Source organism: Pipistrellus hanaki, assembly GCF_964339955.1.
Source record: "Pipistrellus hanaki genome assembly, chromosome: 12".
Lineage (NCBI taxonomy): Eukaryota > Metazoa > Chordata > Mammalia > Chiroptera > Vespertilionidae > Pipistrellus > Pipistrellus hanaki.
Genome location: NC_140514.1, coordinates 27,602,135 through 27,746,313, shown reverse-complemented (window position 1 = coordinate 27,746,313; position 144,179 = coordinate 27,602,135). Strand labels below are relative to the sequence as shown.

At 36.7% G+C, this 144,179-nt stretch overlaps 3 protein-coding genes across 5 annotated transcripts; 2 read left to right on the top strand and 1 right to left on the bottom strand.

The window, feature by feature from the left end:
• The first annotated feature begins 28,204 nt into the window (after window positions 1-28,204).
• On the top strand, window positions 28,205-64,094 carry PNPT1 (polyribonucleotide nucleotidyltransferase 1). Of its 2 annotated transcripts, none has more exons than XM_084900805.1 (28): window positions 28,205-28,395; window positions 33,609-33,669; window positions 34,463-34,537; window positions 35,219-35,324; window positions 36,614-36,663; window positions 39,030-39,093; window positions 39,196-39,243; window positions 40,098-40,211; window positions 40,995-41,181; window positions 42,630-42,681; window positions 43,075-43,132; window positions 43,253-43,349; window positions 44,121-44,223; window positions 46,370-46,440; window positions 47,708-47,744; window positions 50,121-50,187; window positions 50,272-50,361; window positions 52,752-52,805; window positions 55,328-55,434; window positions 55,876-55,947; window positions 56,037-56,100; window positions 56,730-56,813; window positions 57,113-57,196; window positions 58,099-58,205; window positions 58,292-58,347; window positions 60,295-60,373; window positions 62,593-62,640; window positions 63,807-64,094. In XM_084900805.1, exons 1-28 carry the CDS (start codon window positions 28,235-28,237, stop codon window positions 63,963-63,965), a joined length of 2,355 nt encoding a protein of 784 aa, XP_084756931.1. In that variant the 5' UTR covers window positions 28,205-28,234; the 3' UTR covers window positions 63,966-64,094. The 2 variants fall into 2 exon arrangements, with proteins under 2 accessions (XP_084756931.1, XP_084756932.1); XM_084900806.1 differs by having other exon boundaries at window positions 28,216-28,395; window positions 34,467-34,537.
• Window positions 64,095-68,820: 4,726 nt separating this feature from the next.
• PPP4R3B (protein phosphatase 4 regulatory subunit 3B) lies at window positions 68,821-114,132 on the top strand. Of its 2 annotated transcripts, none has more exons than XM_084900804.1 (16): window positions 68,821-69,425; window positions 70,779-70,834; window positions 78,733-78,831; window positions 81,333-81,956; window positions 88,709-88,786; window positions 89,846-89,962; window positions 91,865-91,981; window positions 100,114-100,245; window positions 101,022-101,124; window positions 103,194-103,235; window positions 104,859-105,017; window positions 107,032-107,201; window positions 109,050-109,189; window positions 109,524-109,687; window positions 111,476-111,678; window positions 112,503-114,132. In XM_084900804.1, the coding sequence occupies exons 1-16, from the start codon at window positions 69,284-69,286 to the stop codon at window positions 112,596-112,598; spliced, it is 2,442 nt and encodes an 813-aa protein (XP_084756930.1). In that variant the 5' UTR covers window positions 68,821-69,283; the 3' UTR covers window positions 112,599-114,132. The 2 variants fall into 2 exon arrangements, with proteins under 2 accessions (XP_084756930.1, XP_084756929.1); XM_084900803.1 differs by having other exon boundaries at window positions 68,822-69,425; window positions 109,503-109,687.
• A 2,696-nt stretch (window positions 114,133-116,828) lies between these two features.
• On the bottom strand, window positions 116,829-136,548 carry CFAP36 (cilia and flagella associated protein 36). The gene is made up of 10 exons (XM_084900826.1): window positions 136,221-136,548; window positions 132,989-133,053; window positions 131,972-132,073; window positions 124,841-124,955; window positions 122,242-122,329; window positions 120,585-120,636; window positions 119,930-120,032; window positions 117,894-118,033; window positions 117,566-117,715; window positions 116,829-117,044 (listed from the first exon to the last, which is right to left on the bottom strand). Exons 1-10 carry the CDS (start codon window positions 136,333-136,335, stop codon window positions 116,943-116,945), a joined length of 1,032 nt encoding a protein of 343 aa, XP_084756952.1. The 5' UTR covers window positions 136,336-136,548; the 3' UTR covers window positions 116,829-116,942.
• Between the last annotated feature and the right edge of the window lie 7,631 nt (window positions 136,549-144,179).

Here is a 144,179-nt window from a genome sequence, read left to right as displayed (position 1 = left end):
AGTGGTGAAACCCATAAAGCAGGATTAGGATGTGCACATAAAGAAACAGTAGAAAATAGAAGAAGAAAGAAGAAAGCAAGAAGTAGACAATAAGTAAAGTAAAAGAATGATGAAGAAAGTGATACTGTTGTAATGAGCTAGTTATTAATCATAGGAAAGGTACAAAGGGAAAGCCAGACATCATAGGCATGTCATTTGGGCAGCTTCACCAGGAAGCTACAATTGCACACTCCCCGGAGAAATCACCAGCCAGTGATTTCTGCAGATCACTGTGAGAAGGGGTCCAACAAAGGGGAGATAGATGCATTGTGCAATGAAGTTGGGATACTGTAGGGAAAGTGCTTGCTGTCAGTCAAACCTGGGAACAGAGATCATGAGCCAGAGAGGGTGGAGCCATTGCAAGCCTTAGAAAATCTAGGAATACATAATCCCGTAAACAAAGGAGTTCGCACCCGCTATGGCTCTTGGCTCATGGTGCTCTCTTGTTCCTTCTTCCTTGCATTCTCCCATGTTTCCTCCATAGCCATATGTCCACGTGCAATGGACAGGTAGACTGCTCCAACATAGAATGGAAACTCCAGACACTGGCTCTGATTTTAGCCCTACTGAAGTACCAGCTACATTTCTTCCTTTGGGGGACAAAGGGAAATGGAATCTTGGAAACTCAGGAATTTGATTCTGCATAAATAAAGCTTTCTGCCATATCTCCTGCTCCCATGTGAGTCCCAGAAAATTATTTTTCTTGTAATATGGTAAGAATTCCACTCCCACTAGCAACAGGTAGGGACGAGGACCTATCCCCTCTGGTAACAAAAAGGAGGAAAGAAGAGAAAAGGCATACATAGTAAAGTAAGGTTAGAGGAAATAAGAATGATCACTCATAGAGCAAGAAGAACACACTTGTGATCATCTCAAAAAGCCCCTGGGTAATGGGGTAAGATGATCTTGGGAAATGCTTGCCTCTAAAATGTTTTATATTTGCATTGTTTGGTACTGTATTAACTGTGGAGTGTTTTTAACTGTATACTAGGCAGTAGATGTCAGACCTTTTAAACTATCAATGTATGATTATGCATCAGAATTTTTTCCCCATTGAATATATAAGAACGTAAATAAATTCAATATAAAGGTGCACTGATAGAAAAATATGATGTGCATTAAAGAGTTGCGTGGGGGTAAATGTGCATGAAGGGACACAGAAAACCTAAGATACCCCTTAGAGAAATATAAGAAATTTCAAATAGAGTTTATAGTCTAAGTGTTAAGCAACCTTAATGTATTATTGGCCTTATATATGATAGACACAAAACTATAACCTGAATAATTCTTTACAGTGTGGTTCTTTTTTAAAAATATATTTTATTGATTTTTTACAGAGAGGAAGGGAGAGGGATAGAGAGCTAGAAACATCGATGAGAGAGAATCATCGACCAGCTGCCTCCTGCACACCCCCTACCAGGGATGTGCCTGCAACCAAGGTACATGCCCTTGACTGGAATCGAACCTGGGACCTTTCAGTCCACAGGCTGACGCTTTATCCACTGAGCCAAACCGGTTTCGGCTACAGTGTGATTCTTTCAGTCATACAATTACCTAAAGCTATCTTAGTCATAAAAATACTAAACAGGTAAACTCAGAGGCTGCAGCCAGCAATGTGAACAGTTAAGAACATATTATAACTTCTCATGATATTCTCGGAAAACAAAATTTGAAGCCAGTATTTCTTATTTAACTTCTAAAACTCTGGGATAGGCAGAATTTTAGCCTCTCTGATTTCTGCTGCCTGGTATTATTTCTTTTTTAAAATATATTTTTATTAATTTCAGAGAAAAGGGGAGAGGAAGAGAAAGATAGAAATATCAATGATGAGAGGGAATTATTGATTGGCTGCTTCTGCATGCCCCTACTGGGGACCGAGCCCACAACCCAGGCATGTGCCCTTGACCGGAATTGAACTTAGGAGCCTTGAGTACGCAGGCTGACGCTCTATACACTGAGCCAAACCGGCCAGGGCCCTGGTATTATTTCTCTGGTTATATTATATTGAATGATAGAAGGATGTTGCAGATATAATTAAGACTATAAATCATCCCTTAAAATAGGGATATTTATCCTTGATTATCCAAGTGGACCCAATGTAATCACAGGAGCCCTTAAAAGGAGAAAAGGGAGCAAGAGAGATGCAGCAGCAGAGGGTGCCAAACTAATTCAAAACATAAAAACGACTTGATGTGCCATTGCTGGCTTGAAGGTGGAGGGCTATGTGGCAGGCATGAAAATAAGTTTGTGTTTTAAAATGTAGGCTTTATTATTATTCAGATATGGTGAAGACAACAGAGACAATTGCCATTGAAAAGATAGCTTGTTACTTACAGTTGCCAAGAGGAAGGACACACAGCACTGCGTAAGGTGCCAAGGTTGGTCGGGGACAGAAGTGAGGTGGGGGTGAAAGTGGGGACAATTGCTTTTATTGTGGTTTCCATGAGACAGAATGGCTAAGGCAGGGTAAGCAAGTTTAGAATAGATCAGTTAGAATAGCTTGAGCAGGCTCAGAGCCTAGGGTCTGTTCCTGGTTGCTTAGGACCTGGCCCTGAGTTGATTGGGGCAGAGGCTCTGGTGGTTAGTTTGCATATGAAAAGCACCCTTACAGGTTAGTCATCTACTACCTCTTGAAATTGGCGATCCCAGTGAGGGGCAGTTCTCCAGAGTCAGCAAAGTCCCAGATGTCAAAGCAATACAGAAAATAAAAAGGCATAATTAATGCAGCTTACATAAGGTTCTTCCCAATCACTGCCAGAAAGGAATGCAGCCCTCCCAACATCTTGATTTTGGCTTTGTGAGACTGTGAGTAGAGAATCCAGTTATGCCAGCAATTCTCAACCCTTTTCATCTCATGGCACTCATACACTAATTACTAAAAATCTGCGACACACCAAAAAGTATATATTTTTGCTGATCTGACAAAAAAAAATAGGTATAATTTTGATTCATTCATACCAGCCATTGTGTTGGCTGTTGTCATTCTTTAATTTGACAATCTAAGGGAAAAGAGTGCGCCTGACTAAATAGTCAGATATTGCTATTTAAAATTTTTTTGCGGCACACTGGTTGAAAATTGCTGAGCTCAAGCCATGACAGATTTTAGTTCTACACAACTATAACCAAATGGATTTTGTTTTGTTTTTTTGTTTTTTGTTTTTGTTTTTGTTTTAAAATATATTTTTATTGATTTTTTTTACAGAAGGGAAGAGAGAGGGATAGAGTTAGAAACATCGATAAGAGAGCATCCTCAATCAGCTGCCTCTTGCACACCCGCCACTGGGGATGTGCCTGCAACCAAGGTACATGCCCTTGACAGGTATCGAACCTGGGACCTTTCAGTCCCAGGCCGACGCTCTATCCACTGAGCCAAACCGGTTTGGGCACCAAATGGATTTTGTAAACTGCTACATTTGTGGCAATTTGTTACAGCAACAAGGGAAAACTTATACATATGCCAAATCCTTCTTGGTGGCATGTTTCTAATTAATTCTCTGGGCATGTTATATTCTGCAGAAACTTCTACCATGTTCACAACTGCAATCATACAGAATAAGGCTATTTAGACAAACTGTCTTTAATGACTATTTTTGGCAGGTTTCCATCATGCTAAATATGTGAAATTTTTAATGTTATCCACCATTAGGGCATGTAGGAAAATTAAATCAAGATGTGCTTAGGAAAATTGTTTGAGTTTGTGGAAGTGAAATTCTTAAAACTTTAAGGCATTTTAAGGCTGTATGAGACATGATAAGTACTAATAACTATGCATGCACTATTCATTTCTATTAGACAAATAACTAACTGTATTAATATATATATATTTGGCCACAACTTCAGATCAAGATAAATGTAATTTCATGCTTTTGAACAACTCTCCACCAAAAATACATGTATAGCAATGAAAGATAAGAATGTAAAAAGTGAACATCTACAATTTTAAAAATCTATAATAATCTATAATAATAAAAGCATAATATGCTACTTAGACTGGACATCCTTCCAGACATCCTTCCGGATGACCTTCTGGACGAAGCCAGGGCTGCAAGGGAAGCCGGGGTCCTCAGTGCCTGGTGGTGGCCAGAGGAAAGCCAGGTCCCAGGTGCCTGCTGGAAGCTGGAGGGAAGCCGAGGTCCCAGGTCCCAGAGGGAAGCTGGTGCCTGCAGCTGGGGCAAGGAAGGCCTATTCTTGCATGAATTTCATGCAGTAGGTCTCTAGTATATATATATATATATATAACCAAACTTATAAAAAGCTAAACGTCACTGTGGATCAGTAACCAAACATTCATTCATTCATTTATTAATTCATTCATTTTGCAAGTTTTAATTCCTTACCTACTATGTGATAGACACTGTTTTAGATACAGGATACTGCACTAAACAACACAAAGTCTCTGTCCTTATGGAACTTATAATTCAACAAAAAAAAAATTCTAACAGAAGCACAACAGATAAACCAGAAGGAGGCATCAGACAAAGGCAGCCAGGAACTTATATTATTCTTGCAGGGGGGTGTGGGGAGAGTCACTTAGCCCAGCCTGCACCCTCTCCAATCTGGGACCCCCACTGGGATCGGGCCTAAACAGGCAGTTGGTCATCCCTCTCACAATCCAGGACTGTTGGCTCCCAACCACTCACCTGCCTGCCTGCCAGCCTAATCAATACCTAGCTGTTCCCCTGCTGGCCCGATTGCCCCTAACTGTCCTCCCCTGCTGGCCTGGTCCTCTCCAACTGCCCTCTCCTGCAGGCTTGGTCGCCTCTAACTTCCATCCCCTGCAGGCGTGGTCCCCCCTAACTGCCCTCCCCTCTTGGCCTGGTCCTCCCCAACTGCCCTACCTTGCAGGCCTGGTTCCTCCCAACTTCCCTCCCCTGCATGCCATCTTGTGGCAGCCATCTGTGTTCACATGGGAGTGGCCATTTTTGACCACATAGAGGCGGCTATCTTGTGTGTTGGAGTGATGGTCAATTTGCATATTACCTCTTTATTATATAGGATAGGTGATGGAGAGTAAAATGCCCATTTGAAGCAAAAGACAAGAGTCAGTCTGATAGCTTGAAATAAAAGACTGGAATGGAAAGGAGCCTGGGAAAGAGCTATAACTGACTGTTGCCTGAGGCTATAGCTTGTATAAAGTAATGTACTCATCCACATGAGACAAAGCAGTTATCCTGACAGTCAGGACCTGGTTAAGTTGCCATTGGCTTAGTGATTGGCTCTGTGCTTATTCAAATCACCATTGATAATAAATGCCATGAGCTGTCCCTATAAGACCTAATTCTGAACAGAGGCCAATAGGGGATATATACAGATAACTGTAATCAAGTAGAGAGAGAGAAATAAGCAAAGAAAGGAAAAAATTTGCACTGAAGATGAGTCTACAAATTGAAATTTTTATAACATATGAGGAAAACTAAGCAACAAAATGAAAATAAAAGAGGAATCATGACATAACTTTAGGATACTTAAAGAGATAAAGGAATAACACTTTTATGGAAAAGAAAAAAAAAACAAGAAATTATGAAATAAAATAAACAGGAATGAGAATAGGCTTTTTAAAAAGTTAGAAATCCTGGAAATAAAAAAAAAAGAGAGAGAGAGTTAAAACTTTAATGAGATGGTAAGGGAATTAATAAAATGGAAAAGTGCTGAGAAATTTACCTAGAACCTATTACAGAATGATAGAGGTAAAAACATGAATATGCAAAAGCAGTTTAAAAATATGGAGGATCAACTGGAAGTCTCCAACATGTATTTAATTATACTGCCTGGTCCTGCAGAAGGCCAACCATAAAACACAAGACCAGTCAGGACCACTCCACTTGAACACTAAACAATTCAGGCCAAGGGCAGGAGGGAGCAGGAAGTAGCCGTCCTTGTGTATTTCTAAAATGAAATGCCACAACTTTCCTTATTGGAAGTGTCAAGCCATCCCATGGACTAACATTAGGATCAAAACCAGATGATTACCCTATTTAAAGATTACCCTGTTTTTCCTAAGGAAAAAAAATACACCCTAGTTTAAAAACCAAAACCTAATTTTTATCTTGGGGGGGAGAGAGGGGGAGAGAAGCACTTTCAAGTAAATATTTCCCGAAAAGAAAACCACCGTAATTTATTTGGGTGGAGGGGAGGAGAGGAATAGTAAAGGAAAAGAGAAATAAATTAAGGTTTACGGGGGCATAAGTAATTTGAACTCTGGACATGAACATGGATCTTTACCATTAGTAATTGTTCTGCTATTCCGGGGGAGAGAAGAGATGGAGCCGGGGTTGAAAACAATTTAGGACTGACCAGAGATAAAAGCACTAATCCCAATGCGGGTGGGGGACAGGATTCAGAAATACTGAAAAGCTTTGTTTTCCTCACCCTGTGTCTTGGAACCGCCAGATCAGAAGTTGGCAACTCTAGATTAAACATCATAACAGCTGGGATGAGGAAACTCTTCACAGAAGGGCCACCCCAAAAGTCAGGAATGAAAAAATGCTAGAGAAATAAACACAACAAAATCCCTTAGGAAAACATATCTGGCCACTGGGTGGGTATCAGCCTTGTGTCATACTTGATATGCACTGGAATTTTCTTCCTTTTTTTTTTCTTTTCTTTCAGAAAGTTGCCTAGTTTTTAGATATTCATCCATCTCTCACAAAGAACTTCAATTCTAAATATATTGTTCATAAGACTTTTACTATTTAGGGGAAACATTTGCCCATTCCTTTGCTCTCTGGTTTAAAAATGTTACTTATTGGTCACCAGATAGGGAGAAAGAAAGGAAATGTTGCATAATTTCTTCAAGAAGAAGGTTGGTTTTCTATATCATTTACCCTGAAAGGCATAGAACACTACTGTTAAGTCCTATGATGTCTCTTGGTAGTAGCACAATAGTTACCCTACCTTCATTCTGCATCCCTTTTTTTTTTTTTTTTTTTTTTTTTTGTCTCAAACTACTCAAATTCTTTCCCTTGATACTTCAGCATCCAAAGTTCTGTCATCTTTCCCCAAAACTTATAGTTTTTTTTTTGTTTTTGTTTTGTTTTTGTTTTTTGTTTGTTTGTTTGTTTTTTTACCACAGATAAGCTATTTCTACACAGGAGAAGTTGTGCATTCAATTTGGCCCTAAATGTTTATACCTTTGCCTACACATTATTTATTGTCCCCCTTTCCACTTTCCTATGATCTCCTATGTTCATCATGTGGTGTGAAAACTGAGAGCATTTAAAAACTACAACAAAGGGGGAACCTAACCCATGAGCAGGCAGTCATAGGACCTTGGAAAATAATTTTGAAACAGGATCAAAGTCAAGGGCAGAAAGAGTATCTAAAAGACAACAGAAGACAATCAGTACCATAACACAGTTTTTTTGTTTGTTTGTTTGTTTGTTGAATATATTTTATTGATTTTCCACAGAGAGGAAGGAAGAGGGATAGGGAGCTAGAAACGTCGATGAGAGAGAAACATCGACCAGCTGCCCCCTGCACACGCCCTACCAGGGATGTGCCCGCAACCAATGTACATGCCCTTGACCAGAATAGAACCTGGGACCTTTCAGTCCTCAGACCGTCGCTCTATTCTCTGAGCCAAACTGGTTTTGGACATAACACAGTTTTTTTTTAACGTTAAAGAGAAATGCAGAAAATCAAAGCTTTCATATGTATAACTTGAGCTTTTTCCCCCATTGAGCAATGAATTACCCAAGTAAAAGTAAGAGAAAATTCTGAGCTGGATTGACTTTGGGATGCCATATGGGTAGAAATGTTTTCTTCTCTATAATAGGAAGAAATAGAGTTCAAGTGCAATAGATGAGATTTGTGTTAAACTTTTTTTCTAACAAACTTTAGGGGAACAAGTTATTGGAATATGGTACCAAAAGACCTCCTCTGGAAACTTTGAAGAATCTAAACTAATTATTGGACAAGGCTTCCTGGAAAAACTAGGTGAGAGCTCCATTAAGCCAGAGACAGGCTATGTAGACTAATATATTTGAACACTGACTTGGCAGTCAAGCATATTCGGAGTGTAAATTCTGCTTCTACCAATCAACACATTAATTATCTCAGTCAAGCTCCTTAACCTCGATAAGCCCTAGTTTCTCAGCTATAAAAATGAAGGTAATGCCAACTTCCTCAAATAGGTTGTTACGAAAATTAAATGGAGTACTGAAAGTTCTGGAAAATAAATAAATAATAATAATAATGGTAATAACAGCTAAACTTGCCCTAGACAGTTTGGCTCAGTAGATAGAGTGTCAGCCCTCAGACTGAAGAGTCCCAGTTTCAATTCTGGTCAAGAGTAAGTACCTTGGTTTCAGGCTCAACCCCCAGCTCCCGTGGGGTGCATTCAGGGAGCAACCAATCAATGTGCCTCTCTCACATTGATGTTTCTCTCTGTTGTTTCTCCCCCTCCCTTCCTCTTCTTGGGTGAGGATTAACAAAAATAAATAAATAAATAAATAAACTGTATCTAGTGATTACCAACTGCCAGTACTGTTTGTATATATTACTTAATTTAATCCTCATAGCAATACTATGAATTACATGCTATTTGTAGCCACATTTCACACATGAAGAAACTGAGGTTAAACAAGTTGTTTGTGGTCTGTCAGTTAGGATGGGGTAAAGGTAGGAGTCAAATCCAAGTTCTCATACCCACTGTGCAACTTATTACTATTGTACTACTACTTATTACTGCTACTATCATTAATTATTCATCAATATATCCCCAGTACCTAGCACAATGCCTAACATAGTGGATATTCAATAAATACTTCTTGAATTGAATTGAATTTTTAGCATTACTTATACTCATGCAAAAAGTGAACATTCCAGTCAACCAAATAAATAAAAGTTATTCATCTTCATAATATCTATCAAAAAGCATGATTGTCAATTTTCATTGAATTAACCTGTTTGTATTAAATTGAGTGAGCTGAATGGGAACTTTGATAAATGGCATACACTATAATATTTATAAATTTATAAGTGTCAGAAGATTGTAAATAGCCTCAACAAAATACTAGTCAACTAGCTCCAGCAACATACAAAAAGTGGGGTCAAGTAGGATCTATCACAGGAAAGTAAGGTTATTTAACAGCTGGAAATCAATATAATGATCATGAGTGGCCTTGAAGATGTTACATGTAGCATTTTTCATTTCACTGAGAAGCAAATTTGTACCACATACAAAGCAAGACCAATGTGTGAGGACCAGTTGTGAATATGTGCTTGGTGTGTGCATCAAGAGAGTACCTGCTGAGAAGGAAGATTTTCCCTTTTCTACATCATTATCTTTGTAGTAACTCCTATAAAGTTGTAAAGAGAAGGCTTCTTGTGGAAAAGTGGGCCCAAAAATTCAGCCAATAGACAGAGCTATAGTAGTGTTCATGAATTTGGGGGTTTAAAAAGGACTTGAGACAAATCCCAGGTAGATATCAAGAACATACCAGATAGAATGTGATAACTGTGGAAACTAAAATTAGATCACATGAAAGCTACCCAAATGCAAGACCAAATACATTCTCAGAAATTTAGCAAAGTATCCTGGTGTAAACTTTCAAAATCCAGTTAAACTTTATCTTATCTTCCTAAGTTGTAATATGTTCATGATTTCCTGTTTGTCTTCAGAAACTTAAAAAAATATTACAATATTTTCACTTTTTGCAAAATTGTACAAGCAATCAAATGTCAAGCTTATCGTAATAAATTTATTTAAAATGTGCAGGCATAAATTGTTTCACTAACTTAACCACATAACAAAGGAAATATTATGTTCTTTTAACATCATAAGAGTAAACTAATGGCTCAGAAACAACATGTGTGCCCTAACTAAATTAGTGTTACTATGGAAACTTGATATTTTTAATTTCCTGACCCTTAAGGTTGATTTCAACACTACAATATTCTGTGTTTTCCATTTTGCTGCTATAGTTCAGTACAATAGGAAAGCATACTGCAAATCAAAGTTATTAAAGACTCCAAACTAAAAATGAGAAATAAAAGTAGGAAGAACTATATTCTTATTTTTAAAATTTCAGTCATATGTCATCTATGGTTCATTCCATAACCCAAGTGCTCATCTGGCTTGTCTTTATTTTTCCCAACAGTTTGCTGGCAGATTCACAAACTCAAATAGAATTTTTCCACTATCTAATTCTGAATTTGGCAGCAAAACTCAATGATGAATCTATTCCTACCTCAAAAGATGTTTTCTTTTATACATTTCACTCACCCATACTCACTCAAGTCTGAAAAAACAACTTGATATAGGGGTTATTTCCATCATCTCTTTCTAGGGAATAAGTCAAATCTAAATTCAATCCTAATACCTGAAATTTCAAATAGAAATAATCAATTTTCCACCACTTTCCATCTTAAATTTCTTCCAAGCAATCTGAAGAGACAAAGCTAATAGGTTTTATCATCATGAAGAGGATATTCCTCCATATCCTGAACTAGTGAAGGATCTTCACAATTGCAGGTGTTGAAGTAAGTTCGTGACTTTACTTACCATCAATATTTATTTATTTATTTATTTTATTTATTTATTTATTTATTTATTTATTTAAATTGTCACTCAAGGATATCCTATATAATAGAGATAATATGCAAATTGACCATCATTCCAACATGCAAGAGGGCCGCCCCAATGTGGTCAAAGATGGCTGTCACCATGTGGACACAAGATGGCCACCATAAGATGGCCGGCAAGGGAGGGCAGTTGTAGGTGATCAGGCCAGCAGGGGAGGACAGTTGGAGTTGATCAGGCCTACAGGGAAGGACAGTTAGGGGTGACCAGGCCAACAAGGGAGGGCAGTTAGGGATGACCAGGCTGGCAGGGGAGGGCAATTAGGGGCAATTGGGCCAGCAGGGGAGCAATTAGGCATCTATCAGGCTGGCAGAGGAGTGGTTAAGGGGTGTTCAGGCTGGCAGGCAGAAGCAGTTAGGGCCAATCAGGCAGGCAGGCAGGCGAGTGGTTGGGAGCCAGCAGTCCTGGATTATGAGAGGGATGTCCAACTCCCCATTTAGGCCCAATCCCAGTGGGGGTCCCAGACTGGAGAGGGTGTAGGCTAGGTTGAGGGACACACACACACACACACACACACACACACGTATGAATTTTATGCACCAGGCCTCTGGTGTTTTTATAGATTTTTAGAGAGGAAGGGAGAGAAACATAGATTGGTTGCCTCTTATAGGCACACGCCCCCCACCCCCACCCCCGATAGGGATTGAACCCATAACTGAGCCACCTAGCCAGGGCCTTCATTCTTTTTAAAAATACAAATTTACTTCACAGCCTTTACAATCTTTTAACCATCTAACTTATATGGGACTTACAGCAGTAAAATAATTTAAATTACTTTTATTATTTCTTGCACAGGTAAATGAAGGGCTATTGTTACCTAAAAATGCTTTCCCTGCTAACATTTTTCTCACCTTTTCAAGTTAAACTTATCCCTGTCATTCTCTTTCTATTACAAAACATTTCAAAAAACATCTTATAGAGCTCATTCATTCAGTTTGGAATTAATGCCAGGGAAGTGACACAACATAAACCACTCTGTTTGTTCCATGTAGGTGCCTAGAAACAACTTATAATCACTATTTGGAAAGAGACAAACCTGGGTTATACATAGACTTTTACTGTGGAATCAGTTAGCATTTCTTTTTCAAGCATCACTTTCAGTTTATGTGAGGAACTAATCCCCAAGGCATTATTTTAAGGGAATTTGTGAATCTATACTGCATAGCAGTTCTAAATTAATTGTATCAAAGCAATTTTGATCATGTCACTACCCTACTCAGAAATCTTCAGTGATCCTCTTTCTTTCTTCATTGCTTACAGGCTAGTCCTCAAAACCCCTCAACAATCTAGTAGCAATTAGCGCCTGGGACCTCACTTCCTATCCTCTCTACCCAGACTCTTTCTTCAACCAGAGCAAGGAAAACTTATAATTCCTATCCAGTTGTCTTCTCTTCACCTTCAGTCTGGTGTTCCTAGTTGCAAGACGCCTCAGGTGTATGAGTTATCTCATAATATATGCTATGTACCAGGAAAAGTGAGGTATTGTATTGGAGCTTCCCTTATCCAATGGGAGCTTTACTACAATTATCTTGGGGGGGGGGGAGTTTCTCTCCACAATTCCATAATGATTGTATTGAAAATGGACCTCTTAGATTATTAGACTGTGACGAATTGTATTCATAACTGGTGAAGAGAAAGGGGCAATACCCAAGATCCTGAGCTTAAATTAGATTTCCAACTAATGTCTCCCCTTTGGAGAGAGGTTGTAAATGTAACTGTGTGTGGGTAAAGAGAATATATATGGATGCTGAGTAGCCAGGTATAGACTGCAAAGGACTCTGTGGGTGGCTCCCCACCACATTATCCACTCTTTTCTGTACAGCAACCGTGCAGTTTGATTGGCAGCATCTCCAGCTTTAGGTGGACACTAATTTGTCTAAACCAACCATTTCATCCTATCCCAGGCCTAAGTCATTCAGTAGCTGTTATTCTCTGAAGCACTGTGATTGGTTTAAAGATGGTATAATCAGAGCAAATCTGAGAACTTTTCTTCAATGGCATTAAAAAAAAAAAAAGCAACTGGATATAAACAAGGAATCATATAGGCCAGATGTAATAGCCAGACTCCAAGATGGTACCCAATGATTCCAGGCTCCTAAAAGTCACATATTTGTACCAGGGTTGGTCTGCACGACCAATAGAACAGGACAGAAGTGATCGCACATCACTTCTTTAATTACATTATAACATACTAGGTTCTGTCTCTCTTTTTCTCTCTCTCTCTCATCACTTATTGGGGAAGTCAGCTGCCATGTCATGAGAAACCCATAGGCAGATCCATATGACAAGAAACTGAAGCCTCCAGCCAACAGCCATATGAGTGAACTTGGAAGTGGATTATCCAGACACAGAGAAGCCTCAGATAACCACAGCCTTGTGAGAGACTCTGAGTCAGAGCCACTCAACTAAGTTCTGCCTAGAGTCCTGTCACACAGAAGCTGAGATAATAAATGTTTACTGCTGACCTACTAAGTTTGGGGGTAATTTGTTATACTGCAAGTGATAACTCATACACCTGAGGAATCGTCTTGCAACTAAGAACACCAGACTGAAGGTGTTCCAGCCCTAATTAGTTCACCTCTGAAGCTTACTCTACCTCCAGTTCTTATCAGTTACAATAAGCCAATAAATAAATGCCCTTTATTTTTAAGCCCATTTGAGTTAGGTTTTTCAGTACTTACAAAGAAAAGTAGGCCGATGCAGAATTTATTTTGGGGGCACAATGCTCCCATATGTGACTTCCAAACTTCCCTGATCTCTGCCTGTTTGCTCATGTGGCAGCTTTTTAGTCTCTGCCCACTTTACTCTTATCCATCCTTCATGGCACTGCTCAAGACTCACCTTTTCTGATCTGATGTCTACTGCAAGAGGGTGTCTAGGTAAAATTCATATCGTTCTTTAGCTGTCATTTCTGTTCATTTGGTACTTGTCATACGTTATCCTATCTTTGATGAGTATATGTTTATCAAGGTAGTAAACATCCTTGAAAGTAGGGACCATTTTTATATACTTTTAATCCCTATGGTATTCATCATAGGAAGCACTCATTAAATGTTGGCTGAATCTGTCAGTCAGGATTTCTCATTCAAAAGTGAACTACCTGGCTTGGAATTACAGATCTTCATTCTGGCTGGTCAGATGCCAAGATACCTCCTGTGGCTAAAGGAAAAATCAGAAGAAAGAAAGGAGTCGCCTTTTTTGCCGGCCCATATTTTTTCAACTTCATCCTTGGACATGCAATACTGGAGAATTTTAAATATACTACTTGTTCCTGACAATATCATCCCATAAAACTTTCTGTATATTTGAAAAGGAGGCAAAGCTCTCCAGGTTAGTAAACATATATATTTTTTAAATATATATTTTATTGATTTTTTACAGAGAGAAAGGGAGAGGGATAGAGAGTTAGAAACTTCAATGAGAGAGAATCATCAATCAGCCGCCTCTTGCACACCCCCTACTGGGGATGTGCCCGCAACCAAGGTACATGCCCTTGACTAGAATCGAATCTGGGACTTTTCAGTCCGCAGGCCGACGCTCTCTATCCACTGAGCCAAACCAGTTTCGGCTAGTAAATATATTTTTGAAGCATGTGATATCCATTCTAAACAGCCTGAACTCAGTAGAGTACAAACTAAAATGTCTTTTCCCCCCAGATTACTACCTTAATGTTGCTTTGCTGAACCTTCCTTTCCCACCTTCACATTATTGTGGGCAGCTCCCACAGCCTTGGAATGACTGCATTACTAGAAGGCCAGTCCAACTTAAAACTTCATTTTCAGCTCCTGCCTTGCTCTATCTCAGGCACTTATGGCCAAGGCCTAAAATGGGGAAGAGGCTTGCCACGAAGTAAGTACAGGCTATTCCACTGCCTCACTCCTCTCTATCCCGTTACTGCACTTCAATTACCTGTTCCCTTACACTGGTGTGATGACTAAGAAATAAATTATCATTCTCCTCTTTTAATCCCAATCTCCATAAATGGTCTTCAGAGCAGCCCCTCATGGTGGGAAACTTTCCATTAGGCCAAAGACTCATGACTCTAACAACACATCCATCACCCCAAGTGTAGTCGAAAATTTAAGTGGGTTGGGCATGTGGAGTGGTTCAGTCTCAGATGATGATGGTATGTGCAGGGGCAGTGCAAGGGGATGCAGAGTAAGTCTGTCTGACTCTTATTAAATCTTGCTGGTGATGCCTGGTCTCTAGTATTCAGTATTCGAGGTACTCAGTGTATCTTTGTCCCTAATTTTGGCTCCTCGTTGCCAGCTGCCAACCCAACACTCTGGCAGAGAAAAAGAACCTGGTTTATTGGAAGAACTGGATGGAGTCTTGCCTCTGCTTGTCAGCATTAGCTCTTACAATACTATTACAACAGTCTTATTTCTCCATATTTTCTCATCTGTAAAATGAGAATACTATTTACTTGACCAATTAGCTTCAAACATAAATAAGCAAAAAATATAGAATAAGATTAATTTTATTCAATATTTGGGTTGTGTGTATAAAAGAGCATTCAATGAAAAAATAAATCAGTTATACCCCTTTCTTACTACTGATATATAATGCCAACTTGTCACATATTATGTATAAGGTAATAGATCTATCATGAGAATTAAATGTGATCATGCTTGAGAAGGCCTTAGCATTAAGTAAGTGCTCAATTAGTTTTATCCATCATTAGTATTATCTCTGTGACCTTAGACAAGTCATTTGAGTTCTCTAAGTCTCAATTTCCTCATTTTTAATTGAAGATAATAATAGAGTTCTGAAGATTCTATGAATCATGTTATCTGGAAGTAACTGTAAATTTCTTTGTAAATGTTAGAATTAATTATCTATGAAATAGGGACATTGGACCTTTAAAATATTTTCCTTTTCTAAAATGCTATGTATTTACTATGTAGTATTATCCTATATAATAAAAGCCTAATATGCTAAGTGCCCCACCATTCAACCAGTCGCTATGACATACACTGACCACCAGGGGAAAGACACTACAATCAATAGGTTACTAATAGCTTGCTGCTGAGGTCTGGCCTATTGGAACTGGGCAAGATGGGCCTGATATGCCCTGGAGTCCTCCTTCAGTCCCTCCCCAGCTGGCTAACCTCCCTTGGTCCCTCCCTGGCCTCTAAAATATTTCTTCCAATTAATTTCCTTTCAGTGTGCATGAATCCATGCACCGGACCTCTAGTGAAAAAAGAATAGAAAATGTTCACCTTTCAACAGGTTGTGTGGTAGTCATTAATAAGTAAAATGAGCAAACACTGCCTCATTCTATCCATGAACTTAGTTTTCACAGAGTGTAAAGGCTGCTCTTCCCTTATACCACACTTTTAATTCTTATTTATTCTCCAAAATGTTTACCTCATAATTGTGTACATTTCAAGTACCTTCACATAAATTAAAACATTAGGAAATTAGTTAAAATGCAATAGAGCCATAGCCAGTTTGGCTCAGTGGATAGTGTCTGTCAGCCAGCAGACTGAGGGTCCCAGGTTTGATTCCAGTCAAGGGCATATACCTCGGTTGCAGACTTGATTCCAATGGATATGTCTCTCTCGCATCCATGTTTCTCTCTCTGTCTCTCTCTTTCCCTTCCACTCTCTCCAAAATCAAAAAGTAACCTCGAGTGAAGATTAACAACAACAACAAATGCAATGGAAAACTACCAAATAATCAGCCAATAAAATATTCCAATTCCTGACATCTGAGATCCTGGTGGGAAATTATCTATCTTCCATCTTGCCTTTAAATGTGAACACTAGCCGAAACCGGTTTGGCTCAGTGGATAGAGCATTAGCCTGTGGACTGAAGGGTCCCATGTTCGATTCCGGTCAAGGGCATGTACCTTGGTTGCTGGCACATCCCCAGTAGGGGGTGTACAAGAGGCAGCTGATCGATGACTCTCTCTCATCGATATTTCTAACTCTCTATTTCTCTCCCTTCTTCTCGTAAAAAAAATAAATAAATAAATAAATAAAATATATTAAATATATATATTTAAATGTGAACACTAATCATGGAAATTCCAAATCTTTCTATATCCCTTGCTTAAGTAAGGTAGGAAGTATGTTCCAAAACTAAAGGTTTTGTTTTGGCTTTTTTTTTTACAAATAATCTATTAAATTTACATTAATTGGTAAGTCTGTCAAAAGTATCTTGTATCAGCCAATTGAAATTTAGAAGAACTATCAATCTAAGTTTCTGTTGTCATAACTTACCATGAAATTGAAGAAAACTTTACTGTCTGCTTTAAGGAATGAAATAGTAGTTAATGAGTTCCTGCTATTTAAGACATTTCGACTCACAATTATTTCTAATTATTAAACTCTGAAACAGAAGATTCTCTTGGGAACAGAACTGATTTTAAGTTTGAAAGTTGGAGCCTCTGTGCAATTTTGCAAGTGGCTCTATTTATCAAACCAAGCAAAATATCTTCTGAAAGATCTGCCATACTTAATTTGAGAAGTATTTTCATATTATTGTTTTATGTGATATATAAAATTCCCTGGGAGAGAAGCAGAGCAGATAAGGAGAATGTGGCTCAGTGAAGGCCAGTGAGTTGTTCACAGGAACTGGCAGAACAGAAAGATGAGTGTAGGTCTCTTGTTTCTCATCCCAGGGATCCTGCAACCAAAACAGATTGCTTCAGAAATACACAGAGACCTCTGAAGTCCTAAGAAAACATGTCTCCTATCACCCTGCCATCAATAAGTTAAAACCATGACAGTTAAAATCAGGCATTCAGCCCTAGCCAGCTTGGCTCAGTGGATAGAGCATCAATCTGTGGTTGAAGGGTCGTGGGTTTGATTTCAGTCAAGGGCATATGCCCGGGTTGTGGGCTTAATCCCCAGTAGGAGGCGTGCAGGAGGCAGCCAATCGATGATTCTCTCTCATTATTGATGTTTCTATTTCTCATTCCCTCTCCCTTCCTCTCTGAAATCAATAAAAATATATGTTAAAAATCAGCCATTCAAAATGATTACATCTAACATGGGAAAATGTTTACAACCTTTCTCGTGTACACATTTACTCATTCAAAAACTATTTGTTGTGGGCACACTATGTGTCTACCATTATGCTGACACCTGGAATGAGGTCATGAGTAAACCAGATATGGTTCCTACTCTCCTAGATCTTACAGTTTAGTCATGAACTGTAGCTTACAGATTAGTCACAAAGTGACATGAATAAATATATCAGTATCAACTGGAGAAATGCTGTCCAGAGTGAGCCCAGCGTGCTTTAAAAGTGTCTAGCAGAGAGACCTACCTTCATCTGGAACATCAGAGAGGGCTGGGATAGGAGGAAGAGGTGGAAATATAAGGAGCATCCCAGGCCACAGAAAGATTTGTCAGGCCAGAGGATCACACCTATAGAAGACCTGAGGCAAGAAGGATAATTGATCATGATAGCAATTTTATATAAGCAAAGGGGGGAATCTAACAAGAAGTACACTTAAATATTAATGATGTTTTCTTTTGGAGAGGAATTGGCAGTGTTCATTTTGTCATTTATGCTTTATTGAGTGTTCCAAATGTTTTGCAATCCTATATAATAAAAGGGCAATATGCAAATTGACTGAACGATGGAACAACCGGTTGCTATGATGCGCACTGACCACCAGGGGGCAGATTCTCAATGCAGGAGCTGCCTCCTGCTGGTCTGTGCTCTCTCACAGGGGGAGCACTGCTCAGCCACAAGCCAGGCTGACAGGTGGCAAGCGCAGTGGTGGTGGCTGTAGCGCTAGGGATGTCCAACTGTGGCTTAGTCCCCCAGGCCTAAGTCACCAGTCAGACATCTTCTGAGTGCTTCTGGACTGCTAAAGGGTACAGGCTTGGCTGAGGGGACCTCCCTGCAAGTGCACGAATGTCATGCACCAGGTCTCTGGTTAAAATATAAGCTTATTGATCAGGAGGTGGGGGGTGGAGGGGGAAAGGGAAGGAGTGAGGACAGTCAGCCTAAAGAGAAGGAAAAGAGCTGACCATAAAATCCAGCCTAAAAGGCTCCTGTGTGAGAAGGAGGGAGAACACAACTGTCCCAGTCACTCCAGGCCAGAAGTCCAGGACCTGGAGTGTGAAGCTGAAAGTAAACAGCTCAAAAACATCATTAGCTTTGGTGTTTTAAAAAGTCCCAGAATACTTAAAGTATATACAGCTATGAATAAAAAGGATCTAAAGTGCACTGAGCCCTCTTATGTGCCAAGCACTGTCCTGTACTGTTTATTGCATTTCTTAGAACAGTAAAATAAGATAATGGTGCTTTATTTCCACAATTTGCCCTCTAATTGTATTCCTTTCTTTCACACTGACCTTATTAGATGGTAATTCCCATTTTACAAATGAGGGGAGGAAAGTGAAATTTAAAGAGAGGTAAAGTAATTTGCTTAAAGTCAGACATCTCTTAGGGGAGAATTAAGATTAAAAGAAAAGGTATGTAGCCCTGGCTGGTTTAGCTCAGTGGATAGAGCGTCAGCCTGTGGATTAAAGGGTCTGAGGTTAGATTCCATTCGAGGGTACATGCCTGAGTTGCTGGTTCAGTCCAACGTGCAGGAGGCAGCCAATCAATGATTCCCTCTCATCATTGATGTTTCTATCTCTCTCTTCCCTTCCCTTGCTCTCTGAAATCTGTAAAAGTATTTTTTAAGAAAGAAAAGGTTTATATAACTCAAAAGAAGCTCCTAGGGCTCCTGTGTAAATGTGATAGGAATAGTTTATATTAATAATTTTCCATAAGAATCATGAAAAGATATGATTAAGTTGCTGTCCAAAGAAGATAGGATTGTGCTGACAGGATGGCAGAAGACCTGTGCAAAGCATAGTATTTTTAAAGACTTATATAGTGCCAGGGACAGTTCTAAATGAATTAGAAATCTTGTCTAATTTAATCCTCATAACAACACTATAAGATAGCATTACTATTATCCACAGTTTGCAGATAAGGAAACTGAGTTACAGAGAACTGTTATTTGAAGCAGGCAAGGTGGACCCAGAATCTGTAAGCCTAACTCCCAAGCTATACTTCATTCCTAAACTCTTGACTGACTCCCTTCATCTCATCCAAAGTGTATGATCTATTTCTAAAATTTCTTTCCATGGGCTGGTGGATCCTACTTAGATCAGTGAAAGACAAATTCCTTCAGAAGCTTGAAGCAGGTAGAAAACTGTTCTGACATTGACTACCATTTGCCTAAGGGTCTGAGACCTACCTGCAAAGAAATCTGCTGCTGATTCTCAGAGCGGGGACTAGACCATAACTCTGAGGCTCTGCTTGCGGAAAGCAGCTTGTCTTGTAAAACCAAAGTGTATAGACTAGTGATTCTTGTTAAAATACACATTGCTGGGCTCCACAGCCAGAAATTCTGCTTCAGTAGGTTTGGGGTGGGGCTCAAGAATTGGCATTCTAACAAGTTTCCAGATGATGCTAATGTTGCTGGTGGGAAGATTGAGAACCACTGGCACAGCCGAATAGGAGGCAGGACTGTCCTGGGAACCAGGACTCAGGTAAGTGTCAGCACTTTGCACCCAAGCCCTGAAACTGAGTGTTCCTATCACCTGGCTCCAGCCCACCCTCAATGGCCTGGTTTCAGAGAAGGTGCATGAGATAGAGAAGTAACCGTGACTCTCCAACCTCCAATAAACCAGAACTGGAAGTGTTTGCTGAAAAACAAAACCAATTTTTGGGTGTGGAACTTTGGGCGGTTTTTTGTTGTTATTTGTTTGTTTAGGAGTACTGATGTAACTTGGGTAGCTGTTTGTAATCTGAAAGGAAAAACAAGATATATTCAAGCTTTAAAACACAGAGTAATATTAACCTCAAAATCTCTAACAAAGTTCAGCTACAAATACAAAGATCTCATTTTACATTTTTTTTCTTTCCACTATATTTTATTGTAATTTTTAAAATTAATCTTTATTGTTGAGATTATTACAGATATCCCTCTTCCCCCCTCATATCTCCTCTCCACCCAGTTCCCACTCTGCCCTAGGCCCTCGCCACCCTATTGTCTGTGTCCATAGGTAATGCATACATGCATGTAAGATCTTTGCCTAATCTCTTCCCGCGCATACACACACACACACACACACACACACACACACACACTCCCTTCCCTCTGAGAATCATCAGTCTGTTCCCTTCCCATGTCTCTGATTCTATTCCATTCACCAGTTTGCTCTGTTCATCAGATTTTTTTATTCATTTGATTTTTAGATTCAATTGTTTATACTATATATGTGTGTGTGTGTGTGTGTATTTGTTGCCACTTTGTTGTTCATATTTTTTATCTTTATCTTTTTCCTCTTCTTCCTCTTCTTAAAGAACACCCTTCAGCATTTCATATAATTCTGGTTTGGTGGTGATGAACTCCTTTAGCTTTTCCTTGTCTGTGAAGCTTTTTATCTGACCTTCAATTCTAAAGGAGATCCCTAAAGCTAAGGACATGATTTAAGTAACACCCGAGCGCCCTCTGGTGGGAACTGACTTCTCCATTATCCAAGCAGGAGTGTTTTACATGCTCAACAATAAATGAAATTACCATTATTTTCTGAACCCTTTGAATTTGATCAATGTTGTATGGGTTGAGAAAAAAATATTAAAAATATATTGACTATAGGAAATATATTTTAGAAATCACTGTTATTAAAATAAAAGGAAGATAAATTTTAGATCAGATATTAATCTAAATCAAATCTGTTACTCCTCACATTTTTATCCACTAGCTTTGGCTCCATTGATGTTTATTGCCTAAATCAATTAATTATTATTATGATGACACAAAACATGTTTATATACATTATATATTCCAAAGCACCAGAACAACATGTTAATACACAAAACTATGATTCTGGTAAACTCTTGAATATTCTGCTGGTCTCACTTGAAAATGCCAATGACTTTTATAGAAGTCACCAGCCTTCTTTCCATTTACTTAATATTTTGTAAAGCTATATCTGTTGTAAAGTGTCCTCAATTATAGCATAGATCTCTCTGGATTCATAGCACATACCTATAAGTTCTGAGCCAGGCCTAAAGGATTCAGCTCAGAACATCTCTAAAATGTTAAGTCCAACAGGTAATCTCTAGCCCTGGCATGGTTGCTAGTAACCACTAGTGCTCATTCTCACAACACACATAGGATATAATGTGATCAATAGTTTAATAATTTAATTGTAATAGGGAGCTATGCTGAGTGAATAGAGAAAATGTATACAAAGCATAGCACTTAGGCACTTTGATGGAATGGGTGACTACTCTGTTGGCATGTCCAATATTTATTTAACTAGTTATTCGTTTGCTTTTTTTTTTAGCAGAAGAAGGTGGTTGATCCATTTTTTTAAATGTATTTTATTGATTTTTTTACAGAGAGGAAGGGAGAGGAATAGAGAGTTAGAAACATCAATGAGAGAGAAACATCGACCAGCTGCCTCCTGCACACCCCCTACTGGAGATGTGCCCCAACCAGGGTACATGCCCTTGATTGGAAGCGAACCCAGGACCCTTCAGTCTGCAAGCCAATGTTCTATTCACTGAGCCAAACCGGTTAGGGCATATTTGTTTGCTCTTACATTTATGTTTGGTATTTGCAAGGTGTGCTCAAGCAAAATTGCCAGGTCAAAGCCAAAGATTAAAGAGGAAAATGAGCCTTATAAGTAAGTGGAATGTAAAGAAAATGAAGAATTTTGCTTTTTTGGCTTTATTATAATTTATTATTTTAGCATTTAATAACTAAATGTACTTATATTCAAAATTCCTGTATTTATGACATCCCTGCAGCAAAAATAACTTGGTTATTGCCAATATAAAACTCTCTAACCCTTCATTTCCTTTTTTATTAAAACAGTTGTTTTAATAATATACCTTAAGTAGTGAGAAGCATCTTAGGAATGATACTATTTAGTTCCAGCAGAATATTTGGTCTGGTTGACCAAATGCAGCTTACAGACTATAGGGGAAGGAAATTATTGAACAATATCAACATGACCAAACCAATTTAGACCTCCATCATTTCATATCTGGATTTCTCCAATACCCTCCTAAAACATAAGTGAGCATGGCTCTTTAGAAAACTTAAAGCAGCTAATATGGCTGGAAGCCCTCATGAAGTTCAAGCTTCCATGAAGTTCCTGTTGCCGCCCTTTTCCCACCTGTTTGGTGTGGGGGGGTTTCCTCTCTCTAGACTATCTTTTCAAAAACTGGGGAAATGAATCTTACATCATCCTATATTCTTCCCATTTCTATTTTTTATACTATGCAGAATTTTTTTGCTCTTAGTTTCAAAAATAACTTCTTGCAAAGTACTGTCTGTATCTATATTGCAACTCAAAACTAATTATTTATTATTTTCTTTCCTTCTTGTAACATTTCCTTGGGGCAGTGAGAATGCAATACCCTAGCTACTTCTTGAGAAGAGGAGAATGATAAGATTGCAGAAAATGGAAGAGGAATAAGTTAGTATCTCAAAATATAATCTCACTATATTTGTATGTTTCTTTGAAAATTTCTCAAGAGAGAACAGAGTCTACTATATCATTTGAACTCCCCATAGCACATAGCTCAAGAATTTATATTAGGCCAAATCTGCATGGCCATGTTCTCCTATTAAATAAAATAATAAATGTGAAAACAGTATAGTCCCTATACCCAACAAACTCTATAATAAATTATTGTTGGAACTGAACCCTAACACTTTGAGTACAAATTTGAAATCCCCCTCTTCATCAAAGGGGCTAACAATCTGAATGTGTACAGAATTTAAGGATTGAAGTATGACCTTCTTAATAATTAATGCAACCAAACTTTTCAAAAGTGAAAAACTAAAATTTTCACTTTTGAAAATATTGGGGGAATGGGAAGAGTAAAACTTATATGGGGAGAGTAGAGCAAACCAACTATGAAAAATTAAAGTAAACTAAGTATCTAAGGCCAAAACCAAGTTAAAGGAGGCCTAATGAGAACTAGGTAGAGGCCTAAAAGAGCACATATTTCCTCTTCACCTTGGTATTGCTTTGCTGGGAGTCCATGTATTTAAAGGGCAAAAAATTGTGTAGTTATTTGTTATAGAAATTGCTGTGTTATCTCACATAATGGTATAGACTCTATATACCTATGTTTTTTGGTAATGAGAATGATGCATATTGGAAGCAGGAAATAAAACCATAAAAAATTGTTTTAAAGGAAGAGAAAATGTAAATGTGACTGTGAATGTCCAAACAGAAATTTTGTGAACTTATTAATTTTTAAACTGAACCCTAATACTATGAAAGGCTGAAAAAGACAATAAAATATTAAAATTAATATTACTGCACAACTTCAAAGCCCCTCTCTTCAATAGACTATTGCATGTGGATAACTACAAAGAGGTAAGTTTTCTTTTATGTGTAAACATTTCAAGGAATAACACATGACCTTGAACTTCATCTCTTTAAAAAAAGATCAAGCTGAGGGGACAGAGGCTTGTGATTTTAATGAAGGTTAACAATAATCATGTAAAGCTACTTTGCACACAATAGTTCATTTATTAGCAACAGCTTATGCCTGTCTGCAAAGCCACTTGTTTCATATCCAAAACACAGTAAATGTGTTTTAATACAAAACTATAAGTCACTTCAAGACATTCTAAATTTGGGTCAACATTATCATCTTATACAGTGAGCAAAAACTCAAATGTATGGATTACTTCTCTCCTGATCAGTCTTTTGTATGAATTGTCAAAGGGAGGAGGAGAAAATCAGGTGAGAGACAGCTTGACATTGTCCCTGAGCAAACATTACAGTCAGCCTACCCCAAAATCAGACCAAAGATGTGATTATTCTGCTAAGAAAACACAGAACAAATTCGAGAAGCAAGAGAAAATGTTAATATGGTCTGAAATTCCTACTTGTATCATCAATCAAAAACAACTCTAAAAATATCCTCCAAATTTTAATCCACATTAATTACAAACACAGTTAATATAAACCGTCATGGTCTGAGCTAATTTGACAGAGCATACAATGCAGTGTTGGCAAGGTCAGGCTTTTGTGCTCAATTACTGTTCCTTCATGCTGACTTTAAAGAAACTGTTTTGAGAGAAGAAGAATAATCCCACTATCCCAACATGAATATTTAAATAACAATCCAGTGGGAGCTGCATTCAGTCAGAACCCTAAAGATACACAAGTACATAGTACATAAAAGTCTCTGTGTAAATCGGTTCTATTCATCACAATTCTGAAACCGTTTGTGACAATGAATGAAGGTATCAGGACTGTGGTCAGTACAGAAAATATCCTTCCACTAGAAAAAATGACAATGACTAGAAGTGGTAGAAGTAACAAATGCCCATAATGGCGATTGGAAATATGACTGTGCTGACATTTATTAATAAATAAAAAATAGGTTTACAGTTGTGAGTATGTGAAACACAGAATTTATTCTTGTATTATTATTTACCAATTATTGTATTATTGTCCACATGAACAACTGTAAACCTACTTTTGTCCCATCCTGTATTTTAACACCATATTTGTATGTACTAGGGACTATGCTTAGCTTCATAAAAATAAGATTGCATTTAAATCTGCGTAACAACCTTAAGAGGTAACTATTATTATTATTATTATTATTATTATTATTATTTTACAAATGAGAAATCTGAGGCATAGAAAGGGTAAGCAATTCACCAAGAGTATCATGTTTAAAAGATGGCAGAGGTGCGTTTCAAACCTAAATAATCTCATTCCAGAGGCAACATTTTTAACCACTATGAAATACCCACTGCCACATTCATCTCCAAAGATGAAATAATGGCTATATGAATTAATCAACAAAGTGGAAGGATAGACATAGATTGTACCATTAGTCAGCCTGGAGAATTAAGAAGGGATAGTATTGAATCTGAGACCTGATTGACATATGGGAGGGAATGTGGGCCAAGCACAGAGAATCATATATGCAAAGACACAGTCAGGAGACAAGGTGGTATGTTAGAGGAAAACAGGTAGTTCAGTTTGCTTGGAATATAAAATGAGGAGAAGGAAGAAAGAAAATAAGATATTAAGTCAAAATTGATGAGGCAAAATAGGAAAGGCTTATAGTCCACACAAGGCAGTTTCAATTTTATCCTGTAGCATGTAAATTTAGGAAGCCATTGAAGAAATGTAATCAGGATGGAGACACAATTGGGTTTGTGAGTTAGAAAGATCCCTCTGGCAATGATGAAGAGCTATCTTTCTTAAAGTTGAGTATGCTACATTCTTTCAAGAGAAAAAATTTTCATGGACCCTCTGTGTTCACTGATATTTTTCATTATGTTATTTAAATGTGTACATATAATACAAGACATAAAAACTCCTTAGATATTATCTAAACCAAACTACAAGCCAAATTAAATTTTAATTAACAATAATTTAATGTAACAATGTTTTATTTAAAGTTGCTATTCAGAGAGTAACTATTCTGATGCAAGTTCATTGGATTAAAATAAAGAGAAAAGAAGAGCTAAGAAACATTGTCTGTGGATTTAAATTATATCGCCTTTAATGTCCTTCTAGAGTTATAGGTAAAGAAATTTCTTTTAAATTACATTTTGTCTGTTAACCTATACTTGGAATAACTCTACTTCTAGAATGTGACATCCCAGATCAGACTTTGGAAATCATGCTGCAGTAGTTACAATCACAAGAATTTAAACTTATAATATTTCTGTTTCTCTATTAATCTTAAAATGTTTAATATAAAGGTAGCTTGAATCATCTGTATGACTACTTCATAAAAGTCTACCATAAAATTTCAGTACACACATTTGCCTTTGAGTCTATGATCCAATTATTAACACCAATTATTTTGGACTTGTGGGCTTAATGTATAAATGCTGTTTTCCAACATTTCCAGCTGGAATCTGGAAAATTCCATAGGGATCTGATGGAAAGAAGATTGTTCAGTATTTCAAACAGAGGGAACCAGAGGGAAAATTAAGAAAAGGCTGGATCAAAGCTGAACCTACCGTTTATTAAGTGCTGACAATGTGCCAAGTACTGTGATAAACATCTTACATCCCCTGTCATGTTTAATCTTTACAAAAACCCTATGAGGTTCATATTAATACCCAATTCTATAGATGAGGAAACTGAGGCTTAGAGAGATAGGGGTGACAACCAGTAAATGACAGCCAAGACTGGGACTACTCAGCCCTAACCTCAGGTCTATGCTCTAAATTAGGGGTGTCGAACTCAATCAGAGAAGGGGCCAAAATCTAAAATCCAGCCTAAATCGCGGGCCGAATGGTTTACTGAACAGTCATAAACTGACAATGTCATAAACTGACAGCGAGTGCAGTGATGACAGCGCGGTGCGGGCCACATTACAAGGCCTGGCGGGCTAGATTTGGCCCGTGGGCCTTGTGTTTGACACATGTGCTCTAAATGATTAGGCAATACTGCCTAAATGAAAATGATTATATAGTATTAAGTATATTACCAAAAGAATATATCGCATTCTTAGTTTATAAATCCAAAGACATGTTGAATTATGGCAAGTAGATTCTCATTTGTTGTTACCACAGGTTTCAATGGTTTGGTCTTAAAAACACTGTTACAACATAAAGTAAAATCAAAAGTAGAGAAAGAGGCAAAAACTACTTTAACACTAAATACCCATAAATAGAGTTTGTAGTGATCCCTTCTAGTATGGAAATTCCGAATCAGTAATAATATATCACGAAAGCAAGGTGTCAAGGAGCTGCTTTATCACCAAATCATTTGTCTGTTTGGAGTTCAACGTTTTTAGTTCTTAAAGTCATATTTGAGTGTGTGTTGGGTTTTGTTGTTCCAATTTGTTTTGGGAAAGAGTGTTATAACCTCAAAAGAAAAATATGACCCTCATAATAGAAAAACAATCATTGGTTCATTTAATGAACCACATAAAGATTTTCCTATAGACTAGATTAGGAGGGGGGTGGAAGAAATTTATCCACTCGCTAAATATTTATCAAATTCAACTTTCAAAAATATTATTTTCATTTTCCAAAATTGAGTTGGCTTAGCAAATATTAACATTTGACCAAGAGAGGCAGAGAAATACTACCAATGAAAGTGAATATGAATCAGAAATTAGGATATAAAGGTATATATCTAAAATGATATAGGTCCATGAGAAATTAGTTTACTAGAAATAAATGAACCCAAAGCTTTGCAGCAATATATTTGTTCTGTGAAACTTATAAAATGAAAACCAGGGCACGGTGGGGAGATATCTCTTGCACCACACAAGTTCCCCTAATTCTCAGCTCAAAGAAGCCAAATAACAATAATATATTTTCTGATGACTTCTATTATTATTCTATATTTACTAAATACATTATTCTAGAACTTCCTTTTAAACTATGATAGTAAAAGAAAACACCAAGCATTATTTTTCTGATTGCCTTTCATTGGCAGATAGAGAGAGGCCAGCAGGATCGCGTTTCTCAGAGGTTTGACCCTCCCTGGTACTCGTAGAAAGTAGCCCAATTATTCCAGTCCCCTGCGTTCCCCTAGCACTAGGGAAACGAAACAGAAACAGGCTCCGCCCGCCTTCTGAAAGTGAGCCAATCAGAACGCAGCCCGGGCTGGTCGCGTGCTGGGTGTCATGGCGGCCTGCAGGCACTGCCGCTCGTGCCTCCGGCTCCGGCCGCTGGGCGAGAGTCCCCTCCGTCTGCCCGGGCGGGGTCGGGCGCTCACCCAGTTGCAGGTGCGCGCACTATGGAGTGGCGCCGGGTCCCGCACCGTGGCCGTGGACTTAGGCAACAGGTAAGGGACGACGTGCGTTTTCTGCTCTTTCACAGACATTCTGTCGGGTCAGCAACTAGTACATTCACCTCCCTGGATAGGATCTGGCAACCCTGGCCTCTTTTCCCTCCGTTCACCCCAAACCTAAATGCCAAGTTCTCCTTTCGGGGTTTGGATCTGCCTCCCGACACCCTCACTCTTCCCTCCCCGTCTCAGCCTCATGTCCTTTGCTTCTTGGTCCTCCCTCCTTACCCTGATCCGGGCTTCCTTCCTTCCTTCAGCTGTGTCTGACCACCTGACTCCATTCTCTTTAATTTCGGGGACTCCTGGACTCTGAAATATAAAACAGTCCACCTCAGGATAATGAGCTCACATCGTCCAATCCTAAAAACTTGGCCAGTATGACCCTAGTTATGAAGGGAAAGGAAACGTAAGTTTGTTGAACACCAGCTATATGCTACACTCTTTTTAAACCTGTAGTACAGGTGCCATTACACCCATTTTTATAGTTAAGAAAACAGGGATTCAGAAATGGTCAACAAAGGTAGTACTATGAGACTAACTGGATTTTGAACTTGTATTTCTGTTACAAACCCCCTACTTTTCCCAGGGATCCTTTTGCCAGAATTGAGATCTAAAATCGCTTTTTAAAACTGTGTTTGAATAATTTTTGAAATAAATGAAACTGCTGTCTATTTACTATATATATATATATATATATATATATATATATATATATATATATACAAACACACACATATATATACACACACATTTTTTACATGTACTTAAAAAAAAATTTTTTTTGCCTTACTTAACCCTTTGCACTCCGCTGTCCCCTCTCAGGGGACATCGGAATTCTAGCATATCACTCGGATGTCCCCTCTCAGGGGGGACATTGCAGTTTATTAGTGATTACGGGGAATTGAGTTAATTCAACGCACGTTTCCGCCGCAACGTAGCGTCGAGTAGCTGGTAGCCAATGTCCAGAATGGTTCGGAGTGCAAAGGGTTAATATAAAAAGCCAGAACATCTGGCTTTGAATCCACACCTTCCTCCTTAACTTATTGAATGACTGATCCTGAACAAATTAATTCACCACTTTTTTATTTCACAAAAGGAGGAGACTGGGCTAGATCAGGAGTCTGTAAACTTTCTGTAAGGAACCAGATAGTAATTATTTTAGACTTCGTGGGCTGCATACTGTCTGTCACATATTCGTGAGAGAGAGAAAGGGTATGTTTACAAACCCTTCAAAAATGTAAAAGCACATTTTTAGCTGAAAGACTACAGAAACAGGCTATAGTTTGTTGACCTCTACACTAGGTGGATCTATAAGGCTCTTCCACCTCTGGCATTCTTTGATCCTGATTTTTTGAGGGAGAGATTATCTTTTCCATTCTTCAAGGACTGAACATTCTCCTGTGAAGAAATGACCCTGAACAGTAGATTCAACAGATACCTATTATGGGCTAAGCACTCAGACTTAAAGCAACAAAATCAGCCCCTGCCCTCCAAATTTTCCATAAATGATCATTTGTCAACCTAGAACTCTTTTGTAGCTAGTTCTTTTTAAACCTGTATCATGTGTTGTAACAACTAGATTCATAATTATCATTACTGCTGGGTAAGTACATTTTTTTATCTTTGTTATAAGTTTGTTGTTTACAGCATATAGTATATGACTGCTATGTACCATGCACTTTATATATTATAGTGCATGGTACATATTTATAATGATAATTATGAATCTAGTTGTTACAACACATGATACAGGTTTAAAATGTGTGTGTGTTTGTGTCTGATTTTTTAATATCCTCACCCCAGGTTATGTTTACTGGTTTGAGAGAGAGAGAAAAGGGAAGAGAGAAACACTGATGTGAGAGAAACATTGTTTCCGTTGCCTCTAGTATGCTCCCCATCCAAGGATTGCACCTGAGAGTGTGCTGGACAACGTCCCAACCAATTGAGCCACCGGACCCGGGCCATGAACTTTATATTTGTTATATGAATTTACAATATCTGAGGAGGTTTTATATTATTGTATTTTTCACATGTATTTAATATTCACAGTAACCTTTGAGGCAACTGTTTTTCATTTCAATAAGCTTCAATTGAACATCAACTATATACAGGGCTCTTGTATGAGGAACTAAGATAAACACAGGTTGAGTCCTGGGGAAATCACTGTGGGGAAGTATGAACAGGTGCTAAGGGAGTACAGGCATATTTATCACATGCTAAAACTTGCCATCGAGGGTGAATCTTGAAGGGCAAGGAGAAAGGAGCAAAGAGAGGGGCAAGTGCATTTGCAGAGGTGAGAAAGTGCATTTGAGTAGCTACAAATAACTTACTGTGGATGGAGCAAAAAAACGAACTGTGAGTTTAGCAAATCACATAGGCAGAGGCCAAACCATAAAGGTGGTTTGTTTGTTTTGTTTTTTTATTACTGATTTTTTCTGGTAGATTTTTGAGGAAAATGTTTCTAAAAATGTTCTTTAAACCTCTCTCCCTGTATTTCTACTTTCTGTGGCAGATGGCTCCTCTCTTCTCCTCACTTCCTGAGCTACGTTGCTACGTATTCCCTCTCCACTCCACCAATAGGATCTCCTTGCTCACTTTACTCTTTTTATTATTTATTTCTTCAAAAGTATTTTTTTATTAGGTATTCACTCACGTGGTTCAACATTTAAAAAGCTCAAAAATCTCCTTCCCATATATAATAGTTCCCAGCCAGGTTCAATTCACAGAAGCCACTGGTGTGTGTGTGTGTGTGTGTGTGTGTGTGTATTTTCAACACTGGACTATGATAGAATGTTTCTGAAGTCGAGCTCATGGGCCTGAACATTTTCCTAAGTATCTTCAGGAATCACTGAGTTGGTTGCCTTCACAATATTTTTATGAATTATGGGCTCTGACAAGTTTTGCTGGTCTCTTTCAAGCCCTCAGTGACCTCTTTTTGTACTTTCTGCAGAATCTGGGAAATAAAGCTGACAATGCTGCCTATTTCATATACAGAGATGGGCAAAATAGGTTTACAGTTTTGAGTACATGAAACAGTTTATTCTTATATTATTAATTATTAATTATTGTATTATTTATTTGTATTACAACTATAAACCTACTTTTACCCACCCCAGTATATAAGATAGCTTTATCAAGATATAATTTACATACCATACAATTTACCCATTTAGAATGTACAATTCAGTGGTTTTTAGTGTATTAATAGAAATTTGTGGTCATCACCATACTCAATTTTAGAACACTTTCATCAACTAAAAAAAGAAATCTCTTATCCATTAGCAGTAACTTCCCATTTGTTCCAGACCCTATAAGCCCTCGGCAATTAATAATCTGCTTTCTGTCTCTATGGATTTGCCTATTCTGGGCATTTCCTATAAATGATCAAGTGATGTATGATCATATGTGACTACCTTCTTTCACTTTAGCATATTGTTTCCAAGGCTTATCCATATTGTAACGTGTATTAGTACTTCATTTTTAATGGCTGAATAATATTCCATTGTATAGATTAGTATACCACATTTTGTTCACTCATTAGTTGATAGACAGTTCAGCTGTTTCCATTTTGAGGCTGTTATGAATAACTAGAGGCCTGTTGCACGAAGATCCGATTGGTCAATTTGTATCTTTCTCCCTTTTTTTTTTTTTTAAGTGTAAATGCTGCTATGAATGTTCATATGCAAATGTTTGCATAGGTATAGGTTTTCATTTCTCTTAGGTATATACCTACGAGTACTAGGTCATATGTTATGTCTGTGTTTAACTTTTTGAGGAATTGCCAGATTTTTTCCCCAAAGCAAGTGCACCATTGTACATTTTCATCAGCAGTATATGAGGATTCCAGTTTCTCCACATCCTCACCAACACATAATCCTAATAGATATGAAGTAATATCTCATTGTGGTGAAGTAGTATCTCATTGTGGTTTTGATTTGCAATTCCCTGATGCCGAATGATTTTGAGCATATTGTCATGCACTTATTGGCCACTTGTAAATCTTTGGAGAGACACCTATTCAAATCCTATGCCAGTTTTTAAAATTGGATTGACTTTTTATTGTTAAGTTATGAGAATTCTTTATATATCCTAGATACAAGTCCCTTATCACAGATGTGATTTGCAGCTATTTTCCCAGTCGATTTTTTCAGTTTTGTTTTTTTTAATAGATTTTGTTCTTTAGAGCAGTATTACTTTGATAGCAAAATTGAAGGAAATTTCCCATTTATGCCCTACCCTCCACATGCATAATCTCACCAATTATCAACATGTCCTACTTTTCTTTTACTTTCTTGATGATATCCTATGAAGCATGAAAGTTTTTAATTTTGATGTTCAGTTTATCTGTTTTTTCTTTTGTCACTTGTGCTTTTGATGTCATATAAAAGAAGACTTCTATTATTTTTCTTACAAATTTTATAGTTTTAGCTTTCATACTCAGGTTTTGAATTAATTTTTATTCATAGTATGAGGAAAGGGTCCAACTTTACTAACATTTTTGCATATAGATATCCAGTACCATTGGTTGAAAAGACTATTCTTTCCCCCATTGACTTATCTTTGGCACCACTGTTAAATTTGAAGGTCTCTGTAGGCAATTTTTGGAATATAAAGCAATGGGGAAAATTTAAAGCAGGGGTCTTCAAACTACGGCCCACGGGCCACATGCGGCCCGCAGAGGAGTCTGATCCGGCCCGCCAGGTTTTTTGGGCAGTGAGCGCAGCCGAGGTGTTACAGTAGGAATTAGTAGTTCATATAGTCCGGCCCTCTAGCTCTCTGAGGGACCGTGATCTGGCCCCCACTTTAAAAAGTTTGAGGACCCCTGATTTAAAGGATTTTAAGTAGGGAAATGATCCAACCTGCTTTAGTCAACTTGAAAGGAATGAAAAGAGACTAAACTAAGGTAGTAAATGGGAATTAGCATTTAAGAAGTGAGCTTCCAGACCCCCAAAAATACTTTCATTCAGATTACTCCTGTGCCTTGATTTCTATATTTTTCCTTACACAACCCTTAAATTCCTTTTGTACTTTTCCCCCCTTTGTACTTTTAATAATGATTATTGACTCTATCCCTTTTTTGTTTGCTGGGTGGGGTCATGTGGGGTTTGGTAACCTTCAGTTTACTCATTAGAATCTTTATGTTATACTAAGCTGCGAATTATATTAATGACTTAAGTTCTTTTATATTGAATTTTTATTTTTTTAAACAGAAAACTGGAAATATCTTCTGGAAAACTGGCCAGATTTGCAGATGGCTGTGCTGTAGTACAGGTAAAAAATCCAGTATTTTACATTTTCATCCTCACCCAAGGATATGTTTTTTTTATTGATTTTAGGGAGGGGGGAAAGAAAGAAAAAAACACCTGCGTTAGAGAGTCGCTTCCCTCCCATACATGCCCCAACCGGGGATTGAACCTGCAACCTGGGTATGTAGCCTGACTGGAAATAAAACTCTGGACTCTTTTATGCAAGGGACTATGCTCCAACCGACTGAGCCATACTGGCCAGGGCTACATTTTCATCTTAAAAATTATTATGGAGACTGGTACTAAATATTTTTACATCATCTAACATTTTAGAATTGTGGCATTGGAAATTTATTCATACCATTTCTAGTGTCAGAACCATTCTAGACAACCAGGGAGTCTAAATGACTTTTAAGATCTCTTCCAAACTTATTTATTTATTCTATATATAACTTCTATAATGCTTTTGTAAAGAAAGTAATTTTTTTTTTGTTTCTTTATTAGTAATACTTGGGATGTTATTCTTTATAAATAGCTTAAATTTCCTCTTAAGAAGTAGAAAAAGAATTGGGTGAGTCTTGTTCCTTTTAGTTATGTTGCTTTTGAAAAGCTGAATGATTGTTCTAATACAGAATATGATCATGCAGAAGGGATCAAGATTGGACTACTTATGAATAATTGTTTTCATTGTCATTAGGTCAAGGGATAACAGTTCTCTTTACTTGGGTTTAACTGGAGTAAGGATTCATTTAGTCACTACTTATATGTTAATATCTGATTTTAAAGGAATTTACTAGTGTTGTTTATTTTTAACTAAGTCAGGTGACACGGCGGTGATGGTCACAGCAGTCAGTAAAACAAAACCTTCACCTTCCCAGTTCATGCCTTTGGTGGTAAGTATTTGCTGATTTGCCTGAATTATAATATGAAATAAATGTAGAATTTGTAATATTTTTGTTCAGTGACTAGTAAGTGCAAAATGTAAATTTCCGACAAAAAGGATGTTCCTTAGTTATTTGATATTAAGTAATTAAAAGAATTTAAACTGCCTTCATAACCAATTCTTATATTAGTAGTTAGCATATTTTAGAATGTCCATGTTCAAAAGTTGACAGGAACAGTGGAGTACTTTGATGAGTACACTGAATGCACTGCTTTTATTATAGGATTCCCTTCAGTATGAGTCTGCAAGTATATGTTTGCTGAAAAGTGAAAAGTTCATTAGGATTTTATGGCTTTCCTCTATGATGAAAAGGGGGATGCAGTTATATCAGAGTGGATACAAAAAAGAAAATGTTTGACTTGACTAGAATAAGCTACTGTGGAGAGTAATGGAAGGCTTTTAAAAATCAATTTGCTGAAACATTTCTATTACCTCTCCTTTGCCTAAGTGATGCAAAACTCTAAAAATAAAATATTCTCCACTCTTAGTCTGGAATATGTTATTTACAACCTCAGGCGAATTAGCATCATCTTAATAGTTCTTAGGGAACAGCTTGTTACTACAAAAAGCAGTCAAATGAACTTTGTTTTTTGTGGGGGGGGGGGTTTGTGTGTGTTTTTTCATTATTCAGGTTGACTATAGACAGAAGGCTGCTGCAGCAGGTAGAATTCCCACAAACTATCTTAGAAGAGAGATTGGATCTTCTGATAAAGAAATACTTACAAGTAGAGTAATAGGTAAGATAAAAAAAATAATAGAGGCATTAACCCTCTCTTGTTATGCCTATTTTAGCATCTCTTTCATCTGTGCTATATAATATCTCTTAAGTTTTCTTTCATTGCATTCCTTGGACCCAGTATACTGCCTGGTACAAAATAGGCATTCAATACATATTTGTTGACTAAATGAATGAGTTCTATTGAGTATATAAGTTCCATGGCTCATGCCTCAATTCTGTTGAATCTATCTGTAGTAATTTTCATTTTTATGCTTAACATAGTAATTCTTAAAAGCATTATATTCATTAACTACTGAAAATGTCTGTAATCTTTCAAATCTTTGGCATCCTTTCCTGAAGTTTTTACAGAATTATCAGTCTTGGGATTGAAGAAGTTTAATGATTCCCAAACAGAATAAACGTCAAGTTCAAAACCACATAAAACCAATCACTGTTTTGTTTAAGAATAGATACATATATGGTACATACAACAAAGAAAAGCAAAGGCAAGATTAAACAAAAATTCAGGATAGTGGTTACTTTTATGGAGAATGATGAGAGGATGAGATCATAGAAAGGGCTCACAGGCTTCAAATGTATTAGTAAGTACTTTTTTTCAAGTGACATAAAGGGTACATAAGCTTTAATTATTATTCTTTAAGTTGCATATATACAAATAATATTTTTCCATGTATAACAAATTATAATAAAAAATAGAAAATTAATGAAGTTACCCTTCTTTCCTATAACACAAGCCAAAATCTTGGGATTCATCCTTGACCACATCTTCAACCAAATCCAGTTCATTATTTCTCAGTCTTTCTAATCTCCCACTTCCATTGCCAACCCTCCTTTAACTCACCTGGATCACTGAAATCTTTGACATCTTTAAATATTGTGGATTGCTTGTATTTTATAGTTCTCCTACCCAGAAATTGCTAGTTTCTGTATATTTTTATGCATTCAATAGACAGAATACTAAGGCAGGATTTTCTTTTGGTCTGTTGTTCATAAGTCTCTTTCCTCTGCTTATATTAGGAACTGATACCTAATGAAATTAAAAGCTGCTCCCCAATTTTAGATTTGAGTGTTCCTTCTTTGCTAATTTTTTGTTTTTAGGTATTAATTGAAGCACTGACATTTATCTTTGTCCTTTTCAGTAAATCAGTCCCAAGGGTTTTTTGTGGTGGTTTGGTTTTTTTACATATTGAACAGCTAACAATATTCTTTTCTTAGCCTGATGTTTAATAGGGAAAACATTTTGAATTGTAAAGCTACTATTTAATATCTTTCTCTCTTTATTGGCAGATCGTTCGATTAGACCTCTTTTTCCAGCTGGCTACTTTTATGACACACAGGTAGGGTGGCCTCCTTTAGGTTGTTTCCAGATCAACCTAAAATTATTTAATGAATTTCTAGAATACTTAGTGACTACATATTATATAAATAATACAAAATAAGAATTTTTGGTGATGCTACCACATTTTACATTAAATTTTTTTAAAACATAGTTTTATAAAGCTAATATTTAGTCAGTGTCTATTTGAGTTATTAATAGGAGTTAGCCAACCCAGGAGTGTAGGGAAAGCATTCCAGGAAGATGAAAAGGGAAACACACAAGCCCAGAGCCAAAAGAGAAATTGGTGAATTTTAAAGTTTAGAGTGACTGAGATTGGTGGGGGCAGGTCAATTTGGGCCTTGTAGGTCATATTAGTAACAGAGGCTAGGACAATCAACATAACTAATTTTTTTTAAATTCTTTATTGTTTAAAGCGTTACATATATTGTAGTATTACATATATCTTTTTTCCCCAATGACCTCTCCCCAGCCACCCCCACATATTATAATTAATTTTATTACTTATTTTTATTACTGGGTCTTCTAAACCTCTATTCATTATATTGGGTCGGCAATTAAGTAATTGCGGATTTTTTAAAGAAAAAGACAATTTTTTCATGGAACTAAATAACTTTATTCTGTAATGTATTGCCCATTTTGATCAATGACCTTTTGCCATATTTCAGGCAGCATCATAATCCCACGTTCAAAAAACTTCTGGTTTTTATTAGCAAAAAACTGAATCAGGTACGATTTGACATCATCATCATTATTGAAATTTTTACCATTCAAGGAGTTTTGTAAAGATCGAAACAAAAAGTAATCAGATGGTGCAAGGTCAGGACTATATGGTGGATGTGGCAAAACATCCCAACCAAGCTCCATTAATTTTTGCCGAGTGACCAAAGATGTGTGTGGCCTTGCATTGTCATGATGGAATACAACACCTTTTCGATTTGTCAATTCGGGCCGCTTTTCTTCAACTGCATTGTTTAATTTCGTTAGTTGTTCAATGTAGACATCAGAATTGATCGTTCGGTTGGGTGGTAAGAGTTCAAAGTAGACAATTCCTTTGTAATCCCACCAAACTGATAACAAAACCTTCTTTTGATGAATATCAGCTTTTGATGTTGTTTGAGTTGGTTCACCTGGCCTGCTCCACGATCTTTTCCGCTTGATATTGTTGTAAACAACCCATTTTTCATCGCCAGTTATCAGTCGTTTTAAAAATGGATCATTTTCATTACGTTTCTTTGGCAAATCGCAGCTGCTAATGCGTTGCGTTAACTGTGATTCTTTCAGTTCGTGAGGAACCCATGTATCGAGTTTTTGAACATAGCCAAGTTGTTTTAAGTGATTTTCAATGCATGTATGTGATACATGAAGCTTCTCTGCAATCTCACGTGTTGTACTGTGACAGTCTGAATTGATTATTGCTTGGATTAGGGCGTCATCAACTTCAACTGGACGACCAGAGCGTCTTTCATCTTTGAGTGAAAAATCACCAGAACGAAATTTGGCAAACCAATTTTGACACTGCCGTTCTTTTAAGTCTTCGTCACCATAAACAGCACATAACTTTTTATGAGCTTGCGATGCGTTTTCCCTTTGCGGAAATAAAAAAGCAAAATATGACGAAAATGTTCCTTTTGATTTTCCATTTTTCAACGAACGCCAAACGAAAACTACAAAACAGATCAAAAAACTTTTTTTACTGATTAACAGCTGAATAGCCAACTATCAAATAACAAAATGTGTTTTACATTTGTACTACGTCTGCAAACCTAAAAATTCAACTGAAGCATATATGTGTGAAACCCGCAATTACTTAGCTGCCGACCCAATATTTTAATACTTTCTGAATATTTTCTTTCAAAATGACTGAAATACTTTAATTAACTACAATTTTTTATTTATTTGATAAAAATAAATATGCTTTGTAAATATGCTTTTACAAGGATGTAATTGCCTCAAGAAATTATTTTCTTAAGTATAAGATGTAGGTATATTATTGTAGTGTAAAATAATTCATTGGGTTTTTTTGTCAGTGCTTGTAAACAAGAGGTAACAATATTTTTATGTAATAGAAATAACTAACATTTGTTAAATACTTTACACACAATATTTCCATTAATTTTCATAAAAACCTTTTAGGAAGATACTATTATTTTTCCTTTTAAAGATGAGGAAACTTTAAAGTTTAAGTAAATTGCCCATGGTCAAGCATGTAGTTAGTGATAATAGAATTAAGGGGTTTGACTACAAAGCCCATGCTTTTAATCATTTAGTGCTCCTATGTTTTAGGCCAAGATGTTAACTGAAATGATAATCCTCTGAAATCAAGTTTATTTTGTTAAGTGCTTTCAATTTTTTCTCTTGTACCAGGTTCTTTGTAATTTATTAGCAGTAGATGGTGTTAATGAACCTGATGTCCTAGCAATTAATGGTGGTAAGTATAAAAATAGAGATCAAAATTATCACTGTTGATTTTTTTTTAAAAGCCATGAAATATTTTTATTTCAGCTCTTATTTTATTTTTTTATTTTTTAAGCTTCTGCAGCCCTCTCATTATCAGATATTCCTTGGAATGGACCTATTGGTAAGTTAGGATTTGAAATAAGAAACATCTATGATTTTCCAGGAAAATACTAGTGAGCAAGGGCCTAGATTTATTGGCTCCGATTTATCTATTATTCTCTTGAATTAGGTGACATTCTAAAACTTCTTTCAGCTCTTTTGCCATTTTCATCCTTGGATTTTGTTTCTGATAGCACTCTTAGGGTGTTAGAGATTTTTTATCCCTAGATACTGCTTAGTTGCCTCTTCTGTTTGAGGACTTTTCTTTTTGACTGGGAAATTGTCAGAGTACATACCCATTCAAGATAAAAACAAACATGTTTGTAATTTACAGCTCTTACAAGTTTTAATCATGCAGTATAAAAATGATTCATGGAGTTATTATTGAGTGTCCTAAATTCCAGATACCGAGCTAAGTACTAAAGGCACAAAGGCAGAGTAGGCACCAGAAATTCAAAGACAAATGAGGCAATTCTTGGAAAACAAATAATTCTTTATAATGTGAAGTCAAAGTGCTAAGAAAAGGATAGAGAAGAGTGGGTTTAGTCTTCAAAGGTAAGGCTGTCAAGAGGCTTCTCAGAGTAGTCAACTTTTAAGCTGATTAGTAGGATCATATGGTTAGCATTTGCCTTGAAGAAAGTAAAAGTCTAGACCAGGGGAAGCATAATCACATAGGTGTGGAACAAATTGTATATTTGAGCAACTCAAGAGTGATTCAGTGAGGCAGGAAAGTAGGGTGGGATGGGATGTTCTTTGGGCCTTAAATACCATGGTAGAAATGTCACAATTAAAGTCAGGGATTAAGACTATTACTGGACTTATATCTTGAAAACTGAGTTTTTGTTAAACAGCTGCCAATATTTTAATATATTTTAGGGGCAGTACGAATAGGAATAATTGATGGAGAATGTGTTGTTAACCCAACACGAAAAGAAATGTCTTCCAGTACTTTAAATTTAGTGGTTGCTGGAGCACCTAAAAGTCAAATTGGTAAGTAGTTTAAGTACGAAATTTCTTCTGGGTTTTACTTACGAGTTATTGCTTCTTAAAGATGCATTTAAACTCTTTTTTTGTATGTGGTTTTGTTAGTCATAAGGATTTTTGTTTTGTTTTATGGCTGCCTTATTTGGTAGTGCTCTTGCCTCATCAGACAATAGCTAAAATTATAGAATGTTAAACAACTTTGAAATATATAAAAATTCTTAAGATAATTTTAGTAATTATTTTTAAGTTGATAAGCCAGTTTATAAATTAAAATTCTAAATCTGATAATAAATTATTTTATTAGTTTAAATATGTTAATTTAACTAATTTGGTCATTCTAAGCCTGTTTTTATATCCTCTAAGAAAGTAGTGAACTATTTCTGATGTGAAAAACTAGTAATAAACAGGAGTGAGAGGCTCAGGGGAAAGATTAACTGGGAACTTATATGTATACTAGTGGCCCGGTGCACAAAATTTATGCACAGGGTGTTTGAGGGTCCCTCAGCCTGGCCTGCACCCTCTCCAATCTGGGATCCCTCTAGCAATCCAGAACCACTGGCTCCTAAGTGATCACCTGCCTGCCTGCCTGATACCCCTAACTGCTCCCCTGCTGGCCTGATGGCCCTAACTGCTCTCCCCGCCTGGCCTAAACCCCCTAACTGCCTATGTGCTCTTCCTTCTTCTCCGCATCTTCAGAGCCTGTACAATTTATGTCATGTCATGTTATTTGAAAAAGTTATATTGGCAATATATTCAATAGCAATCTTTTTTTTATCCCCCCTTCTTTAGTTATGCTGGAGGCCTCTGCAGAGAACATTTTACAGCAGGACTTTTGCCATGCTATCAAAGTGGGAGTAAAATATTCACAACAAATAATTCAGGGCATCCAGCAGTTGGTAAAAGAAATTGGTATTACCAAGAGGACACCTCAGAAGTTATTTACCCCTTCACCAGAGATTGTGACATACACTCATAAGTAAGACCATTTGTGTAAAAGAAACTGGGAAAACTCTGGCTGGGGTGGCTCAATTGGTTGGAGTATTGTCCCATCCACCAGAAGGTTGAGGATTCGATTCCCAGTCAGAGTGCATATGAGAGGCAACCAATTAATGTTTTTTTTTCTCTCTCTCTCTAAAAACTAGTGAATATATCCTCAGGTGAGGATTTTTAAAAAAGAAACAAATTGTCACCAGATTTAATTTCCTCTCCGAAAAATACTTCATATAGAAGCACTGTCTATGTATTTCTCAAGTAGCACCCTGCTAGTTTTGTTTGTTTTGTTAATCCTCACCTAAATATATATGTGTGTGTGTGTGTGTGTATTTTTTCCCCCACTGATTTTTAGTGTAAGTGCGGGAGGGAGGGTGAAAGAGAGAAACACTGATGTGAGTGAGACACATCAATTGGTTGCCTTCCATACGTGCCTCAACCGGGGCTGGGATCAAATCTGCAACCCAGTATGTGCCCTTGACCAGGAAATAAGCCTGCATCCCTTTGGTGCTGGGCCATTTCTTTTTTTTAAATATATTTTATTGATTTTTTTACAGAGAGGAAGAGAGAGGGATAGAGAGCTAGAAACATCGATGAGAGAGAAACGTCAACCAGCTGCCTCCTGCACATCCCCCACCAGGGATGTGCCCGCAACCAATGTACATGCCCTTAACCGGAATCGAACATAGGACTTTTCAGTCCGCAGACCGTCGCTCTATCACTGAGCCAAACCGGTTTCGGCGGTGCTGGGCCATTTCTAACCATTGAGTGATACTGGTCAGGGCAGCACCCTTCTGTTTTAAGAGTCTTTGCATAAATGTCAATCTAATGCTTTAAAAAGGATAAACCCACATATCCCTTCAGTAGCATAAGTATGAATTTTAAATAAAAGGGGGAGTGAATTTATTGGTCAAGATTCAAATCACATATCACTCCGGGTCAAGATAAAAGAGAATAAATACAGCAAAAGGAAACTGTTGAGGTTCTCAAAAAGAAATCAGGCATAACCACACTGTTTGCGAGTGCTTAGAACAATGCCTGCACATAGGCAGGCACTCAGTAAATATGAATCACCAGAAAAGTATTTCACTTACTTAAAATAAATTGAAAAAGTTAGTATTTTTATCAGTCAGATTAAAGAGTATATAAACAGCCCGAATGGAGAGAAGAGAAAAAAAGCAAGAGATTAAAAAAGAGTATAAAGAATATATAATACCACGTGTGGGTGATTTCCCTAAGAGGTAAGGAGAAATTTGTACTCTGTATTGTGTTATAAGTAGCAAACAGATTATCAATATTAAAGAATAATAAATACGTTTTTAAATTCTTTATGCAATGTTTAAATATTTTAGCTCATTAAATATTTCAGTTTTGTAATAGACACTGCCTTGTGTTTCCAAATATTATGCTGATGTTTATCTTGTCTTAAAATAGACTTGCCATGGAAAGACTCTACGCAGTTTTTACAGATTATGAACATGATAAAGTAGGTATACATGGATTTTGTCTTAAGTAATTGTTCTGGGAATTCTTTTTGTCATAACTCACATAAATTGTAAATGAATGGCAGTCCTATTTTTATTAAAAAATGTCTAAACAGAAAGCTAAATAACAGGCTAGCTATTTGCTTCTCCATTCTTCTTTTGCTCATTAATACAAGTTATAGGGACTTATAAGTTAATGTGTAAGTATATTTGAATATATTTATTCAGTATATTTGAGTATATTTATATACAGGTAATATTTCTTATAAATCAATAAACAGTTCTAATCTTTTAAAGAATTCTACCATTAGAGAAATCTGAGTAGTTACCAGTTAATTGTAAAATAATTTTAAAATAGAAATGTTGAATTTTGCTGAACCTTATCTTTCTTTTAGATTTCCAGAGATGAAGCAGTTAACAAGATAAGATTAGATACAGAGGAACAACTAAAAGGTATTCTTTTTTTTTTTAAGGTTTTTAAAGGATAGTTAATTGATTTGATACTGTGAACTTACAAGAAATCCTGTCTTCCAAAAAAAGAAAACCTTTGTTTTGTTTTTCTTTCTTGTATAGAAAAATTTCCAGAGGCTGATCCATATGAAATAATAGAATCATTCAATGTTGTTGCAAAGGAGGTTTTTAGAAGTATTATTTTGAATGAATACAAAAGGTAAATATATCATTCATTTTTTCAATGGAATTGAAGCATGCATTGTCTCTTCACGTTGCCTTGAAAATGGCAACTTTCTCAAAGCAAGGAGATATTTTTTAAATAAACTGGAGACAATTATCATATTTATTTTATAACTAGAGGCCCGATGCACAAAGATTCGTGCAAGAATGGGCCTTCCTTCCCCTGGCTGCTGGCACCGCCTTCACTCAGACTGGAGACACCTTTTCACTCAGGCCAGGAGCCACCTTTCTGCCTTCCCACACTCTTCAGAGGCCCAGAGCAGCTGGGATAGTGCGGAACACCTGCGTTCTCGCTGTGGCAGCGACAATGCAAGCATCTCGCCCCTGGCTACTTGGTGCCTGTGTATGCAAATTAACCCGCCATTTTTGTTGGGCTAATTTGCATACTCCTGATTGGAGTATGCAAAGGTACTGTCAGTTAGCATGTTACTCTTTTATCAGTGTAGATTGGGTACCTGTTGAAGGTGTGAATTTTGTGGATGTGTTTGACTATCTCTGTGAGCCTTGTGCATAGAACAGTGCTTTATAGCCCTGATGCATGTAATAATTACCTGCAGAGCTCTTTAACAGTACAGGTGTATGGGTCACAACCCCCAAGATTCTGATTCAGTGAAGTAAAGTTCTTAAAGTTCTACAAGTGATTATGATATGCAGCTGGAGTTGAGATCTTCCTGATAGGGATAAAGTAATATATTATTTTTCTGTTTTCCAACGCTGCTTTATACACTTACTTCCTTTATTGCTATAGGTGTGATGGTCGGGATTTGACTTCACTCAGAAATATAAATTGTGAGGTGGATATGTTTAAAATTCTTCATGGATCAGCATTATTTCAAAGGGGACAAACACAGGTAATTATATGTAAAAAGCTATAATTATTTGCTAAATCAGGATTGCTTAATTAGATCTAATAGAAGTACATTATGTAGACACTAAGTTTTTTATCATATGGAATGTACTAATCAGGTTATCTGATTTTTTTAAAATTTTCTTAAAAGCTTTTTTAGTTACACATAATTGAGTCACTCAGATTCCTTAGTGTATGGGATATTGTCTATTCAAGATCCTCAATTTGTTTTCTCCATTTAGTATGTTATTTTAGCCTACTCTTTTCCCTTACATAAGCACCCATTCTCTTGTACTTAACATGTATGTGTATCTATTGTTTTGTGTATATTATGCTTTACACCTTTTTCTTTTATTAATCCCTAATTAAACTTTGCAAATCTAATGTGTACAAAGTGGTGTATCATTGTTTTCATTTGTGTTGCCCTAATTATGAGTGAGGCATTCTATAATAATAAAAGAATAATATGCAAATTGACTGAACGGTCGAACAGCAGAACAACCTTCCAGATGACCACACTATGACATGTGCTGGCGCCAGGCCAGCCAAGGGAGGTGCAATGCGATTGGTCGGGGGCCCCACCATCACCCACAATCACCCCGCAGAGGAAGGCCCAGGCCACTAGCTGGTGGGGCAATCAATCGGAGAAGGGGGTGCTCCGTCATCACTCCAAAGAGGGAGACCCAGGCCACCCTCTGAGGGTGATCAATCGGGGGGCTCTCTGATCAATCGCCCCAAAAAGGGAGGCCCAGCCAACAGCGCTACAAGAGGACACAAGCTGAGCTGAGGGACATCTCTCCCCCAGCCCTCCCCCACCCCACCCCCAGTGCACGAATTTCATTCACATGGCCTCTAGTCTTTATATAATAACCAGTCAGTATGGTCACTGTATAAACCATATCCTGGGGGGCTGTACACCTGTAAGGGCACTATTTTCACATAGTGTCCCTGGAGCTATGTGCAAAGAGGTAGCACTGGTTCAGGGTTGTACTTTTGTGATTTATTTGCTCATAGTCTTTGGGCAGTTTTTTTCAGTATGGTTAACTGTCTTTTTTTCTGCTATTTTTTTAGTGATTTTTTAAAAATATATTTTATTGATTTTTTTACAGAGAGGAAGAGAGAGGGATAGAGAGCTAAAAACATTGCACATAAAAATTTTGCATTTAAACACAGAATATTTTTACTGGATATAGATTTTGTGTTTTGGGGAGGGTTGTTTTTTTGTTGTTTTTTTTTTTTTGCACATAAAAATGTTCTAGTGGGGTTTTCCCCTCCATTTTCAGCTTATAAAAAGTCGGGACTTAATCAAATCATTGTTCATATTTATCCTACTAACAGTTTCCTGCGCTTGAACCTATAAATTTGTCTTTCATTTAACTTGAGAAATTTCAGCCATAGTTTCTTCAAATTATTTTGGTATCTCGCTCTCTTTTCTCTCCTTTTAGGGTTGAGGTACATCTGTTAGTCTTTTGAAATTGTCCCACGGGTCCCTGAGACTATGTTCTCCCCCCATTCCTTCTGTCCTTTAGATTGGGCAATTTCTATTCATCTGTTTTCTTGTTCACTGATTCTTATCTCCTTTCATTAGGAGATAATATATTTTTCAGTTCTAGAATTTCCATTTGGATTCTTTTTTTCTTTTTCTTTTTATGTCCTTGAATATAATAGCTATTGAAAGTCCTTGTCTGTTAATTTAACATCTGAATTAGCTCAGGATCAATCTTTATTCATTGTCTTTTTCTCTTGAGGATGGAACCCATTTCCTGTTTTTTTTGTAGGTTGTATCCTGAATGTTTTGAATGATATATTGTACAATCTCTGGATTATGTTAAGTCCCTTCAAAGAAGATTAATTTTTTTTTAAATGCAGTTTTATTGACTGGATCTTTATTGAGGCTTTCTTTATGGTCAGGTTTTATGAATATTCCTTCCTTCTCCCCTAACATTTCTAGTACAGTGTTTTACATATGTAGTCTATGTGATATTAGACTTTTGTGTTTTTGATGATTATTGTATTAAGTACCATGTATAGGTTTGTATAGATTATACTTATCCCATTTCTTTAAAAACTAATTGGGTTTTTCAGATATTTCTCATTTTCATCTTTTCCGTTAGTCAACTAAAGCCTGACAAATTTTGTTTCTTCTTTAGGTGTTTTGTACTGTCACATTTGATTCATTAGAATCCAGTATTAAGTCGGACCGAATTATGACAGCTATGAAGTAAGTTATGTTTTTTGGTTAAGATGTTCCCTTGTATAATTGAAGCTCATGTGGTATATTATTATTCATTTTATTTTTTTAAGACCTGTACCTCTATACTTCTTTTTTCTATTTGCATAATTGTAATTTCAAGGTACTTTTTATATTGTCTTTTAACTCATTGGTCAACACAAATATTGGTAAAGAATTTAATTCTTTAGTATGGGTAAATTTAGTTTATTCTCTTTCTCTAGAACCATTCCTCAGGACAGATTTCAGAGTTAATCTTGAATGGATAGATTTTTCTATTACGAAAAAGAGAGCAAATATAAAAGCAGGAATCCAGTTGCTGAAATGAATCTGATGGCTGTTACTAAATGATAAAACCATGTCTAATCCCAAGGCACATTTGAATTTGTGTTCAGAAATACTTGGCTCTCTTCTATTCCTAAAACGTCAGCAATAAAATCCTGTTGACCAATTTCATGATAGGAATCTATATTACAATCCCCACTAGCATTACTGCATCAACGTCATGGCCACCATAGGCTCTTTTTCTCCGTGCTTAAACAGGGTTGCTTCCCTTTCCCTGGATTACAGAACTGCCTCCCTTTTCCTATTGCCCAGCTGATGAGGATAACCCCTGTATTCATGATAGCATCACTAATTGTTTTTTACGTACCTAATAAAATTGACAGTGGAACTGTCATCATGGAATGTTCATCATAATCATAATGCTTTGGAGGAGCTCTTATACTTTGTATTATAAATTCTCATCTGGGCCAAAACTTGATTGCCCTGCTCTTCTTTTTTTTTTTTTTTTTTGCCCTGCTCTTCTTCATAATGACTTTTTTTTAGGAGGCAACACAGCTTCAAACCCTGAAAAGATCTTTGCCTGTCAGATCTTCTGATTGCTCTCAGCTATATCATTTCAGTTACTTATCTTCAATTCACATGTTGACTGGGAGAAAGATCCTGAGACTTAACTAATGAGTTTATAACATTTATTATTCTCCCAATAATTAATACTTTAAAAATGGTTTTAATATTCAATTCTGGATATTTAAATGTAAAATTGTCTTCCTAAATCTGTGCAGAATTCATTCTTTAGCCCCAGAAAAAAAATACTATCTCTGACATCCTTCTAATTCTCATTTTCAATTTCAGACCATTCTCTAATATCCAATTGTGTATTTTTTAAATCCCCTTAAATCTTTCTTAATTGTTTATTGAACTAAATTTGTTTGTATCTGTATAAGGGTTTGAATATTGTGTTTTTTGTTTGTAGTGGAATAAAAGATAAAAATTTCATGCTGCACTATGAGGTAAGGTGAATTTTTTATTATTAAAATATTTTATGAAAAATGTTTAGGATACAGTAGAGTTAAAAGAATTTTACAATGAATATCTGTATACTCACTACCTAGGTTCTACCATTTACATTTTACTGTGCTAGTTGTATCAGATATCTTTTAAGGTGGATTTGAGGACTTTTATTTTATTGCATACAGAAGGGATTTAGGAAGTAGTATCTTTCCAATCAGCAACTTCTGCTCTGAGTCATACATTAAAGTATAGTAGACAATATTATTTTAGTCAAGAAAGACTTGTACTTATTCACATGTGTCAAACAACAATGGGGCTTTTCAAATACCTCAACTGGCAAATTACCTTCTGTCTTATAGTTCATTTATATGTTCATATTTTTACTCGGTTGATTAGTAGTCAAAGAACTGAGATATTTAATATTAAAGCACTTTATATGAAATTATTACATATAATTGAGTTTGTGGTTGACTTTATTCACAACTAATTATAAAAGACCAGACATGACATATAATAATATTTTCATTTTATTATTTAAAGCATAGATACTGAAGGCTATTGTAAAGCAGCAAGTCACTTCACCTTTGAGTGACTGTTGTTGGCTGCCCCAAATCCAAATATCTCAATTTTGGTGAAGTTATTATAATTAATAGGGAACATTTCATGTAATATATGCTAAAAAATATCCTTAAACCTGGTGATCCTCACAAATCTGGAGTCCCTTATAATTGTCCCATTGTGGGTAAACCCACGTGCTATAGAAGCACATCCTCTATTATGAGCTAAAGAGCACATAGCATTCTTTTTTAAAAGGGCAGCTCTGAAATGTGTAGCTCTAGCTGATAATAGGGAAAGAGGTAGGGGAAGGTGTAGGACAAAACTATGGGTTATGTTGTATCATCACATTTTTTTAGTTTTATTGTAAAGTAAAATACAGGTAATGAAAACCATGTAAAACGAAATATAGCTTAATGCATTTTTATAAGGCAGACACTCATGTAACCTGCACCCAAATCAGAAAATACAATGTTACCATTCCAAATTTTTATGGTTAATTTCCCAATTTTTTAAATGATCATAACTAATTCATACCCCTTAAGACAACATAATCCTATATAATAAAAGGGTAATATGCAAATCACCAAATGGCATAATGACAGGTCAGTGTGCTCCCACAGGGGGAGCCACTCAGCCAGAAGCCAGGCTGACAACTGGTGAGAACAGTGGTGGTGGTGGGAGCCCCTCCCATCTCCACGGCAGCTTTAAGGATGTCCGGAAGCCATGAGTCAGACTTCCCGTAAGGGCTCCTGGACTGCAAAAGGGCGCAGGCCGGGCTGAGGGACTCCCCCACCCCCCGAGTGCATGAATGCTGTGCACCAAGCCTCTAGTAATCAAATAAAAGTTTGCAACCTCTGTCAAAGGAAAACCATTACTGGAGAAGATCTGTTTCCTCAGTGTAGATTTCTTTTTTTATCTGTGTTTTGTTTGTTTTGTTTTGTTTTATTCTGTCTCATTATAAAAATATATTTTGCCCTGACCATTGTGGCTCAGTTGGTTGGAGTATTGTCCCAGAGACAAAGGGGTCACATGTTCGGTTTCTGGTGAGGGCACATACCTGAGTTGCAGTCTGATTCCAGCTGGGCAAGTATGGGAGGGATGCAACTGATGTTTCTCTCACAGCGATGTTTCTTTTAAATTTTTTTTTACTGCTTCACTTCATTACTGCTGTGTATGTGCTCCATGTGAGTGACGTAGGTGCTTATGTAGGTGGGTTCCGACTTACAGCAAAAATCACATCACATTGCACCATAGAAAAGGATCTCTGACATAAACCAAGGACCTACTGTATATTTGTTATTGTTAATAATTTAAAAATTGTAGAAATTTTTGGCATAAATCCCTATAACTATTCACTTCCCACTTGATTCATATACACTAGAAATACCTACTTTTAGCAATATGGTATATATTATATATGTTGGATGTCCAGATATTTTTTCTTTTTTTTTAAAATATATTTTATTGACTTTTTACAGAGAGAAAGGGAGAGGGAGAGAGAGTTAGAAACATCGATGAGAGAGAAACACCAGCTGCCTACCAGGGATGTGCCTGCAACCAAGGTACATGTCCTTGACCGGAATCGAACCTGGGATTTTTAAGTCCACAGGCTGACACTCTATCCACTAAGCCAAACCAATTAGGTGTGTCCAGATATTTTCTCTCTGTGTGTTTATGTATCTATGTGTGTGTATTTTTTTTTTTTTAAACAAATTGGAATTCTACAGTTTTGTAACTTGTTTTATTATTTTGGTAATATATCTTGGATATCTTTCCATGTCAGTCATATATGTATGTGGGCTTGTTTTGTTTTCTAGTTTCCTCCATATGCAACAAATGAAATTGGCAAAGTCACTGGTGTAAATAGAAGAGAACTTGGGCATGGTGAGTACAAATCTGTAAACTTATATGATATTCTTACAAAGACTTAGTACATTTTTTTGCTCATTATTTTTTATTCTAATTTAGGTGCTCTTGCTGAGAAAGCTCTGTATCCTGTTATTCCCAAAGATTTTCCTTTCACCATAAGAGTCACATCTGAAGTCCTGGAGTCAAATGGTATGACATTGAAATATATTTTTCCTAGTAAAAAAGATCAGATTTCCTGTTATATTCTTTTTTTTTTTTTTTTTTTTTCAATATATTTTTTTATTGATTTAGAGAGGGAGGGAGAGAAAGAAACATCAATGATGAGAGAATCCTTGACTGGCTGCCTCCTATACGCCCCCTGGGGATTGAGCTCAGAACCCAAGCATGTGCCCTTGACCAGAATTGAACCTGGGACTTTTCAGTCTGCAGGCTGATGCTCTATCCACTGAGCCAAACCAGCAAGGGCACCCCTGTTATATTCTTAACTTTCCAGAAGTAATGTTACATTGTTTATTACTACAGTACCCAAACCCATTGCAAAAGAAATATGTGTTGCCGAAAACCGGTTTGACTCAGGCCTGCGGACTGAAGGGTCCCAGGTTCGATTCTGGTCAAAGGCATGTACTACTTTGGTTGCAGGCACATCCCCAGTGGGGGAGTGGGGGGAGGGGGGGTGCAAGAGGCAGCTATCGATGTTTCTAACTCTCTATCCCCCTCTCCCTCTCTCTTCCTCTCTATAAAAAAAAATCAATAAAATATATTTTTAAAAAAAAGAAATATGTGTTTAGTAATCATAGACTTGACTAAATCTGTTCTATCAAATTAGTTATTTTGAAAGCAATATAAAACAAATATTTCTCTTTCTTTATCTGTTACTTGAGGCCCGGTGCACGAAATTCATGCACTGGGGGAGAGGGGTCCCTCAGCCCAGCCTGCGCCCTCTTGCAGTCTGGGACCCCTTACTCCTTATCACCCGCCTGCTTGCTGCTCCTTACAGCTGTTGAGGCGAGAGAGGCTCCCACACCACAGCTGCACTTGCCAGCTTCTGACTGAACAGCACTCCCCTGTGGGAGCACACTGACCACCAGGGTGAAGCTCCTGCATTGAGCATCTGCCCCCAGGTGGTCAATGCACGTCATAGCAACCTGTCGTTCCACTGGTCAGTCTATTTGCATATTAGGTTTTTATTATCATATGCAATAAAGGGCTAAAAGGCAAATCGACCAAATAGCAGAACAACTGAACAACTGGTCACTATGACGTGTACTGACACCAAGGGACTTGTGTGGAACATGTAAGATGGTGGAGCAGGTGAGCAGGGGCACCAGACCAAGGCAGGGCACCGGTTGCTGCCATAGGTGAGCCTCTGGTGGTTACTGAAAATTCTTTGCTCCTGCGGGCTGTGGTCCAGCCTGGCACTTAGGCACTTGCCCCCGCTTCCGGTGCCCAGTGCTGGTTTCAATAGCTTGGCACCATCAGCGGGTGCGAGCAGCAACTGTTGGTCCTGATTGCCCCTGAGGACTTCTTCACCTCCCCCTGCACCTGGGGGGCGATTGGGGCAGCAGCTGCCGCTCACAGCTGCTGACGGCACCAGCCCCACTTGCACCCACTGCTGGCGCTGGCCTCAATCGCATTACCTCCATCGGGTGCAACCAGAAAAAGCACTGTCAGTGTGTGGTAATGGCGGCAGTGGGAGCAGGGCTGCCTGCAGATGGGACTAAAGGCCCCAGCAGGAGAGGCCAGGCAGGGGGCATGGAGGATGGGCCAAGACCCGCCCCTGTGCCTACTGCAGCCTCGCGGCCCACAATTCCTTTCAAAGTATACAAATTCATGCACTTGGCCCCTAGCATAGGATAAGAGATCCAGTTTGGGTTGTTTGTTTACTTTCACGAACCACAGAGCAAGGGCCAAAACTGAGTCATCCATTAGGCAGTGGGCATAGATATGATAGCCACAGAGAGAGGCTAAGTTTAAAAGTCAAATTTAAATTTTTTTTTAAAAATCAGTCCATAGGTTAAGGCAAGTCATTACAGGCAGAAAAGGTACAGCATTTTCAAAGATGTAGCTGACATAGATCAGGAGGTCATAAGGTGTTTGTTTTTTAAGCAAAATAAAGCAAGCTCAGAATTTAAACTAGAGACTCTGTTCTTTACTGGGTGTGGTTAGGCTCCTGCTTATGGTCCAGTGAGAGAGCCAAAGCCCTGTATCTTTTAACTACTTCGGAGTAAGAAACAAAAGTGGCTTCCTAGTGCTTCTGGGAGCATTCTTAGAATCAGAATCTCTAGCACTGCTCTCTTTGATGATAAAAATTTTCAATCTCTGCTCTCCATTGAGGGACTGAATTTACTTCAATTTAAATTTAGTATCCTTATATAGCTAACAGTTATCATATATGCATCTCTATAGTTCATGATTTAAGAGAGCTTGCCTTAAGTGCTTTTAAAAAGAAGGAAAGAATATTAAATTTAATATTATAGTTGAATATTTATAAGGAAATAACCAATACCAATAATTTTGTGTATATATGTATTTTTTAAATCAGTATATTATAAAGCAAATATTTATCTTTCTTTTTGTAGGATCATCTTCTATGGCATCTGCATGTTGTGGAAGTTTAGCATTAATGGATGCAGGTAAGAGAATTATGTCTCAAAACTTCTAATGCTTTATTATACAATACTTGGTTAGTATAAAATATAAGATTTCTTTCAAGTTGAGTAGACTTAGAGAAATCATATTACAAATTACTAACCAGGCCAGAAGCAAAGTAATCACAAAGTACAGCTTCAACTACAAATATCTGCTGGCATTCCTATTTTTTGGCTAAAAGCAATACACTCAAATTGTTTACTTGCCCTTGGTGGCCCAATAAGCTTTCTCACCTTCCAAAAGGTCTGAGAGCTCCACCTTTCACTAAAGTTGATTCCATTCACTATAGAAGTTTGGATTAGCAAGAAGTAGTAGGACTGATAAGGGAAAATAACCATGTAATCGTCCAGCAACTTTGTGTACGTTATGAGAAGAACAATGCCACTCATAGTGTGTATACATAATTTTAGGAAGGAAGACTATAAGTGGTTAAATATAATCTTTGGGTCTGAAACACGAAAAGGGAAAGAGTCAAAAAGTTAAGAGTCTTGCCAAAACCGGTTTGGCTCAGTGGATGGAGCGTAGGTCTGCGGACTTAAAGGTCCCAGGTTCGATTCCGGTCAAGGGCATGTACCTTGGTTGCGGGCACATCCCCTGTGGGGGGTGTGCAGGAGGCAGCTGGTCGATGTTTCTCTCTCATTGATGTTTCTAGCTCTCTATCCATTTCCCTTCCTCTCTGTAAAAATTCAATAAAATATATATTTTTTTAAGAACAACTTAAGAGACTCTAATACCAATTATTGCCAAATAGTCACTAATGATGCTATTCAAGAAAGAAAAAACTAATCTAAAGTCACTCGAGGCCACACAAGGAGTTCCCCTATAAGTTTACACATTTACAGTACAAGTTTGAAAGATAGGACAACCTAACAAAGGACAATATAAAGAATGGTGTGAATATAGAACATTATCTAGGAAGGTTAAAACTTAAGCCAAAGGGAAAAAAGCTAAAAGCAATTAAAGGTGCTTTTCTAGTTGTGTTCAATGGAAGGGAAACAATTCTACTAGGTAACTAGTAGAATACTATTCCTATTTTCACCTTCATGCATTTATTCAATAAATCTTTATTGTATGCCACCTCTGTACCAAGCACTGATCTTAGTAGGACACAAAACAAAGTCCCTGTCCTTGTGGAGTTTGCATTCTTCAGTCTTCTAATCTCAGATTGGAGAAAACAGAACAAATTCTGGAAAAGGTGAACTGAAAAGAGATTATAAGAGTTTTCAACTATTTTAAATTAATTCTGATCTTTTGATTTAGACAAAAATCCATCCTAAGTATGATCAGTACTTCAGGATGAGATAACAGAAGTGTTTGAGAAGTCACAGAGTCTAGTTAGTATACCAAGGACACAAAAGGTTCTTACTTCTGAAAACTAAGAAAGGCATCTTCTATAAAGTATAACTCCGTGAACCTGAAAGTGACCTTCAGCAAGACCCTTAGGTACACTATAAAAAGAATGCTTTATAAGGATTTTGTAAGGGGAGGGCTGTGGAGGGAAGGAACCAGAGTCAAAATAAGTCATGCCATAGTAAACTAATTTTTTGTTTTCAAAAATATTACTAGATTTGAAGTGAGGAGGGAGGGTACTGCTTATATAGTATACCTAGAGTTCAGCCTTTAGGATCTTTCTATGAAAAATGCAGAAATTGACTGGATGCTAGGTGCACATTTCCTAACTGGTTGAAGGATCAGCAAAGAGGACTTGTTGACCTGATGGGTCAAAGAGTCTCAAGTGTAATACTTCAGGATGTGTCATCCTAAACCTTGTCTTTTTCACTGTCTTTGTTCGTAAGTTGACTGACCACAGGCCTACCAATAAAAAGGATACTGATAGAAACCAATGAATGCATAAGTAAATGGAACAATAAAATGATGCTATTGTCTCTTCTTCCCTCCTCCCCCTCTCTAAAATCAATCAACAAATAAAAGAGTTAAGGTTACTATTATTAGAGAGAGCTTTGTGCTAAAAACAGTTATTACTTGCTAGAATTGTTTTTAAAAGGCTTTTATTATATGTTTAAGAAAAATGAGATAGTTAGATGACTTACTAAGATCTTTCCATCCAGTGTGGCTCAGTTGGTTGAAAGATTGCTGGTTTGATTCCCGGTCAGGGCACATGCCCAGGTTTCAGACTCAATCTCTGGTAGGGGGCATTCAGGAGGCAGCCAATCATGTTTCACTCTCACATCAATATTTCTCTGTCTCCTTCCCTCCCTCTCTCAAAAATCAATTTAAAAATCTTTTTTTTAAAAAAAGGAATGGGGATGGGAGGGAGGACGAAGATCTATAACCAGAACCCAGAAGGAGTCAAATACCAAAGGACACAGCCAGGAAGGGTGACATCACAAGGAGGGAAATTTTTTTTAAAAGACCTTTCCAAATTAGTTTCAGTGATTGTCAATTTAGAATACCATTCACTTACATTAAAATAAATGTCAACAGAATGATAAATGTATGTGTTAGGCTGTATACATCACACAGAAGTTCTTTCTCTCAATTATAGGGGTTCCTATTTCATCTGCTGTCGCGGGTGTGGCAGTAGGATTGGTCACCAAAAACAATACTGATAAGGATGAAATAGAAGATTATCGTTTGCTAACAGATATTCTGGCAAGTATATTCACATTTTCTAATGCTTAAAGGTAAAGATTATACATAATTTACAAGCATCTTATGCTTAAAAGAATGCTACGACTCAAGTAATAAGTCCTTGTTCTTGCTTTCCTCCACTACATTTTCTCCTTGTTTCTTATAGGATGTTAATTAAAAATATATATTACTTATAAGTATCCTTAGTTTAGCTCACTTTAGGATAATCATAAATTAATCCTTATGCTTTTAGGGGGAAAACATGATCTAAAATAGTGATTTTTCAGGTGAAATATTTATAACTTAAAAGTCACAAATTAGAAGTAGTTAAAGTATGTCTGTGTCATCTTAGAGGACACAGTTTATTATATCTAAAGCTATTTTTCAAAATTTCTCCACAATGACAATGAGTGAATTTTGTTTGTATTTAAAACTATATCATATTTTCTTAAATTCCTTAAGGGAATTGAAGATTACAATGGTGACATGGATTTCAAAATGGCCGGCACTAATAAGGGAATAACTGCATTACAGGTATTTTTAAACCAAACTTGTTTCATTTTTATGATATTTAATAATATCATAAATAAGTATTTATATAATATTTGGCTTTTCCTTATTAGGCTGATATTAAATTACCTGGAATACCATTAAAAATTGTAATGGAGGCCATTCAACAAGCCTCAGGTAAGCTAAGCCAGTGTGCCTCTTTCCATCATTATCTACTTTGTTAATGAAACTATAATTCCCAGTAGGCATATTATAAAAAAACTAGAGGCCTGGTGCACAGAATTTGTGCACAGGTAGCGTCTCTAGGCCTGATCGGCAATCAGGGCCAATATTTACCAGCCAGGCCTTCCTTCGCCAGCTGCCAGCTGCAGGCTGAGGCCTTCCTTTACTCTGCACTGCCCCCTGGTGGTCAGCACATGTCATAGCAAGTAGTCTCTAGGTCAAACTCCTGCAGGAGCTTTGCAATTAGCCTTTTGTATTTATAGATAAGCTTATTAGAAAGCATTGCTTTAGAAAATGAAATTTCACATAATACCCTCGATCAAGAAGTATTAAGTTACTAGACACACAAATAACCAAAATGGAAGGCCACTAAAAATTCCAATTTTTCAAATTAAGTAACTTTCTAAGATAATACTAGAGAAGAAAATATGAGTAAAATTGTCAAGGTAACAAATGTGAAAAGCTTTTATTATTAAGCTAAAAAATTTGAAATTTATGCCATGAAAACTAAGATGATTGCTGCTATAACTTATCATATTTAGTTTACATAGTTATTATTTCTTATTGTTTTTAATCTCTTCTAGTGGCAAAGAAGGAGATACTACAGATTATGAACAAAGTTATTTCAAAGCCTCGGGCATCTAGAAAAGAAAATGGACCTGTTATAGGTAATAAAATTATTACTGATTTCATGATAAGATAAATATTAATATATGAAAGTATATTATTATTTTTCAATATTTGTAACTCCTTTCACAAAACAAATCTATTTTTAAAGTTTTGTGATTTAAATTTGGGGGAATATTGATATTAGAACTTACAGTAATTTTAGTCACTAGCAAATTGTTTTCTATTTCATGCTGAAATATTTTTACATGTATCTAGGACAAAAAACTCCTAAGTGAATAGGAAATATTTTAGATTCAAATATGTATTTATTTATATTTTTGTCTATACTACATTTCAGAAACTGTTCAGGTTCCATTATCAAAACGAGCAATATTTGTTGGACCAGGTGGATATAATTTAAAAAAACTTCAGGCTGAAACAGGTAAGTGTTATATGAAGTTTGAGTTTTTTATTTCTAATGCTAGGTCATAAGTTTGTAACTTCATTTCTATTGTTTGCTCCAAAAATATATGTTTAGTAAATGAGAGGGAGACCAAAAGAAAAGGATATAACATAGATATGGCTTTACTGTAAGTTTTCTGTATGCCTGTTAATAAATTAGCAAATGATTATCCTTAACTGTATTCAAGAAGGATGACCTAGAATTCCTAGTCTTTTTTGCAACAATTTAAAATCAAGCATTTAGAAAAATGTTTAGTTTTTCACTTTAGAGTTCTGCTTTAATTTTCTTTTACAATTACTCCCGCCGTTTTTCACAGTGTTCCTCTTATTTTTAAAGAGTAAATATAGGAATAGTAAGCTTTAATTTTTTATTTTTTTTATTTTTATTTTTTTTCTGAAAGCAAGCTTTGGGTTACCTAGTACTTACCAGCTTTGAGATTATTGAAGGAGAGTGAGGAGAGTCACCTTAGCCAGTTAAGATTGAGAAACTGACATGATTTCGTCCCTTATCCACTGTTCACCACTCTAAAGGATAAAAGGGAGAGAGAAGAAAAGTTGAAGAAAGAATTCTACTATCGTGTTTATTAATAATTAAGAGAACAAAACTAAACTCTCCAAAATTAGAACTTGCATACTTTATCCCACCAGATTATCGGCTGCAAGAAAGAGGGGGTTTATTGGCTAGCACAATCTGGATACATTCCAGAGGTGCAGGGTGTATTTGTTGGTGAATAAACCTCTTCATTCCTAAAGCATTGATTAAACATAGCACCATCCTGCCAACTACTTCCAGGTCATTTCCTCCACTCACATTGACTTTTTATACTAATCTCCGCTGGAATGAGCAAGTTAACCTTAATATGCAAATTATCTTTTTAAAAGGTGTAACCATTAGTCAGGTAGATGAAGAAACATTTTCTATATTTGCACCAATACCCAGTGCTATGCATGAAGCAAGAGATTACATTATGGAAATCTGCAAAGATGATGTAAGTATAGATCTTATAACATTTATTTTTTCTATTTTTTGTTGCTGTTTGCATAATGAATCTTATGGCTTATTTTGCACTTACAGCAAGAGCAGCAATTAGAATTTGGAGCAGTATATACCGCAACAATAACTGAAATCAGGTAATATCAATATGCTTTGCTGGTTTTTTTTAATAAGATTTATATTATAAGCTTCATATATGTTTGCTTTATTTATAATACTTTGGACTTAGGTTTAGACTATATGTCAGTTAACATATAATCATTAATTATTTTAAGGTATAAATTTATTTTCTATATCAGTTTGTAGATTTTCAGTAATATGGTTCTGTAATTACAAATTATAATAGATTCTTCTAATTCAATAGTTTAACCAAATTCCCCATCTTTTTAATTTTCCCAATAGACAATTAAACAGACTTAGCAATATTTCCTTTTTCTTTCCTTTTGCTTTTTCTTTCTTTGGTATTTTTTTGTTGGTCTGTTTTAAAGATACATACTATTTATTGCCTTTGTAGTTCCTTTTATTTTTACCAGATAAAAAGATTGATTTTAAGGATCAGAAAATCCTTTTCTACAAAAAAAAAAAAAATTATCAGATGTAGCATGAATGTTCAAAGCAATTTGAAATGAATAATAAAAGGCAATGAGATCATCTTACCTAATAATAGAGAAACATGTAAATTGACCATACCTCCACTATACCCACAGCCAATCAGAGTGAGTATGCAAATTAACCCAACAAAGATGGCAGTTAATTTGCATACATACCTGGTTCCCAGGAGCCTCCTTGGCACCCAGGTCACTCCCAGCCGGCCATCGGAGGGGTTAGGGGGTCCCCCTTCCCAAGCTCCCAAGCCTAAAGCTTGGGGTGGAGGCTTTAGGCTTGAGCAGGAGCCAAGCCTGGAATCAGAGGGAAAGGCGCAAGGGGGGGAGAGGGGGGGAGATCAATGGAAATATACTCAGGTAAGGATAAAAAGAAAAAGAAAGAAAGAAAGGTCATATCCTATGAAAGACACATTTTGAAAATGCCTAAAGAAAGTTGTAATTTTTTCATGGTGAAGAGACTGGAGTCCATGTTGATAAAAATACCTTGATGGGCTGGAACCGGTTTGTCTCAGTAGTTAGAGCATTGGCCTGTGGACTGAAAGGTCCCGGGTTCGATTCCAGTCAAGGGCATGTATCTTGGTTGTGGGCACCTCCCCAGTGAGGGGTGTACAGGAGGCAGCTAATCGATGTTTCTCTCTCATCACTGTTGCTAACTCTCTATCCCTCTCTCTTCCTCTCTGTGAAAAATCAATAAAATATATATTAAAAAAATAAAAATACCTTGGCGGCTGCAGCAACAGGCAGCCCTTTTCCCTGATCAGCCTGGTCGCCTCCCACCACGGGAGGCCAGACTGTGGCTTAGATCCACTCCCAAAGGGGAGCGGGCCTAAGCCATCGGTAGCTCATACCCTGAGAGCTCCCAGTATATGAGAAGGGGCAGACTGGACTAAGAGACCCCTCCCCGGTGCATGAATTTTGTGCACTGTACCGCTAATGTAATATTAAAGGTGAGAACTAAGAAATGGAATGGCTGATTTTAGACTATAGAAAATAAAAAATTTTTAAATAAAATAAGTATACCAGTTATCTAATCTTCTTCTTAAATCACTATGTAATAAGATTATGGTAATTCTTAAAATATTTAATGTCATTTCAAAATTTTTTGAAAAATATTAAGAGAAATATAGGAAAAGTATTCTAAAGGCTTTTGACTGCATGTTTTTCTGTCTTCTGTCCTTTGATACATAGTATTTAAATATTTAAATAGGGTATATTTTTAATAAAAAAGTAAGTATCCCTTTTGGACAATCATACTTTATAGTTAGGAAAACATGTACTGATTCATTGTTTTACACCTTAAACTTATACAATGTTATGTGTCAGTTATATCTCAAAACTTGAAGGGGGGGAACAAAAAAAGCATGTATTGGAGGAATTTTTGTTTTTTTACTTTCTTGTATGAAAACATAATAACAGTTTGATTACCAATGGATACATAGATACTTAATGTTTTAACCAGGCCTATTTCCTTTTTTGTAGAGACACTGGAGTAATGGTTAAACTATATCCAAATATGACTGCAGTACTACTTCATAACTCACAACTTGATCAACGAAAGGTAAAAAAAAAAAAAAAGACATATGATTTTTCAAACTGCCTTAAAATAATCATAGTGAAATTTACTGACCTAGTGCGAACTGTACACTCTGTCTACTACAGGCCTAATATAGAAAACCAAAACTGATAGAGATGCTGCTGACGAAAGGTTTTACATTATTTATCACAGGTATTTGTTTCTCCTTCCATGAAGGAATAGAAACAGATCTTAAAAATTTTGGGGTGAAATAGCATCTAGAGTTGACACAAAGCAATTACTTAAAATAGCAATAACCCTGTTTTCTCAATTTTCTTGACCAACCAATCATGGCAAGATAATTCTTAGGATGTTTTTTACATTTATTTAATCTTCGTTATAGTTCATAAGCAGAACTTGAAAATACTCAAGAAAACGATGGGATGGAGGGCAGAGGAATAATAGGAGTATCTATTTTTATCATATATTAAATCATAAAGCTATAGAGAACAAAACAGTGTATTACTGGCCCAGAAATAGATGATTCATAAAACAGAAATATACTCAGTTATAGACACAGGACTACATAATACAATATTTACCGTACATTGTATTTTCAATTAAGGAAGAATCAAAGATTATTCAATAAATCATGTTGGTACAGCTGGTTATCATAATGCAGGATCTCTACTCTTTTAATACCAAAATCCCATTTAGATTAAGGAGCCAAATGTTAAAAAAAAAAAATTAAGGTGGTGCTGGAACAGGTTTGGCTCAGTAGATAGAGCGTCTATCTACAGACTGAAGGGTCCCAAGTTTGATTCTGGTCTAGGGCATGTACCTTGGTTGCGGGTAACATCACCAGTGTGGGGTGTGCAGGGGCAGCTGGTCGATGTTTCTAACTCCCTGTCCCTCTCCCTTCCTCTCTGTAAGAAATCAATATTTAAAAAAAAAAAAAAAATTAAGGTGGTGGAAGAAGAAAAATAAAATTGGGGCATGGAATGCTGTTGAGGGAGGACTAGAATATTTTAATCTTCCTACTGGGTAAATATTTCTCAGCACGATATCAAAGCCAAAATGTAAATAAAGTAATAATATTGTATTTCATTATATGGCAAAATTACAATAACACTGAAAGACAAGTAACAACTTAAAGAAAAAATGCTGCCGAAGCCAGTTTGGCTCAGTGGATAGAGCGTCGGCCTGCGGACTGAAGGGTCCCAGGTTCAGTTCTGCTCAAGGGCATGTACCTTGGTTGTGGGCATATCCCAGTGAGGGGTGTGCAGGAGGCAGCTGATTGATGTTTCTCTCATCGATGTTTCTAACTTTCTATTCCTCTCCCTTCCTCTCTATTAAAAATCAATAAAATATATTTTAATAAAAAGAAAAAAATGCTTGTAACATATGACAAATATTTCATATATTTTATAGATTAGTAAGATGAATATCAATAGGAAAAGGAGCAAATATGATAGACCAATCATTTTTTAATGCCAACCAAGATATTCAGTACCTATAGTATTTTTTAATGCAAATAAAGTTATCATTTTTCAACTTTATGATAGTTGAAAATTCCCAATATAGATAAGAATGTGGGGAAAAAAATAGGCATTTTTCTACAGTGCTGATAGGAAATAAATTGGAGCCAACTTTTTGGAAAATATTTGGTAAATATATATGAATACCTTTGGACCTAAGAGTTCTACATAGGTCTTTGTTCTAAGAGGATAATTAAGAGTAGATGAATACATAAGCATTCCAACACTGCAGTTAATTTTTTGTTAACTTTTTATTTTGGAAAATACACTGAAACCCATATAGCTTTCACCTATATTCACCAATTAGCATTTGCAGCACTGGAATTTTAAAACAAAAGTAAATGACAATATATAGGGAATTGTTTATACAAATTATATCATTTTAGTACTCAACTGTAATGTTTCATTTATTGCTATGAAAAGACGTCAGCACACTGAATGAAACAAGCTCAGAACGGTCCATTTTAATAAATGTAATACAAACACTAAATAGGGAAACATTTGAAGAGATATTCATTGGAGTGTTAGCAATAATTTATATAGAAGTGTTTTAGATGTTTTTTACTATCATCTGAATATTTATGTATTATTTTAAATCTTTATAATTATGATTTTATAATCAGAAAAACCACTAAAACTATTTTCGACTTGGGGAAAAATGTGTAGTACCATAGATATTAAATAATTATAAAATGACAACTAATAATTTAACATGTTCTCTTTCAGATTCAGCATCCCACTGCCTTAGGATTAGAAGTTGGCCAAGAAATTCAGGTACTTATATTCACCCCTTTAGCCTAGAATTGTAAATTGTATTTGAAGTTTCAAAAAGTAAGCTGAAAGAATCAAATCTACATTTGTTGTTTCACTTACAGTATTTGTGCATGCATCTGTTGTTTCACTTACAGTATTTGTGCATGCATTGGTTGTACAATATGTGCTCTGTCTGGAGATTGAACCCACAACCGTGGTGTTGAAGGAAGCTCTAACCAGGGCATGCGTCTTTTTTAACCGCAGGGTTGCTTAAATAGACTCATTAAGGATTTAAGACAATTTGTTGCCTCAAGGAGTTTATAGTTTACAGTTTAGTTAGAAGAGTCCCATTTAGAGCTTTTAAAATTACATGATCAGGACAGTAATGGCTATGCAGTTAGTGACTTAGTGACAGGACATGAGAACCCTGATAACTCTGTTGAGGGTCTTGAATGTCATATTTAAAGAGCTGGGACTTTTAATTTCTTCTGCACTGCTTGAGGCTATAGGTTTTTTAGTTAGATAAAAGCCATATTGTTTAGCTCCAGAATTGATAACAAAATTGGCCTTTTTTAATAGTCCTTTTGGATTGATGAAAGAACTTCTTGCCAGCCCGAGTCTCTTGGGCCATACCACCTTTCATTCCAGTTATACCTAATACCCATGATCTGAGTAACTATGGCTTCTAATTTATTCCCAATCTACAAGCCCATTATTCAAGTAGCCTCTAGGGAAAAATGAGAACTAAGACATAACATCTCTGTATAAGACTTTTTTTTTTTAACATCATAAGGGATTTTAAATACTCCCACAGTTCCCCCTGACTTTCATTGCCTAAGGTCAAGCCAAATAATCTTCAGTGATAGTCCTTTGAGCAGTAGTCTGAGTGACCTAGTGTAATCCTGTATAGTGTATAGCACAATTAGGCTCAAAAGCCCTTGTAGAATCATTTATCATGACTTTCACTTGATTTCTGGTGTAGGGACCTGCCTCTCCTGGAGAGAATAAAAGGCACAAATAAATCTAACAGAAGATTATAATTAGGCAAATAATACCCTTCTCTTTTCCTTTGTTATAATCACTACTTAATCAAATTATATTTATTAGCATATACCCTCACTTAGCCCTGAGCTATGGTTTCAGTAAACAAGGAAAATCATTAAAATAAATTTGTTTCTTTAACACAGGTCAAATATTTTGGACGTGATCCAGCTGATGGAAGAATGAGGCTTTCTCGCAAAGTGCTGCAGTCTCCAGCTACAACTGTTGTTAAAACTCTACATGACAAAAGCAGTATTGTAATGGAAGAACCTGTTTCACAGTCATCTTCTAATCCTTCTTCATGATGTTTTTTAAAGAGAATTCTAGAGTAATAATCTGTAGAGCAAAATTTCAATAGTATCTCCTAATGTATAGATTTATATATACTATAAATGTATTCTAATGATTTATATTAAAATGCCTATTTACATGTGCCATTTTTTACTTCAAGTGTTACCTAGTGCCCTGGCCAGTTTGGCTCAGTGGATAGTGCATTGGCCTGTGGACTGAAGGATCCCAGGTTCGATTCCAATCAAGGACACATGTTCGGGCTGTCACCCAGTAGGGGGGTGCAGGAGGCAGCCAATGAGTGAGAGAGTGATTCTCTCTCTCTCTCACTCTCCCTCTTCCTTCCTCTCTAAAATCAATAAAAAATATATATTTTTAAAAAGTTACCGAGCCCTGGTCAGATGGCTAAGTTGCTTGAAGTGTCCTCCCGTACACCAAAAGTAGCAGGTTCGGTTCCAGTCAACGTGAAAACTCAGGTTGCTTGTTCGATCCCCAGTCGGCAAGAGCAGGAGCAACCCATGTTTCTCTCTCTCCCCCTTCCTCTTTCTAGAAATAATTTTTTTTTAAGTAAACCATTCATACATATCTATATATATAAAACTCTAATATGCAAATAGACTAAATGGTAGAACTGAACAATAGGTCACTATGGCGTGTGCTGAGCACCTGGGAGCATGCATGGAACATGGTGGGCATTGACAACAGGCCACAGAGCACAGAATGTGACGGGTGTCTGCTGCAGCCGGATGATGGAGCAGGTAAGCAGGGGCCCCAGACCAAGGCCTGGCTACAGTTGCTGTCATCAAGGCGAGCCTCTGGTGGTTACTGAAATTCTTAGCTCCTGCATGCCACAGTCCTGCCTGGTGCTCATACCTGCTGTGGCGCTGGCCCCGGCCCCACTCACACCTGTTGTTGGTGCCAGCCCCAACTTCACGCTGTCAGCAAGTGTGAGTGGGGCCTGTGCCATCAGTGTGTGGAAGTGGTGGCACTGGGAGCGGGGGTTCTGGCAGACAGGAGACAAGGAGGAACAATTGGAGAGGCTTGGCAGGGGCTCAAAGGATGGGCCGAGAGCCCGCCCCTGTGCCCACCACAGCCTCAGGGCCCACAGTTCCTTTCAAGGTGCACAAATTTGTGCACTGGTCCCCTAGTACCTTAGAAAAGATAACTAACCTTTACTTCCTATAATTCTCAAATATCTGAAAAACTTATAAATAATAGATTACATTTGGTACTATCATGGATCTCTTCCTATTTACACTTGGTCATCTTGTGGCTCACCTCTTTGCCCACTTGACTTTCTTACAAATATTTTACAAACTAGAACTTGCCATATTCAGAACTCATACCTATTTCCTTAGTATAGTTAACAAATATAGTAAGGAGTTGAGGTAGTTACTTTGGAGTTGAGGTAGTTACTTTGAGCTGTTTTTAATGATATACTGCCCTTTTAACTGGCTGCAAAACCATGAACATAGTGGAGTAAATATTATAAGTGGGAATCTAAAATGAGGCAGTACATTTTTTAAATTTAGAAAATATTTAGGAAATACAGAAAAAGCATTTACTCATCAAATATAGGTCATATTTTGTGTGTGCATGGATGTTCTTGATATAAGAGCTGGAGGAATCATGATTTTCTGTTAATGCTTAAAACAGATATAGAGGCTGTTTATATAATTACTAGAGGCCCGTTGCATGAAGAGATTCATGCAATAGGCCTTCCTTCCCTTGGCTTCCAGCACTGGTTTTCCTCCAGCACCCAATGCTGGCAGCCAAGAGAAGGCCTATTGCATGAATCTTCCTGCAAGGGGCCTCTAGTAAATATATAAACACTAGAGCCCCATGCACGGATTCGTGCTCCAGTGGGGTTTCTCACCCTGGCCTGCGGGATTGGGCTGGAGCTGAAAGCAGCTCTCCAACATCCTCCAACTGGTCCAGGTTTGCAAGAGGGCACAGGCCAGGCCAAGGGACCCCACAGGTGCACAATCAGAGATAGAGAGGGACCACAGGAGGGCTCCAGGGCATGTCCGGGCCGTATTGCTCAGTCCCAATTGGCCAGACCCCAGCAGCAAGCATCTGCCCTTTAGTGGTCAGTACATGTCATAGTGACTGGTCAACTGATCGACTGTCCCCTGGTGGTCAGTGCACATCATAGCAAGCAGTTGAGTGGCCTTAGCACATCATTAGCATATTATACTTTGATTGGTTGAATGGATGACTAGACATTTAGCATATCAAGTTTTTATTATATAAGATTATATGTAAGTTATATAAATATATCTTTATCCTTGGAGTAGAACTTTGATGACTGAAGAAAGTAATCTTTGCAAGGAAAAACACATTGTTTCAGTGCAATTTGCCCTCAGACCCAAGTAACCACTGGTCCCTGTGTTTTAGAAGGATCTGTTCTTGCTCTCTGTCCATGCTTCTCCCCTGAGGACAGAGCTGAGGTATGAGAAGAGAAGGATGGCAGACTAGTTGGGCCCAGAGGGAGACTCTAGAACTTAAGGAAATCAAGAATTCTATATTTGACTCTGGCTTCCTGGTCATTATGAAAATAGATTTTCAAAGTATACCAAAGGTTGGAGAAAATATATTTCAACAGTTTGTTTGCTTGATTTAAAACTTACAAATATTTAGACATGATATATGGTCTTCCATTTGTATACTTGCCCTGGCCTTGCAAATGTCAATCTCTACAAATGTAAGATGGGCCTACTGCAGTAGGTGAGAGTGAATTCCTCTGACCTACTGCAGTACTTGTACTTGATGATCCAGTAAGGGATAGAGATGAGTCCAGGGGTTTAATCTGCTCCTTTATTTCTCAGTCACCAGATCTCAGGGGCTATACCAGAAAAGAAATTCTGAAGAGAAGATGGGAGAGTTGCTTTGAAACTTACTTCAAAACTCTCCAAGAGATTTTCAACTCATTTAAAGTAAAATCCAAGGCCCTGCAAAATATTCCCTGTCCCAATTCCAACCTTATCTTTCCCCATTTCTCCCCTTTTCTGCCCCACTTCAGTCACACTGGTTTCCTTGCTATCCCACTCACTCATTCAACATGCAACAGCCACAAGGCCTTTGTACTTGATTCCAGGTTCCTGGAGATATATATATATATATATATATCCTCTCTCTAGGGAAAAGCTTGGCCCATTGCCTTCCTCAGAGGACTTACTGAATAAACACTTTACCCTTTCCAAATTCACTCTCTAACCTTTTTATTACTCTATTTTTGGTCATAATGTTTATCAGTACCTGGCATATATTTGTTTGTCTTCTTACACTAGAATATAAGCTCCATGAAAAAAGGAGCTTTTTCTAGTTTATTCACTATATAGACCAATGTCCACTCTATAACATATGCTCAACAAATATTTACTGAATGAATAAATTCAGAAAATGATTCATATTATTTCCCAATTTTGTCCAGAGGCTATTAACCTCTTAACACATAAAGTGACTTCTGTATAGTTCTCATTCCTTTGACATATATAAGTTTATAAAAGTTATTTTAGGCCAGTAACACATTATCCCCTCAGCCTTGAACACCTTTGCAAACTAAACTCCCACTCAGGCATCCTCTAACATCAGGCTCAAAGTTATCTATGTGAAGCTTGCTCTGACCCAAGACAGAAATGTTTTTCTCGGAGTTCAAAATGCCTTTTTTCCCCATATTAATCATAGCAATTAGTGGGTTCCGAGGTCCTCTGTAAATTTAAAAAACAACCTGTGTATCCAGATTTTGATATTAGGAATTATTTTTTAATCAGGCGCCTGCTCTGTGTAAAACACTGTCTCTCGTTTTAAAGTGCCTCTGAAGGGTGTCCACACGGAGGAGCCAGTCAAAACAAAAGCACGTTTTGACAACACCGTTAAGTAATGACTACAATTCCCAGAATGCCCTGCAGGGTCAACACGTGCAACTCGCCTGATTTTCACATTTCAAGCGGATGGATTGTAGAGAACTAGCGGCAGAGCGAGGTGAAACTGTCATAAAGAAAGAAAAGGATTCTACCAAGAACGAACGGGGATTAAAACAACTGCGCCGTGCGCGTCTTTCCGCGACCAATGTTTGACCACCAACGTGAATGCCCCGAGAATTCCTCCTTCGCTTAGTCAGTGCACAAGACATCCCGATAGATAGCACAAGAAATGCCCACAAGAGAAACTTAAAAAAAAAAAAGTCAAAACAATGCTCTTGGGTGTGTTAGAAAGAGGGCTCTCAACCCGTTCCCTAAACCTTATTTTCTGAGGTTACACCACAATAAGGGGGCTGTATTTTCATGAAGTGGAAAATATGCTTTCCAACGGCCAGCTACCAAAGCTAACGGCGAAACGCGTTGGCGGGAAATAGGAAATTGTCAACACTTTCTCTTTTTTTTTATAATCGTCAGGGGATGCAGCAAACAAACACTTCCTGGGGAGATGCTGAACTGTAACAGACTCCCATCTGGTTTTCAGATTGCTTTATAAAAGACTCCACGTTCCTACATTTTCACAGAAGAAAGAGGTTTCAGTTATTTTTCTCCCAGTGCTGACAGAGCGAGCTTCCACAACGGGAGTGCGAGCACACCTCCTCCCTTTTCGCTCAGGGTGGGTTAGCCCCGTCCTAGGACGCGTACCTCCCATGTTCGCTTTGCTTTTCCTCAGAGGAAGGGTCGCACGATTCGTCACACGCCGCGTGCAAAACGGACGAATCGAGACGAAGCCTCAGTTCGCCCCGCCTACTCAGGAAGTCTCGCGTTACCAGCAAAGAGGATGGGGATATCGCGAGAACCACTACCCCGAGCCGAGATCCTGCGCCCCGTAGGCGTGGCCAAGAAAGGAAGAACGCGCACTCAGGCCCTCCCCCTTCACTTCAGCACCCCGCCTCCTCGCGAGAACGCCGCGTACTGCGGGCCCTGGAAGCGCGAGCTGAAGCTGAGCGGCGGCGCGTTAGCCTCGTCGGCCGCCGTAGCCCCTGCTAGGACAGCCCGTGCGAGCCTGTTGGAGGAGGAAGAGAAAGGCAGGGAGAATCGGGTTACAAGATGGCGGATGTGTAGGAGTTTACCGCGGCGGCGGCGGGAGAGCGAGCGAGCTCCGGGGGGCCAAGGGAGGGGAGGGTGGGTGTGTGTGTGGATAAAGTGAGAGGTCCCGGGGCTCCGGCCGAGAGGCCCCGGTGGGCTCTTGTGGCCCCTTCCCGCGGCTGAACCTTGAGAGCCATGGTGGACTTGGGCCTCTCCGGAGCCGCCGCCGCCGCCGCCGCTGCTACTGTTTCTCAAGAGTGAGGAGGGGCGAGGACGAGGGGGACGTGGAGGCGGCCGCGTCTGGACCGGTGGGAACAGCGGCCACGATGTCGGATACGCGGCGGCGAGTGAAGGTCTATACCCTGAATGAAGACCGGCAATGGGACGACCGAGGCACCGGGCACGTCTCGTCCACGTACGTGGAGGAGCTCAAGGGGATGTCGCTGCTGGTTCGGGCGGAGTCGGACGGTAAGGTTATTGGGACGGTAGGCTCGCGGGGGGGATGCTTCCAGGCCGGGCTCAGCCCCGCGGCCTGGGCCGGATGCGGGGTGCTGGCACTGCCGCCCGCCGCGCACCCAGGGCCGCCTTGGTTTTGTGTCTGCACTTTCTGGACGGTCACAACAAACTCCTCTGTCCGCGTGTACCCTCTCTGCTCCCCCGCCTCCCGGCCCGGTAAGGCTTTTGACCCCTTCCTCTCCAGTCTCTTCTTTTTGGAAGAGGGGAGAACATGTTGGAAGAGGGGAGGAAGCTCGCAGAGACAAGGTATTGATCCCTGCTCCCTGGGGAGCCCGTTGCTCCCTCCTCTTTTCGTTTTTATCTTCGTCCGTGTCTGATGCACAAGGTTCCGTGGAACTTTGAGTCTTTGTTCTTGAACGGACGTCCCCACCGGAGCCCCCAGTTGCCGCTGTGGACAGACAGGTGCTGGGGGCCCAGCAGGCACCTTGGGAAGCCTGGGCTTGTTGCCGGCTGTTGCCAAGGTACCCGCACGCACGGGCGCCTCCCTCCGCCCGCGGGGTCCCCCCGGGCGGCTTGGGGGGGCCGGGAAGGGGGGGGGCTGTGCAAGTCGGGGCGCCCGAGCCGAGAGTAAACACGTATTCGTTGACTTATTTATTGTACGAGTCCTGTGGCGAGTGTTCTTCGATCGTGAAATGTACAGTCGCGTTGAAAGCACCTTTCTCGTTGTAATCTGGGAACTGCGTGCAGACGGTAGAAACATTAGATTTGTACTTGTACAAATGTATCTTGTACTCTTGTACTTTTTCTTGAAATAGTCATGGATGTTTATTTCTACATGCAGTGTGTGTCCTTTTGTTCTTAAAGGAGAAAAGGAGAAAAGCAGTTCTGTAATTTGTGTACTTGTTGTGGTCCTTTGTACTTTGTTTTACTTGTTGAACTGGAAATGCAATAAAATAACTGTTAAAAAAAAGAATTCGGCTTCAAGTGGTCATTTAGACCTTAAGATTTTGTTTCAATAAAACTTTTAATAGTCATTAAGTCTCCTTATAGTCTTTTATTTATTTGTTTTAAATTCGTTATTGTTTAAAGTATTAACATCCTTTTCTTCTTGGTCTGAATGTTTGTCTTAGGTGGATTCTCTCCCCCCCCCATTTAAGGGTTTCTTGGAATAGGATGATATGTTGTAAATTAAATATGAAATTCAGATCTGGAGAGGAAAATGTGAATTAGAGTACATTCGATTACTGCTGCTATCTAGCTGAGTGGAGCGAACATGAGATGATTTTTTTTCTAATGTGGACTCTGATTTTTTTTTTATTCAGGTTTTATAAATTGACACTTATGTTATTTTTTTTATCTTTTCAGGATCACTACTTTTGGAATCAAAGATAAATCCAAACACTGCATATCAGAAACAACAGGCAAGTAGTTGTTTATCTTTAATTTGAAAGACTTCATCTGTGATCAAGGAAGTATTAATCTGACAAAGATGGGAAAGCTTTCCTGACAAGAAAAAATGTTTGGTAAACAAAGTAACAGACCATATATATTTCCCTTACAGGTTAAAAGTCTCAAACTGAAAAGTGAAAGTTGATGTACTGGAAATAATTTATTATCTTTGAATTGAGCCACTGTTCGTTTATATTTGAATACAATGTATTCATTCGTCTTATTTAACTTACAGTTAGCCAGGTCTCTGCTATACCCTGTACACTAAGCCTTTTATTCCCAACCACAGTTAAAGGAAGTGGCATACGAGAACATTCAAGGGGGTACTCTTGAAAGCAAGGAAAGCCTGTTTGTGATGTGAAATTAGATCCTTTGGCTCAAGCAAAGATAGAGTTTTGAAGTAGAAGCATTGAAATCCTGTTCTTTAATTGTATTTTTTAATATAAGAATAAGTGATACTTTTGCAAAAGTGTACATTGTGAATTATATATTGTTTTCTGTTAATATTTATTGTCTTATTTGGGAAAAGAAAACCTGTGTTGTGTTTTAGCATACCAAATTATTTAATCTGGAATGGCAGCAGTGATTCAACTTTTTCTTTATTCTGTGAATGTTTTTATTTTTATTATGAAAGATTTCAAAATTGAAAAGTATAGAGAATAATATAACGAGTTTCTGTGTAACACCACCAGATCGAACAATGTTAACATACCATATTTGTTTCAAATCTTTTTGTAATTTTCAACTTTGTGGGTAGAGTTAAAGCCCCCTTTGTACCCATCTCATTCTATCCATTCTCTATCTTCCCTGTAGGTAACCACTATTCTGAAGTTGATGTGTATTTTTTCTGTACATGCTTTTATACCTTTTCTGCATATGTATGTATCCATGAATAATATGTAGTCTTTTGTGTGTTTTTAAACTGATACAATTGATCTCGTATTCTTACATGTATTCTGCAACTTTCATTTTTCACTCAACGTTATTTTGGAGATTTGTTCATGTTAATGTAGATCTAGTTGTGTGTTTAAAAAACAAACCACTGTACAGTTTCTGATGTATGGTATACACCTATTGTTAGACATTTGGATTATTTCCAGTTTTATTTTTGTGTGGTATGTAAAGTGAATATGGCAGAGATTTTTGAAGGAAAAGATAAATTATGTTAAGATATTTACATCATCGATGCCTACTTTCTTCAGGGCCAATGAAAATTTCAGTACCCAGAAACAAATACTTCCTGTTGGAGGAATGAAACTATGTCTGTTGCACAATGCATTATTAGTAAAAGTCTTACTGTTAAACAATTGTTTTGTGTATGTAATATATTCTTAATTAGTTCTTTGAAATATTTTTTTAGTTTTCAACATTCATTTAAACTAAATGATTTAGGAGTTTTTTCCCTCTAATTAGAAATATTATGTATCCTTCCTGATGGAGAATCAAACATTTGTCCTGTTTTGAACACTTGAAGATGTTTCCTATACCTTAAACATTTTAAGGTATAACACACTAAATTTAATTTAATTTCTAAGTCAGACAGATGGTTACTCTCTCTTTGCCCGGAATTTTGCCAGATAGCCACTTATGAGGTCTTTTGTTTGCTTGCTTGTTTGAGGGGAAAGAAATACTAAAATTTTGTGATTTTTTTTTTTTTTTTTTTTTTTTTTTTTCCTATCTGTGAATATAAAATTCTCAGGAACTGTGGTTTTACATGTGACACCCTACAAACTAGTTATAATATGGATTCTTCTCAAATTGTTTTCAAGATCTTTTGGCTATTGTTACTATTGGAAAACACATTATGGCAGAGGTTGGTATATAAAATAGTCCCCCAGCATTAGTCCAAAAATATACAGTGGTATTTAGAAACTTTGGGACATGGTTCTGTTTGTAATGTTACACTACGAGAAAATTAAAGTGTTGGAGGGAAAAAATTTTTAATTAAAAAAAAGATTTTGTGCTATTAGGAAAATGTTTTCTGTTAATCACATTCAGATAATACACTACTAGACTATACATTTTTTTCTAATTGAGGTACTTTTACTAAAAACATTAAAGTTTAAGAAAACTCTTTGGCAATAACAATAATTTGGAAAATCATGAATGTAAGAATGATAAACCGGTGTAAATGAGGTCACTTTATTTTTGTTTAAATTGAGTGTACTTTTTTAATATAAATCGAAGAGCCATTTAGAGGTTATGCTAAGCTTTGAACGATTTTTCATATTTTCACCAAAGTCTTGTTCCTTTTGCACTTTTTACCAAGTTACACAAATTGGGATTTCCAAACACATTGCTATTTTTCTAAGTTCTACCTTTTGTAGAACATCATTTAAGTTATTCAGTAAATTAGTCTAAAAATTATTATTTCCAAAATTTATATGAAGTATATTGATCATTAGTGGATTTTAGCTTAAAAAAACTACTGAATGAATGATATATTCATAGTTTATAGGATATTTTACTATATTAAAATACATTGAATAAATTCAGAGAGGAATATTTTTTTAACATCATAGTTCTAAAGTGAGCTATGAATTGTGTGTTCAAAATAAGTTAGATGTTACATACTCAAATATCGGTAGGCTATCATGATTCACAATACTTTTCTTGCATACTGTGGACAATACTGATGTAGTAAATGGGAAAGAGAAGACATACTTACCTGAAAAGAGCCAATACACACTGGAAAGGGAAGAGCATTACCATACAGCTTATTTTAAATGGATAATAAAGTGCCTGATACATATGCCAACAATTTTTTTAAGTCATGTAGACTCAGCCCCACTGGTCTTAAAAGTGTCATTGGGATATGTACCTCTTATGTAACACAATTTGTGTTCATTTGGGTTTAGGAAAGGTATAAGTTCTCATCCTTGGTTTTATTGAGAGTCAAGACCTAACAGGTGAAACAATTACAGAATGATAATAAGCTGATAAAGTGTTTTAACTCTATTGAACGATGATTAAAGAATTTCACAGATACAGCAACTAAGGCACAGAAAGGCTAAGTTTAATGACTATACAGTAGGTATATACCAACACAAAATATGAAAAGCAAATGTATTCAACAGACTTGGGCAATAGAAAATTAGAAGGGAGAGATTGATTTTGGCTAGAATCATTAAGAAAAACTTCACTCTGGTTGTGTACAGTATCTGCTATAGGAACTGTGATAGAGAAGGAAATAGTACACCAAAAACAAAAGGTATTAAGCCTATTTGCAGCCTAGATGTCTTATTTGAGAGCTTGGTTCACTAAACAAAAGGGAGCCATTATAGGTTCTTGAGTAGGGACCCAACAAGAAGAAAGTGATACTGTGTCTCAGAAGGTGTACGGCAAAGTCATGAATAGTGAATTGAGGGTGTGGAAGGAAACGAGCTTTAGGTAGCAAGACCTTTTGCAATAATTCAGATACAAAAAAGGGAAAGTCTTTCAGTGTAGTAAATGGAATGGGAAAGGATGAGAACTCCAGTATATTTTCAAGGAAGTGCTGGAAGATTTGGTGAATGGTTATATATGAAAAAGAAGGAATCAAAAGTTACTGGTAGTGTTTTTGAATTTTGGAACCAGGAAAATGATGGCTCCCCCCAGAAACTGGGAAGTTGAGAAGAAAGCAGGTTTACATTAATCATTTGGCTAGAGGCTTGTTTTAAATGGATAATACATTCACATTATTAAAAATTCAGACAGTATTTGGTAATGTCGCCCATCCTGGACTCCATCCATACAGTTTCCCTTGCTAGAAGTTACCAGTGTTACCGTTTTCTTGTATAGTTTCATAGAGGTTCTATACATATGTTAAAAAAAATGTATAGGCATATATGTATATGGCATATAAGTAGCATGCCATAAACTTCTGTGCCTTGCTTTTTTAATTTTAATTTAGGCTTTAAAATGATTGTAGAATAAATTGAAAAGTCTTATAAAGAACATCCGGGACTAGAAATACAGTAGGAGTTTGTTGTGGTGGAGATTCTAATTTGAAAATCATTAAATGATAATTTTAGCTGCAAGACAGCCTTTGCTCAGAGCATAGAATAGAACTGACTGAGCCTTGTCGAACTGTCCACATTAATTTATTCAGCCAGTTATACTTGGGTGAGTGATGCTATGGGTTAGTCACTATCTTTGGTTTTTTAAAAGTCCATTTAAACACTTCTGACCGTTTTCATTCAAGGAATGACATGATCCAAAATAGTAACATCAATCTGGGGAATTGAAGAGGGCCAGTACCTGGGATGGGATACTAGTTGAGAGATCACTGCATAGTCTAAGCAAGAGATAATGTTGGGTCAGGTTAGAAGTGATGGCAGTGAAGATGGAAAGGGATGGATGGATTTGAAACATGTATTGGAGATAGAATTGACAGGGCAGACTGCTGGATTAGGTGTTTGGTGATCAGGAAGAAGGAAGATTCGGTAAAGAGGAAGATGAAGCAATTGGAAAAAGTAGAGAATCAGGAAAATGTCTTCAAACCAAGGAAGAACAGAATTTTGGTAAGGGAAGGACAGTCTTCATCCATTCAACAAATGGCTGTTCCATATCCTGCAAGAGAAAGATTGCAAATATTCTAGGTTTTGGTTAGTAGAATGCCCTCTGAGATGAAGGTATGGATGAAAATGATCATATATTTATTGTACCTAGCTCTTAACTGGAAAAACAAAACGATAAAATTAGGGGCATTGGGGTTTAGCCTGAGAGTTATTGTAGGGAATGCACTAATGAGTATATAAGGGAGAATGAGATTTTTATAATTTTGAATGATGCTTTAAATGACAGCATGAATTTGTAATGAGTATTCTTCACTCTGTACTTTGAGTTATATATAGATCAGTTGCATGACTGGAGGATGTGAATGATTAGCTTTAAAGGATTGGGTGAGATGATAGGTAGAGTTGTGTTCTGGGTGGCGGTTTTTGGTGGGACCAAGGAGGAATCTGGGAATCAGATGGAGATAGGTTTTTCTTATCTATGTGTTTAGGGAGATGCCTAGCTAAACAGTGCCACCGGGGAGAAGCTTGGGAAGCAAAGTTGTTAAGAATTTTATGGGGTTTTTTAGAATTTGATCACATTTATCATGTGGTATATAAATAGAAATGTGGGTTTAATTTCTAGTTGTGTTATTTTGAGCAAATTTTCCCTGAATCTCATCTTTTAAATAGAGATATTACCTGCATTGTAGAATAGCTGTGAATTAATGTATGAAAAGTGCTTCAGCACAGTACCTGACACATAAGTTCAGTGAGAGAACTATATTCATAATAATTTTACAGTAAATCTTACAGTAAGGCCAATGCTGTGTGCCACACAAATGAGCAAAAAACGTATCACAAAACACAATGGTGAAAAGCAGACCTTACTATGAAAAATTGAACTTGGCTCTATCTATGCTTTTTAGATAGGCTGACACTTCTCATTCTGTTTTATATATTCTGTGCCAACTCTCTGCTCACATAAGAGCTTTTACACTAACCTATGGAATAAATAAATCTAAAGAGTGCTTCTTCCCAATAATTTTTTCATGCAACAACAACGTAGAGGGGGAACAGGAGGAAGAATGGGGTTTGTCACCCTTTTGGAGTAGATACATAGAGCTGAAAGGTGACTACACTGATGGCATTTCCCTATCCTCGGTTTATCAACTAGAGACACACTTGGGTCAGGTTCTCAAATTTGACTTAAACAAAGAATTACCTCGGATCCTAGTTAAAAATAAGGATTCTTGGGCTTCGCTCCAGATCTGCCCCCAAAGAAGGCATTTCCCAAAGTCAATCCTTTTTGCATTGAAAAGGATTCTGAATATAAATCCCATTTAGTTTCAGGGATTTTGATTGGCTTATGGGGAAAAGTTTCCATTAGGAATTGGAAGGAAAGAACAAGACAAAACAAAAAAATGATATGATTCAGTTTCAGGTAACCTTAATTCAGACTTTGCTGCTTACCTGGACTTTCTCTTAGAAGGTAGATTAGAACCAAAATTGAAAAGGCTTTGGTGCCTGGAATGAGGGTTTCGGATTTCATTCTTTCCAAAATGGAATGCATAGTTTGAAGCACTAGAATTTGAGAAGAAACTCGTTTTCAGAAATTATTTTGCTAAATATTTAATATAAAGTTACATGGTCAAGAGTCAAAAACAGATACGGTTTTCTGAGAGAAGAGTAATATTTCCATGAAAAGCGTTCTTCATCTGTTATGAATTATTGTAGCCTACCTGTGTAAATAACTGTTTACAGGTATTTTTCAATTTAAACTAACCTGTACCCCTAACAAAAGAAACAAGTGTCTTAAAAATGGTTGGTAACAAAAATGTAAATGCAAGTGAACAAGGTAATAATTAAACTGACATTTATACTCCTAGTGTATTGTTCAGTCAAAAAGAAACAATGATAACATAGATCTTACAAGAAGTTACCCCTCCCAAAAATTCAAAATTATTAAAAAGGTTATGTTAAATACAGATTTGTGTCTGTTGTCATTTGTTAGTATACTGGGTCTTAAATGTATACTGAATCTTAAGATGTTAATGGTATAGAGAAATTATAATTCAAACATTTAAAAGTATTATTTATGTTATCTTTATGTAAACCTTTCTATTTCTGTTTTAGAAGTATTGCTATATTAATATTTTGTTCCTGTATATAACCTAAGTAATTTGAGCACAGGTAAAAAATTTTTGGAGACCGCTGTTCATGAAGCTGTTTTGAAGAGGGATCTGAGACAACTCAGGGACTGAGTAAACTACATAGACCCTGAGCAGTTGTCTTAGTACTTTAACCTAAATAGCGCAGTTTGTATCTTTTTTTTAACATGGAGATTTTTAGTACATTTTGTTTGTAAAAAGAGTTTTTTTTTAAAAAAAAAAAAAAAAAAAAAAAACAGGGTTTGTTTAAAAAAAAAAAAAAAAAAAAATTCCAAAACCTCTCCTGTAGATGGAGGAGCCACTGAGAGTTTTTTTTAAAAAAATTTATAATCTGGTGGCAAATTTCCCTTCCAAGAATTTCCCTTCTTCCCTTCCTAGGCAGAAGCTAGAAAATTGATTTTCACCTGTTCTTTTTACCTGATCACACAGCAAAATAGTAGTAACCTGAGGCCTGGGTTAATTAAAGCATATTTTTTTATTTATTGGTTAGAACTACCAAAATATTGAAAAGTTTTTATTTTGAAGACTTTGTCTTTTTTAATATGGAACTCACAATTTTATATTTTTTAGTAGGAGGTCAGATGAACAATTATTAAATAAGGTGTTTTTGTAGATTATATTTTTGCTAATTAGGGTATAAATTCTAATATTTATATTTTGAAAATCACAGTTTGAGCCATATTAAACTTTCATTATGTATCCTAAAAGAATTTTTGTTTTATTTGAGTGTTGCAGTGATTTTAGTGTTTAAACATGTATGTGTGTTTTAGTTTAAACCCAGACCTTAGTTTTTAATAAAGACAACTGGCTTAAGAGAAAAATAAACTTGTAGGTGGTTAGTGAGTGGAACAGCTGACTTTCTGGAAACAATAGAAAGTAGATGATTAGAATATCTACTTACAGTTTAGCCAAGAATGGCTAGACTTTCCATTAAACATTATCTTGGTAACATGAGCCAGAGCCTGCTAATCTGTTTCGGTCTTTTTGTTTTACAATATTGCTCAATGTCAGTTTTAGTGTCAAAGCTACTATTTCATTGCCAGTATATCACTAAAGTTTCAATGGGTAACAAAATAGAGTTATATGATTTCAGTTGAGTGTACATAATTCCACTTATGGGAGGGTATTTGTCATTGCTGTGCTGTTTCCTGTCTTTTTTATTGTCTTTTTTATACTTTGTTTCTTTTTAAGTGTGATGATCTAGAAGTTTTTGTTTTTAAACAGGATACGTTAATCGTTTGGTCAGAAGCTGAAAACTATGATCTGGCTCTAAGTTTTCAGGAAAAAGCTGGCTGTGATGAGATCTGGGAGAAAATTTGTCAGGTAAGAGTCTTTGAATAATATTTAACTTAACATTTATATGCTTTCTTGAATTTTTTTTTTCTTTTTACCTAAAAAATGCATATTATAATGTGGAGAGGTAATATCTTCATTGAGATTTTGGTAACCTAATATAGAAATTTCTTTTATATTTTACAGCAAAATTTTTTCCTTAAAATTTTTTTAGTTATAATTTTATTACTTCAGATTTTAATACCCTGTAAAATGTCAAGATCTTTCAACAACAAACAAAAAATTAAATATTTATGTTCTAAAGCTTTAAGATTTTATATATTTCATCACCCATTTGCCTAATGTTCATGAATACTATGTACCACACACTAATGATCAAAAGTGCTCATGGCTTCAACTTGTGAAGAACTTACATGATATAGGATAAATGGTAACTCAGATAATTGAAATTTTTTTAAATAAAGTTTTTATTTTAAAAGATTCAGATTTACAGAAAATATGAGCAGAAAGTAGAGTTTCTATGTACTCCCCTCCCTGACATCACCACCCCGGTTCTCCTGTTATTAGCACCTTACATTAGTATGATACACTTGTCACAATTAATGAACTAAGCATTTATTATTATTCATTATTATTATTCATATACCATTATTAGCGAAAGCCCATTCTTTATTCAGATATCCTCAGTTTAAAATCCAGTATCCTTTTTCTGTTCCAGGATCCCATTCAGGATTCCACATTACATTTGTTTATTTGTTTTTTTTATTGAATTTATTTATTAGGATGACGTCTGTTACTAAAATTATGTAGGTTTTTAGGTGTACAATTCTATAATACATCATTGATATATTGTGTGTCTACCATCTCAAGTCAGGTTCCTTCCATTACCGTTTAACCCCCTTCTCCTTGCCTCCACTTCCCTTCATTCCTCTTTCTTTCTGGTAATCACCATACTATTGTCTATGTCTATGAGTTTTTTGTTGGTTTGTCTTTTTGGTTTTTTTGCTTGATCCCCCTTCACCCTTTTCACCCAGCCTACAGCACTTATCCCTTCTGACAGCTGTTAGTCTGTTCTCTATGAGTCTGTTTCCATTTTGTTTGTTTGTTTTTGTTCAATTAGATTCTGAATATAAAAGAAATCATTTGGTATTTATCTTTCTCTAATGGACTCATTTCACTAGCACAATGCCCTCCAGGCCTATTCATGCTATCAAAAAGGATAATATTTTCATCTTTTTTACTGCCAATTAGTGTGCCATTGCATAAATGTATCACAGCTTTTTAATCCACTCATCCACTGATGGACACTTGGGCTACTTCCAAATCTTGACTATAATAAATAATGCTGCAGTGAACATAAGGATGCATATATTCTTTCAAATTAGTGTTCAGGTTTCTTCTGATTTAATCCCAGAAGTAGAATCGCTGGGTCATAAAGCAGCTCTATTTTTAATATTTTGAGGTAACTCCATATGCTTTCCACAGTGGCTGCACCCACATTACATTTAATAGTTATGTCTCCTTAGGGAAATGTTTGCTGTGAACTGTCACTGGAATTTGAAATTAATCATAACATTCATTTTAGCTGCCATCCTCTATAATAAAAGCCTAATATGCTAAGTGTCCAGTCATCTGGTCCGCTGTTCAACCAATCAAAGCGTAATATGCTAAGGTTTCTCATCTGCTCACTGTGATGTGCACTGACCACCAGGGGGCAGATGCTCCAACCGGAAGGTTACCTTGCTGCTGGGATCTGGCTGATCAGGACTTAGCAAATCTAACTGGACACACCTTGGAGCCCTCCTGCGCCTACCCCCAGCCAATCTCCAGCATCCCTCCCTGGCCTGCACCCTCTTGCAATCCAGGACACTTTGGAGGATGTTAGAGAGCCAATTTTGGCCTGAAGGTGGAACAAGCTATGATGCACACTGACCACCAGGGGGCAGACTCTGCAGGAGCTGCCCCCTAGTGGTCACTGCGCTCCCACAGAGGGAGTGCCATTCAGCCAGAAACTGGGCTCATGGCTGGCGAGGGCAGCAGCAGCAGCAGCTCTAAAGATGTCCGACTGACAGCCTTAAGGCATCACCTGAGGGCCCAGGCCAGGCTGAGGGGGGACCCCCACCCTGTGAACAGATTTTGTGCACTGGGCCTCTACTTTCCTATAAAGTGGCAGCCTACTGTGATAGCCTACTTAGTCTCTTTTGACTGTTATCATTTTCATTAACGTCATATTTTCTCTCTAGCGATTCTTATCACTGAAGGTTTTTGGTAGATTTATGCATCTGACTGCAGTCATTTTTCCCCCTCGGTCTTCCCAGTAATAGTGCTACACAGTGTAATAAAGTGGCCAAAGAAAGAGTAGTGTGAATCTTCTGATTCTCTTATTTGACGTATGCTTAAAATCAGTAGACTTTTCTTAACTAGGAGTAGATAGTTAATTTTTACTTAAGTTCAATGGTCAGTAATATGATTTGCAAAAATTTGAATGCATTTATATTTTAAGGTAACCAGCTATATTTGGATATTTTCAGGTTCAAGGTAAAGATCCATCAGTGGAAGTCACACAGGACCTCATTGATGAATCAGAAGAAGAACGATTTGAAGAAATGCCTGAAACTAGTCATCTGATTGACCTGCCCACATGTGAACTCAATAAACTTGAAGAGATTGCTGACTTGGTTACCTCAGTTCTCTCCTCACCTATCCGTAGGGAAAAGCTGGCTCTGGCCTTGGAAAATGAAGGCTATATTAAAAAACTACTGCAGCTCTTCCAAGCTTGTGAGAACCTAGAAAACACTGAAGGCTTACACCATTTGTATGAAATTATTAGAGGAATCTTATTTCTAAATAAGGCAACTCTGTTTGAGGTAATGTTTTCTGATGAGTGTATCATGGACGTCGTGGGATGCCTTGAATATGACCCTTCTCTGGCTCAGCCAAAAAGACATAGAGAATTCCTGACAAAAACTGCAAAGTTTAAGGAAGTTATACCAATAACAGACTCTGAACTAAGGCAAAAAATACATCAAACTTACAGGGTACAGTATATTCAGGACATCATTTTGCCGACGCCATCCGTTTTTGAAGAGAATTTTCTTTCTACTCTTACATCTTTTATTTTCTTCAACAAAGTTGAGATAGTCAGCATGTTGCAGGTAAGTAAACTAAGGTGTTCATCATAATTTTGTTTTCAGGTGTTTAGTTTCAGTAATAGTTCAAGCTGCTCTTCATTCCTTTGATTTTATCTCATGGCTTTCTGAAGGAGAGTCTTAATGTGACCTTTTATGTTTTTAAGTGTCCTATGATGTAGCTGGGTTTTATTTAACTTTTTTTTTTTCTTCTTAAAAATTGTGGTAGAATATACATGACATAAAATTCACCATTTTAACCATTATGTGTACAATTCTTAACATAAAGTACATTCACCTCTGTCCATTTTCAGAACTTTTTCATCATTCCAAACAGGAGCAGCTATTTTTAAATCATCTTTTATTCTATTTTGTGAGACTTAATTATTATTGGGATATGTAGAAGTATGAGTGTTTAAAACTACCCAAATAATTACAAAGTGCAGCCAGGATTGAAAAATATTCATTTTCAGGAAATGATGATTAGATTATTTGCTATGTGAGGTTGATTTTATTCTGTCTCCTTGAGTTGAAAATTAGGATTTTTACACCATAGTTATCATGTTAATCTTTTATATCCTAACAATGTAATAAACAGGATTTTGAAGAGTTTTCTTCACTTGTGATAGTATGCTATATGCACAGTTTCCTATATAATTCTCGTTATTTCCCTATGAGTCACTAAGTTTATTGAGCAGCACCTATATACTTAGTGTAGTGGTTCTCAAATATGGCCCGTGGACCATTCAGGATCCCTGGAGCCCTTTTAGACAGGTCTCTGAGGTTTTCCTTTTTCCAGCTTCATGTCAGTGTAAGGCTCTATTTTCTTCATTATATTTCAACCAAAACATCACATCACAGCAGGCTGAATGCTGAAGAAGATATATGTGAATCGAGCTGTCCTCTGTTAAGGCAAACATGAAAAGATTTGCAAAAATGTAAAACAGCCATTCTTTCTAAGTTTTTAAATTTTGGGGTCATAGTTTGTTCTCATAAAAATAATATTTATATAAACATAATAGCTTACTTTTAAATGAGTTAATATTTTTAAATATCTCAGTTTTAAGTATGGAATTGATAAACATGACCCACATAGTAAAAACTCTTTTGGCCCCTCAGTAATTTTTAAGAGTTTAGGGGTGTCCAGAGACCAAAGACAATCTCTGGCTTAGTATTTAGTAATGAGATTCCATTTTATGATACTTCCAACCATTATTCACCTTTCTATTATTGTTACTTTACCTTTCATGTAACATTTACTTCTCCAGATCATTATTTCACTGAGCAGTTTTTTGTTATTCAGCAGTAATAAGTGTAAGGGAAGTTAGACTTACACATTACGCTTCATTTACAATGCATGGGACCTGCTTTTTTTTTTTTGCTTTTTTTTTTTTTAATTTCAAAGGGGAAGAGACAGAAAGAGATAGAGATAGAGATAGAGATAGAGATAGAGATAGAGATAGAGATAGAGATAGAAACATCAATGATGAGAGAGAATCACTGATCGGCTGGCTGCCTCCTGCATGCTCCCTACTTGGATTCAAGCCCAAAACCTGGACATGTACCCTTAATGGGAATCGAACCCAAGATCCTTCAGTCCTCAGGCCAGTGGTCCATCTACTGAGCCAAACCAGCGAGGGCTATGGAACTAATTTTGAAAAATCATACTGTACAATTCAGGATGCCATTTCGTTTCCTGATAGAAAAAAAGTCAGGAAGTAGATCCACAGTCAATATAGCTGATGTAAAGGACCCAGTGACAGAAGCTGAAGTGTATCTTTCAAATGATTGCTTTTAACTTCAGAGCATTGATTACCAAAACCAGTGTTTTAAAAAGAAATTATGCAAACTAATTTGTAAATATTTATAACATTTTATATGTCATTTTATATATTTTATCACAGGTTTATTTGTGAAGGCTATAATTATATAAATCAAGTGTAGCTTTAAAAAGGAAAGTTACTTATTTCTTTTCCATGAGAAATATTTGCTAAAATAGCCAGATACTGGAAACTACCTATTGTTTAGGGCAGTGGTTGGCAAACTCATTTGTCAACAGAGCCAAATATCAACAGTACAATGACTGACATTTCTTTTGAGAGCCAAGTTTTTTAAAGTTAAACTTCTTCTAACCCCACTTCTTCAAGATAAACTCACCCAGGCTTTGGTATTTTGTGGAAGAGCCACACTCAAGGGGCCAAAGAGCCGCGTGTGGCTCACAAGCCACAGTTTGCCAGCCACGGGTTTAGGGCTTACCACTTGATTATCTCTTATGTATCAGCCATGATGCAGAATTCTATTTTCAACAGTATGTGAGAAGAAGGTAATTAAGCTTATGGCCATTGGCCTCTTAAAGGCTATTTCTAAAGCCCACCTCTGAGATTTCCATGTAAAAATTTTGTGACCTGGTAGTAGGAATTTCCAAATAACCCTTCTTGTGGTGTACATATCTGTAGCTTCTTAAATGTGTATTAACCTGCTATTATATAAGTCAGTGTTTTTCAACCTTTTTTGGGCAAAGGCACACTTGTTTCATGAAAAAAATCACGAGGCACACCACCATTAGAAAATGTTAAAAAATTTAACTCTGTGCCTATATTACTATATATAAAGTAATTCTCTTGAATAGGAATCAAATAAACACAAAGTATTTTATAATTACTTTATTATGAAATATTAAGTAAACAAAATAGTGAAAAATTATAAAATTCTTGTCTTGTCTGCACCTACGGCACACCGCGGAACAGCGGTTGAAAAACGCTGATATAAGTTATGTAAGGCAAGTTAACATAAGAATTTTAGCTAACTGGACCAAAATGAGGTAGTGTAAAGGTATATAACTCCTGGACCAGTGGTCCACAAACTCATTAGTCAACAGAGCCAAATATCAACAGTACAATGATTAAAAATTTTTTTTTAATAATAAAAAATCTTTATTGTTCAGTTTATTACAGGTGTTCCTCTTTCCCCCTTCTTCCCCATAGCTCCCCTCCACCTGGTTCCCAACTCCACCCCATGCCCTTACCCCCGCCCCTGTCTTCATCCATAGGTGTAAGATTTTTGTCCAATCTCTTCCCTCACCCCTCAGACTCCCTTCCCCCTGAGAATTGTTAGTCCAATCCCTTTCTATGTCCCTGATTCTATTATGTTTACCAGTCCATTTTGTTCTTCAGATTTTTTATTCACTTGATTTTTAGATTCATTTGTTGGTAGGTATGTATTTTATGTCTTTTTGTTGTTTGTAATTTTTACCTTTACTTTTCTTCTTCTTCTTCCTCTCCTTAAAGAATACCCTTCAGTATTTCATGTAATTCTGGTTTGGTGTTGCTGAACTCCTTTAACTTTTTCTTGTCTGTGAAGCTCTTTATCTGACCTTCAATTCTGAATGATTGCTTTGCTGGGTAGAGTAATCTTGGTTGTAGGTTCTTGTTGTTCATCATTTTGAATATTTCTTGCCACTCCCTTCTGGCTTGCATAGTTTCTGTTGAGAAATCAGCTGACAGTCGTATGGGTACTCCCTTATAGGTAGCTAGCTGTTTTTCTCTTGCTGCTTGTAAGATTCTTTGTCTTTTGCCCTTGGCATTTTAATTATGATGTTTCTTGGTGTGTTCCCCTTTGGATTCCTTTTGTTTGGGGTTCTGTATGCTTTCTGAACTTGTAAATCTATTTCTTTTACCAGGTAGGGAAAGTTTTGTCATTATTTCTTCCATTAAGCCTTCAATATCCTGCTCGCTCTCCTCTGGCACCCCAAAAATCCGGATGTTGGTACGCTTTAAGCAGTCCTGGAGGCTCCTTACACTATCCTCACATTTTTGGATTCTTCTTTCTTTCTGCTTCCCTGGTTGGGTGATTTTTTTCTTCCTTATATTCCAGGTCTTTGGTTTGATTCTTGGGGTACGTTGATCTATAGTTGAGTTTCTGTATATTCTTTATTTTAGAGATTGTATGCTTAATTTCTGACTGGTCCTTTTCCATTTTTTTGGTATTCTAAGGTCCTTGAAGGTCTCACCAAGCTTCTTGGATTTCTCATCAAGTTTCTCAAAGGTTTTTACAATAGATTCTTGAATAATCTTATAAATGTGATTCTGAACTCTGTGTCATCCAGTAGTTTACTTTCCTCCATCTCTCCCATTCGTGACATGTTTCTGTGTCTCCTCCCTGTGTTGATGGAGTGGCTTTGTGTGGTAGTGACCTATTAGCTTCCCCAATCACCTGGGGTGGTTGCTTTTGGTATATCCCTTTGTGGGCTGAGTGCAAAGTCTTGGTATAATTACTAAGCCTTGTTTGCTGTTGGTACTCTGGGAGGAATTGATCTCCACGCCAATTGTCTGTGAGGACCCGCTATGTCTGTAAAGGAAGAACTGCTGCACTGAAGACATGGTGTCTTTCAGTGGAGCTTTGGTGCTCACTGAGTCCGTCTCCCGAATGTCACTTTTGGGTGTGAGTGGTTGATATTGACCACTAGGAACACTGGCTTCTGGATCTCCAATGGGATTCAGTTCAAGAGCTACAGCGAGAACTACAGTTTTCTCCTGTTTGCTTGGGTCTTGGCGGGAGTTTTGTTTGTTTGTTTGTTTGTTTGTTTGTTTGTTTTTTGTGTGTGGTTTGTTTTGTTTTTTGCTGGAGCTGCAGTTTATATATGGTTAAGCTGCCTCAATACAGGCCATTCATATGTAAAAGTAGCTTTGTGGTGCCTGGGCTGGTCTGTAGAATCTGCGCCTGGGGCAGGGCCTCAGGGCAGGACTGGGCCTCAGGATGTCACTAGGTTGGGGCGTGGCTAACAGCAATGGCTGTCCCAACCCCGTGCTTCCAAGTCCCTGCTTGCCTGCCATCCAGCGCAGTATACAGTGATTGCTGCGTGCACCTCTGCAAGAGTTGCCCTCACTTAGGCCCCAATGGCCCAGCTTCTCCCCATAGGCATCTGGGTCCCTCACGGGACCCCAGAAACTGGATTTCAAAGTGATAGGGAGCTTGTTTCCTTTCAGGTTGAAAAGAAAAGCCGAGTGGCGCGCCAAGTAGCCCGCCATCAGCCCGATTCGCGTGCCTCCATACCTAGGCTCCTCGGCTTTTCAGTGCTTGCGCTCCCCTCTTTCAGCCAGCCTTCCCGTGGTTTTGGATGATGGATGTCCTTTGTATTAGTTTTAATTTTTTTAAATTGTTGTGCGAGTGGCACCTATGCCGCCATCTTGGTCTTTCTCTAGAATGTGAAATTTCTTTTGAGAGCCAATTTTTTTAAACTTAAACTTCTTCTAACGCCACTTCTTCAAAATAGACTCGCCCAGGCCGCGGTATTTTGTGGAAGAGCCACACTCAAGGGGCCAAAGAGCTGCATGTGGCTCACGAACTGCGGTTTGCTGACCACGGTCCTAGACTAAAGTTATTTAACTGAAATTATTTAGTGTGATCATTGGTTCCTAGTATGTACTCTAATACATGTTGAGATTTTCTTTAGCATGATATAAGCATAACATTTTAGTTCACCTGAACTTTTCTAGTTGTTCAAAACCCCTTGTGCCCAAAAATCAGAAGTACACTCTAAAATGTCTTCAAATTAAATTCCTAAAAGCCAAAAAAGTGAGGTTATTTCCACACAGACAGCTACAGATTAAGATCCTTTTTAGAATAACTTGTAGGACAACTCTTTCAAATGTTGACATTTTAACATGTTACATGTAATTCCACTATTACATAGATGAGAGTTGAGCTAAAAACAAATCCAATAAAATCAGAGATTCATTCTTTTTGACATACTTTTGCCTATATCAAGATTTCAGCACTGAAAGAAATTTTTAACCTTTCATTCCAATTACTAATTAAATATGTAAAATCTTTCAATACCTTTTCAAAAACAACTGATGATAAACGTGTGGCTCTTCATTTTGTTTTAGAAGTTTTTGGCCTCAAGTATAGGATTTAACATATTAAATGTTACGTATTAGATTTGTCCCATTCGTGTGTGTGGCTTTGATTTGTTTCAAACATTGAAATATTTGAGTCCTATCTGTAGTAGTTCATTTTATTGGGTGGGAATGACAAAAATCTCATTATGCAAGAGACTAGGATTCTAAATCTATCTCTGTTGCTAGCTATCCACAGGTAAATCCACTCTGTAACTCAGTCTTATGAAATTTAAAATTGGACTAGGTAATCTCTTAAAGCCTGATCTAATTCTAAAAACAGAATATGTGTTTGAATGAAAAACAGTTATAGTAGTATTTTCATTTAGTTGTAGCCTTACAAGTAAGACTCTACACCAGCCATTTCAACCTTTTTCCTCTCAATAGTATGAAAGGCAGTTATTGTAGTGTTTTGATGTTTAATGGTATCCTTGGAGACGACAGAACATGTAAGACTGGACTCTATGCCAGTGATTTTCAACCTCTTTCATCTCATGTTACTTGTAAACTAATTACTAAAATTCTGCAGCACATACACACAAAAGAAGTTTTAATCTGCTATGGGTTAAAGATCTTCAAACTTGTTTGAATTATGTTTAAATTAAGAATAAATAGACTCCAAAAGGTAGCTAAAAGGCCCTTAAGTCAAAGTAAATGAGTGTTTATGCATGACTTCTAGAATATTTTTGTTTTCCAAAAGAGTTCTTTATCATTGACATTTCTAGTTACATGAAATATTAATGTATATATAACTAATAGTGAATGGTGTAGTCAAGTTTTTAAAATTAAAACATTTGTATATATCATATAAATGGGTAAAATTTATACTTTTAATATTTCATAGTAATGTTAATTTTAAAATTAATATTTTTTCTCATGTAGGAAGATGAGAAGTTTTTGTCTGAAGTTTTTGCACAATTAACAGATGAGGCTACAGATGATGATAAACGGCGTGAATTGGTAATTTATTCTTGAAATTCAAACCCTTAAACAGCACTTACTCTTTTGGCATGCAGGCTTTTGATACTGAATTTGTTAAGAGAAAATTTTTTATAACTACAGTATGAGATAAAATATATGTACTTAAATTATACTATAAATAGTTGTTCTCAAACTTATTGTTTTATATATTTTAGAAATTTCTTAGGATATTTTGATGTGGGTTCCCCTCTCCATGAGAGAAACTGTGTCCCTTACAAATTCCAAAATCAGATATGTGGTTTATGTTAGGACAGAACTACAAACTCATCCATTTTCTTGGTTATTGATACTCACAGTATAGGGATGCTTTTCTTTTTAAACAAGTGGCAAGAGGACTGCTTCTTAAGTAGATGAATAATAAATAGTTGCTTCTTGGAAATTTTTTTCTTATGAATGTGTTTATAATAACTTTTTTGAGATAAAAACAATGCCTTGAGGGGAAAAAATAGTGATTGCTGTTTACCAGCAGTTTGTTAATTTTTCAAACATTATAATCAGGTACATGGGTTTTAAGAAGCAATGAAGGATTGCTGACTTAAAATCAGCCAAGTCACTTTTGGTGTAGTTATTTATTAATAGCCTAGTTAGTTTTTCTGTTTATGAAATCAGTCCTTTAGACTAGGGAATCTGTAATGTCCTTTCCAATTCTTAAAACTTAATACTTTTGAGGCTCCCTGGAAACCCAGCCACTGGGTTTCTGTGAAAATGTTTGCTCTAATTCAAAATATTCGCCTTACATGGCATTTTTACACCTTAGTCACGAATAGAGAATAACATATAAGTATATACATTCCTCAGACTCCACATATAACCTTTGTACACCATAATGTTTTTTTTAAGAGAAGTAATTGTTCAAAGCAAGGTTTACTTTTAATGGGCTGCTGACTTCTAATGTGTCCTATGTAGGTTCTGAGGATCAGAATACCCTAAAAAGATAATCTTTGAGAAGGGTATTGTTGATCACATTACCACATTACCGTGTGCCTTAAGTTTACTTTTGTGTGTATCAAAGTCTCACTGTACTTTCTAACATTACAGGTTAATTTTTTCAAGGAGTTTTGTGCATTTTCTCAGACATTACAACCTCAAAACAGGGATGCATTTTTCAAAACTTTGGCAAAGCTGGGCATTCTTCCTGCTCTTGAAATTGTAATGGTAATTATACATGTTTTTTTCTTCATGTTTTTGAAATTGAGATTTGTAAAAGATTTATATTATGGATGGAAAGTACTTATTATAGTAATGCATATTGAATTTTATAATTTAAATTATGCTTCTCTTGATAGTGAATTATACGAGTGTTTTCAATCTTCAGATTTTTATTAACTTAAATTTATAATATTACTATGTAATTACTTGCATATAATATGACTTCAGGTGAATAAAAATCCCATATAAGACTTTCTCTTCTATAACCATATTAATTATGTTTCATAGAAACAAATAAAATGCCTTTCCTTTTTAGGCCACTGAGTAGAATGAGGGCAGACTGAATCAAAGGTGCTCATGTTGCAATTTGGGGTTAGGACAGTGGTTCTGATACTTTTGCTTATTAGTTTTATCCATTGATATTTATTACATGAAAAATTAAAAGAGTTTTTTAAGTGTTAATTTATTTTAAAATAATAACCCAGTTATATGTTAACATAAATAACTTCTATGAAAAAATAAATTTTCCAAAACAAAATATATTCAGTGAAAAGAATGGCATTTTTTCATGTTTTTTTAAACATTTTTCAAAAATTTACTTACTGATTTGAGGGGGGACGGGGGAGATGAGAGAGAGAAACATCTATACGTTGTTCCAGTTATTTATGTAGTCATTGGTTGATTCTTGCATGTGCCTTGACCAGCAATCAAACCCATAATCTTGGCATATCCGGATGAGCTACCTGGTCGTGGCCTGTTTCATATTTTTTACCAATATCTTTAATGTCTGGCTTATTTAAAAAAAAAAAAAAAAAAGAAAGTCTCATAGTAACTTCAGCATTTAATTTGTTGTGCTACCACAGGTTGTGTAGCCTCTTGAAAACCCGATACTTGTGATAGACTGAGAGTGAAGAGGCTATTAATACCCTAGTGTTATTTATTATTATGAAAATAACTAGTAGCCTGCGCACAAATCCATGTGCCAGTAGCTCTCTGCGGGGCCTTGCCGCTCCACACCCGCTGCCCAGAGGCCCATCTGCAACCGGGCACGGAACACTTGCCTTGTTGCCACGGTATCAGAGCAAGCATTCCACCAGACTACTCACACTGCCGGCTCTCAGCAGCTGCCCCCCTGGGACTGGGGGACTGTGAGGCTGAGAGGACTGGGTGCCGCCATCTTTGTGATGGAGTGACAGTTAATTTGCATATTACCTTTTTATTAGATGGGATTTTATTCCCAAGCACTTCCTGAAAAGAGTCTGAGACTCCTTGTAGGGATTCACTGTACCACATTTTGAGAGATACTGAGTCATAGAATGTTTTCAGGATCTCTTGAAGATTTTGTAACTTAAATCATGTATTCTTCACATGTTGAAAGAGGACAAGCATTCATAATCATTACCTTAGAAAATTAAGTTGTAGAAAAGAGTAAATATACCCAAAGTGTTTTCAAAAGCATTCTCTAATAGGAAAATCATAATTGAGAAATCAGTTACTAAATTGTAAAGTAACTGGCAAATCCAGGATCAAAGACAGATTCTATAAGGTTTTAAAGACTTAACTAGGAGACATCATTCACATTTTTGCATATACTTAAATCAGTAATTCTTCCCTCTCCACCTCCCCCAAAAAAACCAACCTTTTGTTACAGTGTTGCTTTATAATCCTGTGCTGATGCTTAACTTTAAATTCTCTGAGTATGTATTTTGTGGTGGAAAAAAACTGGCCGAAACTAATCATTGAGCTATCTAAAACTTTTTAATATTTGTAAAAGGAAAGACAGGTTAGGTATTTTGATTCCAGAACTATTAAATCCAAAAAGTTGGAAGTATACATAGATTTGGGGAAAAGGAAAGTCCAGCATAATATTTGTTACAGTCTCTAAGTAATCTATTTTCCTTTCATCAGGGCATGGATGATTTGCAAGTCAGATCAGCTGCTACAGATATATTTTCTTATCTAGTAGAGTTTAGTCCATCCATGGTCCGAGAGTTTGTAATGCAAGAAGCCCAGCAGAGTGACGATGTAAGTAATAATGTTTTGGTTCTATGTGAATTACCTATAGAATAATGTTTGAAAACTATTGAGAGAAAATGATGGTCGTTATTTCAATCTTTTATGAAGCAAAATAATAAATTTCTAATCATCTATGACTATTATTCTCATGCACTTCCTGAAAAGAGTCTTAGACTCCTTGTAGGGATTCGATGCACCACATTTGTGCCAATTGATTTGCATTGTATTCAATTGGCAATTGGATTTACTGTTTAAAAAAAATATATTCAAATTAGTATTGAGATTGAAATAAATGATTATCATAGATTATCTTATATGCTAGTCTTAAAAAATTTTTCAAGTACTAATGAAATATAATTTCAAGCTTCATAGGTCAGGCACTTACTGAGTATAACTAATAAGTTACTTTCATTATATTCAAATGTGTATTTTCTTTTTAGTGTGGATGAATTTTTAATAATAAGACCAATGTTGTGTTTTCCCACTACAGAAATATTTACACTTTTCCTTTAAACTATTTTTAAGACAATACAATGTAATATTAAGTACTCTTTCTTATATTAGTGTTAAGTAGAAAAATAACTAAAATATAGTTATGTCCCTTCATTTTTTTTAAATATATATTTTTACTGGTTTCACAAAGGAAGAGAGATAGGGAGAGACTGAGATAGAAATATCAATGATGAGAGAGAATCATTGATCAGCTGCCTCCTGTATTCCCCCCACTGGGGATTGAGCCTGCAACCTGGGCATGTGCCCTGACCCAGAATCGAACCTTGACCTCCTGGTTCATGAGTGGATACTCAACCATGTAGACCAGGCTAATAATCTCCCTTCTTAATGGTTTTGAATCCCGGTATTAATTTGATCCTTATATTATTGAATTAAACTGTAGTTGTTCTATATGTTTTGTGCTTAATCTCTTAACTTGGATTTTTATGTCTGTCTTTCATAGATATTTCCAGTTTGTTTTTTTTTAAAGCAATATTATTTATAATCTGTTTGGGCTAATGGTATAGTTTAGGCAGTAGAAAAGAAATAAAAGACATATTTTGTGTTAAGTATTTTAAGGTGGTTTTTTTTTCCTACTAATGCTAATCTGACTTTTAAAGAAATAAATATCTAATTTATCTCACTGTTGCTATTACTATCTTAGTGACATCCTTTACAAAAGGTAATACTTTGAAGTTAATGCTCAGTATTACATCCTTAGTGATGAGTGCGACTAAAAGTATTTATTATAAAATCTCTCAGGCCATGAGAAGAATAAGCAACTAATTCTAAGAATTCTTATTTAAATTCTTATTTAAAATATTGATTTTTTTTTACAGAGAGGAAGGGAGAGAGATAGAGAGCTAGAAACTTAGATGAGAGAGAAACATCGACCAGCTGCCTCTTGCACACCCCCTACCGGGGACGTGCCTGCAACCAATGTACATGCCCTTGACCGTAATCGAACCCAGGACCTTTCAGTCCGTAGACCGACGCTCTACCACTGAGCCAAACCGACTTCGGCTAATTTTAAGAATTCTTAACTTTCTGTTTTTATTAGAACCATTTTATTCTATGGCTTTTTTAAAAAAAATAATAATTTTTCATTACGATTTGCATTCAGTATTATTTTGTATTAGTTTCAGGTGTGCAATATAGTGGCTAGACAATTATGTACTTCCCAAGGTGTTCCCCCAATATTTTCAGTACTTATCTACTGTAGTTATTACAATATCATTTTTTAAATATGTTTTTATTGCTTTTAGATAAAGAGGAAGGGAGGGAGAGAGAGAGAGAGAGAAACATCTATGAGAGAGACATCTATCAGCTGCCTCCTGCATATCTCCTACTGTGAATGGAGCAGCAGCCTGGGCATGTGTCCTGACTGGAAATCGATCCCAAGACTTCTTGGTCCATGGGATGATGCTCAATCCACTGAGCCATACCAGCAGGGCAACAATATTATTGACTATATTCCCTATGCTGCACTTGACTATTTTGTAACTAGCAATTTGTACTTTTAATCCCTTCACCTTTTTCACCCAGTCTCCCAACTACCCTCTGGCAACCATCAGTCTATTTTCTCTATGAGTTTGTTTAAATTTTGTTTGTTCATTTATTTTGTAGAACTATTTTCTTGTTTACATTTAATTGATGCATGAGACTTAGAGAAGCCCTTACTGATTTTTTAAAATTTATTTTATTGATTTTTTTTTTTTTTTTTAGAGAGAGGAAGGGAAAGGGATAGAGAGTTAGAAACATCGATCAGCTGCCTCTTGCACACCCCCCACTGGGGATGTACCCACAACCAAGATACATGCCCTTGACCAGAATCAAACCTGGGACCCTTCAGTCTGCAGGCCGATGCTCCATCCACTGAGCCAAACCGGTTAGGGCTATTACTAATTTTTAACTATAAAAAGTCTCTTTCTCAATTTTTTTTTCTTCTAATCATAGTCTTTAAGGCCTTTCATTTCCCTGAATTTTATGATATCTAGTAATTTTATAATTTAAAAATCTTGTTGCCTCAAAATAATTCTTATAACACAAGAGTATAAATTATATATATATATATTCCCCTCCCTCCCCTCAAAAGTAAAGGAGCCTACATGCTGAATTCTATATTGGGTTGGCTGCAACCTTTAAAAAGAAAGAAGAAATAAGTTGCTTGTACATTCAGTGGAGTGTTGATATTTTGATGTTCTTTTAAATGCACAGCATTCAAACTCGAGTTCTTCCTGATATGATGGAGCAGATTTGTTTTTAGGATCACAATATTAACATATGTGTTTGAGACACTAGGAAATAACATTTTTTATTGTAGTCATTTCTGTCCAAGCTGTAAGGGTGGATTTAGCAGTAACTGCTGTCTTCTCTTTGTTATGCCACAGATTTCACATTTTTATGCTAATGGCCTTTGAAACATCCAGTAAAACTTATTTTAGAATCTGACTGAATAAGTAATACAGCTATTACTGAACTGCTTATTTTGGCAAGTATTTTCAGTGTATTTCTCACTTAGGAATAAATTCTTGTTAATTTTTTTAGATATGACAATAGCATTGGGATTTTTTTATTTATTTAAGTATAGTTGTTGGGTTTCTTTTTAAGATTCCTTATTTTTATTTTTTAAAGGATTCTTAAAACACTTTTAAATATTTTATGCTGAAGTATTTATAAAATTATATATATGAAATTTGCTTCAAAATAATTTTGGAGGGTGAAATTTGCCATAATAAAAACTTTTTAAAAATATATAAGTTAATCTCCATGAGTTGGTTGACTGTTCAGTATTTTGTATTGAACATATCACATTTTATTTCCTAAAATTGCATCAGTTTTTTTAACCTTTTATTCAGAAGTAATTTTAAATTTGTACCAAAGTGATAATAGTACAAAGAACTCCCATATACATTTCCGTCAGACCCCCTAGTTATTAACATTTTGTCTCCTATTTATCATTCTTTTTCTTTGCTCATATTTATATATACACATTTACATATATAATTATTTTTGTCTGAACCATTGAAGAATAAGGTACAAAAATGATGGCATGATATCCCTTATCCCTGTTTACTTTATTGTCTATCTACTAAAAACTCTGCATACATAACCACACTATAATGATCAAAATTAGGCATTTAACATTTTTACTTTACTTAACTGCAGCCCTAATTTCAGATTTTGCCAGTTGTCCCAGTAATATCCTTTTAGCCTAGACAAAAAAAAGTTTCTGGTATAGTGTTCAACAATTTGGATTTGTCCTGATTCACTTTAGGTTATGTCTTTGTCTCAGGAATAGTACAGAACTAACATTTCGTTCAGTGCATCATATCAAGAAAATCCCCCAATTTTACAAAGAATTTTAGTTCTGTTTTGTCTGTAGGCTGTTTTGCTATTCCACAAATGTGAGGAGTTGGACCATTAAGTTCTTGTAATTTGAGAAACTATTGTTTCTTTTACTAACATGTGAGAATGGAATGAAAGAACTATTGGTTCTATAATATGTGTAGCCTTCATTCAAGTTGCTGCAGAGTAAATTTCATCTGCATGAATTTTTAAAAATTACTACATTTATATATTTTTAAAAAATGGAAATGTTTCCACAACATCCATCAGTTATTTTTATTCTACTTCAGAATATTCTTCTTGCCCTTGCCATTCTTTCTTCTCTTACTTAATATATATAACTAATGTTCTCTTGATCTTATGTCAGTGAAAAATAACTTTGTCATGATTGCCACTGGGCTGATAATAACTGTCTAAAGTGTTTGCTTCTAAGAATAGTATAAGGTTGGGGTGTAATGAAATGGGAGTATCATTTCTCTAAAATTTGATTTAGAAATAACTAAAACATTGAAATATCTCCTAGAAACTATAGTTACTCACTGAAACGTTATTTAGGTAAGGAATGTGCAAATTTTTCTGCAATATCCTGAAGGTAACTAAGACTTGTTAGGTCTTATGGTCTGTCAAAACTATTTAACCCTGCCACTATAGTAAGAAATGTCCATAGACAGTTTGAAAATGAGTAGGCTTGGCTATATTTCAATAAATGTACAAAATAATCAATTAACCAGGTAGTTTTGTAGTTCGCTGAACATTTCAGCTAAATGATGCTGCCATTTACAGACTGGTTCTCATTTGAAAGTTATAATTGCAGAAGCTACTATGGTGGTATATATTTTAAAAAGTAAAACAAAAAGAGATCATAGGAATAAACAGTCATAAATGGAAAAGAAGTTTAGGGGTTATTTTAAGACTATACATTTAAAAGAGTGTTCTCGCCAACACCGGTTTGGCTCAATGGATAGAGCCTCGGCCTGCGCACTGAAAGGTCCTGGGTTCGATTCCGGTCAAGGGCACGTACCTTAGTGGCGGGCACATCCCCAGTAGTGAGTGTGCAAGAGGCAGCTGATCGATGATTCTCTCTCATCGATGTTTCTAACTCTCTATCCCTCTCTCTTCCTCTCTGTAAAAAAATCAATAAAAACATATTTAAAAGTGGATGCCCCAGCATTGCAATAAATTCATTGCACTTACTCTGTAATGGTATGTATGTATGTATGTATGTATGTATTTTCCTTACCTGAGGACATATATATTTTTTATTTTTGGAGAAAGAAACATTGATATGAGAGAGAAACATCAGTGTGAGAGAAAAACATTGATCAGCTGTCTCCTATACACATCCCCACTGAGGATTGAACCCAAACCTTGATGTATACCTTGAACAGAAATTGAACCCACAGTCTTTTGGTGTACAGAACTGGCTACAGCTAAATGAGCTCCCAAACATGGCTGTAAATTTTTAGATTAAATTATCATTTGACATCAGAAGGAATTTTCTGGTAGTTTGTCTTATCTTCATTATATTGTTGGATAAGCAGATTAAGGAAAATTAGATTTGTGCTTGTGTTTTACTGTCAGTAAAGAACTCTAGTAGACGATTAGCATTGCTAGCTTGGAATTTTGACAGAGTGGTCTCAACTTCGGTGATCGTCTGTTCCAGTTCCCTTGTTATGCCATTAGAGAAACAGGCCTGTAAGAGTTAATAGGGCCACTTGGATAGCTGGTTATTGGCAGTACTGCATTTAGAGGCTGGGTCTTTTGATTTAGCTATTTATTCAGTTCACCAGGCTTACTCTATTGTGTTAATTAAGAAATGAAACATGCCTTACAGAATCCAGGTGAGAGGTTATAGCACCTTGGTGGAACACAGAAATGAGAAAAGATGCATTGAAGGGGTAATAACAGTTTCACTTTACCCATGTCCTTCCTTCCCCAAGACAACACAGAACAATGCTGAGAAAGATCCCCTGGACAAATGAATTCCCCCTGAGGGAAAGAAAGAAAAGTGAGGGTCTGACATCCCCAGCCTTTCAGGGTGCTACCAAGAGAATCACTTTTTTCATGCCTCAGCCAGAACACTGAGGGAATCATCTCACAATAGCTCAGAACGACCACTGCACAGGTCTCAATAGGTCTTAGCACCCCAGTAACAGACCCCACCTGCTGGCCCAGCCAGAACTTCTGGCCAGGCTGACTGGTGAAGGGCTTTCTTTGCCAAAGCTGGTCTGTAAAGACTGTGCAAGCTATCTGCTTCTTAAGATGTGCAGACACCAATGCAAAACTACAAAGATCATGGAGAATCAGGGGAATTTGACACCACCAAAGAAACAAACAAACGGAGAACTACAGCATACGGGATATAGTCGGTAATATTATAATAACTACGTACCGTGCCAGATGCATACTAGAATTATTGGGGTTATCACTTTGTAAATTACATGAGTGTCTAACCACTATGCTGCGCACCTGAAACTCTTATAAAATAATATTAAATGTCAACTATAATTGAAAAGTGACATTTAAAGAATTAAAGATAAGTACAAAAGTAAATTTGGGGGGAAATGGAGAACTTTGAACTGCCTAACAAGGAATTTCAAAATAATTATCTTAAAGAAGAAGCTCAGTGAGCTACAAGAAGACAATTAGATAACTAAATGAAATCAAGAAAACAATAAATACATAAACAAAATGAATTCAACAAAGAGATAGAAATTATAGAAAAGAACCAAAGGAAATCCTGGAGCTGGAAAATACAATGACTGAACTGAAAAAGATCATTAAATAGCTTCTTCAGCAGACTCAATCAAGCAATAGGAAAAATAATCAGAGAACTTGAGAATAAAAATTTTTTAAAAATGAAGAAAGCCTATATGAATTAATGGAACACCATAAAGTAAAACTATACGGGATAGGCAAAAGTAGGTTTACAGTTGTAATATAAATAAATAATACAACAATTAAAAGTAATTTTGTTTCATAATTCCTCTTTGAAGAAATTTCATTCTGTCTCTGTTGCCATGATATAATTTATTTACTAGTGATCAAATTTGGAAACATGGTAGAGGGTAGGGTTCTAATATTATTTAAAGTATATTGTTTACTGATTTCAGAGAGAAAGGGAAAAGGAGAGAGAGAGAAACATCAGTGATGAGAGAGAATCATTGATTGACTGCCTCCTGTACACCCCCTTTTGGGGATCAAGCTCGAAACCCCCTGCATGTGCCCTGACCTGGAATTTAACCAGTGACCTAGTTCATGTGTCGATGCTCAACCACTGAGCCACACCAGTCAGGCTAGGGTTCCAATTTTAAGAAGTTAAATTGCTATGACATGATTTTGTTGGTTCTTTATTGCATTGAGTTTATAAACAAACAGTTCACAGAAATATATTATTTTTGGCTAAAAGTATATAGTTTGGACAGGGCTAGCAAAACAAAATAGTAACAAAGACTGCTTTATACTGAAGTTTTCCAGAATTCTCCCAATATAAGACATTTGATTCATTCCATGCAGTTCCCTTATTTCATCTTCTTCAGTTACTACCGTTCTTCCCCCAATAATAAACATCTTTAAATCCACCAAGTTGATGTCAGAACTTTTTGACATGATCAGTTTGTATCATAATTTAATGTTTAAGATTCCTACTTTAAAAATATAAGCAGAAGCTGCTTTATAGCTGCAAGCTGCTTGGTAGCTCTGTATATTAAGATCCAAGAGCATGTTGCTAACATAACAATAAATCTAGTTGGTATTCGATCATTATATAACACATGTGCATCCACTCACCTGTGGAGAATTGTATACTGGGTTATTCATATTCTCTCTCTCTCTCTCTCTCTCTCTCTCTCTCTCTCTCTCTCTTTTCTCTTCCCTAGAAATGATTTTCTAGTTAGAAGCTCAGATAAACTGTGTTTGGGAGTGGAGAAGGTATCACATGTGTAATCTTGCTTGTTTCCTCAACTTCTAAGTTCATACCTGACACTGAAACCTAGAATGAGAATCTGTTAGAACCTCCAGTGAACTAGAATCACTGATAAATGACTTTATTTTCCTCTTCCTATATTAATGGTATCATAAGGTATAATATGCTTATCATAAGGTGTAATATATATATATATATGAATTTTTTTCTCTGGTGTGCTTAAATAGAACTTTAAAAAACATTATTAGGAAGAAAAGAGCTTAAATAAGTTATACATGCTTTGGAGGGTATTTCCTATGTGATTCTGATTTTGTTCTTTCAACTGGTATATTTGTCGTATTTCCAAACCAGGTCTAATGGAAACTTTCTCTTTCAGGACATCCTTCTCATTAATGTAGTAATTGAGCAAATGATCTGTGACACTGATCCTGAGCTAGGAGGTGCTGTTCAGTTAATGGGACTTCTTCGTACTCTAATCGATCCAGAGAACATGCTGGCTACAACTAATGTAAGGAATTATTCTGAGATTTTTTTTTTTTTAAGTTTTGATCTAATCAGCTATAGGTGTTTTTTAAATGTAATTGTAAATTAGAAATTTTGAAAATGTGTACAATATTGAAAAACAATAAATAGTTACATATTCGTATACTTGGTATTCAAGTAGCAATGGTATTCCTATAGCAGTTCACTTGGCAAGATACAATCTTGTAATGTAGAAAATCTTAGTGAGATGTTAGCATTTCGGTTTATGACCCTTGATCACTGTATGTTAACTTCTTAAAAATATACAACAATGTGAATATGCTTAACATTAGTGAACTATAAATGTAAAGATGGTTAAAAGGTAAGTTTTGTTGGTTTTTTATTATTTTATTGTGGCTTGATAAATTGATATGGTGGATTTCCAAATTTGGATACATTGTGAAATAGGGTTATCAACTTTTAAATAGTTAAGTTGCTCTTATATTGCTTGATAGATTCTTCATTACATTTCAGATCATAGCATATTTGAAAAAAATTATTCTAATTTCCTAAGAACAAATGTTTTTAATACTATCTGATCTTTTTCTTGCTTTCATTTTTATTTGAATATGAAATAGATTTGATTTTTTAATTCTGCAGAAGTAACATTAAGGTGTATATAACTAATTTTTTGGTTCTTTCACAGTATCTTAAAGTGTCTATTGTTTGTGTATGACCCACACTGCTAATTCTTTTTTTTTCACACTGCTAATTCTTAAAGATATGTTATTAATAAAGTATTTTTTAAATTCTTTGTTTCAGAAAACTGAAAAGAGTGAATTTCTAAATTTCTTCTACAACCATTGTATGCATGTCCTCACAGCACCACTTTTGACCAATACTTCAGAAGACAGATATGAAAAGGGTAGGGTATCTTATCTGATTATGATTTCTGTTTTTAAAGAGTGAAATGTATTATAAGTGACAAGCTGTTTACTTAGTTCTTTATTTGGTGTAGTTTATATATTCACAAATCATCAGCTATAATTTTTGGCTTCAGTTTATTAAAGTGGAGTGATAACCTAAAGATTTTTTTTAATTAAATCTATATTTTTGTTTGTTTGTTTGTTTGTTTTTAATATATTTTATTGATTTTGTACAGAGAGGAAGGGAGAGAGATAGCGAGTTAGAAACATCGACGAGAGAGAGTCATCGATCAGCTGCCTCTTGCACACCCCCTACTGGAGATGTGCCCGCAACCAAGGTACATGCCCTTGACGGGAATCGAACCCGGGACCCTTCAGTCCCCAAGCCGACGCTCTATCCATTGAGCCAAACCGGTTTCGGCATAAATCTATATTGTTGAAAGTATTACACATGTCCCCTTTTTGCCCCCATTGACCCATCTAAAGTTATTTTTTAAGCAGTCTGAGCACAAAACCCTGCTATGGTTTTATATATTTCCCATTAATTATTCATAGTTGTGTACATCTCATTTGGCAACAATTTTTATTGATTTCTATGTATTTCTATATTCTGTAAATCTATTGTATTAAATCAGTTTGCAATATTTAAATAATATAATTATACTACCAAATATAAGTAGCATAAACAAAACCATTAATTCTTATCAGAATATAACTCAATTTATGAAATGAGATATGTGAAGGATATATTCTCTTAGACTGTTAGTTAATTTGAGTCAGTTAAGAGAATGTTTACTAAACTAATAAAGTTGTAGAAGAGGCACACCTACATAATATCAATTCTATTTCTTGAGTATGGTATATATCCTAGGGAACATTTTTGCATATGCATGACAGATACAAGAGTGCTGTTGCTTTGTTCATGGTAGGAAAATTAAAATGTGGTTCATGTATATATTTACAGTTAAAGTAATTGAATATATATTGATCTGTCATCTGATTAGTTCTCAAAAACATAAAGTCAAATGGGTAAAAAATTGCAGAATGGTTCCATTTACATAAATTAAAATAAATACCCTTTTAACATTAAATTTAAAATAAAACATTTCCAGCATAGAGAAATATTTAGATAATAGCTTGACAGACATCCATATACATCCTATTGGCATTCCACTCCACCTACCAATATCCCTGAAGGAATGCTAAATTTGGAGTTTATCACCCCTATGCTCATTTATGTTATTAAGACATGTATAATGTATTACTTCTCATGTTTTCAAACTTGATATGCATTGATTTCTATTGTGTATGTTCTGCAGTGTTTTGTTTTTTTTTTACCCATTGCTTTTTGTTTTTTAATCCTCACTGGAATATATTTTTGGAAGGAGCGGGGAGAGAGAAAAATCAATCAGTAGCCTTTTATTGGTTTCAGAGAGGAAAGAAGAAAGAGAGAGAGAGAAATATTGATGATAAGAATCATTGATCAGCTGCCCCTGCACACCCCACACTGAGGATCAAGATCGCAACCTGGGTATGAGCCCTGACTGGGAATCGAACTGTGACCTCCTGGTTCATAGGTTGACACTCAACCACTGAACCTTGCTGGCTGGGCCCGATCAATTCTCTTTAATCATTGATGTTTCTATATCTCTCTCTCCCTTTCCCTTCTTCTCTCTGAAATCAATAAAAACATTTTTTTTAAATTCAAAGCATAAATCATCTATTATTAACATTTGTGTTATTATAGAACTTAAGAAATATCTATATGGATAGACATTCAGATTGTTGGAGGATGGCCGAGAGAAGCTAAAAGCTGGCATATCAGTCTTATCTCTGGTTGTAATCTCATTTTTTATGAGAACATTTATAATTGTCTTTCAATATCTTGTGTGTAACAAGTTCTGTAAAAAACTGCAGATAGAGGTATAATATTTGACTGAATATAATAACAACTAATTCTTAGTGGTTATTATGTAGGTAAAGGAGATTATGTGCTTTACATATTGTAGTGCCAGGGAAGTGTGAAATATTATTACTGAAGTAACTGATTTAAATTTTTTTTTATTAGATAATATAGTTGGACCTAACAAAAAAAGCATGATTTGTCCTGGTAAGTATATGTTTTTCTTTTATGAATTAATGCAAATAGTAAAATTTTTCCTCCTCAGAGTATAATATACTTATACAAAGCTAATAAGAAAGGCATATGTTCAACAAAAACTGAATCCAAAAAGACACTTTTTTTCTTTATTACAAAGAAAATATTCCACTTTCTCCAATATAAAGAAAATGGAAAACCATTTGGAATTAGGTTTTTGTTTGTTTTTGTAATTTAGAACTTGTTTTTTGATATTTTTTGAGAAGACGTCTGGACATTGGAGATTTAGTTTGTGCTTATTTTTGAAATCTAGTAAACTAAGACCAATTAGTGAGGAATTAGTATTTATAAGAGCCTTATGTTTAAAATTTATTTGTCAATCTGAGTGGAAACACTTGCTTTTACTTGTAATACACATACCAGGCTTGGGCCTGGCAGAATAGAAAATAGCTTGTGTACCCAACATCCTGTCCGTTCTACCAGGTGCATCAAAACTGTAGAAAAACCAGTTTCAAAAGAAACCGTTCAGATATTGGATGAGTAATTTTAATTAATATTGTAGATCATTGTCACAAAATCTTTTATAAGTAAAATTTGGTAATTGAGAAATTAAAATAGTTTAATTGTAAGGGTACTAGTTCAAGTGTTGGTTGTTATACAAATTGGTCCAGAGCAAGTAAGACTTCACTTGATTTAAAGTAGAAAAGATCTTTGAAATACTGGAATTGTATTTTGTATGTTTAATGGTCATTCTGTTATTTAAAAGAATATTAGTTTATTACTAAAAAAAGTAGTTGTACCAAGGTGATGTCAGTTATTTTTTTTTTCTATGAAATTAATGATTCCATAAATTGCTCACAGTTTAATATTTTCTTATCTAAAACTTTTGTAATAGGTGTAGGTAATTACCTATATAAGCCCTTCAATTATATTCAATTTTGATGCTCAGGAAGCAGTTTGAAATCATTCCATGAATGTATAAACCAAAGCCTCTTAAAAATAAAGCTAGTATATTTCAGTAGGCCTCTCATGGGTATTATGGTTTGATGTTAAAAAGATAAGTGTTTAAAAAAAAAACCTGATGTAACATTTTTCACTTGATATTCAAGTAGCCAAAAATGTCCTTTCCTTAAAGATATTTTTAAAGAAAGCATATTAATTTTTCTTGGGAAATTTGCATTGCACTATTTTAGGCAAAAAGTTCGAGGTACATTCTCTTTTACTGTGGACCCTTTTATAGATTTATTAATATTTACTACAGTAGTATGTATTAAAGAAACATTATCAAGAAAAATTTCAGTTCATTGAGGGTTTTATTATCATGTTTGTAAACTTTTATTGAGGGTTTTTTCCCTCTTACCATTATTAAATATTTTATACAGAAATTTGGTGTACATGATTGGCTCTTAATCTCTTATTTGCTAATTACTAGAAAAGTATATAGTAACTAGGTAAAATTGACAATGCTTCTGGAGAGTCTGCCTAATGAAAAAGTAAAAATCTATAGCTTTTTTAATTGATATAAAAATGAGAAGGAAATATAATTTTACTTTTGTTCTAAAATATAGGATGAGCTTTATTTTTATTGAGATGTATTGCAATATTTGATTTTCATGTGATGACTTTTCTTTGTAGATAATTATCAAACAGCACAGCTGCTTGCTTTAATTTTAGAGCTACTCACATTTTGTGTGGAACATCACACATATCACATAAAAAACTATATTATGAACAAGGACTTGCTAAGAAGAGTCTTGGTCTTGATGAATTCAAAGCACACTTTCCTGGCATTGTGTAAGTAACAATTTAAGTGAACGGTCTAATAAAATGTTTTAAGGAACAATATTTTTAATAGAGATAAAAGCCAAAGTTACCCATGTAAATTTATTTTTTAGCAGAATATTTGCTATTAAGATGATTATGAGAAACACTGATCTTGTATTTAATGGATAACAGGAATGGGTCATAGTGCTTCCCCTCCCACATATATTTACTCACATTTAGATTCAATTAGCTTATTAATTGGGATCCCTGTGCAAAGATAGTATTTTACTAATAGAACTAGTCCTACTATCTTTTTTTTATTTTTTTTTTTTTTATTTTATTGATTTTGTACAGAGAGGAAGGGAGAGAGATAGAGAGTTAGAAACATCGATGAGAGAGAGTCATCGATCAGCTGCCTCTTGCATACCCCCTACTGGGGATATGCCTGCAACCAAGGTACATGCCCTTGACCGGAATCGAACCCGGGACCTTTCAGTCCCCAAGCCGACGCTCTATCCATTGAGCCAAACCGGTCCCGGCAGTCCTACTATCTTTTATATCTGCTTCATCAAATTGTCATTTAGTAGGGATTCTATATTTTTGAAATATGGGTCTTGATATATTTTTGTTGTGTAACTCAGGTTATTTATTGAGCTTGTAAAATATTTGCAACGATGTTGATTTTTGGAAAACTGAATTTTTCTTTCCTCTTCATAATTTCATTGCAAATAGAAATAAAGCAGCTTTCTTCTCCTACCAAGTAAAAAGAGTTATATGGGTATTTTCTGAGCATAAAAATTATAGTTTAAACATAAGCATTAACTTAATGTATAGAGAAAGGTTCATCTGCCTAATACTTCTTTTATTTTTAAGGCCTTAAAGTCTTCACTACCTGTACTGTTAACTACCTGTACTGTTTATTTTCCATATTTGTACAAATTTACATAAACATATATTCACACACGGGTTTTTTTTTATTTTCTTTTTACAAAAACGGGCCTATCCTAACACACTTATAAGTCCCTTAATATTACTGTAGGAAAGTGGATATGGTGTGAACCAATTTTTGTTTCCTAAACACAGTTGAGTAATATTTCTTAGGGTGGTTCTTCCACATTTATTTTACCTTTCTCTAATACATGAATTGCAAAATTTTTGAGTATTTTGCCACTCCCAACACGGTAGTAAATCTTTTATGTACTAGTTTATTTTTTCCATAGGATAGATTCCCAATAATGGGGTTGCCAAGACAAAATGTTTATATATTTTAATATGTCCTTTTAAATTTTAATTTAAAATATAGCTTCCAGATTTCTTTCCCAAAGAATAAAGCACTTGACATTCTTCTAGCACTTGAAGTTACTAGGATTTTTTATTTATTTTAATATTTTTATTGATTTTTTTACAGAGAGGAAGAGAGAGGGAGAGAGTTAGAAACATTGCTGAGAGAGAATCATCGATCAGCTGCTTCTTGCACACCCCCTACTGGGGATATGCCCGCAACCAAGGTACATGCCCTTGCCCGGAATCGAACCCGGGACCTTTCAGTCCGCAGGCCAACGCTCTGTCCACTGAGCCAAACCGGTTTCGGCATTACTGTTTTTTGTTTTTAAATGTTATCAAACTAATGATGGAAAATGTGGTATTCCCTTTGTGTGTTAATTTACAATTTTTTGACAAAATTTTTTATGTTTTAGTGCTTTTGTATATTATCTGTTATAACCCCCCTGTTCTGAGTATTACAAACATTTGTGTTTTGAGGGTTTTGTGTGTTTTTTAATATCTTTACTATGGAGCTATCTGCCTGGGTAGTTTATCTATCTTCCAATAGCCAATTATTGGGGTTGTTTTTATTATTAGCTCTGGCTACTAATTTGTACAGGTTTTGAATGATCTTTCCCTATTTTTTTCAAAGCCAAATAATTTTTAGTGCACAATTTTGCTTTTTATTCTAGAAGACTATATACATTATTTTTCTTAAAAATCCTTGTATAATTAATATTAGTAAGACCATTGACTTGTTCCCTGTCTTATTTTTAATTAGGTGCTCTTCGTTTTATGCGGCGGATAATTGGCCTTAAAGATGAATTTTATAATCGTTACATCACGAAGGGAAATCTTTTTGAGCCAGTTATAAATGCTCTTCTGGATAATGGAACTCGGTACAATTTGTTAAATTCAGCTGTTATTGAGTTATTTGAATTTATAAGAGTGGTAAGTTTATATTAAAGAATTCTTAGTAAAGTAGAATTATTATATAGTGTCATTGATATTTTTAAACTGTAAAATTTAGCATAGTCTTTAAAGCCATATTTATTCTATAATCTTAGTTCCATTTTTATTTGCCAAGTGTTTCAGGATGACATTTGGCATATGCGGACATTTTAGTCAAGCATGCCATTCATGTGATCTCTTCGATAGTGATAAAAATGAACAGAAAGATTGAAAATAATTTATTTGTTAGACACTCATATGAGATGCATAAAAATAGGATATTGTGGAGTTTTAAGTTGAAGAGATCAGGGAGTTAGATGGATTACTCCAATGGCCTTATTTTACAGATGAGGGACTTGAGATGCCCAAAGTAATTTACTGATCTATTCAAGAGCATCCATTTAGTTAGAACAGTCAGGGTTTGAAGTTATGTTACAACTCAATTTCAGACAACAAAAGATTTGTGATACCAACAGGGAAAGTGGCCACATGGTTAGAAAGAACTTGAGAGAAAAAAAAAGTTAAAGCTAGAAATTCATTTTCTAGTTTTGTTGCTGATGAATCAGATTTCTATTGATGACATGCTATTTTCACATGGAGATTATTTGAGCAACTGGATTATTTTTCTAATATTGGTCACTTGCTAAGAAGAGTATGATACTCAAAAGGATGAAGAGGATAGAACTACTATCTTTAGTCTTTAGAAAAGAAGAAATATTGGGTTTTTTGTTTTGTTATTTTTCTAAAAATATTGTTTAACTAGCACAAACTCACCAAGTATCTGAACCCGCTTCACAGTACACTTTCTAATGAATCAAATTAACTTTTACACATTTTTTCTTTAAAATTTTTAATGAGATACTAATAAATCATAGGGTTGACATACCCATTCCTATTCCTGTGGTTGATTTTGTCTTTCTGAAAATACAAATGGTTGATAAATGTACATTGAATCCTAAAATTTATCTTTTTGTTGAGTGTAAACACAGATCTTTTTACCTAGATTTCTAATTTTTCTTCTTTGCCTTTTTTTTTTTTTTTTTTTTTTTTTAGCTGTCCAGGAAAACTCATTTAAAGACTTAAAATCCTTTATGCAATCAGATTATGGTATATCATTTAAAGAAGTGGCCTTGTATTTCTTGTTAGAGTATTAATGTCCTGAATCACAACTTTACTTATTTTAAGTAATGAGCCTGCTTTGTACCCATTCATTGCAATGATCATTTAGAAAGGTTCATTTGGAACTTAGAAATTGTCACTATCAGTTTCACGTATATTATACCATTGGAAGGAAGACTGGGAATAAACTAGTATTCAACTTAATAGTTTATTCGATCTGTATAGGTAATGTAGTCTAAGGTATCTTATGTGTATAATTTAGGTAAGGCTTATCAATTTTGATAAATGAGAAGTCCTTAAGTAATACCTAACATTTATTGAAAATGTAATTTCAAAATTTGCTCTTGATCAGGCCATTCAACTTCTCTCAGAGCCTCAACTTTCCTTTTCTGTAAAATCGGTATAATAGAGCTTATTACGTGAAAGTGCTTTTTAAATTGCAAAGTGCTACATAAGTATGAAAAATGAACAGAAAGCATAAATTAAACCCGTTTACTTTTGAAATGTTCTTTATAATCCCCCAGAAGGGCTCCAGTGAATTGCTTCTCCTTTTTTCCAAGTTTTCTGTGGAGTCCTGGCTCATGTATAAAGAAACTAGAACATTTATTTTTGGAAGGTGATTTTGAAAAATCTTTTTTGATCAGTTTTGGAATTATTTTTAAAATTTTTAAGTCTTTCTCATAACAAGCATTGTATTATATTTGAAATCTAAATTTTGTGCTTATACAGGAAGATATCAAGTCTCTTACTTCACATATAGTTGAAAATTTTTATAAAGCACTTGAATCGATTGAATATGTTCAGACATTCAAAGGATTGAAGACTAAATATGAGCAAGAAAAAGACAGACAAAATCAGAAACTGAACAGGTATTGTTTAAGTATATTGCATTTATAGCATATCAATTTATGTCCAAAATCATATATAGTTGGATTTGAAATTTACCCAGGAATTTTCGTTCCATCATTAGATAGGACAGGATTATATGTAGGAGAGTAGATATCCTCCCTATCTCAAAATTTTTATATAAAAAATTATTGCTCCATATTGTAACTCAAGATAAATTTTAATTAATAAATATTAACCAACTAAAGTTATTTCAGCTCTTCTAGATTATACATAATATCAGTTTTAATCATACGAATTTTGTCATTCTCAATATTTATGGTATGTTTCTTACAGTGTACCATCTATATTGCGTAGTAACAGATTTCGCAGAGATCCAAAAGCCTTGGAAGAGGATGAAGAAATGTGGTTTAATGAAGATGAAGAGGAGGAAGGAAAAGCAGTTGTGGCACCAGTGGAAAAATCGAAGCCAGAAGATGATTTTCCAGATAGTTATGAAAAATTTATGGAGACTAAGAAAGGTATTAAAATTTTGAATTTTTAAATAGTGCACCCTCTTATAAATAACACAGAAATTATTCATTTGCTTGTAAAAGTCAGTCCTTATTTATAAAGCATAAAAGACAGTTTATGCTGAATCACAATTTTCAAATTATGCACTTTTTCTAAATTTGGGATTTTTTTTATGGTTTTCTGAAGCTTGCCGTTTTATGACAGTCTTTACTTGCTATTTAGAAATTGCATTGCCTTCTTATGCTTTGCCTTCTGTGAACAGTCTTGGCTGCTTTTCTGTTCTGAATCTCCAATAACAACAGACACATACAGATCCATAGAAACTTTACAGAGCTCTCCACCCTTCACTGCCAAGGAAACTAAGCTTGAAGTCACTTTGCTCTTCGAAATTTTAAAATCATTAAAAAAGTTTCTTTTTATTATTTTTTTATTGTGGTGACATTGGTTAATAAAATTATATAGCTATTAGGTGTACAGTTCTATAATACATCATCGGTATGTTGCATTATGTGTTCCCCACCCCGTCAAGTCTCCTTCCATCACCATGTATCTCCTCTATACCCTCTTCTACTTCCCCCCATGCAGGTTTCATAAAGATAAAATATCAAGAGAAATAAAAGTAAAATTTCCCATCTTTCCAGAGAATTTATCACTTTTAATTCTCTGTCCTGAGAAATTGCCATTATTGGAGTACTGTTCTGCATATGTCATCTAAATGTTTAATAAAAATTTATATCTTAAAAGGAAAAAGCATTTTCTAGACTTTTTATAAGTTTGTGATTTTGAATGTGAGGTTTCTAAAGGTATTTCTTATTTGTTAGGTTTCACTGAGTTATTACATTTTCCCCTAAAATTTCCTCTCAGCCACATTCATTCTCCACTCATTAATACCATGAGTTCCACTTATTTTAGGCTGCAGGGGTAAATAGCATATTAAAATGTCCAAAGGAATAGGTACCTTTTAGTAGCCAGATTCTTCTACCTTTACTCATAGGCACTGTGCTGAAAACTTGAAGTACTCTGTCCAGTTAAGAATCCTATATAATAAAAGCTAATATGCAAATTGTCCCCTCAACTGGGAGTTCAACGGGGAGGGTGTGGGAGAGGGGGTACCAGCCACTCACAGCTCCTCCCCCAACTGGTCGCACTCCCCTTTGAGGCCCCCCACACACACACATACCCTGATCGGGTGCGGGGCTGGCCATCCAACCAACTGCAGCCCCTACCCCCAGCCAGCCTGTCCCAATCAGCCCCGATGGCAGTGGGGTGGCCAGATCCCACCCATGCATGAATTCTTGCACTGGGCCTCTAGTCATATAAGAAATGTAGTACCAACTAGGTGTTAAAAGGATGGTAGATACCTATCTCATAAAAGAAACCCACACAGGAACCTAGTATTGTCAGGAAATAAGACTGATAGACGTGATCATATCATTTTCTTTAGGCATTTGAAATACTAACTTGTGGGAAAGGTTTTTAGGTATTTACAACAGAAGTATAGAGTCAGGGAGTGAGACAGTCAAGCAATTAATGAGTCTTTGGAAGTGTCCTGTATCCGGCGGTGTAGAATTCTAGCATAGGATGGCTGATTTGTTATATGATTCTTAAGGTCCTTTCTAATCCTGAGATTTCTAAGATTCCAACTAATAAAGACATCTCTATACATATCATACTCTTCTACTCTTTTAGCTCTTACAAAGACAGTGCTTTCTAAGTTTTTAAATTACTGTTCTTTTGGGATGCTTTGACTTAGCAATATTTACTGATATAAGTTCAAAATTTTACTTTTGTTTTAGCAAAAGAAAGTGAAGACAAGGAAAACCTTCCGAAAAGGACATCTTCTGGTAGCTTCAAATTTACTTTCTCCCACTCGGCCAGTGCTGCTAATGGTGCCAACAGTACAAACAGTAAATCTGTAATGGCACAGGCACCACCAGCAAGTTCCAATGGATCCTCTTCCAAGACAGCAACCTTGCCTTCATCAGTAACAGCCACCAAGGTATGTGAACCTTCTCTGCACATAAACTTTTCTTTTTCTCATCTGTAAAAATTATGTTTAGTGAAGAAAATTTGGATAATAAAAATAATCTCAAAGAAAATGTTGCACAAGTCATCAGATAATATGACTGCTAACATGTGATTGATTTTTCTTTAGGTATATGGGTTTATCTGACATATACTAGTAATTGAGATCTTTCTATAAACAGTTTTCTATCCTGACTTTATGTCTTTACTGTAATAATTTGTTATTAAAACATTGTTGATGACTATAGAATTTCATTTTACTTATCTGCATCATCATATTTGTAAACATCCGCTCCCTCCAGTGATATTTCAGATGTCTTGCCTTTTAAAAGTTAGTTTATGTTTTCTTGATATGAATGAATCTTTAGTTAAGGATATTACCTTTCGTCATTAGCATAGCAAATATATTTCCTTTTGGTTACTTTTTTATGAACAAGTTTAAGTTTTATATGAAACTTTTTTTACTTACATTTTTATTATATGTAACCATCCTTTCCCCAAAATGGGAAAGAGAAATCAGCTTAAAATAAAAAGGCATAAACATAGGGCAACTGTTAGTAAAAGGGTAAAAAGACAAGACGCGGGAAATGCCATAGTAGAAAACCTAAAATGAGCTGAAATCCATTTGGCTCAGTGGATAGAGTGCCTCAGGTTCGATTCCGGTCAAGGGCATGTACCTTGAGTGCAGGCATATCCCCAGTAGGGGGTGTGCAAGAGGCAGCTGATCGATGTTTCTCTCTCATTGATGTTTCTAACTCTCTATCTCCCTTCTTCTCTATATTTTCTATTTTCCAATAGGGAAGTTTGGTTGGTTTAGTGGATTATCCAGATGATGAAGAGGAAGAGGAAGAAGAAGAAACATCTCCCAGGAAAAGACCTCGCCTTGGCTCATAAAATATTTACTGGGGACCTTCAACATGTGGTCTCCCTAAAATGCTGCAACTGTTCATGAGCTGAAAATCTGAATCAGAAAGCTTTCTCACTTGAACTTACAAAAATACAAGGAGTAGCAACAGACATTCGGTGTATCAGCAAGGAGAGTTTACTTCTGTAAAAAAAAAAAAAAAAAAAAAAAGACAGGCTTCCCAGGAATTTGATTGCTTGCTAGTAATTAAGGGGTTTGCCTTATAGGCTGACCAAAAAAAAAGGTTAATAGCCAGAACCTGGGGCCAGGAAGCTCTCAGGTTTGGGGATGGTTTGTGGGGCGGGACAAGGTTGATAAAATAACACAGGGTTGCTCCAGGGGGGCATCGATGTAGAAACAATTATAAAACTTCATTTGAAAACCCAACTTGTATTATGGTGCTGGCCATGTTCTATTAATCAGTTGCCTCTTTTTAAAAGAAGTTTTTATGGAAAACAGATTCAACTATCATTTTAAAAAAATGAATCTGTTGAGACCATTTCTCTGAAGATTTAACAGAAAGTCAGCCTTTCCATGTAGTTGGAGGGAAGTACACCCTGTATTACAGCACATGTTGAGTTTTCTACACCAGGAATTTTCGTATGTATTTTGATGAAAACAAGCTGGATTCAAAATGGACAGTTTTGTAAATGTAACTTGAAAATCAGCACTTTCTGAGATAACAGATGCCAAGAATCAGTACAATAATATTCCAAAATGATTTTCTCCGGAAATGGAAGTAGATTGAATAAAAGGTTTTTAACTGCCTACCAGTACAGTCTTTTGTGGAAGACACTTTAAAGTTACCTTCTGCTTTGTTAGTAAATGGTCTCTCCAGAGCTGCAGGCAATTTTTAAAGTGTAATTTATAAAGACTGACATACAAAGAACAGTGCTGAATTAAGCAGAACTTAATTATCTAGAGACCATTTTGATCCAAGAAGTTACTTCATTGTCAGAGTCAGTATGCAACACATGAAGCTTTTCCATAAACAAACAAGGGTGTAATATGAAAGCTGCTTTTTTAAAAAGAGTAAAAGCACATTCCATGTACGTAAATGATTTTAAAATAAGTTGAGGCAAACGAGGTTTTTATTTTTAGAACAAGCAAGTTAACTGTAAATATTTTAATGTTAGTTTGCTCATTTATGATCTGAGATAATACTGAGGAAAAACATCCCCCAAACTACAATTTAATGCATTGGGGGGGAGGGGTAAAAATAGCAATTCCAGCTGCAATCTTTAGGTCACCTCTGTAATGTGTTATGGGTCCATTTTTCTTGGAATAGTTTAAACTAAAGCAGTTTTCCCTGTTTTGGAGATTTTGTAGTTAATTTTAATTTTTGGCTATTGTTTGGAAAAGATGGGCTGTCTGTGTAGATATGAAGTATAGTTTTTCCATAAAACAGATGTTTATTTTGTATTAAAAATACCACTGTACTTGTTTTACACCATTTGTATACATGTGGTGATATTAATGCTGAACTGTACAATTCAGGAATTAAAATGTGACCCTGTAATTCTATGATTGTTGTTTTTGTTTGATTTGTAAATATGAGTTAACTCCATTTGAAATATGTCCGTTTTACAATTATCTTTTGAAAGGTAATAAATTATCCATATTTATTATAAACCACTAGGTCGCACAACAATCTGAATGAAAGAATTCTAAACAAACAAGGGTCAGCTGCACTTTAAATATCACCCACTCTACTTATAGAAGGTGTGCTTCGGGCAAATATAGTCCCAGCACCAATGCGTCACAACACGGGCATTACAAAACCCTTCTTTGATTATAGGTACACATAATGAAAAAGACCTTCCACCTCATAAGGCAAGTGACTTAAGATCATTTAAACCATGATCAGATTACCATATGAATATATTTTCTTTCAAACAAGTTTACACTTGACTTTTCCTGATTAAGTAATTTTAAGTTCCAGTAGGAACTATTATCTTTATAGCTTATGAAGAGTTTAATTTTCCTTTCTGAAGAACTGCCATGAGTCCTAGACATTTAAATCATCATTGTCATAAAAACCTTTTCCTATAGCACAAATGTGAATTTTTTTAATTACAGGTTAACACTTTCCTTGGTTCATATGCTCATCTACAATGATATAAGAACAAGACTTAAAACAGCTCTTAAAAGAATAACTGTTAAGAAGATACACGTTAGCTGCTCTTAAATGATTACCCTCAGGCAGATCAGGGTTTGTCTGCCATTACTTTCACTCAGTGAAGCTAGCCAAAGCCCACTTTTGTATGCACAGCCTGAGGTTCTCTTAAAATTATATCTGTAAATATGTATCAAAAGTATTTTTAATAAAAAAATTACATGAAACAGATTTCTGTGTTTTAATCACTAGTTCTTCCTCTTGTCCACTAAGTGATAAAAATGTAACAAATATAATTTAATACTGTTTTTCTCTGCAGGTTGAAGGTTTGTAAACTAATTTTGGTATCCCTTTTTAAAATTTTATGACTGTAGATTTAAAGAAATAAAATGGAGTTACAAGTCAAACCTCAGGAGTGGCCCATACGTAGCAAAAGGAGCCGTTTGTGGGATGACACAACACGAAGTTTCTGAAAGAAAAATCTCTTCTACACAGTCCCCAACTTATGGTTCAACTTTTACTTTATGATAGTGTAGAAGTGGTAAGCATTCAGTATAAACCATACCTCAATTTTTGAATTTCAGTATTTTCCTGGGCTAGTGCCAGGTAGGCATGATAGTCCCATGATGTTGTACAGCAAGCTGCAGCTCCCAGTCAGCCATGCGATCATGAGGATGAGCAATACCACACTGTACTGTGTTGCCAGTGTTTTTTGGGTACTGTATGTTTTCACATCCCATAATATTTACAAAACACCCATCTGGCCCTAGCCGGTTTGGCTCAGTGGATAGAGTATCGGCCTGCAAACCAAAGGCCGATTCCGGTCAAGGGCACATACCTTGGTTGTAGGCTCCTCCCCTAGTCAGTGCTTGAAGCAGGCAACCAATGTATTTCTCTCATGGATGTTTCTCTGTCTTTCCCTCTCTTCCACTGTATAAAAATAAAAGCACCTATCTGTGTCTCATGCTTCTGGTGAAAAGCAGAGGAAAGCAATATTCTTAACATGAAACTTAATTGCCCAACTGCAGAATAAGTGTTCTGAACACATGTAAGGCAGGCAGGGCTAGGCTATGACCTTCAGAGGGTTATATATATTAAACACATTTTCAACTTACCATATTTTCAACCGGGGCATTAGGATGTAACCCCGTTGTAAGTAAAAGAGCACCTGTACTCTGGTTATCTTTAAACAGACTATAGAAAACCAAGGATCCCTTCACATACAAAAGATCTACACGCATGACAGCATTCCCCCTCATGGGCTCAGTTGATTGTTCCTGATATCTGTTTTAATAGTAGCTTTTCCAGAAAGAGTATTTTTAAGACACATACATACCACCTCATCTATTTTCCAAGTGCTATTTGCTCCTGCCTCAAATGCAAGATGCTAAACCCTATCTTACCACTGTCCAAGATACCTACTCTTTATGATTGAATTACCTTAAACCTAGTATACCCACAGCTACACTAACACCAGACTCAACCAACAGTATCCACATAGCAGCTACACATCTTTCTTAAAATGAACATTATGACCATGTAACTTCTCTGCTGTAAAACTTTTCAGTGATCTCCAGTGCCATTAGATTAAAATCCTCACATTGTCTGCAAGGGCCTGCAAATCAGTATCCCACCTATCTCCAATTTCATGTTAACCCTCTCCAATCTATGTATACTCCAACCATTCCAACAGCTCCTTTGTATGTGCTTAATAACTTCCTGCTGCAGGTCCTGAGTGGGTTTTTCCCACCCTTCCCCTGCCTTCTTTCCAATCATCTTAAACACTGCTTTCTCAAGAAGGCATGGCAAGTCCTGCTTATACCAGTGCTTCTTCCTTCGAACACTTTGCTCTCCAGGCCTTCTTCCCCAGCCCCATAAAGGCAGAGGCCCTGTGGATCTAGTTAACTACTGTACCCTTAGTACTTAACATAATGCTTAGCAGAAACAATAGGTAACCAAGTCTGAACAAATGAACACACTATCAATTAGTTTTCTATACCTTCTCTCCAAGGAATTATTCAGAAATTTATATTAAACTGGTTGGCATAAGTAGCTGCCTTCTCCAACGGCCCTTTACCTTAAATGTTCAATAAAACAGTAATAATGAGTTTGAATTTGCATTTATAAATGTAAGTATTTGAAACTAACAGGTTCAGGGTAAGGATTAAATTATTTTTGAGAAAATTTTCATTTCTGTTTTGCTAAATTGGCTTTAAAGTTACTTATTAATAACTTCTTCTTTAAGTTTCTCTGCAAGCAATCTCCTCTTTAGTAATGTTTGCATCTCCTCTGCTGTCATTTCTGGTTTCTCTGTCATTTCCTTAAATAAGAAAAAGAAAAGAAAAAGAAAAAAATTGGCTACAATATAAGATGGGTTCATTTGTTTAAAATTCCCAATATACTGCCTTGAACAAAGAGCATTTTTAGTGAAATTTTTTAAAAAGTCACACAGGGATTAGGTTCCATAAATCTCTTCCTTACCAAAATTTCTCCTTGGGGAAGCCTCTTAACGGTGGTGGCTAGGATACTGATGCTGCTCTACAGTAAAATATGTCAAAAGGCTCAGGTGAAATAGACTGCGGACCCTTACGCACTCATAATAGGGCAAGTAAAGAAATAAGAAATGTATAATGAAACTGTTATCATATCTACCTCACAAAATCCTCATTACATAACCATCTTACACTTCCTAGAGAAGACAGAAGGCGCTCCACTAGCAGGGAGGTTAATATAAATGGATCTACAAGCAGCACTGATTAGTAAAGCTTTCTCCCACATATTCTGATTTTGAGAATTCCATCTCCAGATGTACTAGTTTTGACATCATAACATCAGCCATACCTCTCCTTCCCCAGTAGCTTTTCCCTTCTGCTCTGCAGTTTGCACCTGCTTAGTCTTCATATCCTTTCTCATGGACATCAACTTATCTCTCTTCTGCTTGAGATAGTGCTCTCGTTGCCGCAGCTCTTCTGTTCCAAGTGTTGATAAATTCTGGGCCAAAAAAAAGGAAGTATTTTAGATTCAAGTTCATATAGTAAATGACAAAGATACCTGACTGATTCAATTAGAAGTTTGAGTTCAAGATAACAAAAGTATATGACTGTTTACATTGCTTGCTCCTAGTACTTTGTCGTTTTGTTCATAGTTCTTAAAAAGTAATGTTCCTTACTGCTATTGGTCCTTCGGTGCTTGCAAATTCAAAGCCAGGAATCTTCAGGCCTTTTTGTGGGAGTGAAGATGTTTCAGGCAACATTTCCAGTTTTCCTGCCAAAGGTTCCGCTGCTGAATTAGCAAAATGCGCTTTCGCTTCTGGCAGTAGATAGAGACCAAGCAGAATACTATATTAAGTATTAGACTAGGTTCAGCAAAATGAGCTAGTATTAATAACACTTGTTTTTTTCTCACACTCATTCAATCAACATGCATGATTCAGTGCCTATACTGTAGTAAGAACAATAAATATAATCTCTGTCCTCAAAGACCAGTTCTTACAAACTGACATTTTAATACCAAATTTCTGCTGTTTGGTACTACAGCTACAAAAAGATATATTTCTCATCTAAAAATCAGAACTCCACTATAATGTAATACAAGATTGCCACATAAGCCAAATAAACAGTACTAGAATCCCAAACTTTTGCTTGTGGGTAAAAACAGTAAGTGAACCTATATTTTCAGAAACGTTAATGTAAAGCTATAATTTTTTGTAGTGGAAGAGTAAATATCAATAATATTAATAAATTTTGTTTGTAATACATATTAAAGATAGTATCTATAAACCTATCAACACATTAAGAAAATGTAAAGATTTTAAGAGAGACAATATGGCAGTGGAATAGATGGATGTGCCCCAAGCCTTGTCCCGGATCAATAGAATGAGCAACTAAAGCGAACAACATCCACCCTGAAATGGCGTAGTAGACACAGCTGGTGAGACAATTCGGAGCTCAGAAGGGCAGAGGACGCCTGGAGAAAGGTAAAATTGGGGATCTGGGCTGGAGAGAACTGCAAGAGCCCAGAGGGTCAGAGGGAAACTGCACAGGGAAATATTAAACCCATATTAACTATACTAATAAAAGGGTAATAAGCTAATTAGGCTGGGAGACCTTCCGGATGTCCTTTACGGACAAAGTCATGGTGACAGGGCCGAGGCAAAGGCAGTTAAGAGTGATCAGGCCAGGAGGGGAGGGCAATTGGGGGCAATCAGGCCAGCAAGGGGGGGGCATTTGGGGGCGAGCAGGCCAGCAGACGGGATCAGGCCTAAACCAGCAGTCGGACATCCCCCAAGGGGTCCCATATTGGAAAGGGTGCAGGTCAGGCTGAAGGACACCCCCCCACACATGAATTTCATGCACCAGGCCACTAGTCTCAATTATAAAAGTTCTTCTAAAACTAAAGTGTAAAAGAACACAAGATTTAAAGTCAGACCAAGCAGGTTAAACCACAGCTTAAGCATTTAATAGTTTAGTGATTTTGGACAAGTCACCCAATTTCCTTAAATTTCCTGTTAACAAAAAAGAAGGCAATATCATATCTATCTGACAGAGTTATGTTTTTATTTTTTAATTGAGAAAAGGATGTTTCTTTAAAAACACAGAAATCCATAATAAAATGAACTGAATTCATGATCATTATTCAATTTCTATTTTAGAATTACTTGTTTTCATATAAAGGAAATTAGAGCATATTGAAAATGGATTTCTACATATTCAACAATTTCATCTGCTAACATTTCCCATACAGATTCTCAGTGATTTTGCTTTCAACAATAGTTTCTGACTAAACATCTGGATAAATTAGCTACCTCTTATTTTTAAGATGTGCTTTAATTCACTTGGGAAATAATATTATCATTCCAAGTTTAGCTTCTTACTTTCCACATAATTGTGATCAAGGGTGAGAATACCAAATGTTATGTGGATACATTTTAGAAGCTACAGCTGTGATACCAAGGGCTCGTGGCAGGATTGCTGCTCTGGGTTCCAGGCTTCACTTAGAAATTTGGGAACTGAACTATTTCTGTCAGCTGGTATTTCCTATCAGCAATCTCTTTAGCTAAATTTACAAAGAACTTTAAATACCAATGGCCATTCAATACTCCGTCCAGGGTTTAGAAAGTTAAGTATGTCAAAGAAAGTTGTACTCTCTTTACAATGTTCGTGTATTGATATTATTAGAGGAAGTTTAGTGACACATCAAGCTTACCTAAGGGTGAGTGTGCATCATGTTCACCATCCCCCTGGGAATTACTCATTTTTGTGGTTTCATCAGCATTGGCCGTGGGTTCTTCTGTTTTAGCCTCTGATAACTTCAGGAATTCATTACACAATTAAAAAAAAAATTATTAATCTTTACTACTTCATTACTTTAAAAATCCAAAGACAATAGTGTTGTTTTTTTTAAATTACTATTCTGTTTTTCCAAAGTTTTTAAGATGTATCCAGTAATTTATATATCCTCCTTTTTTTTTTTAATGTTTTTATTTATTTCAGAGAGAGGAAGAGATAGAAACATCAATGATGTTTCAAAACTGAAGAAATCAAGGAGAGTGGGGAAGGAAAATATTTTTCTTAATCTTCTTTATTCATAAAATTAAGGGAAATTTTTAAAAGGAATCCCCCAAAATATAAATGGTATCACAGTGCTTTGGAGTTAATAATGTAGTCTTTCTTGGAAATATAAAGGTAGGTTGTTGGATTAATTATAAACTTACAAAGTTAAATACAAATGCTTAGAATTGCCAAGATAATATGAATAATTTTAGGAATTGTGTAGTTCCATGTAAGCTTAAATTTTAACAACAAAAACTAGATTAACAATAATGAAATACTTCTATTATACTGATAAATTCTGTAGGCACCTGCTTTTTTCTCTTTCTTTCTTCCTCCTGGTCATATTCTTCTTTTGACTTTCTGAAATATATAAAATAAGGTAGAAAAGTAAATTTTCTTTTTTGATGAAAGAAAAAATATTCAACAAGCAACATGTTAACCTAAGCTTATACTATGTGCAAGAAATTTTGAAAACAAAAATGAAAATTATTAGGCTTTGCTTACATCAACTGAGAGAGATATACATAGGCTTTTACAGCACACAGTTAGTAATATAAAATACAGGCATGCCCATTTCTTCTGGAAATGCCAATGTCCCCTTGATAAACAAAGATCAAAATGTTGAAAACTCTAAACCCAAATTTGAATGGAAAATCCCATTAGTATAGACTTTGACCTCTCTCGTTAGTTATAGCCCTCTTGATAAAATCCACTGCTCCCCTCCTTCTACTTTTCCCAGTTATTGCAAAGCTTTCCTTGCCATTATGCCCAAGCCTTACCAGCTTTTATAAACTGCTGAGGAAGTCTGACTTAGGAGAATAGCCATCACCTCTCTTACGTGTTCATAAATAAGCTCTAATACTTATACAGTATTACACACCCCTCAAAAACCCTTAGAAAATAACATTTAAAAATACAATGTTGATCAGTTTTCAGACCGCCAATCAACCAACAGAGGCAACCAGGATAAGTCAAAACTTTACCAGTCTTCTAACCCTAACACCAAACATCCTTACCTCTTCAACACTGTAAACTCAAAGCATTCTGTGTTATCTCAGGCTCCCATTGCCCCTGCAGTGGAATGTAGGATCTGGCAGGAAAAGGCTGGGTTCACTCACACATCTGCCTCCCTCCCCGCAACCACTCCAATCCCCTGATATTAAGCAGTGAGTCCTAGAGCTCCTTACCATCAACCAGCCTCTCAGCCCTTCTGCTTTAGAGCTGGGGACAAGGTGAGTAGGTGGGGGGTACAACAGGATTCTAGAAGATCTGTGGTTACAGCCCTTCCTCTCTACAGGTGACACAGTGGATGCAGACTTTTGCTATATATTTCTCACAGATTTAAAAAGTAGGTGCTAAAATTGCCCCTCCAAAGTTTCTATGGGGTCAGGGACAACAGGCCCTGTTAGTGGACTGCACGCTCCGTGTCAGGCATTTGGCTGAGAATCATGTAACTGGGGCAAGGAAGAGAGGGGAAAGACAGTCATCTGGATAGGCACCTCCCACTATCCTCTTCCCCTTGCAAGTTACCTGCCACTCATTCAGCTATTTGGTCTCTGGAGTCTGGATGTCCAGCCTCCTACTGTGAGACACATGGCTTGAGCCACCTCTGCTACTGAGATCCAAAAGCCATGGAGTTTCCTAGTCAGCTCAGGCCACTACTTCCAGGCATGGATCTACTGCATCTTGTTCCAATTTAGCTTCCTATTCCCACCGTGGAAGTAGAAGACACTCCCATTTGTATTGACCTGGTATGAATCATCTGAAAATAATTTTTTCTGTCCATTAAGAAATGTACTATATACATAGTTATAAACAAAATAAAATGACAAGTCATTTTCATGGTCTTCAGTAGTAAATTTAGATATTTTACTAGTTCATAATATTTTGGGGGTGAAAAGCATATATACAAGTCATATTACAAAATTCTAGTGATTCATTCAAAAAATAATTAAAGAAGGATACCTAAGAACTTCCCTCAGGATTTTCATCTCTTCCTGTTCAAGATCACTGACCACATCAGAACCATCTGTTAAGCAGTCAGGTAATACACCTGTTCAAAACCAGACCACATGGAAGAATATCAACTCAACTGAAAACATTTATTTCTCACTCTCCTAGTTCATCAAGAAGTGCAAATAATTTATTAATATCTGTCACTTTTAAGAAGATTCTAAACTATTATCTTTTTAACTATGTTTTTTGTTGTTGTTTTTTTTACTTTTTCTCCTTTCAGGGAATCAGCAGTTCCCAACACCACCGTCACCAAAAAAAACATCACACCACACAATATTACCTAGAAACGTCTCTTATTTGTATTGCTTATTAAAAGTAGCAACTATTACATATGGTAATAAAAATTAATTTAAGCTATTTTCTTCCATAATCACAACTAGTAGAGGGTATAGCACTGAACTCAGTAGGTTCCTACTAATGAAAGTATGCTCTCAAAAGTATCCCTTAAAAGGGGAAAGAGTTTACAAGATAAAATATAAAATACTTTGTTAATTAAAACAGCATGTTAATATTCTTCCTTCATATTACAACAAATACTACTGAAAGGGGCCCTGCTCACTACATGCAAAAAAGCCTGGTGCTAAGCACTTAGGGGGAATATAAAGATGGATAAACAATCTCTGTCCTTGAAGCTTCTATGCAAATATTGGGCTAATAACTATAAACCAGGGCAGTACCAACTGCAGCCCAAGGCAAATAATAATTTATAGCAAGTAATTATAAGTATTAATTTAATTTACTTTATTACCTATATTTTCTTAATAAGCAGGTAGACTGGTAATAAGTGTTCTGTTCACATTTATAATTACATTCTCATATTATTAGCAGCATGTCCCAAATTATTACCTTCTATTTTTCTGTCCACATATGACAGTGGGCCTTTGGATCTAATCTAAATTAAAGTAGCTTTATTATTTTAATCCCCTTGTTGTTTAAATGTATTTTTAATTAAACTTTTTATTTTGAGATAATTAACAGTTTCACACACAGTTGCAAGAAATAATACAAAGTGATGCTATGTACTCTTTACCCAGTTTCTCCCAATGGTAACATCTTGCAAAACTACAGTACAGTATCACAATCAAAAAACCGACATCTATATAACCCATTAACCTTAAGTGCATTTTTGCTAAGACAAAAGATATACAATTAGTATTCTCCTAATACACTTTGTAAGGAAAATGAACAAAGGAAAGAATAATGTAGCAGTATGCAATTCTTCAAAACCATCAAAATAATGCTCTGATTTGCATTTCCCCAAAATTCTTTGATAAAATACAACAAAGAATCCAGAGAGCTTTTGGATTTTTCTCACCACAAATACAATTTTCAAATGGTCTACAGATTTGAGTAAAATCAACATTACTCTAAGGTCCTCAGCTGTGGATCTAGTTACTAAAATTCTGCAGCACACCAAAAAAATATATTTTTTGCTGATCTGAAAAAAAAAAAAATAGGTATATTATTGATTCATTCACACGGATGGCTATTGTTCTGTTGGCTGTTGTCATATTTTTATTTGTCAACCTAAGAGAAAAGAGGTCAGTGCCCCTGACTGAATAGTCAGTATTGCGTGTTTTTTAAATTCTTGCGGCACAGCAGTTGAAAAATCACTGTTCTAAGGGATTGAGTCTCTACTCAGAGGAGACAAATGAGAGGAGAATCCACAAGGGCCCTGCAACATTTTATTGTTTTCCCTGCAACACGAGAAACTCTATTGTTGCATGTCCCAGGCCCTTAGAAGCAAACAGTATCGCTGACCTATAGCTCTCGTACCTTTGAGAAACAATCAAAGAAAAGGTGCTGCTGTCAAACCATTAAAAAGTACATAAGCATGGTAAAGAATATCAGTAGTAGTCTAATGAGCAAAGGAACACACAGGTTATTAAGGTCAGGTTTTGCCCTACAACAGTAGTTCTCAGCGTGGTCCCAAAACCAAGAGCTTTACCATCATCTGGGAACTTGTTAAAAATGCAAAGTTTTAGGCCCTACTCCAGACTTACTGAATCAGAAACTAAGGGACATATGTATTTCCACAAGCCCCCTCAACTGCTTCCAATGCTTTAATCACACAAGCAACTGGACCAGGGTTAGGGATTGAGCCTGCAACCGAGGTATGCACCCTTGACCGGAATTGAACCTGGAACCCTTCAGTCCTCCGTCCAACATTCTATCCACTGAGCCCAACCAGCTACGGTTGGAAACTTGTTTCTACTTTGGTTTCCTAAGGTCCTAACAATGATAAGCCAGAGGAAGGGTAGTCACATTCTCTCAACTGTAACTACAACTGTGATCACTCAAAAATACTGAATTTCATAAACTCTTTGGCTGGACAGAAAAATCAAGCTCTCTGAAACCTAAATCACCCTTCCATCAAATTCTGGTCTGCATTTAAAATGTCAAACACCCACTGATCAGGAAGTTTACACTCTTGAAATTCTTAAGCCAGCCACAGACTTTCAAACTTGGAATAAATATAAATATAAAGGCAGCTACATTTAAGACCAGGTTAGAATCAGCACTTCGATTTCTAAATTCAACATTTTACCATTTCTCTCTTGAATTATTCGAATGGCTTGCAGCTGCATTTCAATGTTTTTCTGGACCATCATTGCTTTAAAGATAGTAAAATCTTCTGCAGCCAACACGGGTTGCAAAATTGCCTGTGGAAAGAAATCTATAAGTTAAATTCACGTTTTAAAACTACATGCATTTATTGTACTTCTTAGACAATGCATTTTCATCAACATTGAGGCAAGACCTACCAACACAAAGATTATAACTCACTAAGCCTCAGATGATGTTAGCATTTTTTAGTAATAAAATATTTTTTTAATTTTTTAATATATTTTATTGATTTTTTACATAGAGGAAGGGAGAGAGATAGAGAGCTAGAAACGTCGATGAGAGAGAAACATCGACCAGCTGCCTCTTGCACACCCCCCACCGGGGATGCGCCCGCAACCAAGGTACATGCCCTTGACCAGAATCGAACCCGGGACCTTTTAGTCCGCAGGCCGATGCTCTACCACTGAGCCAAACCGGTTTTGGCTAGTAATAAAATATTTTTAATTAAATATGTATGTTGTTTTTTTACACATAAAAAGAGGATCTGAATTTGTTTTTCTGCCTAAATAATCTATTTGGTTATATTCTAGCACTTGAAATGTACTGTTTAATGATAAATCATTAACTACAATATGATGCCTTAATTAATAAAAATACCCAATTAAATAAAATTAAATGCCAAAAAATTGAGTCTGAAAAGTAAGTGTAATATGTTATTAGTAATGTGAGAATGCAATTGTAATTGTCCTATACGTAGAAAGTTTCATGGAAGAGGCAGAATTAGAAATTAAGATGGAAAATCCTTTTCTGGCTAAAACTGTAGTATAACAAATTAGAAGAAAATAAATAAAGGTGTCTACCCTTCTATACCCAAACTAACATTTCCTTAATTACAGAAAACTACTGTTATATCGAAGAGCAAACCAATTCCCAAGCTAACCAATAAGAAGTAGGATAAAATTTGAAATGTGTAAAAACCCAAAGGAAAACACTCAGATGTGATCCATCTTACTAAAATCTTACTTCAAGTTTTACATGATATTGTGGAAAAGCTAATCACACAAAATCGTGGACAGGCAATGAAGAGTGTGCTATTATTGTTCACAGGTAGGCGGCAGCAATGTCAAAGACACCTTAACAAAAGCACCATCAGAGAGCTCTTAAGCAGAGGAAGGAGCCCTTTCCACAACAACCAGCTCACATCCTAAACACCCCTGATATAGCAAAATAAAGTGCAAATGTAGCTCTCTGTGACAATTATAGGGTCAACTATAGGAAAAATGTATCTTTTCCCTTAAATTCAATAACACTATTCGAAAGGCCCAGGGCATCTGTTTTGACTGAAAGTTGCAGCCCAAAGTGCAGTAATTGCGGGCAGCCTCTGATAGATAGATCAGTGATGTCCACCAGGGCCTCTTTACACATTATGGCACTACATAACTTCGTTCTGGGCTTTCCAGACTTCTTATTAGTAATATCAAATACGTTAAACGCATCACTAATGAACACTTGCAGGGCACCACTATTGATGGCAATGTGTCAACTAGAGCTTCTTCTAGCAAGTCGGTTTGAGTTGATACTTAAAAGCATTACGCATGGCTTCTCAAAGTGTGTTTTAAGAATACAGAAAGGAGGGGTTAATATTCCCATGCCCTGCGCTAGACATAATGAATCTAAATTTCTGACGGATGGGTACCCATGTATCTCCCCATATAATTCTTAAAATATTAAAGTCTGAGAGCTACACTGGTGAAAAAAATTAGGCCTTGACATTAAAAGCCTATGCTATCAGCTCAATTTTAGGTAAACTTAAAACTGCTCTAAAAAAGTATATTAATTTTTTTAAAGCCTTACACAAAATATTGTTAATTACCCTGTGTAGTATTTTTAGGAAATGAAAGTTACACCACATATGTAATCTTTTCAATGGTCCAAGTTATTGAGGGGGAAGCATAATTTTCCTCAAATTACTAGTATTACATCTCTCTCTCAAATTACTAGTATTACAAATATCATATCTAATAAAAGAGTAATATGCAAATTAACCATCACTCTGCTACACACAAGCCATGCCCACCAGCCAATCGGAGTGAATATGCAAATTAACCCCAACCAAGATGGCTGCTGCCACAGAGTGCAGAAGGGGGGCTTGTGTTTCCCTGGCAATGGAGGAAGCCAAGTTTCTGCAGCCCTGGCTGACTCAGGCTTTCACTACAGGCTATTAAGTTTCAATTATAGAAGATACATAAATGCCATCAGAAATGGCTGCTGCCACAGTGCAAGCAGGAGGCTTGGCTCTGGTCCAGGTTACAAAGTTTCAATTGTAGAAGATAAATAAATCTCAGATACCAGGGCCTCTGCTTAGGTCGCCAGGGGGTAGGCTGGCCTGCAAACCACCACAGGCCCCTCGCCCAGGCCACCCTAGGCCCCAAGGGAACCCCACCCTGATCTGGGACACCCTTCAGGGCAACCAGCAGGCCCCCACCCATGCACCAGGCCTCTATCCTATCTAATAAAAGAGTAATACGCAGATTGACCATCGCTCCAACGCACAAAATGGCTACCCCCATGTGGACACAAGATGGCCAGCAGGGGAGGGTGGTTGGGAGGAACCAGGCCTCCAAGGGAGGGCAGTTGAGAGGGACAAGGCCTAGAAGGAAGGGCAGTTGGGGGCAAACAGGCTGGCAGGGGAGCAGTTAGGCATCAATCAGGCTGGCATGGGAGTGGTTGGGGGTGATGAGGATGGCAGGCAAAAGCAGTAAGGGGCAATCAGGATGGCAGGCAGGCGAGCAGTTGGGAGCCAACAGTCCTGGACTGTGAGAGGGATGTCCCAGATTGGAGAGGGTGCAGGCTGGGCTGAGAGATACCCACAACCCCAGTGCATGAATTTTGTGCACCAGGCCTCTAGTATTAATAATATAATATAGTATTATATCAATGTCTTTCTTATAAATGTTAAGATAATCAACTAAATAAACAAAAACAAAGTCAAAAAATAGTTTGCCTCTTGCCATATAGAAATCTCTGGTTTTGGCAATACATTGATAACAATGATGAACTCGATTCTCACCAAAAAAAGTCACAAGCAATGAAGTCAATGTTGCCTATTTCAATTGGAAAATAGCACATAATTAGTAATATTACTGAAGACAAGTGAAATAATATCTCTCTACTTATTATATTGTCATAATTTTCTCAACTATTTAGAAAGATATCCTAAGTCATAAGCATTTTTTAAAAAATATATTTTATTGATTTTTTACAGAGAGAGAGAGATAGAGAGAAACATCGATGAGAGAGAAACATCAATCAGCTGCCTCTTGCACATCCGTAGGGATGTGCCCGCAACTAAGGTACATGCCCTTGACCGGAATCGAACCTGGGACCTTTCAGTCCAAAGACCGATGCTCTATCCACTGAGCCAAACCGGTTTCGGCTGTCATAAGCATTTTTAAAGAAACCGCACATATATAACAGAAAATCATGCTCTTAAAAAGTCTTTTTCTTTCCTTTTTTTTTTTTTTAACAAGAGTTCTTCATTTAATAAATGTCATTAGACCCCTTACCATTCCCACTAACTTTAATACACAGAGTATTCCAGGACCAGTGGTTTAGGTCTGATAACCAAACCAGGTAAAAAGAATCTTTCAAGTTTGCTTTAGCAATACAATGGTAACTGGCAACTGATTTAAAAAACAAAATCAAACTAAGCAAACCAAAACAAATAAAAATTACCTTCTAAAATTATCCAGGGCAAGCAACTGGTTTCTTGAACTCATTGTGAAGCACCCTATTGACATAATGGAATTACCTTCTTATGCTATGTATGAAGATTATGTGATCGCCCTGGCTGAGTAGCTCAGTTGATCAGAGCATCCTCCGTATACATGAAGGTTGCAGGTTCACTATCAGATCAGGGCAAGAATCAAACAATGACTGCACAAATAGAACCATAAATCAATGTTTCTCTTTCTCTCTTAATAAATAAATAAAAAACTTTAAATAAAATTAATTTTTTAAAAATAAATAATTTTAAAAGATTATATAATTGCTGCAAAGCAATATGAAACATACTTTGAGCTGTTTTTCTGATAATGGTGACAGACTTAGCTAATTCCATCAGTTTGATATTCAGTATCTGGTGCTAAGAGTTTGCGCAAAAAGAGAATAAAGCTAACTAGTCCACATGGGGATTGAACCCATGACCCTGGCCTGATTAACACAGTGCTAATCAACCACCAAAATAGCCACAGATAATTAAGAGGCACTTCCATATATACCACCTTATACATGTCAAGTATTGTGTTAAATGCTTTATGAACGCTACCTCTGAAATTGCACAAAAATCTTTCAAAGAAGAAACTATCCATACTTTATGGATATGGAAATTTATAACCAAATTGGATAAGAAAGGAAAACTAAAACAATTTTTGTCTGAGGTTTTAGAGCTAATGAATGAAAAATGTATGACTCAAATCAAGTTCTGTCTGTGTCAAAGGCTTGAGTTCTTGTACCAATCAAATCTAGATAATCAAAAGGTGTTGTATAAAAGAACAAATGAGAAAGATGTGTTACTTTTGATCTGAAAGCAATATTTTAAAATTCTGAATACCTTCATTCAAATAATTTAAACTTATCCTGATAACAAAAACAAAAGATGGATATGTCTTTATTCAGGAAATATTCTGGAAAGACAAGGAAAATAAAAACAAATACCAAAGTCTTAAAAATAAATTTAAATGCTGCTTAATAACTTTCAAATTCTTCCTATTTCACTAAAAAGGAGAAAAAAATAGTGTCTATTATTATTCCTTAAACTAAAACTATCATGTATATACAACAAAAGCTACTGGTGCCCTGAGTGGTTTGCTCAGTGGATAGAGCATCAGTCTGTGGATTGAAGGGTCCAGGGTTCGATTCTAGTCAAGGGCATGTACCTTGTTTGCGGGCATATCCCCAATGGGGGATGTGCAGGAGACAGCTGATCGATGGTTTCTCTCTCATTGATGTTTCTGGCTTTCTATCCCTCTCCCTTCCTCTCTGTAAAAAATCAATAAAACATATATTTCTTTAAAAAGCTACTGGTGAACTGTAAAACAACTTTTGTTTTTTATAATTATGAATCAACAAAATCATGTTTGCTTACATTCATGTTGGTATATCAACAGCATTTAATATTTCTTTTTTTATTATAAAGTCAGTATTAACATACAGTTCATTTTGAAAATTTAAAAGAACCAACAGAAGTGAATAATATTTTTTTTACAATCCCTGTTTTCAAACTGATGACTTATCCACCCATAATGAAAAGCAATGGAATCACAAACATCAAGAATCATGTTGTTTGGTATTTGTGCACCCTCAATTAATCGACTGTTGCTGGTTTTTTATCGTAAACTTTATCTTTTATGTAGTCCAATAAAAAAGTGTAGTGGATAAATTTTCTTTATTCAAAACTTAGTTTGGCTTCCCACATTATTTCAAACCAGTTAAACCTGAAAAGGAGTAAAAATTGAGTTATCAGTTGTTTTTAAAATGTGTATATCTTTTTTTGGGGGTAGGGGGGCATTCAATATTTCTTTAAATGTCATGTTATATTAAATATTTTCTATCTCTAGAATCAGAGGTGATCATTCAATGAGCAAAAGTTGTGCAAAAGAAAACTGAAGCAGGAAGTGCTTAACAGTAGTTAAGGCAAGCACTTCTAAGCCACAATAAAGAGATAATTTAAGTTAACAATAATTTATTAAGAACTACCTATTAGGAATTAAGTTCTCATCCTATGATAGCTGCTGGGAATGCAAAGAGACTTAAAACAGCTCAAAGGACTTACAATCTAGTAAAGCCAATAGAGTTGTAAGAAACTATAAATAAAGGCAGAATACCAAAAAATTATAAATTCCCAGTGAGGCACAATAAGTGTTAGTCAGACTAGAAGGATCAGGAAACTTGCCTTAAGAAGAAAATTTAAGCCAGGCCCTGATGATGAGGATTTCCTGGGTCAGGAAAGGATGGTGGGGTGGGAAGGTAGGAGCCAAATATTCCAGAGTAAAGAAATAGCATAAGCAAGGTGACTTATGAGAGCAAGTGGCCTGAAATGACTGTAGTACATAATATATTGGAGAACTATAGCAGGAGAAGAAGGCTAAAAATATAATTTGGGGTCACATCATAGAAAATCCTAATTAATATCTCACTAAGGAATTATCATTTGGTATATTCTGAGAAGCTAAAGCAACTCTTTCAGAAGGCTATTTAATAATAGTAACATATCCCTATCCTCAGCCTCTGAGCCTGGGCTGGTATCCTGATTCAACTACCTACTTAGCTGTGAACTTTGCACTAGTCGTTTAATGTATTTGTGCATTCGTTTTCTCAGTTCTAAATGGAAGCAAAATATTTCTTAAGGAATATCAGGAAAATTAAATGAGATAATACATATCAAGTGCCTAAAACAAGCAACTAACATGAGCCCTCAATAAATATTAGTTATAAATTCACACTGCAGAACTAATCCTATATAATAAGAGAGGAATATGATAATTATCGGTTACACCTTGAGGCATAACGACCGACCGTGTAATAACCAGATCATGGATCTGCAGGAGGGTGGGATAGCGAACTACAAGGGGGCACCAGAGAGCTACAGGAGGGGCCAGGGCAGCAAGCTATGAGGGGAGAGGGGGGATAGGCAGGGGGGTAGTTACAGGAGGGCGGGGCAGCGGGCAGAGCACTACAGGAGGGCAGCAGAGAGCTACTGGCACACAGATCCGTGTGCAGGGCTACAAGTAAGATAATAAAAGTAGTTCCAAAGGAAGGAAGCCTCAGGAACTGTGTTCTATGAATTTGCTAGATTAAAAAAGAGCAATTACAAAACTATCAGTGATCTATTATATTCTAAATTCAGAAAAATTTTTTTTAATTGCATCAGTTCATTAATGCCTCAAATTATCACTTCTCAAGGTATTTATAAAAAAGAACTCATATGTGATGACTTACTACAATGTCAAGAATAATCTTTGACAATCAAACGTAGCAAATTTAAGCGAAACCCTTTTTTGGGTCATTTTTGTCAAAACCATATGTTATGGAGTAACATGAAAGCAAAAACCTGTGATGTCCGGGTCTTTGCAAGAGGAGAAGTGCATGCTTCTTGAAATTGATCTTCATTAATTCCAATTTCTTTGAGATAACCTTCTAACAGCTTTTCAACCTAAAAAAGAGAAAGTTTAACTTTTATAATTTACATAGAAAAATTCAAAATGACAGTTTTCATGTTAAGTATGAGTTTAAAAGAGTATAAACAAATGTTTGTTTGCAATTATTAATCTACATAAAATTATACTACATGAGAGTGGCAATGTTTTTCATTGGAAAAACAAACAACAAAAAATTAAAAATTTTCACAAAGTATCTAATGAAATTTTATTTCTTCTACTGAAAATAACTGAAGTCAAGATCATGAAGTTTGATGAGATACAACTCTTCTACTACCCAGAGGAGTCATTTTTAAAAATCACAAGACAATTTACTAAATTAATAACACTTCCCAGGATGCATCAGCAAAAGAATAATAAAATTTAAAGATTAGATGCAAGATTCCTTAACATAGTCATCTTAATCTATTCCTTAGATTATAGAGTAGAAGAGATATGAAGTCATAAAGATGAGATGCTGAAAGAACCCTTGGAGCCTGATGCAACTAGTAGTACTATTAGGATAGACTGAATTTTTTAAAGAATTTTGATGGGCAAATCCATTTTTTTTTAAGTTTATTTATTTATTTATTTTTGTCAGTATTTATTTTTGTCAATCCTCACCTGAGGATATTTTTCCGTTGATTTTTAGGGTGAGTGGAAAGGAGGGGGAAGAGACAGAGAGAAAAATATCTATGTGAGAGAGACACATTGATTAGTTGCCTCTAAGATATGTGCCCTGGACAAGCATTGAACCCAAGACCTTATGGTCCTTGAGCCAACACTCTATCCACTGAGCCAAACCAGCCAGGGCACCATTTTTAATTTAGAAGAGTTAAAATTAATATTATTCAAATTACCTTTAAAAATCAGTTAAAAAAATATATATATATATGTATTTATATAAAATATATATAAATAAAAGTACTTACTAGTTCTTTGTATTCCTGATGAATCTCTGTATAGGTCAATTTGCTTTCTTCTTCATCATCAAAAACTAAATTGAATAAAATATTGAATAAAAATAAATGATACCATTAATGCTACTCTAAAAGTCTATTCCTGTATCTTACAAACAGATACTTGTATATGTACTTAGAAGTACACACTTGTACATACACTAGAGACCTGGTACATGGAATTTGTGCACTGAGGGAGATGGGAGCGGGTCCCTCAGCCCGGGACCCCTCGCTCCTTACCACCCGCCTGCTCTCTGCTTCTCACAGCTCGGTTTGCTGCTCCTCAGAGCTGCCACGGAGGCAGGAGAGGCTCCCGCCACCGCAGGTGTGCTTGCCAGCCGTGACCCAGCTTCTGGCTGAGCGGCGCTCCTCCTGTGGGAGCCTGCTGCCCACCAGGGAGCAGCTCCTGCATGGAGCGTCTGCCTCCTGGTGGTCAGTGTGCATCACAGGGACCAGCCATTCTAGTCGTCCCATCATAAAGGTCACTTAGGCTTTTGTCATATAGACTAGAGGCCCAATGTATGAAATTCGTGCGAGGCCAGGGGCCTCTGCTGCCTCTGCCTCAGTCCCCACCTGCTGGGACTTTGTCCAGAAGCAGGGATATCCAGTCTATTTAACATATTATGCTTTTATTATTATAGATACCAAACAGGGATGGGCAAAAGTAGTTTTGCAGTTGTGAGTATGCAAAACAGAGTTTATTACTGTATTATTTATTATTGTATTATTTTCCATATGAACTGTAAACGTACATTTGTTTGCCCACCCCTGTATGTATCTGTCAGTCCTAGATCTTTTTACCTTTACCTGGCCTCCTTGGTCCCCACTTCTTTGAGTCATTATATATACACTAGAAGCATAGTGCACAAAATTAGTGCACGGGTAAAGTCCCTAGGCCTGGCTGGCAATCAGGGCCAATCAGGTTCCCCGCCTCTCCATCTCCCCACCTCCTCCTTCCCTAGCTCCCTCAGTACCCTGCTATTGCCACTGGTCACCCACCAAGGTCCCCACCACCCCCTGGTGGTCAGCACATGTCATAGCGAGCAATTGAACTTCTAGTCTTCTGGTCAAACTCCCACAGGGACACTTTGCATATTAGCCTTTTATATATATAGATAGTGTTAATTGTAAACAAGTTATTTTTCTTACTTAAAATCTAACTCATATGGAAGACAAACACTAATTTGCTACTTTTCTTTCTTTTTAAAAAAATATATTTTATTGATTTTTTACAGAGAGGAAGAGAGAGGGATAGTTAGAAACATCGATGAGAGAGAATCATCAATCAGCTGCCTTTTGCACATCCCTACTGATGATGTGCCCACAGCCAAGGTACCTGCCCTTGACCAGAATCGTACCTGGGATCTTTCAGTCCGCAGGCCAATGCTCTATCCACTGAGCCAAACCGGTTTTGGCTAATCTGCTACTTTTCAATCAATAATATAAGGCAACAATTTCTTTATAAATTTTTAATGGAATATTATTATTAACAATTTTTAAACAATAATTCCTTTCACAATAAGCTCCATATTTTATAGTACTGAACCTTTGTTGATTAAAATTTTACTTAAAAGTTACTAGGCCATTTTTGTTATATATAAGTCAATAATGAAGTAAAATAAAACCAAAACAAATTGTTTAACTGAATGATCATATGTGTAAAACAATGTAGATTATAAAGATATATTTTGTCTCAAAAAGCTAACAATCTAATTAGTGAACCAGGGCAAATTCAAGAATTATAAACAATAAACTTCATACACACACCCCCATCTTTCAAAAATACAAAAACAATTTCTGTAATTTTTTATTTAAGACTCTTTGCCTAGGGAATTAAGTACAAAATCCTTAGAAGGCCAAACTCCTCCAAGATTGGATCCCAAGCTTCATCTCCCATCACTCCAACACCCAATCTTTGCCCTCTTAACACAATTACTTGGAATACCACCAAATACAGTGCTTTGAATCTAATGCCTTTCCTCAAGCCAATCCTAGATCCTTTTGTCTTTACCTGGCTTCCCTGATCCCAACTTCTTCAAGTCTTTATAAGTGGCACACACTTCATGACCTGTTATCCTGCTCTTAGGCTGGTTAGATGCCTTCCTCTGAACCCTAATAATATAGCATCATGTTCCTACCTTTATTATAACACCTGTCATTTTGTATTTAAATACCATTTACTTGCCTTCTTCCCCACTTAAAAATAATAATTGTGTCTTATTCATCTTTCTATCCCCAGCTTCTGGCCCAAAGACACTCAATAAATGTTTGTCGAAACAACCGGAATCACAGTTGGGCATTCATCTGTGCGGCAGGTTTTTTGGTTCCTAATGGGGGTGACCCAGGGAATGTTATGCCACGTTTATGTACCTCATTGGCTATAGTGGAGGTGGAGGTGGAGATAGAGGTGGAGGGGGGGGGGGGGGCGCTAATTTCTAACCAATGAAGTACATAAACGTGGCATAACATTCCCTGTGAAGGAAGGTCACCCCCAGGTTCTGATCAGTTCCCTCCTTGAGTTCTGCGTTCAGTCCGTGGAGACAAATGGGAGCCCATTAGGAACCAGAAACCTGCCGCACAGATGAATGCCCAACTGTGATCCCGGTTGTTTCGCTGGGCAAGACTTTGATGGGAGTAACCCATGCATCATTTGAACTTCCATCACTACCACCCCTTTTTGGTATAGCCCATTGTCAGAGCTCCATAAAGGGAATACAGGCCACCAGGATCACCGGTTCTGAGCCTGCAGGATTCACATGCCCCTCTTTGGGGTCAACTGTTGGGAACAGACGCAACGCAAAGGCAAACTGACGCCTCTCCCCACCTCCCAAGCCTCTGGGGAGGTTGTTGAAGAAGCCCCTCACACACACACACACACACACACACACACACACACACACACGGTGCACCTGCCCAGACCCAGACCAGAAACGTGCAGGCTGAGGGGGGAAGAGACCAAACCTGGGATTTAAAGTCTAATTAATGTGTGTTCTTTGGGCGCGGCGGGAGGAGAGTCTGGGTCCCATCGTCAGGTCTGTCCGAGAAAACACTGGCGTAGTGACAGCAACGCCTTCCTACCAACCCGGCTCTGCCCCCGGCGGCGGATCGGGTGAGGAGCCCGGGGAGACGGAGAGGGTCCGGGGGGACCACCTCCCCGCCGACCGCCGGCGGGAAAGCGGCGAGAACGGATGGTCTCGTGCTTTACCTTCACATTTCTGCTCCACAAAATCCAAGATGGGGATGGACCAGTCCGGGCCTCGCAGGAATCCCGCGATGCTCTCCACCACCCACTCGACCTCGTCCTCCTCTTCCGCAGCCATGCCGCCGGGCGGAGCGCCGCGGGACCTCAGGCCAGACCCCCGGAACCAGCGAAGGCCCTCCGACCGACCGCAGGGCGCTGAGGGCGAGTGCGTGACGGTCTGCCCCCCGCAGCGGCCCCGGCGCCTGGATGATAGCGACTGACGAGTTAACGTAAAATGGTCGCTATGGCAACGCCGGCGCTCCCCCGCAGCCGTCCGGAAGTGAAGCCGGCTTCGCAGGGGGGGGGGGGGCATTGGCGTTTCCCATTGGCTAGAAAAGAACAGAGGCGGGTCAAGAGATAGCCTTCCGCCCATTGGCCCGGAGTTGCTAGGACGGCGAGTAGACGTGCGCTCATTGGCTAGAGGCCCTAGCGGGACTCTGCGCGTTCCCTCTTCCGAAAAGGGCGTGGGAGCCAAGGCTTGGAAATGGGCGAGTGAGGGTTTGCAGGCCCAGAAGCATTACTAATTAAAGGGTTGTTTACCAGTAAGACTTGCTGATGGGCTCTGCAATCTTCGCCTCTTGTAGCTCCAAGCGGGTCTTGAACCTTTCATGCATAGGTAGAAAAAAAAAAAAAAGCAGAAACTAAAATTAGGAGCTTTTCAAGGGCAAAATCAAAGTTATTCATTTAAGTAGGCGTTTACGCAACCAATAACATCAAATCAACTATTAGATGGGTGTCCATGGTCAAGATGCTTGGAGTCTCAGAGTGTCTTCAAACATATATTTACATAAAAAGAGACATAATGTATATACAGTTATGGAACTTTTAAAAATTTTAATATATGGTCATAATTTCATATAAAATCTTTTCTTTACAGCTGCATAGTATTCTATAACCTACCTTTCAATCCATTTTTATTTCCCTTGTGTACACACAGTATCTTACATGGATGCATAAATGTGATCATTAGTGTGCATTTTTTTTTTCTCCCTCCCTGATGTGGATGTACTGTGCCATTTTTCTCTTCTACAAATTGCTGAAATAAAAATCTTTGTTTCTTTAGAACTTGGTTTTAATGACTATTCCAATGGGTAGATTCCAGGAGAATTGCTAAATGAAAATGTATAAACTTTGATTTGACCAATTCACAATTGCTAGATGAAATGCAATTTTTAAAACTTATAAATAATTTTGTAATGAATGAACACACTTGCACATATATTTTTAACCCATCTAATTTCCCTTTGAATCAATTCATTCTCGAAGGGAGAGGTAAAATTACTGAACCCTTTTTTTTTTTAATCCTCACCCAAGGATATATTTATTGATTTAAGAGAGAGAGAGTGGGATTGGAGAGAGAAATATCAATGTGTTGCCACACACACCTCACGTGCCTGGAGGGGGATCAAACCGCAATCTTTTTTATATATACTAGACAACACTCCAGCGACAACTCTCCAACTGTTCTAGGCAGCAAAAGGGCACCAGGTGTCTGACTTACCATCAGATTAAACCTGGGTTCAGCAACCTTGGTACTACTAGGAAAAAAATTCAGAGCCAAGACCTAAACTATAAGAGAACATTTATTTGGTAAATCACAGAGGTAGAAGTAATTCCTAGAAGAAATGGACTTAGGAAACTAGTTATAGAGGTAAAGGAAGGGCCCTTGGAGTTTGGGAGTGAGGAAGCTGATGGTAATGTGCCTGGGGCAGGGAGGATGAGGGGGAAGGGATGGGGAAAGGCATGGTGTGCTCCCCAGGAGCACTGGGTCCTCTGTCCTAAGGGTTTTCAGGGTGAAGATTTTAAAGGAGGTCCCAGGGGAAGATCTCAATAGAATATTCAACCGTTTTCCAGGTGTGTCCTTTCAGAGTTGTGGTCTCCACTGATTGACTGGTCAGCACAGGGCAGGAGTCACTATTCAGTGCAGCTGGTTCTGAGGTCAGCCGGGTGTAGATTGTCTGGTTTTGCTGCTTTTCTGGGCCTGGAGCTGAAACACAGCTCGAGGCCCAGATGTTATCTCTAGGGAGGAAAGGTGAAGGGGTCCAAACTTCCAGGCCAGGGACATGCTAGGGGAGAGAAAATCACCCTGGGAGAGAAGTCCCCCCTACAATTGTCCTTTGCTAGGTACCTGGGCTTTCCACCCTGTAAACCTCCTGTACCTGGCCCATAGTTCATGTTTTGCTTATGTCTGTTTAACTGCCTACCACACAACCAATGGAGCCACCCGGCCACGGCTGAATCTATTTTTTAAAATATTTTTTACTGATTTTTTGAGAGAGAAGAAGGGAGAGAGATAGAAGCAACCACAGGCTGCCTCCTGCATACCTCCTACTAAAGATGGAGCTCAAAACCCCGGCATGTGCCCTGACCCGGAATCAAACCAGCAATCTTTTGGTGCATGGGTCTACATTCAACCACGGAAGTATACTGGCTGGGCTGATCCCATTTTTAAAATCCTTTTAATTTGTTTTTGCCAATCTATTAGGTTAAAAATGATGCATAATTTTAATTTGCATGTTTTAAATTTGAAATTGAGATCTAGTTCATGTTGATTAGACTTTGTGTTTCTTCCTGTGTTATCTTTTCATCATTTATTTGATCATTTCTTACTGGGATGTTCTTTTTTGTTAACCTTACTGATTTGTAAGAGCTTATTATACATTATTATAAGGATTTTAGCCCATTGCCACATGTGACAATGACATGTTTGTCATTTGTCTTTTAGTTCATTATGTCTTTCGCCATATAGAAGTTTTATATTTCCCATGCCTACTTTAAATGGGAGGTAATATCTTAATTATTTTCCTTAGTGGATAGCCATACTCCAAAAACCATTTGCTTGAAATCGTCGGTGTGTTAACATGTTGTAATTTTCCTATGACTGAGAAGAGGTAAAAGGAAAGAGGGACCTCATCATCCTCAGGGTAAAATATTGTGATGTCAGAGTTGGATTACCCTGGTGTGTTGCTCTGTTTTTCTGTTTCCTAAATGAGCCTAAAATAGAAATTCCACTTTGTTCTGAGAGTGTCCTCTTTTCATAAAGAAGTTGCTTATATGCTTCCTAATGAGCCTGGAGACTATTGGAAACAAAGTGCTATTCAACTGGGTTGGCATTGCGTGGCATGGGAGCCCTTATCTGCAGTCTCTTCAAAGTGCTTCCCAATTCCACTCGATGCATATGACAACTGGGATGCACAGGCGCTCCTTTCGTTTATTCTCTCACCCTTGTTCCTGAATGTGAACAAAGTGGGTTCCCTCGGGCCTGTAAATGCTCTCCTTTATTTCAAAACATCTCATTATTTCAACTGAAGGCTTTTCTTTTTATTCACTACCTAGGATTCTTATAACCAGGGTGCTTATACAGGTTTAATACAATATACTCAATATGCTCACCATGAAATAAAAATTCAGAAAAGCCGAAGCAGGTTTGGCTCAGTGGTAGAGCGTCGGTCTGCGGATTAAAGGTCCCAGGTTCGATTCTGTCAAGGGCATGTACCTTGGTTGCGGGCACATCCCCAGTAGGGGGTGTGCAAGAGGCAGCTGGTCGATGTTTCTCTCTCATCAACATTTCTAGCTCTCTATCTCTTTCCCTTCCTCTCTGTAAACATTCAATAAAATATGTATTTTTTTAAAAATTCAGAAGAACAGTGCATACATTTTTAGGACAAGGCACGTCAGACACTGGGTTAAGAGTAAGAAGATGAGGCGGGTGGTGAGTGGGTGTTGTATATTTTACCATAGGACATTCTGCTCCATCAGGTAGTGTTTCCACGCATTTTGAGGTAGTGCGGGCATAGTCATTTCTTGAAAAATCATGACATCTCATTTTGGCAATGTTATTGCTTTTTATCTACTACATAGCAAAAAAATTTTCATATTGAAGATATGTGTTGTAGCAGAGGACTAAAATCGATAACATATAGACACAGACACAGAAATAAACATATATCTTTACACACACAAACACACACACACACACACACACACACACACACACACACCTGTGCTTTTACCATAGAATTGATAGATTTAATTGGAGAACACATATAAAAAATACTTGAAGCCATGTGTGGTAGTTAATAAATACTCAATGCATATTAGCTATTATTATCATAGGTAATTTAGGTGGGTTATTTTTTTGTTTTTACCAACTTGCAGCATGGATATAAGAAACCATTCTCTTTGTTTTCCCTCTCTCCTTTCATTTCCCTCTCTCCTCCTTAAGTCTCCTGTTTCTCTCCATCTCCTGTATGAGAACTGAGCCTCCGCCATACTAACAGGTTAAAAAGCTCAGTCTTAATGAGAGGAGTGCAGTCCTGCAGGTTGTTCAGCTGCTACATGAGTAACAATTACTTCCATTTCTGTAGTACTTTACAATTTACAGAGGGATTTATATCTTTTTGACCCAGTACAACCTTGAGAGCTAAGTGAAGATGTTTTTAAGATGTTTTCCCATCTGATAAATGGTATACTGTTTTTGCTAAGACCACTGCAGCCAAGTACCATAAACCGGCTAGCTTAAGCACCAAAATATTATTTTCTCTCCATTCTGGAGACTGAGTAGTCTGAGATCAAGGTGTCAGCAGGGTTGGTTTCTTCTAAGGCCCCTCTCCTTGTGGTTTAGATGCCACCTTGTTGTGCCCATAGGATCTTCCATCTTTACCCATCCACGTTCAAATACTTTTTCAGAAGCATATCCGTCAAAGGAGATCAGAATATGATACCCTCAAATATGCCACTTTGGCATATCCATTGTTTTTGAGCTGAAGGCAACTGAGGAACAGCAGGCGCAGGAAGAGCTCTCAGCTACCTGCGTGAAAGCAGGGCATAAATCTCCTATGAAAAAAGCACAGTCCCTATTCCAGGAAGAGAGGATAGGAGAGCACTCCTGTCTCTGGAGAAGAGGAGTCAATGCTGAGGGGAGTCTGCATGAGCAGACCATCCTAAAGTAATCTTATCTCCCATTAGAAGATATCTTAACCCACCCCCATGTAGTTCCTACTCACTCTTGTAGTTTAGCAGCTCTAGAAGCCCAGATCCCCAACTTTTCCACAATTTATCACCCCTTATTAAAATAGCATGTAAGCCCCTAAACCTGTCGGCTCTTTGACTTTTTCACTTCTTTTTTGTGAAGCCCCTACACATAAAACTTTAAATATTAATAAAATGTCTAACTTGTCTTTTGTCAGTTTGATTCACAGGTCCTGGTGAATTCAAGGCTTCAGTTAAACCTAAGAGGATAGAGGAAATTTTTTTTCCCTTCCCTACACAATCATATTGGATTAGAATCCCCACGAAAGGCTTCCTTTTAACTGAATTATCCTATTGAAAGCCCTGTCTCCAAATACAGTCAGATCTTAGGTACTATGATCTTATAATAGTTCTTTGGCATATTAATTTGGAGGGGGAACACAATTCAGCCCATAACACGTGGGAAAACTACTGCGACTGTATGGGGTCAAATTTCTTACCCAGGGTCATGCCAGAAACAAATCAGTTTAACTAAAAGAGAGATGTTGACAGGAAGCCTGGTCAACAACCTTAAGTTGCTCTAACCACTCACCCTTTAGTTGAGACATTGTTAGCTGATGCAGCCTCCACCTTGTTCGTCCCCTGTAAGTTTCCGTTATTTCCTGCCTAAGATGTTTTCCCCAAAGCCTCAATAAAAGGGATGGGGGGGGGGGGAAGAAAGAAAGAAAAAAAAGGGATGGCAGGGCCAGAGTAGTGAATAGTTCTCCCACTAGAGTTGGACTACCACCTGGCCCCCCATATCGCCAAGTTGAATTTCTTCAAGTCTCTTCATTTGTGTGCGGCCCTTCTCCAGAACCCAAACCTTGAATTGGAACTCTTTCCACTCGGGACATGTAAGAGATTCCTATAGGGTCAGAGACAAAATAGGGCTTGCACTTCCCTATATTTGAGACTTACGCAATAAGATAACTTCCCATTTTCGCTTTATATTATATCACAGAAAATTTTCCATTTCAAATCAAGTCATTTCTACATGATCCTTTTTATTTTTATTTTTTTAATTAAAAATATGGAATGCTTCACAAATTTGCATGTCATCCTTGAGCAGGGGCCATGCTACTCTTTTCTGTATAGTTCCAATTTCAGTGTCTGTGCTGCCAAAGCAAGCACTACATGAGCCTTTTTAATGTTACCTAGTACCTTAGCTCAGGCTGCTATATCAGCACACTAAAGACTGGTGGCTTATAAACATCAGAAGTTTATTTTCACAGTTCTGGAGGCTGGGAAACTGAAGACAAGGAGTCAGCAGATTGACGGTAGTGTCTGGTGAGAGCCTGCTTCCTGGTTCACAGATGGCGTCTCTCTGTGTCTTCAGAGGCAGGAAGGGTAGGGGAGCTCTCCAGGGTCCCTTTTAAAAGGGCATTAATCCCTCTGAAAACGGTTTGGCTCAGCCTCAGAGGTCCTGGGTTTGATTCCGGTCAAGGGCATGTACCTTGGTTGAGGGTACATCCCCAGTAGGGGGTGTGCAAAGGGCAGCTGATCGATGATTCTCTCTCATCGATGTTTCTGACTCTTTATCACTCTCTCGTCCTCTCTGTAAAAAATCAATAAAGTATATATTAAAAAAAGGGGGGGGGGCATTAATCCCATTATGAGGGTTCCACCCTCATGGCGTAATCACCTACCAAAAGCCTCATCTCCTAATACCACCACACTGGGGGTTAGAATTTCACCATAGACGTTTTTTGGGGACACAAACTATTCAGTTTTATAGAGTACCTACTTTTCCATGGTGTGAACACAGCACAATTTTCTTAATTAAGCCTGTATTGATCTAGACTGTTTCTTGTACTATTTTAAAAATAATTTTACAGTGAGCACTCTTGTAACTAAACCTTTCCACCTAATATTTTTTTAAATATATTTTATTGATTTTTTACAGAGAGGAAGGGAGAGGAATAGAGAGCCAGAAACATCGATCAGCTGCCTCCTGCACACCCCCTACTGGGGATGAGCCCGCAACCAAGGTGCATGCCCTTGACAGGAATCAAACCAGGAACCTTTCAGTCTGCAGGCCGACACTCTATCCACTGAGCCAAACCATTTAGGGCTGCACCTAATCTTTAACCTTCCTAAAAGTAGAATTGCTAAATTGCATAGTATGCAGTTTTTAAAGACATTTGTATTTATGTAGTTTAAAAAAAAAAAAAAAAAGTATTGTGCATCCTGCAATAATCATATTTAAATGCTAAGTAACTTGTATCCTTTTTATTATTTTTTATATCCATGTGTCTACATACGTAGACACAGGCACAAATATATCTCTGATACTTTGGAGATTGCTGATTTAATCAACGAAGATTAGAGAAATGATTTCGAGTTCTTCAAGAAGCAGAATCTTTAATTTCACAAATGTGTTTAAAAGGCCAACACAATACTTGGCACAAAGAGACCCACATGAACATTTAATGAATATGTGAATGATGATCTCACAGTGTCTCATATTTGCCTAAAAGTAATCCATTTCCCTTTTCTGCTCCTGGGGAGAGAGTCAAAGGTTTGAGTCCTGGCAGAGCAGATTTTTTTTTTTTTAACTTTAACAAAACATGCTTGCATTTTAGATCAGATGGCTTACAGTTATTATTAGCAATAGGCCTAAAAATACTGATGCAATAGAAGAGTCATTTTCATATGTAATTTATAGAGCATATAAAACATCACTAATCAACTACCTAATTGCTAATCCAAAGTCAGCTTTCAAGTAAAGAGAGAAAAAAGGTCACTATGAATTGCTTTTATTCTGGCTATAGCAAGACTTTTTAGAAGTTCTAAATTATAGGTTCTTTACAAATATTCTTACTTGATTATTTGGTTTATATATAACAGCAAAGGGATGGAGAAAATTTCCATGAGTTGGCAAGTAAATAATTACCTGCCATATCTTCAAGTTCT

Excerpts from the sequence above, each read along its gene's own strand:
- PNPT1 (XM_084900805.1), top strand. The coding sequence starts at position 28,235 with ATGGCGGCCTGCAGGCACTGCCGCTCGTGCCTCCGGCTCCGGCCGCTG. Across the intron at positions 60,374-62,592 it reads CACAACTTGATCAACGAAAG|ATTCAGCATCCCACTGCCTT; the intron begins GTAAAAAAAAAA and ends GTTCTCTTTCAG. Across the intron at positions 62,641-63,806 it reads AAGTTGGCCAAGAAATTCAG|GTCAAATATTTTGGACGTGA; the intron begins GTACTTATATTC and ends TCTTTAACACAG.
- PPP4R3B (XM_084900803.1), top strand. The coding sequence starts at position 69,284 with ATGTCGGATACGCGGCGGCGAGTGAAGGTCTATACCCTGAATGAAGAC. Across the intron at positions 81,957-88,708 it reads AGATAGTCAGCATGTTGCAG|GAAGATGAGAAGTTTTTGTC; the intron begins GTAAGTAAACTA and ends TTTCTCATGTAG. Across the intron at positions 91,982-100,113 it reads AAGCCCAGCAGAGTGACGAT|GACATCCTTCTCATTAATGT; the intron begins GTAAGTAATAAT and ends TTTCTCTTTCAG.
- CFAP36 (XM_084900826.1), bottom strand. The coding sequence starts at position 136,335 with ATGGCTGCGGAAGAGGAGGACGAGGTCGAGTGGGTGGTGGAGAGCATC. Across the intron at positions 133,054-136,220 it reads TGTGGAGCAGAAATGTGAAG|TTTTTGATGATGAAGAAGAA; the intron begins GTAAAGCACGAG and ends TATTCAATTTAG. Across the intron at positions 132,074-132,988 it reads ATCAGGAATACAAAGAACTA|GTTGAAAAGCTGTTAGAAGG; the intron begins GTAAGTACTTTT and ends TCTCTTTTTTAG.